General features: G+C 37.9%; 8 protein-coding genes across 19 annotated transcripts; 4 read left to right on the top strand and 4 right to left on the bottom strand.

Moving 5' to 3' along the window:
- Positions 1-31784: 31784 nt before the first annotated feature.
- On the bottom strand, positions 31785-32949 carry LOC125050046 (phosphate carrier protein, mitochondrial-like). Its single transcript, XM_047649605.1, has one exon. It carries the CDS (start codon positions 32806-32808, stop codon positions 31867-31869), a length of 942 nt encoding a protein of 313 aa, XP_047505561.1. The 5' UTR covers positions 32809-32949; the 3' UTR covers positions 31785-31866.
- Positions 32950-33086: 137 nt separating this feature from the next.
- LOC125050205 (fibrillin-2-like) lies at positions 33087-77605 on the bottom strand. Of its 3 annotated transcripts, none has more exons than XM_047649892.1 (54): positions 77517-77605; positions 57801-57952; positions 54158-54240; positions 53951-54070; positions 53675-53779; positions 53365-53472; positions 52384-52562; positions 52146-52307; positions 51977-52064; positions 51748-51903; positions 51490-51664; positions 51244-51381; positions 51059-51175; positions 50319-50535; positions 50026-50236; positions 49839-49943; positions 49500-49759; positions 49055-49229; positions 48631-48738; positions 48388-48557; positions 48186-48318; positions 47951-48112; positions 47283-47617; positions 47021-47171; positions 43997-44149; positions 43659-43839; positions 43390-43582; positions 43144-43317; positions 42906-43072; positions 42662-42801; positions 42460-42576; positions 42231-42377; positions 42029-42145; positions 41840-41943; positions 41506-41767; positions 41108-41432; positions 40909-41026; positions 40711-40826; positions 38219-38388; positions 37748-38069; positions 37408-37565; positions 37231-37331; positions 36908-37147; positions 36615-36834; positions 36289-36462; positions 36100-36208; positions 35773-36021; positions 35378-35670; positions 35088-35294; positions 34726-34880; positions 34412-34651; positions 34245-34335; positions 33947-34167; positions 33087-33880 (listed from the first exon to the last, which is right to left on the bottom strand). In XM_047649892.1, the coding sequence occupies exons 2-54, from the start codon at positions 57935-57937 to the stop codon at positions 33710-33712; spliced, it is 9030 nt and encodes a 3009-aa protein (XP_047505848.1). In that variant the 5' UTR covers positions 57938-57952; positions 77517-77605; the 3' UTR covers positions 33087-33709. The 3 variants fall into 3 exon arrangements, with proteins under 3 accessions (XP_047505848.1, XP_047505849.1, XP_047505847.1); XM_047649893.1 differs by lacking the exon at positions 77517-77605 and adding an exon at positions 67517-67661 and having other exon boundaries at positions 49115-49229; XM_047649891.1 differs by lacking the exon at positions 77517-77605 and adding an exon at positions 67517-67661.
- LOC125050206 (snRNA-activating protein complex subunit 3) lies at positions 76210-81807 on the bottom strand. Of its 3 annotated transcripts, XM_047649895.1 has the most exons (7): positions 81263-81807; positions 80979-81192; positions 80490-80585; positions 80064-80216; positions 78701-78883; positions 78306-78625; positions 76210-77605 (listed from the first exon to the last, which is right to left on the bottom strand). In XM_047649895.1, exons 1-6 carry the CDS (start codon positions 81610-81612, stop codon positions 78308-78310), a joined length of 1314 nt encoding a protein of 437 aa, XP_047505851.1. In that variant the 5' UTR covers positions 81613-81807; the 3' UTR covers positions 76210-77605; positions 78306-78307. The 3 variants fall into 3 exon arrangements, with proteins under 3 accessions (XP_047505851.1, XP_047505850.1, XP_047505852.1); XM_047649894.1 differs by lacking the exon at positions 76210-77605 and having other exon boundaries at positions 77992-78625; XM_047649896.1 differs by lacking the exon at positions 76210-77605 and having other exon boundaries at positions 77992-78625; positions 80979-81215; positions 81263-81367.
- Positions 81808-83447: 1640 nt separating this feature from the next.
- On the top strand, positions 83448-92282 carry LOC125050675. The gene is made up of 6 exons (XM_047650667.1): positions 83448-84018; positions 84281-84437; positions 89356-89473; positions 89781-89915; positions 90443-90659; positions 91380-92282. The coding sequence occupies exons 1-6, from the start codon at positions 83856-83858 to the stop codon at positions 91532-91534; spliced, it is 945 nt and encodes a 314-aa protein (XP_047506623.1). The 5' UTR covers positions 83448-83855; the 3' UTR covers positions 91535-92282.
- A 1688-nt stretch (positions 92283-93970) lies between these two features.
- Positions 93971-95261, top strand: LOC125050074 (immediate early response 3-interacting protein 1). Its single transcript, XM_047649657.1, has 3 exons — positions 93971-94355; positions 94444-94545; positions 95085-95261. The coding sequence occupies exons 1-3, from the start codon at positions 94268-94270 to the stop codon at positions 95138-95140; spliced, it is 246 nt and encodes an 81-aa protein (XP_047505613.1). The 5' UTR covers positions 93971-94267; the 3' UTR covers positions 95141-95261.
- A 746-nt stretch (positions 95262-96007) lies between these two features.
- Positions 96008-109261, top strand: LOC125050072 (zinc finger RNA-binding protein). Of its 7 annotated transcripts, none has more exons than XM_047649650.1 (20): positions 96008-96165; positions 96353-96492; positions 97457-97632; positions 97946-98084; positions 98307-98400; positions 98520-98643; positions 98726-98984; positions 99252-99532; positions 99772-99891; positions 105083-105178; positions 105249-105443; positions 105520-105602; positions 105702-105954; positions 106033-106156; positions 106723-106817; positions 107624-107719; positions 107833-107985; positions 108098-108193; positions 108269-108398; positions 108471-109261. In XM_047649650.1, the coding sequence occupies exons 1-20, from the start codon at positions 96113-96115 to the stop codon at positions 108539-108541; spliced, it is 2778 nt and encodes a 925-aa protein (XP_047505606.1). In that variant the 5' UTR covers positions 96008-96112; the 3' UTR covers positions 108542-109261. The 7 variants fall into 7 exon arrangements, with proteins under 7 accessions (XP_047505606.1, XP_047505609.1, XP_047505612.1 ...); XM_047649653.1 differs by having other exon boundaries at positions 105723-105954; XM_047649656.1 differs by having other exon boundaries at positions 99336-99532.
- Positions 109262-112939: 3678 nt separating this feature from the next.
- LOC125050594 (ecdysone oxidase-like) lies at positions 112940-116179 on the top strand. 2 transcript variants are annotated; one of them, XM_047650530.1, is made up of 4 exons: positions 112940-113246; positions 113329-113500; positions 113568-113701; positions 114340-116179. In XM_047650530.1, exons 2-4 carry the CDS (start codon positions 113386-113388, stop codon positions 115831-115833), a joined length of 1743 nt encoding a protein of 580 aa, XP_047506486.1. In that variant the 5' UTR covers positions 112940-113246; positions 113329-113385; the 3' UTR covers positions 115834-116179. The 2 variants fall into 2 exon arrangements, with proteins under 2 accessions (XP_047506486.1, XP_047506487.1); XM_047650531.1 differs by having other exon boundaries at positions 112940-113500.
- Positions 116157-121137, bottom strand: LOC125050595. Its single transcript, XM_047650532.1, has 6 exons — positions 120853-121137; positions 120476-120632; positions 119416-119533; positions 118795-118929; positions 117300-117513; positions 116157-116558 (listed from the first exon to the last, which is right to left on the bottom strand). Exons 1-6 carry the CDS (start codon positions 121013-121015, stop codon positions 116404-116406), a joined length of 942 nt encoding a protein of 313 aa, XP_047506488.1. The 5' UTR covers positions 121016-121137; the 3' UTR covers positions 116157-116403.
- Between the last annotated feature and the right edge of the window lie 1529 nt (positions 121138-122666).

Below are 122666 nucleotides of genomic sequence, written 5' to 3' on the forward strand. Positions count from 1 at the left end.
AGAGATAATTTATTACCGCGCGAACTTCAATTTTATTCCTTTTTAAGAACACACGACGCAGACAAATATTATAATCTATATCTAAAGAAGTAAGTATTATCACTATTTATTGAACACCCCTAGTAGATAAATAATGAATATTGATATTTCCCGTCTAAACAAACAGTATAGTCAGAATATATGTTTTGCAATTAAATAATAAGTCAGTGAATCCGTGAGGTATTAAACTGTATCTCTTAATAATAGTATTAAGTATCAAAGAACGTGCCAGTACTAGCACAAAGTAAGTGGTTCTTGAGAGAAATCAGAAAAAAATTGTGTCACAAAAAGTTAAATTAATCGGAGCGTTCTCACTTTGGCGAAGTTTTAATAAAAATGTTTGCCAACACGCAAACACCAATACAAATGAAATGAATACAAGTAAATAATGGAAGTATAAATGTGTTGCTGCCTTTTGAATTATCTTAATGTTTTGGTTTTGCATTTCTGAAATTGTTATTGGACGCAAACATTTTTTTATAAAGTTATCTATATTAAGATAAATATTAATAATTAAACAATTAATCAGTAAAGAAAGCACTCGTCTAGAACAAAGCATATGTATTATCCGTTCTTCTTAAATGTATTCACAACTATCGCCCATACGCTCTATTTAAAGATTTAAATACGTTTATATCTAGCCCCCAAAGGCCCTAATAATGTTATTTGGTTATTCGAAAGATAAGTGTCTTTTAAAATTAAAGACATTTTCCAGTCGTTGGCTTGAGTAATAACAAATTCCATCTTATATCAAGATGACTACAAGCCGTACTCAATAAATTAGTCTGTAAGTGGATCAAAGGCTTACTGGGAAACTAATTGAACTTAACAGGCTAAGGGAAATGACCTTGGAATATACATTCTAAGCTAATAATTAAGAACCCTCTCGGACAAATATACCAAGTGGATACAGATATTTAAACTCGTGTTTATGTTCAGGAGGGAGACCTTTAACAAATGGGGTCTATGCTACAAGATACGAAACTATAAAAATAACAATAATTAACCTAGACTGATCTATGTAATAACAAAACTAAAACCCGTGTGATATGTTAATTTTACTGTAGATAGTACGGAATTAAAGTAGAATTATTATTATTATTTCTAGTAACTGTTTACTTTATCTCAGGATCGATTCATGATCTTAGTTGCACACGGGCCTAAGCCAAGTAAGCACAGGTTTTTTGATCTTGTAGGAATTTCCGCGTTATTCTTGCAGTATTTAATATTACTGCTTTTGTACGGGATGTAAATGGATTGTGGTAGGTCTAACAATTCGATAGATTCGTGTAACTGTTTTGGAATTATTCCGGTACTGAACAAAATGATACTTGAATGATGGACTATTGATACTTTGTTTAGCGTCCGCATTTTATTTTAATTTTTAAGATTTTCTTCACAATATTCATATAATCACATAACATTAATCTAGCTTCAACATCGAATGGGACAAATAATTTTATTTAGCATTTTCAGCCGCATCACAAGCCGCACCAGCTCTGATTCCATGTAGATGGGAAGGGTGCCAGTGTGTCTAAACAGGTTGCAACACATATCGTCCGAATTAAACTAATACCGTCCGGTTTCTTGCCATCGTCTCTTGCAATTCCAGTCAGCTCAAGTAGACTTGGCACGTTGACGGTGGCAAGGGACTGGCGTATGATATCGTTAAGTGATGTCCTAGGTTGTCGCCATCACTGCCACAGGGACATTTATGAGGAGCGCAATTTATTTTTAAGATTTGTATATACGCAAGGCTTTATTTGTATTGTAGTTGTGGGTGTTGGGTATGGCGACATCTATTAAATGTGCTGTTTTATTGACTCAATCTATAAGTACGAGTATATATCAGGTCTAAACAATACACTACGTATTGTTTTGTCTGCTACTATTGCTCTATCAAAGTACAACTTATGAGTATGACTTTCTAGAATTGTTTCTTTGGATATATTTATAAGACGGTACGGGTTCAGAGCTTTTAAATTTATATTTAATTGCAAGTTTTTGGTGCAACCTGATGACGGTGTTTATAATGGGTTATTGATCTGCAAGCTCCTGTAATGTATACTGTATTTCACATTTATCCCGCGTATTTGGTATTCAATAGTTTCACGTCTCTATTATTGGATCTTGTATTGTGATCATGAATCCTTCCGTTTCCGGGAACAATTCGCCGCATCTAAGCCACTCGTTTGACGAAATTTTGTCTATGTGCTGTTGGTTAAGATGGCTATTCTGATGGAAATATTTTCTAAGATTTGTTATTTGTTTGTTATGTAAGTAAGTGACATCGAAGATTCCTGTCCCACCTTTTGGCATGGTCATCCTTTGTACATATGACCTTGGACCACTCATGGTTGGTGACCTCATCCCTTCGAAAGGGAATTATTTTTGGAAATTATTTTTGAAAGTGCTCAATGTTTGTAGCTTTTTCGGCTGTCATTTGACTCGTGTGGATGTTGATATTTCCCTTATTATTATTTAATAATAAGCTGGTCGTATTTCAAAAAGTTAGTATTTCACTTGTTCCTTCTTATATTCCTTCAAAAGAGCTTTTCTTTATTGGCTTTGGCTTTCCGTCTGATTGTGTGTTTACAATTCTATGAATTTTATCTGCTTCGAATTTTCTACGAAACTCTCAATTCTTCCAATCCACTTCTGGTGTTTATTAATGACGCTTATTTATAAACATATAAACTAGCACACACACACGCAAATAAAACACTACACTCGAATAGCTATTGAATGGTTTGCCCGTACCACTTGAACGAAATAAATAAAAACGGCAAAATAATATTTTGGTAATTAGAACCTATTTTACGATACATATTTATTAATAATATCTAAAGTAAGCATAAATTATGGCGGTTATTAAACTAATAATTGTTTAGAGTTAGAAGAAAAAGAATAAAGGCTACTTGCTACTTATACTTGATCTGTAATGTAACAAGCGCAGAATTGTGCCTGTTACATTGCTCTATGGAGATTATATTATAAATCGTTCATGAACTGAATAAAATAGTAAAACATATAACTTATAATAGCCGTATATTTCTCTGTAGCAAGCTCTTATTTTACGCGAGAATAAAATAAATTACGAAGTAATTAGTAATGCAGCCAGTATAATGCAGCACGTCACAGTGGCAGCGATGTGCCAAGTCGTAAGTCGGAATCCCACCAGTGTACATTAGCATTGCTAATCAAATTATACTCCTCAGAGAATCGCTCGTGAAATAACTTAGCGCGGCTGACGTTGTGCTGTGCGAACCTGAACTCACTTATGAGATTACACAACTTCACCATTGTTCCACACACGTACAAATTGACCAATTAGTTCCGGAATTATAAGTCGTTTTAAAATTCAATTGTTAACATTTGGTAATTTAACTTAAACAGTGTTATTCAACGCGTGTGCCTATATTTTTATATAAACTCAACAGAACGAAATCAATACAAACCATAGAAGATAGATTATTTATCCGATGACGATGAAGGTAGATAACACGTTTGTGGTAATAAAGTCTACCCTTAAATCATTTTCAAAATGAACTCTCAACACAAACAGACATAATGTAATTGGTTTCTTAAATGTTTTACTGATTTTGAAATACGATAAAATAAAAAGATTACCGCAAGGCAGCATATATATTCATATTGACAAGTTAATATTTACTGGAATCGTCGATTTGCTCGAAGTCCCGGTAATATTGTATCGGCCCTTTATATTCATACCCAATGCTCGCAGGAAAACATGTTAAGGGGCGGCGCATTCCCAATATCTCTGCATGACTTTAATAGATGTCACCTTATTGAATATTTTATATACATACGAATTGACGTTACTCTTTAGAAAACAGAATAAGTGTCCACCTTTTTAATTTTTTGTATTCTATTATTCTTCCTTTTTTATATATTCGTCCTTTATTGTATTTAACGATGGCACTTTGACACGACTATTTACGTTTCGTGTTATTTATTAGCTACTGCATAAATATATAATGCTACTATGTACTTGCAAAGTATTTCTCTCGGTTAAACCTAAAAGCGTTCAGAACTTGGCCTTAAGTCAGGTTTGAGCGTAACTCAATACCGAACATTATTAGCTCCTCTACAAACAGTATTGTAAGAACATTGCTATCGGTTACCGACCCCTCATATACAAAATATATCTTTTATTTAGACTTAATCCTACAGCAAAATTATTATGTTACCTCGAAACAATGAGATCGCATGACCAGCTTTTGTTTTATGATAATTAATCTGTATTTACAACACATAATGTTTATATTTTGCTATGAGGAAACACTTTAGAGATTCAAAATTATATGGGATTAAGGAAAATAGGACACAGTGTATTCAGACATTTAGAGCCTGAAAAGTGAAAAGTGTAGCCTAGTCTTATACGCGAACTTTATAATAGAGAAACTTTAATACAGAGAAACTCTCAACGTTATTCTATTTCAGTGTATTTCCTTTTCTCTTGGGTCTAGGATTGGTTTTACACATACATAATTTAAGTAGCCCCCAAAATTAGTATAAACAGTACTTTACGTTCTAACATTTTTAATGTCACTTAGTTACAACCGTAGTAGTATCAAAGTGTCACGTTGTACTTGAGTAACGTTCTTGACGTTTAAAGTAAAAGTTCTAAGTAGTTCTAGTTCTTAGTAGTTTTTCTTTAAAGGTATCTGATAAATTTATTGCACCATTTAATATGGCACAAACGTCATTTCGCTAGACATCGGAACCACCCCAGGGTTACGTTTGCATTGCCTCGGAGACCATATTTATGCTCCACTTAAACCTGTAGTTGTAGTTATTTTAATTGTTTGTTAACAATTTTATCAACGAACTAAGCATTTGGACGTTAAAGCAGCAAAATTCTTCAGTGACTCTCCGCTTATAATTTTCTCAACTGATTTTCGATTTGTGAAGTTTAAAATTGCGCTAACTGCTCGTCGAAGCGCGGAACGGTTTAATATTTTGTTTCCAACGAGCTCCCGCCATGTTACTTCCTTTCAGTTCGACTACGACACAGGTGCTTTCAGACATTTTAAATTTCTTTAATCTGAGCTTTACAAAAACTTTTATACTTACTTCAATGCCGTTCGATTAAGTTGGACTCCACATGAGCTTTATTTTTATTCGCTAACAAATTTTGTAAATATAAAATCGTTACTTGATAAACATCCGCATTGGGATTCGTGGATTGAAATTGGGATTGATTGATTTCGAGATTAACCACTAATGCCAGTTATGCCGTATTGCGTTTCTGACTAAGCTTTTACCCACCCTAAAAATACCCAAAAAAGGTGGAATTGAAAATAATAAGAAGTCAAGAGGGCCGGCACGCGAGCTTCGTTCGACAAGCAATAATTGCGCCGATATTGGGTTTTTCATTACGCCCTGTTGGCCCCACACCGCCATTCATATTGTAGATTAGATGTCGTGTGAATACCCAAAAACCCCTCTGATTTACATATGCTTTGTATCGGTAATGTTCATGGTGTATTTATGAGTTTTAAACTTGTAGAGAGAGATTATTTTAAACTGTTATGTAACCTTTTTATAAAGTATTCTATGGAGAGAGTTATATTAATAAAATTTAAAAAAAGTACTTGTTGTAACGAAAAATATTTGTGTTGCAATACTTTGTAATTGAATAAGAAATGTTTGTAATTATTCGTTTTGGATTTACAAACTAGCAATATAATATGTCGGAGCAATGGCGCTGTCACCCACGATAATCCGGAATCAAAGTATCATCGGCAATCAAAATATTTCACAGCCAATTTTGACCACAGCAGCTAATTCGGGTTAATGTAAACTGGCGGTCGCGATCAGCTGACATGTCACTTTGACCCGTTGGCTCACGAGTTAATTTCCTGACCGATATAAAATATGTGGGAATTTGTTAATCATCGATGGATACAATGGCATCTGATTGATGAACCGAATACGGTGTACGAAAACTGATTAATAGGGAAACTACGCTTAAACGACGCAGTTACAAGGATGACGTCATGTTGATGAACACATTGTTACTGACAGTTACACACTCAATTTGTTTTTATATTTTATTCAAAACGATTTCAGCGCATTGCATCCTACACTAATAAGACATTTGTTTATATATGATACCTTTGGGTACAAAATAATCTCATATAGGGTACTAATAACTTGATACAAAGTGATTTAGTAAGTTTTCCACGATTTTCGCATATCCCATATAGCTATGAATCCACAAATTTTGCTCATATTTCCTTGAAACATTCCCGGTATTTCGAATCCCATTTTAAGGCCGACCTCGATATAGAGTTGAAAAGTATTTTAGAAAGATTAAAAAAAAAGTATTTTCCTTTGTCAAAATAGTGCTCTATTCAGTTCGGTGAGGTTGTAAATTTGATTTGGTGCCGGCAAAACGTGAGAACGAAGTTACTGACACAAAACCCTGGCATTTCGTGACGTTCCCGTTGGCCCCGCTTCCTCCGCAGCCTCCGCCGTCAAGCGACGCAAACTCCTAAGCCTTATTTGTCTTCTTTTAATACGAAATGGGATTTGAACCGATCAAGATTAAAACGTGTTGTATGTTGATAAAATACAAATATTGTGTGTATTTATTCATTAAACCAAGAACACAGGTATGTGTTGGCCAGGCTTGTTCAGGTTGCAAAAAGTAATAATAGAGAAAGCTCTGTCTGTCCGATCATTAATCATGGGGAAGGTGGAACATTTGTCTTTATTAGCTTGGTTTTAGCCGCACACTGATTCACTATAATACAATCTTTTATTTTCTAGACGCGCTATACCTGAGATAAATATTTTCTCTTCTATGCTACTACAGAAAAAATATATTTTTACGTTTTTTGGATTGTGACAAATTTGTTTTAGTGCTTGGTGGCAGAAATCACCTTCAAACTAACTCCAATTCTCATTCATAATAATAGAAAAGTATAAATCTTTAAAACAAGCACAAATAATATCTGCTGAATTATACGTTCAATTTTATATTTTGTAAAATAACTTTTGATTATATGTTTCGGTAACAAAGGAAAACGAATGCCTATTACGCGGATCTGAAATTGTTCTTCGCAGTTTTTATGAATATCATCTTGAAGGGCCAGGCAAAGAGGCTGTCATAAAACTTATAATCAGAGTTTCTAATAAAAGAGTGTCCTTGTATAACTAGTGACATCCCACATGGCTCCCTGCGATAATACGCGGGAAAACGAATAGAATTTTAACAAGGGTCTCTGATGCGGCAATGAATAAACGATTTCGGACGTTTTATGACGTCACCGGACGGATTATGGCGTCCCGTGGCGATGTTGACATGGGTGCTCTTTTTATACATCCTCCGCGCTGAAAATTTAATTTTAATCATGGTGGGATCAGGTGTGAAGATTTTGAGCTCATTCCGCTGAGATTACCGGTATTTGTGTAAACGTTTCAAATTGTACTGAATGAAAGGCACATTTGGTCACAAATCGGGACGTTCCGCGTATCGCTATGACAGCGGTATAACATATAATGCAATAAGAAGCGCCACACCAGCGCAGGAAACAATGTCTTTCATAAAATAGGTTATGTAAATGTGAAGAATATAAAGTTCATATCAACATTGGCGATGCGAATGCGGCCAGGTTGTGTGAAAACATACGGGACTCTTTTGGATCATTTTCAACCTAGCGTATTCATTTTGTAATAAAACATTTTTCGATTTGGTTGCCTTAAATATGTTTAAATACTCTCAAATACGTTTTTTTTTAATTATTTTTTTAATATACACCCAAACAGTTTAATGTTAATTTTGATTAATTGTGATTAACGATGTATGTTCTGAAGATTTTGTATTTAACTTCTACAAGAACATTTCACTGCAATTCGGCCTACCTTACTTTTTACCTTACCTTAGCTTAAAGGCCGTTTTTTTTCGTCAGGAAATGCTTTAACGCATATCCCTGCGGTATTTTACTCCAGCAGAGATTTAGCTTAAAGGCCAAGCTTAACCCTTAGTATTACTTACTTTATTAATAAAACACCTGATAACTACCGACTCTAGACCATGAGGGTCGGCTCAAAAGTTCTATTCGTATGTGTGGTAATATGAAAACACTCAACTCGCGACGTTCTTGGCAGAGCACCGCCATAGTTCTTTCAAATTGTGATTTATTCGCGACAAATGTCGAAATAAAGCGTCGCTTGTTTTATATTGCTTCAGACTCGATGCCCTAGACTGAAGAAACTGGAATATACGCGCAATTACTTTATAACGCCGCCTTTAAGTTACGAATTCGTAATATATAAGATTTGTATTTTTAAGAATTATATGACCAAAATAAACAGAAATGTTTAATGTTATTAGGATAGACCGTGCAAGTGGAATTATTCCGAAATCAAACTCATATTTATTTCAGTATTTGCTTGCGGTGAACAAAGGTTGATTTCCCTCAAATATAGCCAATAATACCCAAGTATTGGAAAGTGGTACCAACCACGGGATTTTAGCGACTTTTTTGTATTTTGAACTAACCATCGGATAAAAACAAAACAATTTTTTTCAGTAACTTAATATGGTTGATGTGTTTTGTGACGTCGCAGTCTCAAGAACAGTGTACGAAACTGTTTTTATTTTTATTATTTTTATTTTATTTTAATATGGTTGATGTTTTAGTTTACATTATAACTAAAAACAATAAAAAAACCTTACCAATATTTTGTAGTAAATCTACAATATTAGAATTTATTGAGACACTAGCAAGTTATCAAACAAAAAAGGTTTTTGTGTTTTGTCCGTTCCATGTTTTTTTTAGATTCCCTGCTTTTGCTTTAACCCACACGCATACTCAATACAGACTAAACGCTGCCCGCGGCAAGGATTCTACTAACTACGACAAACACAATTACCTACACACAGACGCATTTGGCTTTTATCTGAAACTTGTATTCGGGTCTTCTAATAATTTTGAAGAAGTAAATTAATAATAGTTTCAGTATTCGACCAAGTTATCAAAATCGTATAGAAGATATGGTACAAAATAAAACAAGTATATTTCGAAATAGTCATATTGGAACATCTGGCGTCGTACAATATCTTAGGAACTCGGAAGGTACATGTTTTTCCCTTTTTGCAATTTCTCCTTGCTCCGTATTGTATTTATTATTATTTGTTTTCAATTGCAAAGTAATCTTTGTTTGCAGCTGCTAAGCCACTCCTTGCTCGCGACGGAAAATATTAAACGCGAAATCGATCATGTCAATTGCCATTGATGAAATCTGTGTAATTTTGTCTCACAATATTCGAGCATATTTAATTATTGTACCGATGTGTATTCTATTGAAATGTTGATATTTCAATCATATAAAAAAAGGACCCCAATTGAAAATTCCGTTATCATAGGCAGAAAGAGTAGTGGGAGCTTCGTCGCACATCGAATCAGATTTACGGGCCTCGTAAAACCGAACTCGTAATGAAACGCACGCATCGTCAGCTTTCTACTTCGCTGATTTTTCTATAGATACAACTGATAACAATGTTCCGACTTTTCCTAACTCTCACGTTTATTTTTTCACTCGATTTACTTGTAACCATAAGTGCCCGAGGTATACATAAAAATTTTATTCTAATTCAAACACTTTTAGAGGTGCTATTTATTTACGGCACAGATGCCAAACAATATCATATTATGTATTGAAATTACTCATGAAAATAGCAGTACATATTTGATTTCAAAATTTCAGTAATTTGCTATTTCGTAAGATAGATATAAATTACAGTCAAAATCAATTGTATTACAAAAATGTAAGTTATAAAAACTTAACATTCGAAGCCCACAACTTAAATTTTCATTGAAATAGCGCAAACGACGCGCGCCGCCGGAGTTAGTTGCAGTCATAATCTAATTCAGGATAACTTCATTGTAACCATTCCTTTATTAGCAATTGGGCGGTTTTCCAAATTGGCTCGTGTGCTTTATCATGCTCAGATCGACGCCATTTTCTCCTATTCCCTTACTTGTTTGAGTGGCGCGACACTTTATTGCATGTCATAAGTTCTTTGAAACAACTCAACGTAATTGCCAGTTTCATAAAGGAACTATAAATAAATTGCTTTTACTGGAAAATTTAGTACGTACCACTTATAAAGCTTGAGAAAAAACATCGTGAGGAAACTGACATCGCCTATTCTTCTAAAAGACAATGATCTACATGCAACAGACGCTGAAATATTTGCTCTGCTCTGTGCCCCATCATGGATTATGGGACCTTGTACTGATTTGCTACGGCGTAGAAGGAACAGTATGCTTCATCACAAAGCTCACTTATTAAATAAAAAAAAACATTAGGCGCATAGTTCTCATAAACAATTTGCTCTTTTGACCACAGCCATCTATTACTGTCTGCTAATTATATCTATTGTAATTACACTAAAAGCCTGGCGATGTTCAGTTTACCTTCTAATCAAACATAAAAGCAAACACCTGATTTAATCTAGAATATTACTACCTGAACGTTACTCCTCTTGTTAGGATCAAACTGTCAGCTGTTTAATCAAGGACAGACTTAATATTAAATCTTCATTAAGCCTATTTAGCTTGAGTTTAAATTAGAACACGAATTAGAAAAAAATTGTATTATAGATCGCTAATGTATTTGATTTAAAATAGCATTATCCAAAATAGGGAAGTAATAAAATTTATCTTAAGTAGGAGATTGTGAAACCTCTGGGCTCGGTAATCCGAAGCTACGCTATCAACTTTCCAATAAATAAGAATTTGCAAAAAACTCTACGAAGAAAATATACCTCACTGATATCATCTGCTTATTTTTCTTGTAAATAATTGACTTTTGATATTATGATAATCTGTTTACAAGCTGATGTGAAATTTGAATATATATTTAAAGTTTAGTATTAAAAACCAATGCCATTGAATAATACGAATTTGTTAGATATGTAAAACTCTGACGATAGTGGAAATTAAAGAAAAGCAGCCCTTATCAATTTGGTAAAAATTCTAACTAACTTAATTTTTTCTTGGCAAAGTGGTTTATATTACCTTCAAAGGTTCTAAGGTTTCCAAGAATCTAACTCCGGTTTAATGAAAGAACTTTTGCCATTGGTTTTTTTTTTTCAATCTTGCTTCGAATTATTTAGAAATTTCTTGTTGAAATAACTGACAGCCCGTAGCGTAATCTTTACACCGAACGAAAAGTTAATATTTTATTTCAAAATTTCGTTTAGATGTAAAAAATATTCATTTTGTGAGCCGTACCTACACAATTGAGTGGACTCGTATAAGTTGTAAAAACCGTTTTTGATATGTAAGTAAGCTAAATAACTTGTAGCTTCTTTGTATTCCAGGCCTGAACTACGACAATTGCGTCTCCAAAAATCGAGAAGCCACCAAGTATTCACCTTTTTTTGGAATAGCAGTGTGAGGGTAGGCCACGATTCAAAAATTATCAATTTGTTTTAGCCGGTGTTCCACGGAACGGGTGCCATCAATCATGGTGCTCTCGGCTTACTAAAGCATTAATTATTATTACACCAATTTCCTACCTTGTATAATTTCTGTTTTTCGTCTTTGCTTGAGGTTTACAGACTAAAAATATTTTTTTCTAAATCTGTAGAACTGTATTATGTCTTTACAGATTATAATCATTAATCATATTTTGGATTTAGTGTGGATTACCGTAACCTTTTTGGCAAGTAAGTGAGTCCATCTGTGCCTTACACGCATAGTCGAAATTTAATTGCTGGAACGCACAATTTCAATGAATCACATGCTTAACCAGTGACTATTTTTCCTTTATAGCTGTTTGCTCTTCAATAATCACACTTAACAATAATCTGTGGTTGATTATCCTTTCATTTGATATTGTATTTTCTAATAAATAGTTAAAAAGCTCACGAGATACTTGAAAGTTTAATTTTTATAGTAAATATCAATTGATATTTAATAAAATACATTTCTTTTTACTCTATAAAATTTAACAGCTTCAGTATAATTTGCATAATGAACTAAATTGTAATAAACTATGCCTTGTCTTTTACCTCACGGCACATATATAAAGCAGATTGCAAAAATACAATTTCATTTGGAAATTACGTATGAAATAATTTGATAGTATATTATTATATAAGATTCATATGAGTTCTAATTTCCAACAATTTTATAATATAATACTGGATATGATAAAAAAATGGTATTTTTTTAATTCAGGGGTTTCAAAAAATACTTATGGTTTAAGTAGTTTCAGCATATTCCGACACTTCATTACTGTTTGTATTCTCCTGAAGCTCCGGGGCTAATGAAATTCCAATAGACTTATAAATATGGGTCGAAGTATTTTTATGGGCTCCTTAATGGATTCCAGGGTCGCCGTGAGCCTATTTATTATAACAAAGATACTATCTTTAATGAAAGGCCTATCAGCCCGCTACACTCGTTTTTCTTAAAATCGTTTTCCAATGGGTTTGACCTTTGGTTTACCATAGAATAATATTTAGTGTATTATTATTAAAGTACCATTCATACATATATAGACAGTTTACATTTTCAAGCTATTTCACAACTCACCGAAATGCATAATGCTCTACAGTACATTTATGTTAAAAAGTAATAACAGAAATAATAACCTAATTTAAAATTGTAATATTCTTCTGCCGTGTTGTCGACAATGCTTCATTACTAGAACAAAAATTTAAGATTATTTTTAAGCAAAATAAGATTAAACGTAAGAAAAGCGAAAGATATTAAATAAGATTGCGAGCACAACAAGTAAAGCGAAGTGGTCGTTTGCTGCGAACCGGATATACACAGCGATACAACGTGCTGCGTTCCAATCTTAACAGCTATTTCCGCTACTTTCGAGGATATGGGACGTTTTTCATACCTTTCAATTTCCAACCACACTGTCTTACGATTTAGACATACTTTTAAATTATAGTGTTTTCCTTTTAATATTGATATATAGTTTGCTACGCCGCTTCTACGCGGCTGCTACGACGGATATATATATTTAACGTAGCTGCGGGTGAAATAATTAAATAAAATTGTATACCAACAATAGTCTTTTTAAAATTACTTAATTTAATCGTTTCTCAACAAGCAACACTGTGTTTTATTTATTAAACGTGTCAACTATACCTAAATAAACAGAGGTCACTGAAATATAAAAATAAGTCATATAAGATTGTGGATGTTATTTATAATAGTAACCTAATACCATGTAGATAATTTATAGTTGTATGTAAGTATTGTTTGTAACCAAAACCTATAAACAACATGTTTTTCTCATAAAGCATAGAACAAAACTGAAAATAATTTCCACAATGCCGAAAGAACTGAGACACAACAGAGTAAATCAGAAACAAACATTTCGGGGGATCCACGGTCCCACTGTAAAGGTTCAAGAACAAAAGCACAAAATTGAATGAGAACAAAGCGCGGGCGAGTTCACACGACGCGCGATTTGCAGAACACTCCCGACGTATTATAATCCCGAATGAAACAAGTGTGAAGACGTGCTGAATGTGAAGAAGGGTTTCAGGGCTGGGAAAAAGAAAAAAACCAAATTCGCTATATCGAGATACCAATGGAATCGATAACGAAGTCCTCTCGACTGAACTTGTATGTTAGTTAATATGACGCTGCTCTTGCTTGGTTAAGGTGACAATACTGTTATTAGATATTTTGGTAATTATTTTGAAAACCCGATTTGTTTACAATTTTACTACTGGGTCAATTTATATAGTCGTAGTAATTGCATCGTGAAATAAAGTTCTAGCAACTAATAAATGAATGAATTTAATAATCTATTCGCAACTGTGACAGCCCTGTAACAAAATGCTGGTGCACTTTTACGTCCGTTAAAAGGTTCTGTGATATTCCGTATTCACTAGTTACAGCGAACTGACAATTTTATTGCGAAAGCCCAGTAATGGCTTTTCACTCGACTGACATAAAGATTCTTCAAAATATTAATACTTTATTCTGATTTACTCGTAATTATGAAGATATTACTTCTTCAACTAAATGGAAATTCTCGTCAATAGTTTGGCATCTCTTTTGTTGGTTCACCTAATTAAATTGCGATAGTGCTGTTGAAATATAGGTTTATTAAAGTTTTATTATTTGAGGATTTATATAATGCTCTTTTATGCTTGTGAATGTTGCATGTAGATTATATTTAATGAATAACAATAAGATTTTAAATTAAATTGTTATTATCAAATATAAATATTTTTGATACATCGGAGTCTCGGGACTAAAACTTCACAGGAGTGATGACAAGACAATTTTATTATTAGTCTATGTAATGATTCTACATGACAAACTAGCCTCTGTTATATTTGACTTTAAAGATTAAAACATTTCAACTTCAGTTTATAAAACTTTTATCATTGTGAATTCCATTTAAATGAGAATTGTATGAAAACTTTATATAATATAATTCATAATGGACTTTAATCACAAAATGTCTAAATTAAACTTTCACTTGACAAAACATAATTGGTTTAATACTTTTATAACGCATAATTACAGAAACATTTTATAATAACTACAATTTTCCGATCATTATTAACATTTAATTAGAGCGAACTAAAGACGTAAACTATTCCACTTTGATTTGATTAATGACTCTATTTGAATTGAATAAATTATATTCGTTTCAACTTGAGACGGGCTTAATGTATTTAGAATACATTACTTCGCTTCAATTGTACGGACTTGTACTTTATTGAAACGGAATAAAGTTAAATATTGCTAGATATACACGTGCTGTTGTTCGATTTTCTTGAATGCAACAAAATAGAAGGCTGCTTTTAGGCTTTCTATACTAAACTATTTTCAATAATATGACATGCTTTCCTGTCATCATCTAATTTCGTAAGTAAAATATTGTATTATACTTTACATTTAAATTAAAGTAGAGAGAAAAAGAGACCGCATTTAAGCATTATGACCGTTCATTTCCATACTTATTACTTAACTTTCGTAATTACTTTGTATCATAACGAAGTATTATAACAAAAAATACTGCTTGAATTAGTTGAATTTTCTTTCGTTTATTACATATTATATTTACAAAGTAAATTAGAAATTAAGTACTAAAATTCTATTACTTAATTTTATGAAATTTTTGGCTAAATATTTTATTATTATTATGAGGAAAGATTCGTTCATATCTTCCCTTAAAGTAATACCGAGTCTAAGATGTTTAGATTTATAGTGTGTAAAGGAGTTTTAGTTCAAGTAACAGGCCATAAATTGCGTCTGGACTGCAGTTATACCGTGAACTTTCCTAATGACTGCTGCCGTAAAACGTGATTAGTTTGCTGATACAAGAGGGTACCAATTCTAAAAAGGCCGGCAACGCACTCGCGAGCCCTTCTGGCATTGAGAGTGTCCATGGGCGGCGTAATCACTTAACATCAGGTGAGCCTCCTGCCCGTTTGTAGTTTTATAGAACAGGGGCTGTTCTATATAAAAAAATAACGAATAAAGAAAATTAAATATTCAAATTTTTAACACTGTTATTTATTGTTATTATTATACTTTACTATGGGTGTAGTAATGAAAAAATTAAATGTGGAACCAAAGAAAATATTATGCTTGAGTTCTCTAAAATATGTATGTTTTTTTAATCAGTATTTGTGGAAGTAGGATTTGCGTAGTGGCCGAAACAACAACAGTAAGACGGGTGAGCTGTCAGGTCGCCGGACCACAGCTATTCTAAATTAAATCCTGTCCAGAAACTACCTGCCTTCCTAGATTAAACTTTGAATATCACCTTCACTAACAACGAAGCGTATCAATAAATAGTATACGATGTGCTGTTTTAATTCTTAATTTAATGATTAATTTTATAAATTTATATTTCCACCCATATATCCTTCGTGCCATAACTGAGTATTTTTAAGACATTGCTTACCATTCACCACCTCTGAAAGTCAGGCATTGTAAAAAATTAGTTTCTCAAGAAAAGTAGCGATACAGTCCACCTGTAATTACTCTAAAGCATTCGGGCTCTATAAGGTGAGCCTCTGGTCCTTTTGGCACTTAATAAGTTAATTAATTAACGGCAAATAACATAAATAAAAGTTACGTACGAATTATGAATATTATCTTCTATGTCTTTGTTTCTTTTAGATATTTTATTATGAACACAATGTACTGATTACGGCATGGTTTGAGAGGGGGAAGAGTTAAATCGGCTCTTTAGGTTGGCATCGGGTACTCCTCATCACTTCAGATTTAATCAAAGCGCTCCTTGTTTTACGAGGGACGCCCAGGACGTTGCATCTATACCTAGTTATACATTCGTCGATTCAATTGATACAATTATTATTGAATAAATATAATCTATGTCTATTACAAACGAAAAAAAATTAAGTCTGGGCCTCAGATTTCTGAATATAATACAATTGAGACTTCATTAAAGATGCTCACCATTTAAAGAGAATACAATATAAGCTTTATAACTTGTTTTGCAAAGCTTAAAAGAGAAATATTATTGGAAAAGAAATTTAAGCCCCTGAAACCTAGAACTTGAATATCTTTTGTACATTACTATTAAATGCAGGATTATGGTAGTTCTGTTCTGACAGATAATCTTTCCATCTACGATATTTGTATTTACATTTATTTATTTTCTGCTATTTACGTTTTATTGTGACAAAAAGATTACTTGATCAAAAACAACATTCAAAGCGACCGGCTTTTGTGTATAAAATCTATTAAATCTGAAATTATGTTAGCCTCATTCAATAATTCACGCAAAACGCAAAGTCAATTTACTAATTATATCATTACATCCTATCTTTAAATGTAGATAATCTCAAGTATTTGGATGCGTTCGCTAAATACAACTCTATCGATCAAATTATACAGTTCAAAGTTAGTTTGGCGTAATAAATGAAGATAAATGAATTTCGACTCATTGCCGATCAATCGGGTTATCCCGTATCGGCCTTTGGTAATAGTTGGAGAGCTTGTCAAGTGCTTTGTCTTTCGTTGTTAGGGGAGTATTTTTCCTCTTCAATGGTATAAATATATATTTGAGGTAGTATTCAATAAATAGGTAGTATCAATTAATATAGGTTATATAGCAAATATTTTGAGGCGTAGAACAGAAGGCATGGACCTGCTTTATGCTTTATTTTTTTGTACGTGCCTGTAAAGTATTTCAAAGCGCGGATGCACTGCTCTGAGTGCAACTCACGAACTGTCCTCAGTTCAACCAGAACTGGATATATTTGTGACAGGTTAGGGAAGAAGATGTAAATTAATAAATAAATTCAATGTTAATTCGAATGGTTTGGAACAAAATTTAGACGTAGGGCCTATGTTAGAATTGTTAAACGTCTCGAAAATCTCGAAAGTTTGAGCCTTCATAATAATTTTTCATCATAGGCAAGTTATTGATCAAATTATCACCTTCCGTCTGCATGCCACAACTTTTCCATTTTAGGTCCGAATTCCTTGTTCACTTCAGGGTTAGCTGTCGCACGCTCAATCACTTGGCTCACTTAGCATAGTAGAAATATCCCTTAATAACAAATGCGAATGTCATAACATTCTCTTAAGAACTTAATCACGTTTTCATCACTAGAATCTTTTGCAATACTTTGGTACTAAACTGAATACAATAGGTCAAACCCAACTGTTCAAACCAATACAAACATACCCACTACAGAACCTCAGAAAGCCAAATAGCAACCTGAATGTGGTTGTACTGAATCGGAGCCCGTTTAACACTGGATAATGTAATTTAGTGTTAGAAAATAGTCAGGTAAATTCGATTAAAACAATACGTTAATAAAACTTGTCTGTATTAATTAATAATTGCCTAATATATTATTTTCCATGTATTCTTTCTCACTTACTTTATGTATGTAATATGTACAAGCTTATTTAATATAATAAAGAAGTAACGCTTGGAAAACATTTACTCCGGTTACAATGAATAATATTTGTTGTACAATAGTAGGTTTTTTTATTATAGAACAGGGGGCAAACGGGCAGGAGGCTCACCTGATGTTAAGTGATACCGCCGCCCGTGGACACTCTCAATGCCAGAGGGCTCGCGAGTGCGTTGCCAGCCTTTTAAGAATTGGTAGGCTCTTTTCTTGAAGGACACATACAGAAGACCACTAGAAAATGTATCTGTATGTTGTACATACAGAACTTTGTGTTATTGTATTGTACTGAGGCATTTCCCTTGTTATTTATCCACATCAGCAATAAGAAAGCGAATAGTTGATATTATTGTAAATTTCCAGTTTACATGTAAGATGTAAAAAATCCGTATAGGACGAGGACGGACCGTCGATCGGCTGAATATTTCTCGCTAACCCAAATAGCGGCGTTGTGTGCCCATTTCGTAAATTAATTATCGACTTTTACGGTTTCCTTCCATTGTGGCAATTAATTACGACCACTAGGTACATAATCTCGTTACACAGCCTCGCTGCCGCATCGACTACACTAAACTTACGGATACATTTTCAGACATTTAAACACGACAATTTTACGGAACTTTCATAATTTCGGGAGCTTATTTACAGTTGTTTAACGCATTGAAATATGATTGCTTTTATTAATTTAAAAAAGCAACTAATATCTCTCTATGGTGGCGGAAAGTTTGTTACCAGTTCTTCTTGCCCTTTCTACGCCCTTGACTTGCGAACTGGTAGTTAATGTAAATTTACATTTAATTTAACTTCTTTTCTGACGTTCATAAATGTACTTGTTTACCTATATGAATAAAGTTATTTTGAGTTTGAGTTGGTAAATACCATAAAAAACTGTATTAATTTAAATATATAAAAATCAAACGTAGGAAACTTAAAAAACTTGGTTAACAAAAACATGAAAAATAATTTTTACTTGAGTACAAAAAAACAAAATAAATTATGCGATTAAATTTATGTAGTTTTCAGAGAAAAAGCAAGTAAGGCGAATGTAATGGCCCAACATAGTATAAATTAATTAAACATTCTCATCTGTGTCAGTGCAGCGAGTCAGGCATCTCGCTAATAAATCCTTTAGACTTACAACAATTGTTGCCTCCACGTTGAAATATTTACATGTAAGCGAACTCCCTTGATACACAGCTTCGTGGCTTTAAGTTAATAAGCAATTTTATCAGTATTTTGGGAGACGGAATTGTAACTAATATAAAGCAAACTTTGTGATTTAAATTAAAAGAACTATAACTGAAAAGAACGGCAATCAGTCATTTTTAAAAAAATATTTTTACTTAAAATTATGACTATCAAAAGTACCTTTTAAATAGGCCTAATTGACATAAATGATTCTACTTTGACTTTTGAACTCTTCCTAAGTAGGATGTATTTTTTATATTCATTGGAGAGTGGAGACAATGTTATGAAATCGTTATGGTGACTCGCTCGCCAAAAAACCTATCACAATTGATTTAACGGGAGCGGCTCAAAACACTACAATAAAATAACACGTAAAAATAGAAAGTGGTAAGATTTAGTGCTTTTTTATCGGCGAATATATTCAGCGAGCGAAAAAGCGGAAATAACTTAGTGAATGCCGACCGTTTCGGCGGCCGCGGAGCGCCGACATCGCGATTTTACAAATATATGACAACGAAATATTTATACGTTGTTTTACCGCAGTTCGTTTAAATATTAAACGATGATGGCATTTTTAGGAACAGTAAGTGATAATATAAGAGTCATTAAAATAGATTTTCTACATCTATAAGAATTTATGAAATAATGAAATTTAATTTGAATCGCGAATTTTAGCCCAATCAAAAGTTTGCTTCGTTATCGCGTGAATGTTGCAAAGTTTATGATTTCATTCATAATACTTCATTTGAATTGTTGATTTCATCGTACCGCGTACAATCATAATTTGATCATTTCATTAATATCGCGGAATTTAAAAAGCAATTTGTAAATTATATTGGCCATCCTCGTTAAGAATTATACTTTTTATTTCCGAATGGAAATGGAAGTTAGTCTTAGCGACAGCTAAATTTAATTGGAATATATACTACAAAGAGTTAAAAGTTTTATAACGAAACTAACTTGATCGTTAAATAAATGTGAGAATTTTAGACGGCAATGATATTTTTTTATAATTAGATTTTATAAAAAATAAATGACCTAATCAATTTATAAATATATATATTAAAGCTTCCCATTCTCCTCTGTGTTACGTTTTAGTCCAGATGACTCCCGTGTTTTTCCCAAAGTCATCCTTTGACCCTTGGCGCTGTCTTCCTCTACCTCTTGGATACCATTGATATTTAGTCCGTAGTAACTTCATCCAAGAAGTTTGATTATGTATTCGAGTACTGCCGAGAAAAGATTGTGTAATAATTGGTTATTTTCCAGCTCGTTCCTTGTGTATTTTTGCAGTCATGGCCTAAAATGTATAATCCTGCTTATCTGTAATATATAAATATATTTATATATATATTCACTCACACTTCCTTTTGCAATAAGGCATCCCATATTTGTAAGTGCTTTAAAGGACAGGTTTATGTTATAATCGACAAATGCTAAAAAGTATGTTACATAGCAATCGCTACATTTCTTTAAAACTTGCTTAATAGTGAGAATGTAGGCTCTTATTTGGCTGATTTTCATTGAGGTTTTGTTATACAATCTAATAGTAAAAAAATCTTGTAAATATTGGACATTATAATATATAATTTCTATATTTCATCCGATATTGCTATAAATGCAATTACTGGTTATTAAGTATTTTTTGTCGTAAAACCTACTCCGTTATTACCTGGCCTTTTATTACAGTGGTAAAAAGTATACTTGTATTCCTAAATCATCTCGTCCTCTTTTCTTAAATAACTCAAACTAATGATACCAAATTTCACTCTATTAAATAGTTCTGATTCAATTTCAATTTCAAAAATTCTTTATTTTGTTTCACAAAAATTTATAGTGCTACATATCCAGTGTGCATTATTAAATAAAAATAGTTCTGATTGACCAGCCGTATTGGAGATGTGTTACTTTTTTGTTAGAGTTACAGTTATCGTTTGTGTTGTTTTTACGGTCCTTTGTTTTTTCTATAGTTTATTACCATAAGTCCTTTTCTTAACTAATTAGCTGAGCTTACTCTCATCTAAGCAGACTCATCAATTTTATGAATTATTATTGAAGCATCATTAATTTTTGTGCGGTGAATTGAACATTCTCCGTTTAAAGAGAAGGACATCTTTTCCTCTTCTCCACTTCTTCTTTTCTCTTTTCTTTTATCGTAAACTAATTATTTATTACAGCTTTAACATGTCTTCAGACATACCACTGATATCTATAGTGTATAGTTACAATATTGAATGGAATCAATGACAGTAGTGTGTGTTGAATGTTGATAAACGATTATTCTAACCTTATGTTAAAACCGTGGGTCAACGTTTTTTGATTTAATTATGGAATTGCTTTGCATATGCACTGTCTGAATGGTAAATAGTTTCGGTGTGCCACTAATTGAAGTGTGAGATCTTGTATTTGATATTTGTATTATACTACGAGAACACTTTCACCACTGTTAACGCTATAGCCGGAACCGGAATATACGCTCATCACTACATACTATAAAACAAAGTCGCTTTCTCTGTCCCTATATATGCTGAAATCTTTAAAACTACGCAACGGATTTTGATGCGGTTTTTTTTAAATAGATAGAGTGATGGAAGAGGAAGGTTTATATGTATAATAACATCCATTTAATATGGATGGAGAAATACTGTTATTTTTGAGGTTTCTAATGTTCTGTCGTAAATCGTAAATAATTACATTTTTTCCGCTTACATTGCGAACCCTACGAGATTTATCAAAATAATGTACTAAGTATTGTACACATTGAAAAGGTCAACAGAAAACTCCGCGATGGTATATATGTCTATTTCTTATGGATATCCCACAGTATGTTATTGTGGGATACCCATATTTTTTGTCATTTACGTTTTACGACAAATAATGGCTAATTTTCGAAGCGATTTTAACCAATACAGCATTTATCCTAATCCAATTAAATACCTTAAATACATTTTGATTTAATATAGATCTACGAGTATATGGCATATGATTTAAATGAATATTTTCAAAGATATAACAAATTTAAAAATTGCAGGACGCAGCGCGTCGGAGGCCGCGGTTCTCCCTTTACTCTATAGCACTTTGAATTTAGTATCAGCATTGCATCCGTGCGAAGCCGGGGCGGATCGCTATAATAATTTAGTGTTCGTTTTAGGAAAGAAAATACTTAGAATTTCGTAACAAGACCAACATAATTAAAGTTGATGGCAAATGGACCGCGCTGTTTCATCGTTCAAAAACCGTAATAAAGCTAGGACGCAGTGATGGACGAATTAAGTAAGATCTTACAGGTTGATTGATGGTAAAATCGGAGCATAATGCATTTATAGCTTATCTCCAAAATAATAAAATCGAGTCCATTATTTTGAAAATATATTTACTGTTTTTTTATATAAAACATCAACATAAAAATGGCAATAAAATTATTTAAAAAATTTAAATTCATTTCACACAATGTATTCGGTATCGCTCCGCGGGTCCTGTTCAGCCCGTCCCAAATTCATATTAAACTTTTCAAATATAAGTACTTTATTTACTCTGTCCCGTGAGGAAGTTTTCAAAATATTTCAATAACGTTGATTGCTCTATTAACTGATATGCTGATGTGGGTTCTTCACAAATTATCCTATTACCACATATCATTCCAATGTTCAGACTACTTTAATAATTTGTTGCCCAATAATTTCTTTATAAGAATTAACAAATATATTACTTAAGATATAATTAAAATGAATAAACTTACTTTAATTTTAAAAAGACTATTGCAATTAAAATGTCAAAGAGTTGCTCTGTCGGTATTGAACAAACAACAGTACAAAAACTCATTTCATCTGCACCTTGAAATGACGTTCAGAACACTTTTTCATTCAACAACAAAGAGTGTCTTTGAACAAAACGATCGATGCCATTCTCTGTGAAAACAATGAGGATGTATATCCAGCGAACATCAGCCCTGTCTTGAAATCGAAGTACGTTTAACTAATAAATTAAACTATAAAAACTTTTAAAAAGTTGCCCGTGTGACTTAAGAAAGACATTAGTTTCTTTTCTTAGTAATTATTGTAACAATATACGAGGACAGTGCGGCTTATAATAAATATAGGCTTATTTCTCATAATTAATTTCATTTGCACTTGAATATTAGACCAGTGCAGATAGCCCTTAAAATAAATAAAAAGTGAAAAAAATTACAGTAGGATAAAACCCATTAGAAAAGCAGGGGAATATGATCAAAATGAAAGGAAAAATAAATTACGGTCGATCTGAGGTCGGGAAGGGGTCGGGGGGGGGGGGGGGAGTTTTAAGGGTAAAAAACGGTTTATCTTGATTTCCGGCAAAACTAAAAGTCCTATCGAAGAAAGTTAAATGGCAAAGTTGTAGGTAATAAAAAGATCTAAAACTTTTGTAGTCACACATTTTTCACATAACCTCAAAATTTATGTGAAAAATTCAAAAAACCAAGTTTTTGGTTTTTTATATTTATCTTTAACAAAAATATATTTTTTTTAACGAAATTTGGTCAAAACTTACCTTTCTATGTCCCAAATACACTGTAATTTATTTGATTAAAAATATTTATTTGTTCACCTTATTTTGAATTAATATCGAAAAAACACCCTAATTTTCAATCGAAAATTCTGACGTCAAAATTTCAGCTTTTTTCAAAAAGTTGCTGGGCTTTCAGTTCGTTGAAATCTCTACTTTCCTATGGTAAAAAAAAAATATATATTACCATAGTAAATCTTCTCAGAAAATGCAAAAAATCGTATGCAGTAACGCCCAGACCTGTCATCCCCTTCCCTACTTCTCTATGAATCTTCTTTAAATTATAATCAGATGCCTATTTATTACTATTTTAAGATAACTTTTATATACCTGAGTGACCTAAAAAAAAAAATTTAGCCTTTAGATGGGCTAAAATTTTCGTATTCCGACCTCAGATCGACCGTAATTTATTTTTCCTTTCATTTTGATCATATTCCCCTGCTTTTCTAATGGGTTTCATCCTACTGTAATTTTTTTAGGTTTCAAAAATTATCGGCACTGGTCTATATATTCATTGACAAGAATTAGATTGTCCACTTTAGGTTTTTAATAATAAAACTCATATGAACTTCGTCGAACGAAAAGCGCTCGCTACAAAATTATCAACAACAAGAACTTGATACTTCAGCTAGAATATTCAAATAAAATACTTTAATTTCGCATAACGTAACTTTTTATGCGGAATTTTTAATTTTTCGCGAATGTTTCGTAACTTTCACATTTGGCCGCCGAATGCCACAGCCTCCGGCCTGCTTTGCGTTTTTATTAATATGCTTTATTGTTTATAAATGAATATGCACTTGTTATAACGAAGTGGTAAAATGATTTAAAATTTGATTATATTTTAAATTAAATACAATAAGTATCTAAATCATTATATAATTAAAAAAGTATAAAGTTGATTAACGATAGTCCTTGTGAATTTCTTAAGCATTTTATACTTGAACACGTTTCAACAAAGTTAAAGTAATAATAAAATAAGATGTAAGTGTAAGGCCGGAAGGGAGACCGGGGAGGCGAAGGGGATATATAATAGGTTGACACTGCCCAGTGCCCACTGCCCCGTCTGTCCGGGATCAATCATATCAATGGCCTGAAATCTGATCAAATCCTTTGTTTCTCATAGAAGCTTTAACTACGAAATTTACTTACTACTCTATATTATAACGAATTAAACGAAACGCAAATAATTATGTTTAGTTTTTTGTGTTTTAAAAGGTGAACGTGCTATTTCGTAACCTCATTTTATCTTCAGAGTAATTACCTACTCTCATATATACCATGCAAAATTGCTTTGTAAAAAATTCAATTTCACACTTGAATTCCTTTAAAAGGTCCAATCTCTTGAGTAATTCGTTAGAATCTTTGTCTTAGGGCTGCCACCTTATTGTTATGTCTCTAAATATTTCTCGCGGCCACGTCTGCCGGTTTATGTATATTATTTGTCAAGGTTCTGTGTTAATTATTTGAAATATAGCGGTAGATGTTGGAAGTACTGGAAAAAGTCTAATCCGTCGAGGACTGTGCGTAGCGTGCTTGCGTGGGCTAGTGCGGAACAAACTATTCATGGTTGTCTAATTATATTATAATTGAGAATTGAAGTGTGAGACTTATACCGTACCATACCGTACAGTAATCAAAGCACTAACTGAGAAAAAACTTTAAATTGTGAATGGTTGAATTGATAAACACAAATTCACCTAATCACAACTGTGCATTTAGCACAATGCAATTTTCTGTACCTCTATATCAGTATATATATTACTTTTAACGAAGTTTAAGTTTTACATAGCTTGCTTAGTAAATTTCAATTACATTGGGTAATTGAGTAATATTAAAAAAACTAATAAACTAGCTAATTTTATGTTTCAAGATTAATAAGTAGTATCGCTATAAGGCCAATCAATGACAGTATTTTAAAAGTATTTTTTATAGACAACTAACGAACCTACGCCCAACTAGGGCGGTCATCGCCGAATATGCACAACCATTTTAAGTGGGTTACTCAAACTCTCACTTTGAAAAATTGGAGTACGTACCACTCAGACAAGACCTCCATTGGCACTCGATTCCGCTAGTTCGCAAAAGCAAGTGTCTTGTAAAGCGGACTGTGAAAGACTTCTGACCATCAAAGTGATGCTGATGATACGGTTGGTACTGGGATCAATCCCAACAACTTCAGAACACCCACATAGTAAACTTTGTAGAATACACATAGAGACGCAATGTCTCTGCGTAAAGCGCGAGAATCAAGCCTATCAGTAATACGTTGGAGATTGCCAGTCGACAAGCCCCTCGCTGAATTTGGTCAAAATGAAGACGCTGGTATTTGGAGCACCGGTCCAGAGACGTTAGCAGTATTCCTATTCCATATGAGGCCTTGTACAGTTGCAAGTTTTGTACCTCCGTGAAATATAGCCCTATCGAAAACACCCAGCTTTTTGGAAGCCAGTTTGGCATACTGAGGCTGTGTGAAGGACTAAGGCGCTCTGTCTTCAAATTGAGGATACACGACAAAAAGATATTTCTATATTTCTTGGTAATAAACGTTATAATATTATCTTCTTAGGACACGTTGATAACCCTATCCCAGTGCCGTATAACCGCAGAGGTGTGTAGGAAGCCATTGTACTTCCTATTTGCCGTGATGTCATTGAACAATAACTACATGGGTACCTAGTACCTACTGAAGTTTACTGAAAAACTAGTGCTTACTTCGAAAAGGCTTCGTAGTAAAGTAAAAACGAGACTCGACGAAAAAGAAAATAAAAATGCTTTCTTCAATAAAAAAACCAAATTTTTCCAAATGAAATATTGGCATATTTTGTACCTGGAAACTAAGTATTGTGGGTGACCCCTAGAGATTTTGAGCGGGTATAAAATGAACTAAATTCGCAAATATAACCAAAGCTCGGTCGAAAGCTCTGTGCGCTCGATCGTTAGAGTTTTTAACCGTTCCTAGTTAGTAGTTAGTCGAGCGGAAACAAGTTATCGTTTTGGTTATCTGAAATCAACCGTATGCGGCTGTTAGCTCTTACGAATATACAGTTTGTATATTTCGATAAAATTTAAGTCGTATTTTAACTTTAGTCCAACAATTTTATTTTGATTTAACCATTTCCGGGGGCTTCTATTTCTGTTATGTTTACTTCTATTTACTAGAAACATTAAACCTTAGATAGGTAACATAATCTGGCTGCAGCCTGCATTGGCCTGTCCTTCAGACGAGCGTTGGCAGCACATGTCTAGTCTACCAGTTCTATAGTAAGTAGATGTTATTATGTAAACAGGCAATATATACGTATGTTTAAATTAGAGAATTAAAGTATTTCTGAAGTTATACTTATTTTGGTGCGTTAGGGAAAAATTGGTGCGTCACGAAAAACCGACACCCTGAATATCTGTTCAAACGTCGGTAAAATAGTCTGGGCCGCTAGTTGGCGCTTGCTCTGTTTTATCGACAAGTTGCATTGTCTGTCATGGCGTAGTGTTTTCCAGAGTCGTGTTTATTTAAACCAAAATAATGATTTCTATAGGAGAAAACCCGTTCAAATGTGATAAAAAACATAGTGTTTATTGTAAAATATCATGATTAGTACATATTATATCGTTTCGATTGGAAGTTTTCTTGTCTATTAAAATGGACAAGAAAAATGGAATTCGAAGAGGGAAACGTCCCTCTAAAGTGCTCGAAGACAATTATGACGCCAAAGAAGTTTAACTTCTAACGCGTGTACATAAGTACACACACGTTTTTTATAATTCTCAGAAGCTATAATGCAATATAGCATGATTTAATTTGTAACTGCGCTATATTTTAGGATTTGCAGTATTCTGTAAAGATGTTTTCGTAGATAATGGTGAGTGTAACGAGACGCCTGTCTGTTCGCCACTCGCACAACAAGCACTGTCCACTGAGTTGCTGTTTCATTACACTCTGCTCGCTCTAGGGTTGCTAACTGCTCGATTTCGTACTACTAAGAAAAAAAAAGTTTTAAATTCTGTACGACAAAAACGGTTCGGTTTTTAAAGATACACAATTGTATACTAAAATCCTGAGCACATACCTCGTTTCGATATATCCTTACCAAGAAGAAAGGCACACAATTGTTAGTCGTAAGGATATGGAGAAATTATATATTTATATTAGTTGGGAACAATAAGAGAGATTGGACTGATAACCTACTGATACCTTGCCTTACAATAGTTCACACAACGCACAAAATACTCCAATACGTTACTATTAACAAATATAATTAACAAAAAGGTAAAAATAAAAATGCGTCTAACATAAAAAATGTGACGATCGTAACAAAAGTTATATATTTCGAGCAGTATTGTATAAAAGGTATCTCTTATTTCTTTTTTTTTTTCATATTTACTAATCACTTTCCACTTTTATAACGATAATAACTGAAAATAAAACATTGTCATTGGAAATAGGTGTAATACATTTTTATATGCATTAGTTCAGTTATTTATCTTTAAAAAAAGTTAAAGTACAATTGATAGCTCACGTGGCACAAATAAATTATCTTCAAGACTAATAAAATAATATTTATCAATAACAGCCTTGTCTTTATTGACTGGTTTTAAAAGCACCTTCAGCCCTGGCACATGTTGTTAGACAATTCCGTTCCCATTGTGTGTGGAGGGTGACATCCCTATACAACTCGATGCGTCTCCGAATTCACCCAATACATGAATTGTATTGGTTAATGAACATTTCATAAACAACCCTGCTTAATTGACAGCTCCACAGTTTTCAAATTAACGCTAATCCAACTTAACTTTATTTAAAGAAAAATTTTAAGAGATTTAATTATACATCATAAATCTTTACTTTATTTAACATTAACTTAACTATTATAAATCCAGTTTTAAAATTAAACGCAATAAAAATACTAAATAAATTATTTCATGATGCTATTGATAATAATATTGTAAAAAATTTAAAATTCCAATACGTATAATCTGTAAAGATTAATAATAAAACTGCTATATTTGATTATTCCAAGCTTGACGTTACAATATCGTTTATACTTTCAAAATAAACACAATTTGCTTGAATGAACTTTTTGTAGTATGAGGATAATTGGAAAAGTTGCAATCAGTTGCGCGGGGTGAGTCGCCGCGAGTTGCCGGCGACCGCAGGCAGCCGCGATCACTATACCGGAAATGAATTAAGACTACAACTTTGACCCGCTAGCGGTTTATTTTCCGCGAAACCAAGTAATTGACTAACTACCTGCTAGTGGTTGTTTGGAGCTAATGCAATTTTGTTAACAACTTAGGATGTACGAACTACCTTGACAAAAAATTGAAATGTTGAGTGCCACATGCCACAATCTCTCAACGATGGAAAAATTCAAATTGAATAGTTCTAACTGATTTCCCAAATTCAACAATTTAAATACTTTAGATATAAAAATGTTTACATATTTAAATAAAAATATATTCTAACCATAATTATGAATGCCAATACCAACTGCTGTCTGCCAAGTTTTGGACAAGCGACGTGATGGTTTTATTTTTATTTCCTTTTACACTTTGCATTCACTTTACTATTTAAGAGAAGCTTGTATAATAATTAAACATGTGAAACTCCATCAGCAACTACGTACTTCATTCATTCTAATACCAAGAATCGTTACTCATGACAAAGAAATAATTAAATTCCCTATTTGTATCGTCCTCTGTACTCGTAGTGTACACACCAACACATACACATTCACCCTAAACCGTTTTAGTAGGGCTGGCAACTACCGCACAGATGAAATTGATAAACACACAAGTGTTTATCAATTTATTATAGAAGTCAGCTGCAATAAAGTTACGGAATACATTTTGAAAGTATTGTCAATATATGCCCATTTTAGAAAATATAATATGGTTTAATTCTGAACTAATAGAGATTCTCTAATGGAAGTTACTAAATGAAAATACGTGTGGTTGTACATTATTACCTGCTATAAACATGATTAGACTCAAAATAATAATTTAGACCAACCCTAATGGCAGTCAACATCGTATTGTCTGAATCTTTAATTACGGGCCACAAACAGAGTGATTAAAGAGGTAGGAAGCAATTAAGTTGCCTCGGAGGCTGTTATTATTGCTCTAAAACTGATCGGTCGCAAGAGAAAGTGTATATTTTTCAAGAAAAAGACGAGAGACGAAAAGACATGATAGAATATTAATTCATTATGAATTTAAATTCATTAAAACAATAGAATTATTCACTCTTATACTTATACAATAAGAGAAAATATCATATAAAAATAAATCAGTGGCGCTACAACGTTTTTAGGTCTGGGCCTCAGATTTTTGTATCTGTTTCATGATCATTTGTTAATCTAATAGGCAAGTAGGTGATCAGCCTCCTGTGTCTGACGCACGCCGTCGACATTTTGGCGGTTTCCTCACGATGTTTTCCTTCACCGTGCGAGCGAATGTTAAATTCGCACATAGAAAGAAAGTCCATTGGTGCACAGCCGGGGTTCTAACCTATGACATCAGGGATGATAGTCGCACGCTGAAGCCACTAGGCCAACATTGCTCAAAGAAATGCGAAAATATCATACATTTGTGTAAATTTTTCAAAAGTATTGAAATCATATCTAGCTTAGATCAGCATCTAATTTAAACTTGACTTAAATCTAATAAAAGTAATAAGTTTGCCTCTTCTTTAGAAAAGCTTTCATCAACGATCTTCGTCATGAAAATCTTTTAAAAGAAATACATTCAACTTAATTAAAACAGCCTAGATTATGATTTATGCCGAGGAAACCAAAGATGCAATAGGTACCTATATTATTTTTTTGAAATCTCTCATTTTCAGTTTGTTTTATTTTAAAACTATAGCGAATGTACTAAGTTCAGCTCTGTATATTTCCATACAAACGTTTTGCAAAGTTATTTTCAACTCAGTAATATTCACAATAAAAATGATCTGTGGAGATGTGGATAGAATTTCTCAGCCAGTTTAAAATTGCTACAGTTTGGAGTTTAAACTCCGTAATTTGTTGGGCGTTGGGCTTCGTTCGTCATTGGTGAAGGAAATACATTGGTATGAGCTGTTATTCAAAACTAATATGATGTACATACCATATATAAGTAATATACAAAATAGATTTTTATTAAATCACAACGATGTTTTAAAGGCTCTTAAGAAAGACAATTGTGAATACTATGTAGAAGCTATATCCGACAAACTATTCATATTAACAATATAAGCACTTTCAAGATAAATTTAATTCAATTTATCCGATTTGAACATATTCATTTATATTATAAAACGAAATATAATCCGTTAAATCCCCTAACTCTTTCAAAGAAGATATATTTATAAAATGCTCACGTAGAATTTGTTTCTAACTCTGAACTTCACTGAGAAATGTTTCTGCGCCCGGTATCACGTACAGCACATAACTTCTAACCGCTAAATTCCACAAAACTATCTTATTATTAGATCGCTTTATTATTGGTATTTGTGTCTAATTCCGAGGACCTTCTGGCCTCTTCGTTTCAATTTTGTATGAGATTATTCAACTTTTAAATGCTATTATTACCGACCAGGGGAGATAGTTCTACAATCACTTTTTCCTTATTCAAATTGGGATTTGAGTCTGAGAAAACAGAGAATATTTTATCTGGTGTCTCTCTCGTCGTAGGAAGAAACAAATAAGGCTCCCCAGATAAGTCGGAGCTTATGTTAAATGGACAGAATAGTGTTTGCGATCGAGCGGCCACTTATAAAACATAGAGGAACCGTTTGCCCGGGTCTTAACCGGACCCGGGTAAGCCGGTAAGTGTGGCACGATGTTCGGATAAATCCCCATATTATTGTTATTGCGTCCCCGGATAGCCGACGTTACGTTCAAATGAAAAACCACAATCATATTTTGTTTACACATCAAATATTGAAATAGCATGAATTTAGGTTCCTCAATCCTTTATCTACAGTGCAATAAATTATTTTGCTATATTTATTTCTTTATTTAATTTATACATACATATTTTTTTATTTAATTTTTAGGTGCTCCCTATCATACTATACTTAAACTTCTCGTAAACCAAAACCCTCAGTTACAAAATATATATATTTATTTTACATCAAAACATTCCACCACACATCATTTTCAACTATCGGATACATTTTGCATATAAACTTATTTTCCTTGCAATTTTTTTCTTAGGGACTCGGGCATTCCTGCGGGAGGCGGGCGCGGCATTCCCGTGTACACTTTGAAGCCATCGTATACGAACCATTGCAAACCGGTCAGCGTACCTATCATCACGATACGTGCGACAAGCCCACGCCATATGCCGAACATACCCACTTCTGAGAGAATTCCACCGATGCTGGCACTCGGGTCCTTGTTTAGCTTCGACACGATGGTATCGGAAGGATGGGACACAATGGCGCAGAGCACCCCAGCTATATATCCTGCCGTGAATGTCAAAACCAGCTGCTCCGCCTTCGTGCACTCCTCTCTCGGTTTCGGAACCACGTTCGTATACAAATACTCCAAAACCTTTTCAAAAGATGAAAATTTCATCATCGTGTAAGGAACCTGACGTCCCCATAGTGGGACAAGGCCTTTGAAGAAAATTCCGAAACCCTCCGTGGAGAGCATGTGGGGCATCGCTTTCATCATCTGTGAAGTGTACCCTGGAGTCGTTTGCATTCTTACCTTGGTGGCTTCGAAAGGCGACAAGAAACAATCGGCGACCAGCTCGGCGGACGCGGCGGCGGCTAGATACATGTAAGTTCTGTACAAGTACGCCGTCTCTTCGTCGACGAAAGTGGCAAATTTATATTTAAAATATTCATAACCGGAAAATTTCGCAGCCCCTTGCAAAGAGTATCCTATGAACGTCGGCGCCCAACCTTTCACGAGATTGGCGGGGCCGCCCTCTCGATAAGATATCCCGAATCCTTTAAAAATGGATTTGTATTTTCCTGGATCGACTTGTAAACGGCACTTCACGAGATCTAGAGGTGTCACGAACGTGTGCGTGGTGCCACAGGCCACGGCGCCTCCCGCGGCACACAACATGAAGAATTTGTTGCTGAACATCTCACACGAAAACTCTTCTTTTTTGGACATTTTTTGGACTCTCGTGACACTCCTAGTGTAGATCTGGCGTAATTTAAAGATTGGGGTAAATTTACGGCGTAAGATATTTGTGAAATTTGTATAAATTCATTACTTCAAAGCATATTGACAGGATACACATTCGACTGAGACAATTTCGGATTTATTATTTTTTAACGACAGAGTTTTCTCTATAGGCCATAGAGAAGTTCCGGAGGAGCTTAGACGTCAGAGGAAGCGAACGATTTGAGAAAGGCCCTTTCCCTGACCCAAATAATAAAACATCAATATTATATTATTAAAAATGTTTAATTATATTTCTTAACTTAATTTAAAATATAACACATTTCATCGTATGCACATATTTACAAAATAAACCTAGTCTATCGAATCGCGCATCGACTACGCGCCGATGAGGGTAAACGGACAAATCTATAAAAATCCTTCCTAAACAAAGCGAATAGAAGTGACGTCATCACCCGAACTGACCAAAGTTAGATTTCGCTCGTGATAATCGCCATTTAAATAATAAATTAAATACATTAAAACGTAGCATCTTTTTACAAATGTATCAAATATTAAAGAAAATAAATAATCGTCACTTAACAGCTAGACTGGCACAAAGACGGCGGATGAGGTCAGTGGGGTCAATTCAACCTTCGACCTCACCCCGCTGTCGCTTATCATTAATACTGCCGACGTCGTCTCCCGCTCCCTCGACGACGACTTGAACAGCTTTCGCACAATACGCTGCTCTAAAAGAGACTTAACACATTCCGATATATCGACCCATCCTTAAACGGCAGTGTTCCCCAATCGGTTCCAATGGCAGTGATTCAATGTGATCGGAGTCGCCCGACGGATGAAGACATCGTCGTCGGACGAAACGCATGAAATAAACATTAGTAAAAAATTAATTCGATTCGATGTCGCGTCGCGTAAACGTCGAGCGAGGCGCGATCCGGACGGACACGTAGAGTCGCAAGGGAGCCGGCGCTTCCGACTCGCGGACGTGTCGGCGGCCTCTTCGTCGGGAACCGGCCGACACGAAGCGGCCCTCCAGCTCCAGCTGCCTCTCCAACACCTGTCGAAGACCTCCATTTTAGAACGAATTCCGGTCGCCGAGACGATTCGGTCGAGAGAGTCTCACCGCGTTCGCCTTGAGGTGCCGCCTGAGCCGCAGCGCCCAGGTGCCGTCCTTCTTGTTGAGAACGAAGTCGCGGTCGTCGTCCCCGTAGGCGATGCGGTAGTGGGGCCGTCCGTCGGCCTCCGCCCCCACCAGCCTCAGCAGGGGCACCCGGCCCCGAGTCTGCTTCGCGTCGGCGCTCACCACGATCAGCTCGGCCTCCGGCTCCAGCAACGACCGACGACCTGAAGCGTGAGGGACGAATGAGGAACGGTCTCGTCGGGCGACACGAGGCCCCAGAGACGGAGACCGGCGAACTCACGTCGGCTACGTCGGCGCAGTCTCCTGACGAGCGTGGTGCCGTTGGCGAACACGATTCCCTCCTCCGGCGCTCGACGGTGACGACCGTTGACCTGAAGGCGGAAACGACGGATGAGATTTGGGCGTTTCCCGAATTCGAGATTCGCGGCGCGTGTGGCGAAGCCCGACCTTGCAGCTGAAGCATCCCTCGGTGGAAATCAGATCGTTGTCTCCTCCGACCTTGTACTGATGCGAGAGAGGGAAGACGGGCGCGTCTCCGATGTCGTCCGGCGGCAGAGCTCCGTCCAGGGCGGAGAGGCAGTGGCCGGCGCCGACCAGTCGGTAGCCCGCCGGACACCCGCACTGGTACGAGGAACCCAGCGCCGTGCATCCGAAGAGACACGACGCGCCCGCGCATCCGCCCGCCATCTGCAGGACACACTCGAAGTTACAATAGTCCTAGCGCGCTTCCACCTCACGAGAGCGAGACCGAGGGACGGTACCTGGAGGCAGACGGCGTGTCCGGCGTCCCAGCCGTAGCCGGCGGGACATCCGCAGCGGTACGAGCCGCCCAGAGGGAAGCACGGCGACGACCCGCACGGCCCGCTGGCGCACGAGTCCCGCGGCACGCAGACGCCGCTCGCCGACCGGATGGAATCTGAGGCAGACTCACGCGTCAGTACGAGCCGCGGACTGTTACAACTCCTCAATGCAACCTATATTGCTGACATATCCTGGTCATCATTTCTTCCCATGCGTCAACAACCTTACATTTCCCTCGAGTCAGTACGTGTAATTTTTTTTTTAAAAAGATCCCAAATAATTTCCGCGTAACGGGACGCAGAGGAGACGGGGGAGCGCTCACCGGGCGGACACTCGCAGCGGTAGCCCCCGGCGTAGTTGCGGCAGGGCGACTGGCACCGGCCGTCCTCGCACTCGTCGCGGTCGAGGCAGCGCGATCCCGCCAGGTCCAGGCGGAAACCGCGAGGGCACACGCAGCGATACGAGCCCAGCAGGTTTACGCACTTTCCCGGGGACGGGCATATACCCTCCTCGTGGCACTCGTTTATATCTGAAAAGGGAACGGCCGATTAGCGGGCCTCCGACCGACACTTGCCAATGTCGTCCCGATTCGGAGCGATCCGTTCGACGCACCGATGCAAGCGTCGCCACGCTGCTCGTATCCCTCTTCGCAGGAGCACTCGAAGGAGCCGTCCGTGTTGGTGCAGGTCTGATGGCAGGTGTGGGTACCCCTCTCGCACTCGTCGACGTCCCGGCAGTTGGCCCCGTCCTCGTCCACCTCGTAGCCGGAGCGGCAGAGGCACTCGTAGGAGCCCTCCGTGTTGCGGCACAGCTGCTCGCAAGGAGACCTCCGAGACGCACACTCGTCGATGTCGGCGCACACGTCGCCCGCCGCTTTGTAGCCCAGGCCGCACACGCAGCGGAAGCTGGAAACGGAGGACGAAGATTGTCTCTATGGTCTCTATGTCGGGCTATGGTTCAAAAATAATTCTCATCGAGCATCAGCCCCGGCATCGTCGAAGTCTCACCTTCCGATAGTGTTGACGCACCGTCCCGGCGCGCAGAGGCCGGGAATGGCGGCGCATTCGTCGATGTCCCCGTACACGTCCGGGACGAGGCCCGTCGAGCCGTCGCTCCCCAGTCCGCCGCCGCCGATACCGCCCTTGGGGATCAGGTTGCTGCGGGAACACAGCTCCATTCTCTCGGGAGTGCCCGGAACGGGACACAGCTCGCACTCCGATCCCCAGGCCACGCCCAACGTGCAGCAACATTGCGCTCTGGAATTCGTTTTAATTACGTGCGTGAAAAGCCTTCGGCCGTTCGTCGCCGTCCTCGATAAACCGACGAGTGCTCACTTGGTGACTTGTGTGGCCGGCGCGGGCGTGGAGGCCGCGGAGCGAGGCCAAGGTTCCGGCACGCACCTGCCCGACACCAAGGATCTGTGACACGCTCCCGTTCGGTGATCTAAACGGGATGCGAGATTGTCACTCATTATTATGGTCACGATCCGTCAAAACCTTTCGGACGTCGGAACGAGGAGATACCGATGCAGGAGCGTCCGTCATCACTGGGCTCGTACCCGGCGTCGCAGTCGCAGGAGAAGCCTCCGTCCGTGTTGATGCAGACTCCGGGCGCACAGCGGTCTCCCTCCTCCGCACACTCGTCCACGTCTTCGCACGCGTCCTCCGCGTCGTGCGGAGCCGCCGTGCGTCTGTAACCTGCGGAACACGCGTGTTCATTTCATTTCACAAAAATTTCATTTCATTCAGTGATAATTTAAATAAAAATCGCTAAATTTGGAATTATAATTAAACCTGTGCCTAAAAATGGCGGGGGCTTCGTTCGTAAAAGTTACCTAACCGCGACTAACCTTCGGGACACTTGCAGATATAAGATCCCACCACATTCTCACAAGCGTGAGGGCACACGTGGCGGTCCGAGGCGCACTCGTCGACGTCCCGGCAGTGGATGCCGTCGGCCGCCAACGTGAACCCGAAAGGACACGTGCACCTGAACGAGCCCGCCGTGTTGTGGCAGCGGAACGAACACGCCGCGCGACCCTCCGCGCACTCGTCGACGTCCACGCACGTCTGCAAAGATTGGTCAATGATAGTCTCCGCGTATTTCATTCGACGTGCGCGGAGAACTCGACCGAACGCCGACCTGCTGCGGGCCCTGCGTGAAGCCGTAGTTGCAGCGGCACTCGTAGCCCCCCGGGGTGTTGGTGCAAGTGCCGTTGCCGCAGATCCTGGGGTCGGCGGCGCACTCGTCGGCGTCCACGCAGCTCAGGCCGCCCGCGTCGAGCGCGTACCCGGGCCCGCACTCGCACCGGAAGGAGCCGTCCGTGTTGACGCACCGTCCGCCCTTGCACACGTCCGGACGCACCTTGCACTCGTCCAAGTCCTGCGTCGTTCGAAACCAAACGTTGAATTGAATCGGTGACGATAGTAGACGTCCTTTCTTTAAACGATATTTCTCACGCTCACCTGAGTCAAATTGGGCCTCCCCATTCCTCCTTGACAGATTCGCAAGAACTCGGCGGAGTCGGGAGTCGGACAGCGTTCGCAGTATCTTCCCCAGGCGGCACCTGCAAATACAATTTAGCGAGTCAGCTAAGCTCGTGAACTAAGGAAATAGAGGTCAAAAGCGTTAAAGTGAAATACCTTCAGAGCAGCAGCACTCGGGTCTGCTCAGCTGAAGGGGCCTCGCGCGATGGCAGCGTCCGGCCGACCACTCGTCGTAGCACAGCTCTTTGCGCTCGTCCACGCAGAGAGCGGCCGCTGCGTCGAAGCGCCACCCGGTGGGGCAGTCGCAGCGGTATCTACGTGCATCGTCAATTGGTACAAAAACTTGGCGAATGACTCCAAAAAGGATATTACTGCAACTTCCATAAAGTTTTCAGAAAACCCGTTCTAAGGATCGGAGAAGTATTATTTTAACTTTGTCGCAACACTGAACTGGTGATAATTATTGGCATGTTTCAAAAGTATCGGTTTCACTAACCCGCCGTTGAAGTTGTGACAGTCCCCTCCGGCGCAGACGTACTGCAACTCGCGGCACTCGTCGCGGTCCACGCAACGCCGACCCGTCAGCCGCCATCCGGCCCCGCAGGAGCACTCGTACCCGCCGTTGGTGTTGGTGCACGAGGGCGAGCCGTCTCGGCCGCAAGGGGCCGGCAGCTCCGTGCACTCGTCGACGTCCCGGCAATGGCGTCCGTCGGCCGTCAGAGTGTATCCGGCCGCGCACTCGCAGCGGAAGGACCCCGGCGTGTTGCGACAGCGCCCGTTGCGACACACCATGCCGCCTTCGCGACACTCGTTCACGTCTGAGAGCGACACTGGTCGTTTAGCTTTTCGTGTCCGACGAGCGTTCGAGAGGTGTTTTTAAAAAAACACGTAACGATAGTTCAGGTAAAACGTTTCGATTAAAGCGAAACGCGTACACTGAGTCATCAAAAGTACGAGCCGGACGTACCGATGCAATCGTTGTTGGCGCCGGGCTTGAAGCCCTCGTCGCAGTGGCAGACGTAGGAGCCGGGCCTGTTCTCGCAGGTGCCGTTGCGGCAAAGCGGCCGAGGCCGAGCGCACTCGTCCACGTCGCGACATGCGTTTTCCCGCAGGGTGTAGCCGGGCTTGCATTCACACCTGGATTCACATGATCAAAACATTCATTCAACACGGGCATTTATCGGGATCGATTTAAACTAAATACACAGTAAAACGAATTATATTTCATAAAACTACTTATCGCAGATAAAATTAATTACCGACAAAACACAATATCATAATTATTATACACAAATGTATCATGAATACCAATAAACCTTTCAAAGCATATCAATATAACAATCAGCATAGAGTGAAATGCCATTGGGCTCAGAGAAATCGCACGAACTAGGGAAGTCTAAGCGATTCACACCTGGGCAAACTCATCGGTCACTCGCACAAGTTCAGAACAGTTCAAGTGGGTCAAAATAGGCGATAACACATTTCCGCTATTTGGTAATCCTGTTCACCTCGGAGATAACTTGTGTCACTGATTAGGAATTACTTTCAGTTCAATGAAGGGTCAGATAAGATGATCACCTATATCGAGGTAGTCCGTTTATGTTTATAGTTCACAACTCCGTTTAGTTAGTCTAAATAATATTTTATACCAATGACTCGACATTATATGCATCTTTCGAGAGGATATTTAATAAAATATTACATTTAATAATCTAATAAATTTGACTAGGCTCTTGCAATCTTACAAAAACATATACCTAACAAACCAGACCACCAAGTGCATCTTACGATTTTTTTGAAGAAAAGTTGGAGGAAATTTTGTGTAAAGTTAGTTTTAAGAACAATAAGTATATTATTGTATGTGGTGACTTCAATATAAATTTATTAGAAAATACCTCCATTAGTAAAAAATTCAATCTGTTATTAAAAATCTTACAATCTTGTTAACTTGTTTCTTGAGCCCACTAGAATTACAAGCTCCACTGCTACATGTATAGATAATGTATTTACAGATGCAGAGGCAATGCAAACCTCAATTACAACTGATCTTAGCTCAGATCATTGTGGACAGTTAGTGGCGCTAAAATGTAAAGTGGTGAAACAAGTTAATAAGAGCAGTGTGTTTGTTCCAGTAAATAAAAAGCGAATGGTGAGATTTAGATATAATATAACACCTACCTTTATTACCGGTAGGTATTACCGTTGATACACAATACAATAATCTAAGTGATTGTATTAATAAAGAGTTCAACACCATCTTTAATAAAATCCCAGAGGCTCTTTTATCTCTGCCTTTCAATAAATTTAAGAAATGTATTAAAGAAAAGCTGTGTAAAAAGGCTTACTATAAAGTCAACGATTATCTAGTTGATAAAAGGGCCTGGGACTAGACAGGCTACTTCTAATTAATTTGCGATATTTGTTTTAAAATAAGTGTTGTTTGATGATTTGCTATTTTAAAAGAGTACCGAGAGTTTTTTACGCTTTTTCTCTCGGCCTACACCCTCTGTCTTCTTTGCCGATGAGTAGGGATGCCTACAAACTCAAATTTAATGACGTGGAATAAGTGATACATGTATCTTATGTTCCTTAAAAAACATATTTTATTTTTAACTTTTTTTTGAAGTTATACTTCTTTAGGCGCGTTGTGAAAAATTGATGAGAGTGAAATTTTACGATGCGCGCGCACCGTGACACAAAATTAACAGAATGAAGTTGCCCACTAGGCACTAACGATTTTTTTTTAAACTTGCCGGCGGATTCTTTTTAAACCAGCGAGCGAGATGGGAATAAGACAATCTACAAGTAAAAAGAAATAGAATATGCGTGAAGTTAGCAGCTATGCCAAGAATTTTGAATGACCATAATGATATTTACCTTTTAAACAAATAAAGGAGTTTTAATTATTTTTTCAAAGAAATTTAGCAAAGCTTTTTCACAAAGACCTATTGTTACTTAGTTAAAAGGTTATGAAACATACCTAGTTATTTGATTGAATGAATAATATAATAAAATAATAATATTTATTGTTATTAATATTAATTAATGATTGAATAATCTACTAAATATTAAATGTTATTACATTAGTAACGTTAAATCTTTATTATTAATTATTTAATATTTAAAAAAAATAAAGAAAGCCAAAGAAGTATAACTTCTTACGCGCGTACATAAGTACACGCACCCTTTTTTTTATGTTACAGGAGGCAGACGGGCAGGAGGCTCACCTGATGTTAAGTGATACCGCCGCTCATGGACACTCGCACTGCCAGAAGGCTCGCAAGCGCGCTGCCGGCCTTTTAAGAAATGGTACGCTGTGTGGTATGGAAACGGTGCTCGGGACTAATTTTAATATTCACTCACGATGAATATCCGAGGACTTTAGAATTAAATCGTACTCAATAATTTATTGCGAACGGCGAGAAAGTGTCGGAAAGTATTAAGTCTTATTTCAAATACCTGTAGGATCCGACCGTGTTGCGACACTCCCCGTGTTCGCACAGTCGCTCGTCGTCGCACTCGTCGACGTCCTCGCACTCGTCCAGAGAATCGGTGAGCCGGTAGCCCGCCGGGCACTGCGAGAGAAAGGACACGTGACAGACGCGGGGAACCACCTCGTCCACTTTTCGTTTGGTGTATCACTTCCGTGATGATTACCTTGCACTCGTAGGCTCCAGGGAGATTGACGCACTGAGCGAGCCCCCGACAGGGCGACCGATGCGACGTGCACTCGTCGACGTCGCGGCACAAGTGAGAGGTGTTGTCGTGTTCGTATCTGAAACACGAGAAGTCGTTCGAGGATTATTATTATTGACTAGATGGCTCTCGACGTAATTCAGGCCGACGTTTGCCTCACCCGTGGTCGCAGCCGCACTGGAAGCCCGTGGGCGTGTCGTGGCAAGTGCCGGGCTTGCAGAGCTGGGGCATGATGTCGCACTCGTTGATGGGGCGCGTCTCGTTGGTCATGGGGTTGATGTACTCGCCGGGCTTCTCCCCGCAGAGGGCCACGTGGTCGGGCGATCCTCTCTCGGGGCAAGCCTCGCAGGGGCTTCCCCAGGCCTTGCCCACCGAGCAGCAGCACAGGTACTTGGTCTGCGGCACGCCCACTGGCGACGAGCACCGTTCGCGTTCGAGCTCCCAGTCCATGTAGCATTGACGCTGGCGGACGTCCACGCACTCCTCTGTGGACCGACGAAAGGATGAGTTGAAGTTGATCGAGGAAGCTCTCGGAACACGTCTCGAGACGACACTGACTTCCGTTAGGCATGGAGACGTATCCCTCGGGGCAGAGGCAGACGTAGGAGCCGGGCATGTCGCGGCAGACGCCGGGGCCGCAGACGTCGGGCACGGCGCACTCGTCGATGTCCTCGCAGCGCAGCTCGTCGGCCGCCAACCGCCAGCCCTCGCCGCACGTGCACACGAAAGACCCGAACGTGTTCGTGCACGTGCCGTGCTGGCAAAGCGACGGATGCTGCGAGCACTCGTCGATGTCGGCCAGGGTCACCACGTACGACGGCTGAGGGGAAAAATAAATATGAATACTGTCAACTGAAAGGGGAATAAGATCGGGTGTCGCTTAAATACTCACGGGTTCCAAAACGGGTTGATATCCGGGTCCACCCGGACATAGCTGTCTGTACGCTTCCGAGCCGGGCTCGGGGCATAGGTCGCAGTAGTTACCCCACGCGGCACCTAGCAGCGAAACGTTCAATGAAATCACTTACGCTAATTAAAAATTACTATCGAGCAGGCATATAAAAAAACAAAAAAGACTAACCGACGGAACAGCAGCAGGCGGCCATCGTGCCGTCTTCAGACAATTCGTCACTGTCCCGGCACTGCTCGGTTCCCGAGCGAAGGTCCACTTTGCCGTAGCACCGGGCTTTGCGGGAGTCTGCATCACGATAATCATTTCAAAACGCAAAATGTTTATACGAACACGAGACATCGATACGAAGTTGAATTGACATTGAACGTACCGAAACAGGCCGTGCCGTCGGAGACCAGGTCGTAGTTGGGAGGGCAGCGGCAGAGGTAGGAGCCTTGCGTGTTGACGCACTCGCCGTACTGACACGACTGCGGGGACTTGCACTCGTCCACGTCCGTGCAGTTGAAGCCGGGCATCACTGGGGAGAGAAAATAAATTTCTGAAATTCTGAATTTCATCCTCTTCAACGGTGACGCTGCGAGTCCACGGGGTGCACTCACGGTCGTCTATGCTGTCCGACTGGTAGCCTTTATCGCAGATGCACTTGAACATGCCGAAAGTGTTGACGCAGCGTCCGAACACGCAAACGTTATCGAACGTTCCGCACTCGTCCATATCTGGAATCGTTAAATATTATTAATTAGAAAACAACTCGCGTACCTAAGTGACAAAATGTCTCTTTTGAATACAAAAACGACTCACCGAGACAAGACTTGCCGTCGTCGGCCTTGGTGAATCCGACGTCGCAGTCGCACTCGTAGCCGCCGGGTACGTTCGTGCAGTGACCGTTCTCGCACAGGGTGGGGTCGTTGGCGCATTCGTCGATGTCCACGCACGAATATCTAAAGGCGAGGCCAGAGTCAAAGGAGGCGAAACAACTCTCCGCTCGGGTCGTTCCGTTCGCCTCGCGGCCGATCTGAGCCGTCGACGCGATGTCGGCACTCACCCGTCTCCCTTGTATCCCGTGTCGCAGAGGCACACGAAGGAGCCGTCGGTGTTACGGCAAGTCGCCCTGGGATGGCATCCGCCATTGTTTGTCAAGCACTCGTCCACGTCCTCGCACTCGGCGCCGTCTCCGCGCCAACCGTCCCGACAGCGGCACTGGAAGGAACCCTGAGAAAGACATACGCAAACGTCAAAGGCGAACGTCCCTCGAAGTCGCGTGCCGTATGTATAAATCTTACGGGCAGGTTGATGCAGTCGGCGGCGGGGTGGCAGTCGCAGGTGCCGAGTTCGCACTCGTCGTCGTCGGTGCAGGCGGGGCCCTGCTCGGGCTTGACGCTGTACCCGTCGGGACAGCGGCACACGAAGCTTCCGATGGTGTTGCGACACTCGCCGGCGCCGCAGAGGTCCGCTATCTGTGCGAGCAGACGGTCACGGTTAGATCGTGCCGGAGGGCGGAGGCGTCGTCGTCTCTCTCGCAGACTCACGTCGGCGCACTCGTCGACGTCGAGGCAGGTGGGCTTGGCGTCGGCCGGGGCGGGCAGCAGACCCTCCGCGCAGGTGCAGCGGTAGGAGCCGGGCGTGTTGCGGCACTCGCCTCCGCCGCACACTCGTCCGCCACTCGCGCACTCGTCTACGTCGCGACACGACCGACCGTCGGCGCGCAGGTGCCATCCTTCCCTGTATCACGTCACACTCTTTACTGAGCTGTCCTAGCCGACACCGCATTACACCGAAAGAGACTGTCAATAAATACCGGCAGACGCAGTGGTAAGAGCCTGGAGTGTTGATGCAGTCGTGTTGACAGCGGGTGGGGTCCTCCGAGCACTCGTCGATGTCCTCGCAGTGGGACTTGACGGTGGACTGCGCGTATCCTTCGTCGCACACGCACTGGTACGTTCCCATTTGGTTTTCGCACGCCCCGTTGCTGCATATGCCTGCGACGAACGGGCGAATAGGTGTTATGACGATCGATATCTTCTTCGTATACAATTTCGCCACTCAACCGTTTCCTCAGCTGTGCCCCAGAACGGGGTATATTTAATATATAAAAATTGTCAATAAAATAAATAAATAGATCCTCGGATGACTCACCAGAAGTGATAGAGCATTCGTCGATGTCCTTGCAAGAGAGGCGGTCGGGCGCCAGCTCCATGCCGGCGCCGCACTCGCAGCGGAAGGAGCCCGGCGTGTTAAGGCAGCGCCCTCCGCGGCACAACGCCCGGTTCTCTGCGCACTCGTTGACGTCTGCGCATGATTATTCCATTTTAACATTTCCATATATAAAAAGCACGAAAAAGCAAGATAATATAAATCTATAAATCAAGAATAGTGCTGAACCATCGAAGAAGAGTAAAATGGGATAGCTAGCTACCCCATTATAATAACTGATTGATAATATAATTATGTCGAAGATTATCATCAGCAAGTTGTTTGTGAAATAGGCCTACTGGGGATGCCATGTTAAAAAAAACGCGCCTACAGACTCTACCTCATAGGTGGCGGGGAAAAGTATCAGTAATAAATAAGTAAAATTGTTGGAAGTTAACCAAAATTTTCTAAAATTTGTTTAAAATAAACGAGAGATCATAAAAGTAAAGTAAAAATGTTGATTTCACCGGTTGTCACGAACCCGGTCAACTTTGGAGCGCTGTAACAGCGTTTCCAATTAAAGAAATTTAAAAAATTACAGAGTAAAATCTTCAGAAAGAGATCCTGTACAAAATTGTTCTGACATAATTTTTTGATAAAAAAGAAAAAAGTTATTAAGCAAAAAAGGATAATTTTTCAAGTTATTGAAGTTGTACTTCTTTAGGCGCGTTAAGAAAAATTGATGAGAGTGAAATTTTACGATGCGCGCGCACCTGTGACACAAAATTGGGAGTGTGATATAGCGTGCGCGAGCGAGATGGGAATAAGACAATCTACAAGTAAAAAGAAGTAGAATATGCGTGAAGCTAACTTCACGCATATTCTATTTCTTAGCTTAGCAGCTTAACAAGAATTTTGAATGACCATGACATCTGACAATGACATTTACCTTTTAAACAAATATAGGAGTTTTAATTATTATTTAAAATTAAAGATTATATACCTAGTTATTTTCATTATACAAGTGCGAATTTTATATGTGCGTCTGAATTATAATCAGAAGTGATTTAAATTGAATATCTAAATCAATACTAATTAATATGATAAAATATTTGTGAAAAAACTGTGCCAACCTTCCTGAGTGCTTCAATACAATTGAGGTTAACTATCCGTATGTATTATCGAGTATTATTGTTGATTAAAACTGAAACATGAACCATTATTCATTGCTTTTGTTTATTGCGTTTGTTACAGCAACTTTTTAGAAATATTCTACGACAATAAACATTTTAATAAGTACCTGCATCTCAAAAAAATGACCACATTATTTAATCAAAACATGTAATTTTTCAGATTTAATCTAGCAAATATAAGGACAAGAGACAAAAAACAATTGATGAATCAGTGGAAGTGCACTAAATTGAATACAAAAAAAGAGTTGTCATCTTATCGCCGTGAAACATCAAAAACTGGAAGTGGAACAAAGCCACCATCACCTTCTCCAGACACAATGGATATGGCAGAGATGATACCGCAACGGTTTGAAGTAGATTTCAATGAATTTGATTGTGATGGTGTCGAGGTAGGAATGTTAATTATAAATATGATGTATGGTGATGTTCAAGGTTCAACCTTTCAAGCATAGGCATATGCTCACAACAGTACTTTATTCCCCTACAGGGTAGTTAGAGATATTGTAATACCTCAAAACATCCATGTTGCACTTGTAGTACCGAAACTCTGTCCAGCCAGAAGTGAGCCCATTCCCACTTATAATGGACAGTGGGTATAATACACCTTAATACCTGAGTGCGAACAACTCACCATGATACTTAAATTAATAGATGTTATTTTTATATTTCAGGATATTACAAATAAAATCATTTTGGAAACAATTGATATCCCAAAAGCAAATAAAGCTAACAATGACAAGGTAATAAATCAGTTTTGACATAACTTGAATACTAAAAAAGCCAAACAAAGGTGTGCACAACAGTGACAACATAACTTAACAATTTCATTATTTTGTAGGATTAAAGAAAGGTTAAAGAAAATCATGTCGAACTGAACAACAAGAATCCCCAAACAACTCCAAAGAAACCTACAAGGAAGACACCGGTATTATATTTAAATTATCTCTATCTCTAAATAGAATAAAATAAAGTTGCTATCCAGGTCTGTAGCATGTGCTACAAATTATATTATTATAATTATATAAATGTGTTAAAATTTTTATAATATGAATTATAAAAAAATTTAAGTTTTGCATGGACAGAGCTTAAATTAATATTCTCTTATTTGTTGCAGAAGCAAGTAGTAGTTTTAGTTTTGGAGAAGCCTCGTAGATGCACAACCAAGTAATGATTAATTTAAAATTACAAACCGAAATTCTGATGAAGACATTAGAGTCACTTAAAAATAAATAGTATAATGAAATAAAAATGTTTTAAAGATAAATAGTGTTTTATTTGTTTAATGTAAGAGAATAATAATAAATATTTATTTAATTAATTTTTCAAATGTAAACTGAACTTTATTGACTTTAATGACTCCTTTTCCAGTCTTTGATTATTTAATTGTAATTAATTATTTGCATGCAATCAAAAACTATTTTTGATAATGCCAAAGAAGTATAACTTCTTACGCGCGTACATAAGTACACGCACCCTTTTTTTTTTTTATAACTTTTGTATTTTGGCTTTATGATAAAAAGTCGCAGTCACAGTCATAGGCAAAGCGATTTGCTACAAAATATGTTATTTCAATTTTTTGTACGATGGATAGTTTAGGAGATATAGCCAAAAACGTGTTTTCACCCCTTTTTCCAAGATGGCGGCCGGGGGACAAAGGCGCCAACCCCACAAACTTGGGTTTAAGCTTTTATTGACCCCCTACATACTACATGCCCCATAAATAAAATTGCGTCCTCTAAGAAATGTTCAGCAAATGTAACATTTCAATGGACTAAAGGATTCATTTTTAATTTCATCGCGCGAGTGGTTATTAGATTTTGTTCATGTCACTCACCGACGCAGACTTTGGAGAGGTCGTCGGTGCGGTATCCGTCGCGGCAGACGCAGCTGAAGCCGCCCTCGGAGTTGCGACACTCTCCCGCCCCGCACACGTTTTCCACGATCTCGCACTCGTTCACGTCCACGCAAGTGTGGTTTTTCGAATCCTGCAATTTCGCATTACTAACTCGAAACGCAGTCTTAATAAGAATGTTCAAAGAAACGACAAGAAAGCGGCCTCACCACTTAACGCCGTGTCCTGTGTTTATTATTCTCACCTGTTCGTAGCCCGGGAAGCAGTCGCAAGTGAAGGTACCGACCATGTTCCGGCACCTGCCGTGCCCGCAGAGGCCGGGGAAGGCCGCGCACTCGTTGATCTCCATCTGACTCGGCGTGACTCCGGGCCTGCCCGGTCCCCAGCCGTCCCCGGTTCCGTTGCCCCACTCGTTGGCGTGCCCGTCGTCCCAGCCCGTGCCGAAACCGTCTCCGTTTCCGTCTCCGGTTTGGCTCCAGATATCGGTCCCGTTGGGCGCGCCCGGCCCGCCGGGCCCGGTCCAGACGTTCGGAGGGCCGCTCGCGTCGGCTATGCAGAGGTTGCGATGCGCGTCCGTTCCTTGAAATACAGGTTAGTGGAATCAAGGGTATGATCCTCAGTATAAACGAGTGCTTTCGTTAAATACACGTGAGAGAAAAACGGCTAGTTACTGTGTATGAGCTTGACGGCGCACCATTGAAGGAGGTTCAGGAGATTCGTGACTTGGGTGATTTGTGAATTGAGAGAAAATTATCGTTTATATCTCAATTTTTTTTTAATTTTTGTAACAATAAAGGTAAACATAATATATACATATGTTGTTGAAAAGATATCTTGAAACATATACTGGAGATATAGCATTATGTAAGATGTGAACTTCAATAAATAAATCAAGTTCGCCACGAAACTCACCTTTCTTGGGACAAGGCTCGCAGCGCGAGTCTCCCCAGGCCTTGCCCAGCGAAGAGCAGCAGCACACGGCTCGGTGCACTTCCAGGCGAAGCGGTCCCGAGCAACGTCCCCCGACCCAGTCCGTGTAGCACATCTCGCGGCGCGTGTCCACGCATCGGTTGCCTGACGAGTTCCAGAGCATAATTGTAATCACGTAGTGAAATGAACATATATTTTATTTTGAACTCTGTCTCACCCGAGGCGTCGAGAGCGAGGCCGGCGGGGCACTCGCAGCGGTAGGAGCCGTCCGTGTTGACGCACCGGCCGCCGGCGCACAGGTCGGGGTCCAGCATACACTCGTCCACGTCGCGACAGTTCACGCCGTCCAGCTGCACAGTTTCAATCTTAAATATCGGAGCCTCACTATCGCTCCGTATCGCAATATCTCGACGGCTGACCTTGGCGAATCCCTTGGGGCACGGGCAGTCGTCGGGCTCGCAGGGCTCGCACGGGGAGCCCCAGGCCAGTCCTACGCTGCAGCAGCACTCCTGCCTGAGAAGGGGCGCGGGGGCGGCGCCCTCGCACTGCCCGTCCACGACGCGGCGCCAACAGGACCCGCGACGGTTGTCTGCATTGCGTTCGCATCAATTTTAACAACCGAAGACTATCAAAATCTCTACGCGAGACTTCGCGTGACATACCGAGACAGTGCTGCGCAGTCGCATCCAGGACGAAGCCGTGTTCGCACTCGCACTCGTAGCTGCCGTGAGTGTTGATGCACCGTCCGTTGTCGCAGGGGTTCGATTGTTCTGTAAGGTTTCGATAATAATAACCACTCTCGTCTAACACAAATTGCCAAATTACTGTGAATGTAGTCGTCTGATGAAGCGGTGCCCTGAATCTGATGATAGCGTGCAAATGAGTCATAGCTTCATTCTCAACTAGACGTTTGAATGAGAATGCCGATTCAAGCCGATGCCGTCGATCCCTTCATGCCCGGGTGAGATGCCCAAAACGGAAGTCGACGACCCGAGATGGCCCCGGCCTCGTTCATGGTCATGCTCGGTTAGATGTCCGCGTGTTAGGCGTGGGGCGCGGGGCGAGATTCGGCGGGCGGAGAGTAACCTGCGGGGAGGGCGCGGGGCGGGATGTCCCCGCGCTGGGGAAGGTCCGACGGGGGCTCACCCTCGCACTCGTCGATGTCTCGGCAGAGTTGCTCGTCGGGCTCGTAGCGAGTGCCGCTCGGGCACACGCACGCGAAGCTGCCCAACGTGTTTCGGCACTGCCCGCCCGTGCAGTACTGCGGAGCAAGCGTTTCTTCGAATAAAACGGAGATAGATAAACTCAAACTCAAAATATATTTATTCAAGTGGGTAACCAAGTACACTTTTGAATCGTCAAGTTAAATTAATCGTAAATTTACATTTACTACCAGTTCGCAAGTCAAGGGCGTAGAGCGGTTAAGAAGAACTGGCAAGAAACTTTCCGCCACTATTTTTAATCGCTAAGTATTGTCATACAAATTGTTTGAACTGGAGCAAATAGATGTCCTGACCGATGATGTACTGACCGACTGGTGCATGTCGCACTCGTCGACGTCTCGGCAGATGCCATCCTTGTCGGGATGGTATCCGGGGTCGCAGATGCACTTGTATCCGGGCTCCAGGTTCTCGCAGGTTCCGTGGGGGCAGACGCCGGGGATCATGGTGCACTCGTTGATGTCCGTGCCGGCGTTGTCCTTGCTGGAGCCCTCGGGACATAGAATCTCGTAGTCCTGGCTACCGCGAGGGGGACAGGCCTTGCAGGATACGCCCCAGCCCAGGTGCAGACCTGTAGGAGTCACTCGTTGTAACGACGCTTTATTCCATTTTTCCCAACATATCGGCATTCACTTCAATTGAACAACAACCTTTGCTGGCACTGCAACAGCACTGCGAGCGAGTGACGGGCGTGGTTCCGGGTCCGGTGCATTGGCCGTCTTCGTATTTCTCGTAGCACAGGTCTTGGACCTCATCTGGAATCGCACGTCATTCGATTAACGAGGAGACACAACCGATACGTCAGACCGACGGGGAAAGCGTAGTCGGGGACGTTACCTAGGCATGTGCGTCCGTCGTTGCTGAGCGTGAACCCGGGCAGGCACTCGCAGCGGAAGGAGCCGGGCGAGTTGTGGCACTTCCCGTTCCGACACACCCGGAGCTCGGAACACTCGTCCACGTCCACGCAGGCGGCTCGGTCGGGCGTCGGCCGGTAGCCCGCCTCGCACACGCATTGGAACGAACCCTCGCCGTTGACGCAGCGACCTCCCTGCGGGCGGGACGTCGAGTTCAGCGGACACGTCGAAGGCGAACGGTCTCAGGGAGAACGTCCGAAAGAAAGTCTCCATTACCTGGCACAGCGACCGGTCGGCGCACTCGTCGACGTCGGCGCAGTACCCGGCGGCGGATCTCGCGAAGCCCGGCTCGCAGACGCACTCGTATCCGCCGGGCGTGTTCCGACAGCGTCCCCGACGACACACTCGCGGGTTGTCGGCGCACTCGTCGACGTCGCGACACGCGTGACCCGTCTCCGTCGACTCGTAGCCCGGGTTGCAGGTGCACTCGTAGCTGCGAAGCAGAAAAGTCATTCATAACAACCAAGCAAATTATGTATTTACTAGCTGCCCCCGCAAACTTCCTTTAAGTAGCTATACATGGAACCTTTTTCTATGCCATGCCCATAGAGAATGTTCACTTTAACGGAATATTTTTTATTTATATTCTCAGAGTTCAAGGAATAAATAATAAAAAAGCACTCGCAGTAAATTCGAAGCTTGCACTTAGTACTATATTTATTTACAAATAAAAAATAAGGGTTGATCGTAGAGGGGTGAAAATTTAGGCTTAAACATATATAAAAAAATTCAAATGTATCTAAAAAATTTACAAAAAAAATGTTTCTGGGGTAGACACCCCTTATCACTTAGGGATTTGAAAGATAGATAGTAGCCGATTCTCAGACTTACTTAATATGCATAAAAATTTTCATCAGAATCGGTCGAGCCGTTTCGGAGGAAAGGAGGTTTGGGAACGAACATTGTGACACGAGAATTTTATAATAAAATAAAGATAATTTATGTTTAATTCTCACCCGCCGTCTACGTTCGTGCAAACGCCGTTAGTGCACATCCCTCCGTTCGTCATTTCACATTCGTTTTTGTCACTGCATCGCTGGCCATTTTCTACGGGATCAAAACCGGGCGGGCATCTAAAAGATCATGAAAGTTATTAATAAATAATGAATCGAAAGCGCCACGAGGGAGCGTGAGCCCATACCTGCAGGTGAAGCTGCCGGGCGTGTTGACGCAGGAGCCGCCCTTGCAGTACTCGAGGGCGCACTCGTCGATGTCGATGCACGTGGGGTTGCCGTCTTGTAGCGTGCTCTCTGCGCCCTCCCAGCACGAGCAGGAGTACCTGGGTGACGTTAGATGATCGTTAACGTTATAAACTTTTACGCTTCGCAGATCAGTTGGTGTCGAGAAGGATGTCGGATGACGTGCATATATCGCGACCGGAACTCACCCGACATCCTTGTCGATGCAGTCGCCGAGGCCGCAGATGCCGTTCCTGAGCATGCACTCGTTGATCTTGGCGATGGGGTGAGGGACGTCGCTTCCGTCCCCGAAGCCCATAGTCGTGTCGTTGCGTCTCCAGTCGGGAGGGACCGCGCCTCCGCCGCACAGGTGCGTCCACTCCACTGCAAATTAACGCTTAGTTGAGCACACCGCGACGGATCGACGGGGCGATAGCCGGTCGCCCGGTCCGGAACGGACGACTCACCTGATCCCCGCGGCGGGCAAGGCGCGCAGAGGTCGCCCCAGGCCCTGCCCATGTTGTATCCGCAGCAGCAGTCTCTGTTGGACAGAGACATGGGCAGACGGTCTCCGCACTCGCCCGTCTCGCCCAGATACGTGAAGCAGTTGCCCACGCGACCGTCTGCAAAGGTGAAATTTCTTTTAGGCACTTGATATGTTTAAATAATGGATAAAACCATTTCAGTATCGCTCACCGATACAAAACTTCTTATCGGGACTCGGAATGAAGTGAGGATTGCACAGGCAGTAGTAGTCACCTTCCGTGTTAACACATTTTCCATTCTGTAAGAGAGCGGTATAGAGTTAATTTTTAATTGTTTAAACGGTCGAAAAACTGATTAAAACCGACGAATGGCGACAGACCGGACAAATATCGGGGTCCTCGCACTCGTCGACATCCTCGCAGTTGTTGGTGACGCGATGCCTCCGCTGGCCCGGAGGACACTCGCACGCGAAGGAGCCGACGGAGTTGATGCACTTGCCGCCCTCGCACAGCCCGGGCACCGCCGCGCACTCGTCGATGTCCTGATCATTAACGGTATTATGAGCATCGAAGAGGCCGCGCTAGACTTGGTTTGTCGAGTAAATTCATGAGACTAGCCTGGCACTCCTTGGTGGCCAGATTCCGCAGGTGTCCCGTGGGGCAGTCGAGGTCCCCGCAGCGTTCGCAGGGATGGCCCCAGGCCACGCCCACGGTGGCACAGCACAGCTGCTTGGTGCACACCACGCCCTCCAACGCGCCCGTGCACAGCGCGCCACGTGTGTCCGTATAGCACGGCCCTACGATGATGATGATGATCATAAAAAAAGAGGAAGAGCGGCACCTACCTTGCTCCACTACATTAACATTACTTTTACATAAGTATGTAACAATAGTCAATATTAGGTAGCTTAATGTTTTGATACTAGTATATTCATCAGTAAAAGAGTTAATCACTGCATAAACAAACAAATTTAGATATCCTCAAATGTAGCGAAATGCGTCAGTCAGATGACATCATTTTGATCGGGATCGTGTGAAACTGTAAACACTGAAACTACTGTGCACAGGCCAATGCCGAATGCGCAAAAATTAGGATCAATCTTTTAATTACTAAACCGTTGATAATGGCTATAATTTTTCGCTGAAATTTAGACTGAGCTGAATTAGATTAATTAGTAAATAGGTTGTGTGAATGAGAAATGGCTGCACGTACCCTACATGTCTTGTCTGCCTAATTTAATCGGCGCCTTATATCTGAATAAATATGAATTTTACTGCACTTTTAAATAATTCCGTATACAGACTATGGCCCGTATTGGAGCAGTGAGAAGGCGCAACTTTCTGTAAAAACATTATCTGCCGTCTAACAGTCAAATTTAATGTGCAAAATGAAAGTTATTCGGATGTGGCTACATTATTAGACAAACATTCATTCAGCAAAAAAATCCACTCCGAAAAAAAATATGTTTTTAAAAGAAAATAAAGTTTTTATCGGTTTTTCTTCTTTTTTTTCCACTATGAAATACTTGCAAACTGAACTTTTTGAACAAAAAATAGTTGGTCACCTTATGGGGTTTCAAGAGCAAAACAATGATCTACCTGTTCGTCGATCGATTTCGCAGCGTGTTCCAGATAGGCCGTGGAAGCAAACACAACGGTCTGGGGCTATACATCGCCCACCGTGGAGGCATGGCTCCCGACATATTGCTGAAATTCATTACTTCTCTTACAAGGGTGGAAATAACAACTGCTATGGTAGTCTTTAAATCATCAAGTATTACACAAAGAGTTAAACTCAAAAATCCATAAAATTATTTAAAAAATATACAAAGAACCATAAGAATTAATGTGTCATAATTTATTTCGACTTGAAAAACATGTACAACAATTTAAAAGATATGTGACTCACGTTCAGTACAAAATTCCCCGGACCAGCCGGGTGCGCAAGCGCATGTTCCATTAGTGCACGTTCCTCCATTCATGCAGATACGACGGCAGCCACCGCGTGGTCGTGCTGGAATTGTCTCAATAGTTTATAACCACGGTCAACAAGTTCCCATTTTATTTTAATTAAAATCCTAATAAGCGTAAAGTTATTGTGGCGCCGAGAGCAAACTCACTGCGTTTACTATAACATGTTAAATATAGTTTCCTAAGATAAAGTATAACAATTTTGACATATTACGTGGGTAGGAGTAAAGCGCTCCGCCTGCGCCACAAGATGGCGCCTCGAGGCCTCCAGGACACCGGCACATGTTCGGCGCTATGCACGAACCGGGCGAACCGCAATCCGGCCGGCACAAGGCTGAAACAGGCGTCAGTTGAATTTCCCAGGGTAACGAAAGTTAATGACGTCAATTGGGCGGTTTTTAAATTGTAAATAACAACTTACGGACTACACAAAGTAAAGAATTAGGTCTCGACGTCCATCCTGGACAGCAATGCGTGCTGTTTCTGCTGCGGCACACGTGGGGTCTGCAAATAAATATTACTTTACAATATAATATATTTATGAGGTGCAGGAACTTCTAAATCATGTTGTTCAACCCAAGACTACTCGTTTTAAAACTTCTTTAGTTATATTTGTGAAGTAAATAAAAATAATGTGTCTTCAGTTTAATTGCACATTTTGTTAGCAGATAAAGCGGACCGGCGACATAATGAGCGGTCCGAATGTCGTAATTAAGACAGGACGAGGGTAACTGGCGCGGCGCTAATGCCCAGAGGTCGCCCTGACCGCACGTGCTCAACTGTCGCAAACTATCACCACCACGGCACAAAGCTTGTTATGACCGTACTCACACGATGTATATTAACTAATTAGGGTGCCAAATAAGGCCAATATTTTCTAAAACCAAATGCAACAACAAGCTACCATATCCACTAAATAACCTTACTAGTAATTAATGAGTTTAGTAGCTGTTCGAGCTAAGGCTGTACATTTAACACACTCAGGCTTTCTTAGTTATATAACGGTGGCAACTTCCTAAATCGTCAGAGTTACGCCCCGAGAGTACCATACGTAGGCACTCTCTTCAACTGTTACATTGCATTCATTCGTTTCGTAGCAATTAACACTTCATTATTTCGCTTATATTCTATTGTTGTACGCGGTGGTTAATATAGAGTAAAAATAAAATCCTCTATTTAAACCACTTCGATGACCCAGGAACCGTACAGTAGCGAAGCAATGTTTTGGCTGCCAAAAAGGAAAACAAATTGAAAAGTATTTTATCTCTTAAACCGATAAGAATTCAACGATATATTTAAAATTCTACCTTAATTGCAGTAACGGTCTTAAATTAATGAGGTCTAGAGGAATTAATAATGTTATGCCCTATTACTGCTGACCGTCTGACCTAATATCTCAACAAGTGTGAAAATACAAATGATCAGTACAGCCTTGTGAGTGCCGGTCTCACGTTGATATCAGAGGCGCATCATTTGCTATGCCTGTTGATTATTCAGCTAATTGCATTTGGGTCAAAGGGTCACACATCCTATTATTTAATGCTTCGTAATTATTATATACGTCAATGGAATCTTTTTGCTCGGTTAACAGTCAGCTATGATTAGGGCATATTTATGTATATGAGTGAGCTTTGAATTTATTTATACAAAAGTTTTACTATTGTAATTATACAAGTGTATGAATATCGATTGTCGTTACAGCAAAAATAGTCATAAAACAAGGTTTTTTGCTCCAAGTCTTTCTTTTTTGTTTATATTAAGAATTGCCTTTTGGGTACACATACATTTACTTTACGCGGCGGGAATGAGCTCTTTCTAGTGAAACCGTGGATCGTATCGTGTAAGTCAAAAACGGTCTCAGACAAATCATAATTTCACAGCAGGCCCTTTTATTTGGATCAGAAAAACTCAAATAAAGCTCAGGTAAAAAGCTTAAATCCACAAACCAATCCAATTCTTCATAACATCCTCGTCTGTCGAATAGAAACATAACACCTATAACCAAAATCCAATAAAATTTAACGACACGTATTATTTCCTTACAGAAACCTTGCAAAAGTGTCATAATAGTGGGTTTACATTAATTATAATATTCTTGAGCGGACATGAATGACGTCTTGATGACCGCTTACAAGATTAGCACAAAATATGAATATTGCTGAACTAGTTCTTTTGCGTAACCAAAACTATTTACTAATGGAATTATAGATTATATGATATGTACGTGTGTGGGCTGGTTGCACATATTAGGTATATGCAAATGAAAAAGGCTAAATCGAGAATTCAATCGGGTTTATACCGAACAAAAGTTAAATAAAAATAAATCAGTGGCGCTACAACCTTTTTAGGTCTGGGCCTCAGATTTCTGTATCTGTTTCATGATCTTTTTTCAATCTAATAGGCAAGTAGGTGATCAGCCTCCTGTGCTACACGCCGTCGAGTTTTAGGGTCTAAGGCAAGTTACCTCCCCATGTTTTCCTTCAGCATTCAAGCGAATGTTAAATGCGTACATAGAAATAAAGTCCATTAGTGCACAGCCGGGCATCGATCCTACGACCTCAGCGATGAGAGTCGCACGCTTAAGACACTAGGCCAAAACTGCTCTGAACAAACGTGAAAATAAACAATACGTTTTTGACAAAGCACTGATGTATTATTTCCATGATGCGTATATAAAATCAGATAATGCACATAAAGTGCATTCCACGCGAACGCACGTAAACAAGGAAAGCGATTCCATCGCGCGCGTGTCAATATGCCGACACAAGGCGGTTTTAGCTTAAAGCTTACCTTTTAAACAAATTCAGTCATGTCAGATATCAAGATACCCATTTGGTAGGGTATCTGGTGGACGCATAGCTAATAAATATAGACCTGGATTTTTTTATATACAGGATATACCTGTTATTGAATAAGCTTAGCCTTTCGTAACAATTTTACTTCAATTTTATAAAATTATTTTGATAACTAAAGTAAAAATTTTGGTCACTAAACCAAAATTTCAATAGTAGGTATATCGAAGAGATGGATACCGCTGAAAATTATTGACAGGGACAAAATATATAGGAAACTAGAAGAGGCCTTCGCCCGGATGGGTCTTTTCTATATTTATCCCGTTCTATCTAAACTAGTAAAATAGTAATAACCAATCTGTAGTAGTCCATCCAGAATGTTATTGAAATTTATGATTTCGTTTCGTTGTTTTTTGTCTATGAAAAGTTCATTATACACATTTATAACAGATACGTTTTAAGTATATTTCTAATATAAAATAAGCCCGAGACAACCTTAGATGAATGTTAGTGATTTAAGCTCGCATTGCGGACATTCCTCAACTCATTGAGTGAGTCATGATTTGTTTCGCGGCAGATGGCTTTGTTTTTGTGCACTTGCAAATAGATAATTCCACAAAGCAATCCCGAGAATGTCAAAGGAAAACCTGTCAATTTCAATATCTCAACTGATGGCGAGTATTCCTACTGTTACAATACGAAAGTCAAACAGTCCCGAAGCCCTTCTTGAAGCAGACTCATGCAGAGCATGGAATACTTATAGGTATATTTTATTTAGTACCTTTCTTAATAGGTGAGTAGGTGCGCAATAGGTCTTATCCCTAGGAATCGACTTCCGGATTAGGAAAAAGAATGACTGTTATAAAAATATTAATAACTAAGGTGAAATTAAAATAACCGAATAAATTAGTTTCAATAAAAGTCAAGAAGTAGTCATAGTCTACTTAAAGCCACTCTAGAAAAGATGCCTTTGTAAATGGAGCAACATAAGACAAACCCAATTGACAGCCACGCGTTACAATCAAGCTGTTCGGACCGCTCCTTTGATCTATTACATCTTATTATTGATTAACTATCCAATACATGTGAACATTATACATACTTATTATTTAGGTACTATAATCGTTACAAATAATTATGACTTGTTTATATGCATATATATATTTTCTGCGTTACATAAATAATGACAAATAACAGTTTAACTATTCATAATATTGGTAAATAAAACCTGAAAAAAAGTAAAAAGCGATATTGGTATATTATGAAACTCACCCTACAAATTGCGTTGTTGATCTATCTGCTAGCGTTCGTGCCCCGCGTTGCCAATGCCTCGGACGCGGCGTGTTCTGCCGGGGGTCGGCGGCCGCCGCTGCAACCACCAGCGCCAGAGCCACCAATCGGAGTTTCATTGTGACACCATCACCCTGGGAACACAATTATACCGTGAACCTAAGTATGAAGATGTACCTAATATGGTATTTTAATATTAATTTATAAGTTTATTCAACTTGCTTATTACAACGCATTGATATTAACGATTTCAATTGCGACATAAATTCAACTTAAACCCTCAATTAAACCACTTAAGTGGCCAAAACAAGTTAATCTCCGACACAAGAGGGGTACAACAAAACAATAGTTGAAACAATGAGAAACAGATGGCTAGAAGCCGCGGGGGGAGAATCCGTGCCGAAATGATAACGACGGCCGACGACCCGGCCAATACGATACACACATTCTATATTTAGTAAACAATCTCATTTTTACGACAATCCTGCAGATGGCATCTTACTAACACGGAAGCGCTTAGACATTTTTATATCTACCACGATTAATTTATATCAGATATACTGCAACTTAGCGTTTTAAACATAGACTGCAACTTCATATGGACCACGTTTTTTTTATGTAACAGGAGGCCAATGGGCAAGAGGCTCATCTGATGTTCAGTGAGTTCACCGCCACCCATAGACACTCAGATTTTAAGACCGCTCTTTTCTTGAAGGACCTTAATTCGTTGGTAAACTACGTATTTGTCGGTAATACCTACTTAATTGCCCAAATTAAATAATATAAAAATAGTAAATTAGTGAGACTAGAGTTTTCCTGCGCCTCACTTGCTAGAAGTTAAGATGTAGGTTAAGATCATGCCTGCTTAAAAGTTGCTCATTTGCTCTTCTCTTCATAAAGCTTCGCCTATCTACAGTTCATTCCTAAAATCTAAATAACTTTTATATTTGAAATATGTTTAGGGACAAGGTCGCATCTTTGGTAGGTACTGCGACACGAGTAGAGTAAAAAGGCATCGTGGGCGGGCTGACTCATGCGCTGCAATCACTGATCACTGTTCACCGACATGCTCTAGTATGTGATTCCATATCAATAACCACACTGGTCAGTACTAAGTGCCGGTTGTGAGATTAAAAGGCAAATTGGGTTTTAAAACATACATCATAGTAGAAAATAAGTACATGTATGTACTACTAAATAACTATATGACCTTTGATATCATTACATACTATAAAACAAAGTCACTTTCTCTGTCCCTATGTATGCTTAAATTAAATACCTTAAATACATTGTTGATTTAATATAGATCTATATGGCCCTTTACAGCATAGGATTTAAATTAATATTTTCGAAGATATTACAAATTTAAAAATTGCGGGAGAGGCCGCGGTTCTCCCTGTACTATAGCACTTTGAATTTAGTATCAGCATTGCAGCCGTGCGAAGCCAGGGCGGATCGCTAGTGCTTGTATAAAAGAAATCAAACGCTGCCTTATGTTAAAAGAGTGCTGATGAACTGGACGCACGGCAGTAGGTTTTTGTTATCAGACACGATTACCAATGTTGCTTTTAATTGATATTTATTAAAATAAATTGCTTCCTATTTCTATGAATTCATATTTTAAGATTATAAATTTAATTGAAAACATGCGAACAGATATAAAATACACTGTTAACATTTAATAGTGAAACGTCAAAGGTTTCAAGAATATAAAAAAGATCAAAGATTTTAAAAAAGGGGAATTCAAATAAATATTTAGCTAACGAATACCGTTACTCAAGGTTAATTTTCAACATGGACGGGACTCCGGGGCAAGTTCATTACGGTCTATTCATTTGAGGCAGGACTCTGTTTACGTTCGACCATCTCTCGATATGAGTGTTTTGGTTTGGGAGAAATAATAACCCTACATTTTGGAATGAGAATAAATTGTGATTAAAATCAATGTATTACATAATTTATCACAAGTGCGTTTAACAGTGTACTTTCGCATTAAAAATAGTCCGCCAATCGCGGGTCAAGCATTAATTTCAATAAAAATGATAAAACAACAATAAAGTAGATATATCAGTGACATAGTCTCGTAACACTGACCTTAGATAAGATTTACGTTCTTAACTTTTGTGCATTGAATGTGGGCCACTCCACACGCTTGAGATCGCATCTATATTAAATCTATTGGACAGTTTAGATCTTGTTATTTAGGCAGTCGGGGGCCTGGACTGTATTTTATTTTTTTAAGGACACACGCACCCTTTAGTGGTGATATGGGAACAATTCAATGGTCAGAAATTGAAATATAGTAGTGCGCGTGCAATGCTCACGACCGGTCATTAGCGACAATACACGCACTTCGGATATGCTCCGTTAAACTAGATCGTGCCCACACAAGTTGCACTCCGTCTTTATTGTCAAGTTGTTTCAAATACCCCACATACTGTAGATAAGTATGTAAACCCTTAGTGTAAAAATATATTAAATTGGATATTTATGTTAATATAATGTTTAAAATAGTTTATACATTACAAGTATAAACTATTTTCTTTAAATCTTATATAAAATACAAGAAGGAAATGATTATCTTGAAAGATCAATTAATAAATATCTCGATAAGCCAGTAGATGAAACTAGAAGTAATTCAAGCGCAATGATCCTCAATTGATCGGTTAATAAAGATGCGCGCGCGCCGCGCGAGGACTAGTCATTTGTTACAACTCCACCCCGACTTGTAGCGCAGTGTTATACTTATTATTGGTCCTTATTTTATATTCATAGCATTAAGGCCACGTATAACGTTACCAACTTACACCTGTTCATACGAAAATGTACTTACATCTGTTATACATGCGTGTATTATGAATATTGACGAGATTTAATAATAATTTTAAAAAACAGTATGGAAAGAAGTACAACAAGAGGAAAAAGGAAAGATAAAATAAAATTAGGCGAAATTCAAAATAAAATCAAAATTTAAAGACGCATTACATACCGACAACTAAAGTGGAGATGGGGTATGATGATAGAAAAGAAGCAAAAATGGAACAGAATTGTAACGGAGTGGGAAACGAAAGAGAGGTAGGCAGATAAGAAGATGGGAGGAAGATATAAAAAAGGTAGCGGGTCTAATGTGGATTCGAACCGCAAGAGAACGCCACGATTGGAAAAAAAAGTGGAGGCTTTGTCGAAGGACAAGCTGTAAAGGAATAGATAGGAATGAAGGGAGAAATATTACATTACATTATATTTAGCATGCAAGCTAACAGAGCAAGCAGTACTAAAGGATTTTTATTTTATTAATTTTATATTGACATATTTATAAATTTTTTTCATTTATATAGAATAATTAATATAAAATAAATAAAATTATAGATATGTGGTTGTTATTAGGGACTGTTTTTATTATATTAATAGAATTGGTATACAGAATAATTTACACTGTATGTATCAAGTAGCAAAAGTTGACAATAGCGACCCGTAACGTACCAACTAGGTACTATGTCATAATATGGTATCCAAAAATACTTAAAAAGCAAACCTTCCCCTTAACGGGATTTCGAAGGCCAAACGCCACAGGACTCAAAGCTCTTAATTAAATTCAAAAAGCCTCACTACGAACACAATTTATAAGAGTATTTTTTTGTACCACTCGTGAGAGTTGTCCAAGTATCGATTTATTATTGTTAGAAAATTTATCGACGCCCATTTGTTAGAACTGTAATTGCTATGTTAATTTGATCGGCTTTATCAAACACCGTTGTTTAAATACAAATGCATTCAGTAAATTAGTATCGAGGGAGCAGCAGATTACGTAACCGTTGCTTTATCAGGTAACAGATATATTGCATTCTGTAGGTGTTTTTGCGAATTAAATATTATGGGTAATTAATATGTAGTCATTGATTTTAATCAATGGTGATATATTGCTCGGCAACTCACTCAAGCCCCCTGGGATTGAGAGTGTCCATGGGCGGCTGTATCACTTAACATCAGGTGAGCCTCTTGTACGTTCTATAAAAAACATATTTTATTTCTAGGATCTAGACTTGGTAGACGGTAATTATTCTGTGGTTAATAGAACACTTCACGTTTCTTTATTCCAGAAATTTATATAAAATTCTTTAATTTTATCATCTACATACAATTACTAATTGTTGACAATCTAGATTCTAGATCGTTTGAATAAGCATAAACCTTGTCCGTCTTTCACCTCAAATTTCGCATTTAATAGATAAAAATTAATGAGTCAGCGTTTAATTTCTCCGAAACTCTCACAGCCAGTTCAAATGTCATCGAACTCGTGCGCAGACAGTGCGGCGCCGGCGCAGTGGTCACGGCAGAGCTAATGATTGATGCACAGATAATCCGATCATCTCCCAGATAAACTTTTGTGGCATTGCTATTGTGTAACTACAAGCTTTTGAGCGTTGGCATCTTATGTATGGCTTTGGTACACAGCTAATTGGTGGTATTTGGGTAGCTGTTAATAGAATTAGAGATGAAATGGATGGCTTAACTATGAAATGTGTAATTATAAAAAGAAGCAACAAATATGTTGTAAAATAAACGCGTTGTTGGACTATTGGATATACAATTATTCCTCGCTAAAGGGACTTCCTGCAATTTCTGCTTTGATGAAGCAAAAAGATAACATTACAAAAACGATAAAGGGCTGCGAGCGCCTGAGTAGGTGCCCATTAAGTGTAAGATCGCAAAATTAAAAAATAACCTAGCGCATCAATCAAGATGATTGATAACCCTTATCATAGACAAACAGACGTACAACGACCCCGATTCTCATTATAGGTTAGGATGTGACGCTAATCTATTACTAGGACAAGGTGATTAAGATGGATTTTAAACTATTCGATAGCCAATCAAATTTAATAAACAGAAAGAAAAAGACAAATTGTGAATTCTAAAAATGCTTAGTAATAATTCGATTCTCTCCAGATCTATTTAAGAAATATACAAATCAATAAAAATGTACCCATAAAATCGTCATTGTTCTCATGAAGTCCTGTCAAAGGCAAAAGTCGATTCTCCGCTGATGCAACATGGCCGTGACATAATTGTGCATTTATTTTGATAATAATTAATATCTAGACAGAATTCAGTTCAATATTTGCCAGCAGATAACCGAAATGAGTTGTTTTATCACATTATTCTAGATTTCTGATATTTAAGGGACGTTATACTAAAATAGTGATTAATAATTGAAATTTTGTTCGTATTAAAATATATCTTTAATTTTTTTCTATTAAATCTTTGCAAAATAGTTTAACACATATTTAACATAATAGTAAAATTTATAGATTACTAGCCCTCCTAGCAACATAAATAGATAATTTGAAACTTACATTAGAATAGCGAGCACGACACATAACCGAATAATTCCAATTAGAAGGTTCGGACCCAATTTGTAGGGATTCACCAACGGTCGCGTCGCCGACCGAAATACAACTAACTCCTAGAGGACGATGTACTTCACATTGTTTAATTAGTTTTACTTCACAAACTATTCCGTAGAAAACCCTCGCCTAAAACATCTCTATATTAACCAAATTCCTGTGCCTCGCTCAATAAACGTCACAATAAAAAGTAATGAAAATTATATTAATATTTAAGTGTAATAGCAAATATTAAAATCACGAAACTACTCTGAGATTTTTGAACAAATATTTGTACTGCCAGGTATAACAAATTACCGACTTGACAGTTTGCGTGTACACTCTATTTAGGCTGTTTATCGCTGCAAAGTAGCTCTATCATGAATAGGAGTCAAAGATTTTATGCGAAAAACCAAAATGTTTTCATACAAAATTTACTGTTGCTTTGATATTTCGTGTAAAAGATATTGGACCAAAAATAGATTTTAACGCCGTACGTAAAAATGAATATGCATACAAGTGCTGTACGATTTCCAAAAGGAAAACTTTTATAGAAGCAAGGATCAACTTAAACAACCGATGTTAAACTTTTCACACATGAGTAGGCAAAATAAGAAAACAGAGCCAGTACCTAAACTTAATAAATAGTTAAATATTTACATTTTAAGAGCAGTGTTGGCCTCAGCGTGCGACTCTCAAACCTGAGGTCGTAGGTTCGATCCCCGGCCGTGCACCAATGGACATTCTTTCTATGTTCGCATTTAACGTTTACTCGAAAGGCTAAGGAAAACATCGTGAGGAAATCGACATGTCTTAGACCCAATAAGTCGACGGCGTGTGTCAGGCACTGGAGGCTGATCACCTATTAGATTTAAAAATGATCATGAAACAGATTCAGAAAACTGAGGCCAAGACCTAAAGAGGTTGTAGCGCCACTGATTTATTTCAATTTATTATTTACATTTATAGCAAAAACTACCAGTCTGGATATTATAGTGCAACCAAAACTCAAACCATAAAAGACTTTTTTCCCTCTAGTCTAGTTAAGTAACGAAAATATATCCAACCAATTTCGGCCGTTCACACAAACATACCAGTAAATAACGGTGCATTGCCCATACGATATTAGATATGATGTAGAGGCGATGATAGAAGCCATTGATAGCGAGTAGGAAGTGCAAGCGGTTGTGTTTCACTGATCAAAGGCCTACTTAGCGTGATTTGAGATGCACGCGAACCCGGCGCTATGCTGCGGCAGAAACATATTGATGTTCCAAAAGCTTATATGCCGCCTTGAATATATTAAGTACTTCGTTGTAAAATTGTTTCAAATTGCAAGCGATACGATTTGCTAGCTCTATCTTTTGTATATGTGTGTAAGGTGATTATTATTAAACATGGTTGTCGATCTAAATGTGTACTTAAGCTTTTAATAATATACGTAAGTACATGATTTATTAAAACGATATTACAAAGTAGTGAGTCTTATCCGCAGTAGGCTACCGATCCTATACAAGCTCTCGTTAGTGGTTATGAAGTGCTTTGTTTATTGATGTGTGGCGCCTCACCATGTTCTCAGTTCGCAGCATCAGTAACAGCTGTACTTAAAATACATCTCCTTTATTCCCTCTTCCGTTAATAATTTTTTTTATGTTCTGGATAAAATGTAACTGATACATGTTTTACTTTTAAGAGAAATAAGTTCAATAGAACTATTTTTATCCTACCAAAAAATTGAATGAATTTCCTCTTTATTGCTTTTTTAAGTAACAAGAGGCAAACGGGCATAAGGCTCACCTGATCTTAAATGATACCATGGACTCACATTGCCACAAGGCTCACAAATGCGTTGCCAGTCTTTTAAGAATTGGTACGCTCTTTTATTGAAAGACCCTAATTCGAATTGGTTCGGAAATACTTCAGTGGGCATCTGGTTCCACGTAGTGGTGGTGCGCCGCAAAAACAGCCTTCAAAAACGCTCATTTGTGGAACAACGGACGTCGAAGTGACGGATGGTATTTTGTATTCTGCCTTGACGTTCGACGAATAAACTCAGCAGATAAACGAAACTAGTCATTTTTCAAAAAATTATAGTTCCGATAATATGCGCAAATTGGATGTAACAATAATGTAGTCACAATACAAGCACACATGCACTTAAGCAAATAGAGCAGGAATGTGGAGGACGCAGGTAAAGCAGCAGTTTCAAATGATCGTACAAACAGCGATAGCACAATTATCTTACTTGTTTGTCTAGTTATTAGATGCGCAGACGCACCTCTAACTAGAACGGACAGATAAAAAGGCAAGAAGAAAAGTAAATGAAAAATTAAATAACATCCGTTCTATATTTTCTGGACTGAGTTCATTCACCAATTAAAATTGTAACCAACCTATGTACCTACCTACTATACCTTTAGTGGTAATATTGCTATCAAAAGAAAAGAAAATTAACTGGTGCATTACAAATAATTTAAGAGCACAGAATACCAACTAACAAGTGATAAAACTTAACACAAATTACAGTTGTACACAATTACAACATTGAGCAATCCCTTACATTTTATATCACTCTCACAATAGTCAAAATTACATGTTAACTTGTAATTCATAACGACTAACTTAAAACGCTGAAAATTTCGGAGCACACGAGAATAAGCTCTATCACAAAGGGATAAATACCACTGTACTAGTGCATACGAAGGCTTTGACGTTCTTTAGGTAATAGCAGAGGTAATAAAATCATGCATACAATAGCGAATTATGTTTGAAAAGGTGTTAAGGGCCAATGACAACAACTTAATCACAACTATACAAACAACTTACGCATTACAAAATAAAGCTGTGTTTTAATATCAGTGTGTGACTTATAATATTTTATTATTTCAGAGATCTAAATGCCATTTGTACGAGTTTGCAAAAATAGAGTTTTACAAGTTTTGTAATTAACATGTGATAATGCCATGAATCATTTAGATAGAACATCACAATTATACAGGAAGCTGATAGAAAAATTAAATAATAATTATTACAGCTGATACAGATTAGCTAATAATATAGAACATAGTTTTTATTATGAGCATTTTTAGCTTTATTTGATAAAATATTGTTAAATTTATAAAGTAGACAATAATTAAATAAGTAATATAATAAAGAAGAATAGCCATGGCCAAAAACAATTATAGACACGTAGTACGTACGTACATACGTATTAAACTTGATTTTTGTTTGGTTAGAAAGGGCGAAGTCATGAATTATAATAATACATATATACAAAAGCCACAGTATAAAAAAGTGCTTTCGTTGCTTTACAATGGACATTAATTTCAAGAACTTTACTGTCATATAATTTTAATCTCATTTTCACTCCTTTTTTAACATCATTTTATCTCATAAAGCTAAAATTGCTCATCATAAATCTATGTTCTACATTAACAGCTAATCTGTATCAGTGGTTGGTTAGATTTTAACCTATTTTAACGTTATACATAAACCATAATTTGATCATACAATAAAATATATCCATTCCAAATACTTTTTGTAACTTCGCGAATATAAATGAACCCGTCTATCCTCTTATTCCACTCTGAACAATGGATGTTTTGTTTTCTAAACAAATAAGCCTCCAAACTTACTGATTTTACGTGCGTTAAGTTTGGATAAAGGGTTTTTGTTTTATTACACAACATTCATTTGTAAGAAAATTGCAAGCAAATATTGTAAGAGCATTACAAAACAGGAATAACGACTACAATTTACGTAGAACCCAAAGTGTTATAATTAATTCAACAATATAAAGCTGCAAGATTCCCACACAATCAAATTTAGCGGACGCGACATGTGTGATTGCGCAAATCATTAGCCTTCTGCTGTTCCTCCTGATAAGATGCCCAGTCAAACATAACCCTGGCCCTATTTATTGAGGATGCTTAAAATATAGCCGAAAAATATAAAGTAGAGAAATAAATCGCTATTAAAATTCAACCTATAATGTTATATATGAAGGCTAGTTTCAATATAAACTACGAAACTAGTTTTAATTTTGCAAAAGCTATGGGAGATAAGAACAAATAGTTTACTTGTCAAGCACGGCTCGTGTCATAAGTTCAAACATTGCTTTTGTTTAATTTATTTCTAACTGAATAGATAATGAGTATTATCTTATAATAGAAACATAATTATGTAACAAAATTATCACATTATTTCATTAATAAAAAAATCAGTTTAAGTTTTTAAACAAAACTTGTAAAAAAATATGAAGTAATACGATACCGCATCTAAGTCCAAAATTGTAAAATAAACACAATTTACCATGCCATACAGTAGTAATGTCGATCCAGGAATAAAATCGTGCACGAAAAATGAGGGTAAACCGCGTTTAGACGCGGAATGTACGCGAGATGAGCGTTTACGGCCGCGGCTCGCTCTCGACTGGCAGAAATTGCGAGCTTTATCAATGGAATGGACAAACAGCGGCGCGCGCGCACGTATGCCTATCCACTTAGATCTTGTGCTTCCGTTACGCTATTACAGTTTACCTCATGTTTGTTTATTGCGATCGATCTTCATGAGATCGATGCGTTTTCTTCGAATATTATGTTGCTACTTATATTAGTTAATTTACAAATAAATGGCCAAGAAAATTTTGTCAATTTTAAAGGCTCAACCACACAATTCAATTACCTAATTATTATTTATTTCCACTTTCGACTGAAATCCTCATATTTAGTTACATTTTAAATTAAAACTGTAATAATATAAACAATTTTTGCATATTACATTTCATGTCTCTTAACATAGTTATTCATTAAGTAAACACAGTGAAAATATTTCAGTCTTCAGCAAATTTAAATAATAAATGCACATGTAGGTATGTAAACTCAAACGACCCTGAAACGGCCTTAAACATTTTGTATATGTATCTACCTATTACGTCAATGTTTCAAATACATATTTTTACTTCGTCGTGTTCGACAATGAATATAAAAAAATATTGTATGGACATATATATGCCATAAGGTAAGTATAATATACAAACACTCTATGTGCATAAATTATTTTACCATAACATGTCTTACTTTGGCAAACTGAAGTTAACATAAAAAGACCCTTTCTACGTATAGCCACAGTCAGTCGATTTTAAAACGCACTATCTATAGAAAATATATGGAATATTTTTCCTTTTTAATTAAAATATGAGCAAAAATATTGAATATTACTAATATAAATAATTACTCTGACCTAAATTTAGATAATTGACGATTCGTCTCACGGACACCTGAACAACTGTCAATACATTTTTTGAATCATTAATACGCATTTTATTGGGTCTTATTTAAATTTTTCACAAACTGTATTTCATAATTACCTATGCTATAAGCTCAAATTAAGCCAGGCAATATAAAGTGTAAATATAATTTTGATAAATATTTTTATACCCAAAACACCAAAGACAATACCTACCACTCTCCAAAATTCGCTAACAAAAACAAAAGCTATGTAAACACAATAATATTCCAAAAGAATTTTAATTACATACAATTCTCTGGTTTCGCAGCTCACAAAAAATTCGCACCTCAGGGATTACAAAGATAAGATTACAATTATTTGTTGCTATGTGAGGAATGTTTTGGCACCGTTTGGGCACGAGCATCGAACTCTATCTATGGTAAACAAGTTCGTTTTATATTACCGACTAAGCAAACACTTTTCTAAAACTGTGGCTTTAGTAGGATTTCATTGTAAAAAGTTCTTAGTATTGTCATAATTCCCGACTTTGAACCTTACTAACCAACGAAAACGTTTCACGTTTCTACTACGTATCTACCTAGTCCAGCCATAAGTTCTGTTGCAAATGAAAATGCATTTTTTTTTAATGAAGTAATGTAATATTATCAAAAAATATATATAATTATATTTATTCAAGTCTTAGCAAAAAAATATATTCTATTCAAAATGGCCACCTTTGGCCTTTAATCTGTTTGGCCACGAATCTATGGATTTACGCACTGTTTCCTTTGTAGTTCTAACAGCACGCTGCCGCCCCGTTTCTGGTGCGACGGACGAAGTGTTGTTGTATCTGTTGATAGTACGATATACAAACATACTGCTGATACCAAGCTTTTGAAGTGTCTGGAATATGACCGACGGCTCCATACCCACTTTGTGCAAGGCGATCACTACAATCCTATTTTCTTTAACACCCCATTCCATATTGCAATTTGATAATGAACATGAAAAAATAATATGTTAAATGGCGCAAAATCGAAAGAAGTTTTTAAAATAATATACGTGTTCCAAATTCAAAATATGTAAGTTCAAAAAAAGAAAAGTTTTTATGTAACAGTATTAAGTTATAAATATTTTTGGCCATATGAGAATATCCATATATTCTTCTATCTATAAATATATTTCATCCTATCGATATATAAAAGCAAATATTTCGCTGATAAAAACTAATGTGAAATAGAGGAATCTTGGTGAAATCAAATGAATTCTATTTATGGTGATTCGCGGCGCGGGCGCTGTTTAAACATTATCACACAGGCTGTTTGCGAGAGATATCTAATCTCTGTTTGCAGCCTCCTTCTAGCGCGACCCAATTAGTTTTACCTAGCTATCGTCTCTACACAGCTCTAATTGTGTCTATTAAGATTTATTACTCTAAAACTAAGAGTTTGACGTTTTTGCGGCTAAATCTAGATTTTACTGATTATTATCTACGCTACCATACTTTCATACTGCTCATATGATTTCTCAATAAAAAAATGTAATATTCAACTTCTAAATGTTACGTCCCGAGTGGGAATAGTTAAAACGCATCCAAGGTTTCAGATAAGCCAATCACCGTTACGACCCATTGATTCAGCGTACAATTGAGATATAAATCCAATTTGATTAATTATCCAGCATTTACATTACGTAACCTAACCTAAATTTACCACTATCTTTGGCCATTACAGCAACTATCCGTTATGAACAAAACAAATCAACTACCCCTTTTTTATTAATGCTCTGACGCACGGACTGTTTTGCACAGGCAGTTCTAGACTGTTTGTAATGGAATATCTACACGGGTACGAGTAACATTGTCCAAAAATTATAACAATAGTCATTATTTTGAAGATGTCGCAATAAAATTGATTGATGAAGTTTACTTGGACTCATAAAACCGCTGCCTTAAGACCAAAAATAGGTAAGTATGACGACATTATTAAAAATAGATAGACGAATACTGTTACTCTTCACAGCACGAGTTCTTTTCAGATTTAATTCCTCATGCATTTTTTGTACAGCAAATTCAAATTCATTCAATCATTTAGGTAACACAATGTACACTTATGAACGTCAATAAAGAAATACATATTAAACGCTTCTAATTTTACAATTTCTGCCAGTCCTCAAATCAAGGGCGTAGAACGGACGAGAAGAACTTAGCAATAAACTCTCCGCCACTCTTTTTATCAACAATAGTCCTTGGATAAACCACTCTAAACCTGCCAAACATATCCTCAGTTTTACTATTTAAAATCGTTGAGCCGAGAGGTTTTCCATATTAAGATTCTTTAGCTCAAGGCCGTGATGGTGCACTGAGCCGAGATGCAACGGAGAGCAAAAATAAATGTTTGTTCGTGCGACACATCTTGTCTATAACCTGGTTTAATAATTTAAAGTAGGACACCTAGATAAAGCTTTTTCTATTTTATACTCGGTACATATTGCATCCGTTAATATTTTCCATCAAGTTGGCTTGTGGCTTGTTGTTTCAAATAAGCAAATCTAAGTAGGTTTTACCTCTTAAGTTAACAATATCCTTCGCTTGAATAGAAAGTATTACGATATACTATCAGTACAAAAGTGTCTTATATAAATATGTGTCGTCAAAATACACAAAAAACTTATATATAGGTACTATTTGTCAGTAGTATGTACCGTATTCACTTTTTATCAATTTAATTTTACAAAGGGTATCAAGTCAAACGAAACTAAATGATTTTCCATAATAATAATAATTTATTTGCAACAATATGGTAAACTTCGCATATTCTGCCACACATAATGGCGTGCAAATTTGTCATAAAAGGAATTTTACATATTACATTCAAAATTAAAGTCAAAATCATTTATTCATATATGTAACACAATGTACACTTATGAACGTCAAAAAAATATATAATTATATATAAAATGCTTCTAATTTTACATTAATTTCTGCCAGTTCTTAAATCAATTATGAATTATAGAGTTACGTTATTTTAATACTACATCATCACATTATTAAAATATATTTTCAAATTAATATTAGTTACAATGTTTCACTGGAATAATCATTAATAGAAAAATATTTTTTTTCCAAAAGTAGTTCATTACGATTTTTAAAAACTAGTAGGAAGATCTTTGAATGTTTTAGGTAAATTATTATAAACCTTGATTGCCATACTTCTCTATAGTCTTAAAATTGTCTGTAATTATGTAATTGAAATAATCCCACCGTGATATAATATTGACACAGCGCGAGCCGCGACTGTTATATATTCATTTTGTTGGCGATGAGATCACCAGTTCATTTGCTGTAACGCATCCTATATAATTTAATTAATACTGATATAGGGCTATTTCTAAATTTCCCTTTTTGACCAAATGTTTCTTTCTTTGGCGATGAAATAATTTTTATAAATAACAATTTTTACACGCAAAAAACGTATAAAAGTGGCTTTGATAACCTTTATCCCTATTAACTTATTCTACTCTAGTAGCATATTAATTGTTCTTAGGGGGAAAATCAAAAGTTTGAAAGTTGTTTTGAAACTTATACATTAAACAAAGAGTAATTGAAGCTTTACTTAAGGTCAGGTGTTTATAGATCATTGACTCTAGGATACGTTTGCATTATAAGCGAAATTTAATAGGAATTATAAATGTAATGTGTTGTTTTTCGCATTAACAGCCGAATGAGGTTACATTCCAAATACATGATTCTCTTATTTCCTTAGCACGTGTTTATCCACATTGGCTACTTGTACGTTCACTAACTTGTACTATACAGTACTAACATTCTTTATTAACCTAAGTATTTAAGAAAACGTTGTTTATAAATTTTAAGATTACGTATTGCAAATCTTACTTCATTAAGAATTTCAAAGAACATGTCTCTCGACGACCTCGAATGCTGTAAAACACTCGAAACGTCGAGTTTTAAGTCGTAATTTTAAAACAATGTGAAAAACAATGAGTAAATCAATGTTATGTAACTATTTACAGCACATAATATTGAGACATATTTTAACGTGTACTTGCATACCTATCTTATATATCAGAGAACGTTAATAAATTTAATTTATTAAGCTTCAATCTTCCATTCCTACGGAAATAGTTCAACACGAACCTCTAGAAGAACAGCAAAACAGCAGTAATTCTAATATAGCACACGAACGCTAACCCGGTCACATCTCAATTTGAGGCTGTGTTGATTTCGTACGATGTTGAAACTGAAGATAACAGATGCAGACACTCCAAACCTTAGTGTTGTTTACAAGTAACGATTTATTTTAAAATAGTTTTTATTGAGTAACTATATGTATCACGACTGACATGTTTTTTTTTTATTTAACAGAGGCAAACGGACAGGACGCTTACCTGATGTTAAGTGATACCTCCACCCATAGACACTCCCATTGCCAAAAGGCTTGCAAGTGCGTTGCCGGTCGAATTAGTACACTATTTTCTTGAAGGACCCTACGTCGAATTTGTTCGGAAATACTTCAGTCGGTAGCTGGTTCCACATCGAGAGTGCGCGCGGCAAGAACTGCCTTAAAAAACGCTCTGTTATGGAACGCCTCATCGCCCGAGCAACTCCTCTGAACTGGTACTGGAACACTCGGTAATGGGGCAGAGGTTGCAGAGAGGACCCTCATCGCTACGCAACACCATGGGATTAAACTGCTCGGAAAGTGACGGGTCGTCGACGATTTCAATCGCTGAATGGTGAGTGTGAGAACGTTTTTGGAAAAAAACACTTCTTATTATCCAATTGTCATTACTTACACATTGTATTGTAACGCGATGCATCGCGCCAAAGCCCCGTCAGGGGACGCATATCACTTTACCCAATCAAAGGTTCGAATGAGGAAAGCAATTATCCACGTGCAAACACGTGCCGCGCAGGAAGCGCCCGCCCTCGCGGAAGACCACCTGCTTCATGTTATCTCAATTCCACAATTGACACTATTTCTGTCGGTTGCATATACAACGTTACTGATGCAATATTAATAAAACAAGAATCCTAATAACTTTATAAAGAGTGTAAAATAATAGAAGGCATATCACAGAATACTATTGTCACACGTTACTCTGTTCATTATATACTAGTTTTAACATACAGTTAACAGATTGTGTCGGATTTACAATAAAACTGTGATGAAAATGGACTCGAGTCGGTGGACATTTTCAGCAACTTCATGAAGACCTTCCGCAGAGTCGTTTTAGCAACCTTGCTGTATTCGTTATTTGCTATTATTATTATTTCCCTTATTCCTACATATGTATTATACGCTGTATATCCGCGGATGCTTGACAGACCTATGCGACTTCTTCAAAACAAAGAGCCCCCTCGTGTGTTGTGTGCTGCAATATTGCGGGCTACTCGATTGTGAGGAAGTTGCATGATCTGGTAAACTCAGCGCCTTCTTAAATTCTAATGTCATTTTCACACATGTATATCGTTTCTATAACATGTTTTCATCAATATCTGATTGTCCATTGGATTTTAACATGTGTTATGTTTGATAGCAAAAATAAAATAAAAAAGTGCGTACGTACAAAGTACACATGTGAGAAGTGAAACTTCTTTGGCAAACAAATTTTTAAATCTCGTTCAAATTTCTACAAATCTAAAACTTTAGATTTCCGAGACTTAGAGGGAGGGAAAAAGGAAGATATGTTAGGAATCTAATGAATTTAAATGGCATTAAAATATTAAGTGTCGAAAATTAATACAAATTATAAATTTAATTTTTTAATTTATTTATTAATTTATTTCTTAGATAATAAAAACACGTGGCATTTTAATATACAATTCGTCATTTGAGATTTTAATAAATCATTTTACATAAAATATAAACTATAGGTCGGTTATCGAAAGCTGGTGCGTTCACAGTACTCACACTAATGCAATTTCACTATACAGTATGTTTAAAAAGGCATATATTTTAGTCTACTCTGGTTTTAGTAAGGTTGGGTGGGTTATAAAAAAATAAAAATGTGTCAAATACATATAAATATTATGTGCATACGAGGGTGGATCCAAAAGTTCTAAGCCCGACCAAGAACGTTAAAGAGTAGTTTGTGTAAATAATTTTTCATTTTTCGACATAAGCTCCATCTAGCTCAACACACTTCGCTTTTACTTCACTAACAATTCTTTCAATACTCCTCTTAGAAACCCCAGTCGCACCTTATGTCAAATTAAAAATAATATTTTTTCATTAAACTGTTTTTATTAAGATGTTTAAAATAATTAAAACATTGTGCTTCATTTCACGAGATTGTCCTAATGTTTAGACGGAATATATTTCATAAGACATTTTTTTCAAAGTATTCTAACCTCCAACCAAATAAGTAAAAAATCACAGACAAAATAATAATGAGAAAAAAGATCAATATGTACAGTAAAGATCAACATAAACAGTAGCAAAAGCAAAACAATAACTGTCTCTTTTATACTCATAAGCTTGACCGAGCGCGAGAGATACGGACAGTCTTTTCATGATGCATATTCAGTTTGACATTGACAGTCGCGCTTATTCACAGACACTACACAATAACAAAGTGTAAATGTGTTGAAGCCGCCAGTTTTAGATAACATACCAATACTATCTCTACTAATTCCGTAGAATTCTGACATTTCATAAGTGTTACTACTAAAAAAGTTCTCCACCGAAAAAGGGACAAATTTGACTATTTGAGGGCAATAAAAAAATACTACTAATGGTATTTTTCATGTTTTACCTACAAAAAGGTAAATCTACATATTTACTTAGTCAAGTGACCTAATACAAAAATAAAAAATATTTCAATATCACGAACATTAGATCGAATTAACTTTAAATACTTTATTTTATTCTTGAGCTGGCATCACTGCCTATTAATTCCAGGTTTAATAAAATGTTATCTTTATTTGTGCGTTTGTTCCTGTTTGTGATGAAAAGGGACGTAAATACCACTCGCCGTTAAACCACTTTTAATGTTGAGCACCGCACTTAATAAAATGGGTACATTAACTAACAATAAAATGTCTGTATAGACTCAGATGTTCAGACTCGAATTGAAATTGAAAAATGTGCCCGGCCAAAAAGGTTTGCCATCACTGACATGTCAAAAAATGATAGCTGTCAGAATTCTACGGAATAAAAAATCAGAGTATAATATTTCATAAATTTTCTTTACGAAATTTTAATTTTAAAACTAGAATTCTATAAGGTAATTCGCCCTTCTTACTCCCTCTCAATCGGTCTCAACCGCTCTCTCCCTTTTCTTCGACAAAAATGCTGCACACCTCATGCGCCTAAAGAAGTTTCACTACAAAAATAAATACGCGTAACCTTAGTTACTCGTAATCTTAAAAAATCTTGTAAAGATGTTTTATTTAGCACGATAAAAAAAAGAAATAATATTTTTGTAAAGAAAAACAAATGTTATTTTTTTTTTAATTTGATTGCGCCGTCATGAAAAAACAAAGCAAACACCACGGATGTACGTTGTCTAAAATATTAGGTCCTTACATATGAAATTGGCGTTTTACGTTTTGGCCACTTTGACCTCAAATATCTCCTCTTTGGTTAAGAATTCCAAATTAAAATTTGTACAGCTATTTAATCATGTATTTGTGCTTCGATGACCGTCATTCATTTGTTTTTTTCTGTTTGCGTCACTCATTTTACAAAATGGAAAACTTAAAGTATCGCATTATTTACGACTACGAGTTCCGCCGTCGCACTAGTGCTGCGAAATGACTCGAAGGGTGAATGATGTGTATGGCGGTCATGTTGCAAAAGAAAACACAGTTCGTTTTTGGTTCCAACGTTTTCGTTCTGGAAATTTCGACCTGTAGAACAAGCCCCGTGGACAGCCTAAGACCCAAGTTGATAATGAAGTATTGAAGGCTATTGTGGAAGCGGATCCATCGTAAACCACGTCCGAGTTAGCTGCAGGCTGCGGTGCTAGTGATAAAACTGTTTTAATTCACTTGAAGCAAACCGGCAAACGCGCGTCGACTGCTGCGTTACATTACTGAACCAGCACAATAATGAAGGTATTTTAAACCGAATCATTACCTGTGATGAAAAATGGATTCTTTACGATAATCGGAAGCGCTCAGCGCAATGGTTGGATCCTGGCCAGCCAGCCAAATCCTGCCCCAAGCGAAAATTAACCCCAAAAAAGTTATTGTAAGCGTTTGGTGGTATAGTGCCGGTATTGTTCATTGCAGTTTTCTCAAATCTGGCCAGACTATTACGGCTGATGTCTATTGTCAGCAATTGCAAACCATGATGGAAAAGCTAGCGGCTAAACAACCTAGGCTGGTCAATCGCTCCACGCCACTGCTACTTCACGACAACGCTAGACCACACACTGCACAACAGACGGCTACCAAATTAGAAGAGCTTCAATTGGAATGTCTAAGACATCCTCCGTACTCCCCGGACCTTGCTCCAACAGATTACCATTTTTTTCGAAATTTGGACAACTTCTTGCAAGGGAAAAAATTTAACTCTGATGAGGCAGTCCAAATCGCCTTCACAGATTTTATTGATTCCCGTCCGACTGGTTTTTTTAGTAAAGGGATCAATGAACTACCTATGAGATGGCAAAAGTGCATAGAAAACAATGGTTCATACTTTGATTAATTAAATATATTATATTTAAAAATATTCGACTTTTTGTTCCTCCCATACAAAACGCCAATTTCATATGTAAGGACCTAATATTTGAGATGATTGATATAAAAAGCCTGCCAGCATTTTTAATTCGTATGGAATATTAAGAACATACTAAGTTGCAGCATTCATAATTTTAGATTTTGAGATATAGATGAAGAAAATGTAAAACGAATGGATCCCGTGTCGCTCTTGGCTGTGATTGGTCAAAAGGAAATATAGATAATTGAATGTAAATGGTCCAGAATCCTCCCACATAACAAATAATTATACCCATTGTAGACTACATCAAAAAGTCATCAGGAGATTGGTATCACAATCTTGACCTGTATCGAGTCTTTGACCTAAATTGCAATAAACGCACATAAATGACTTACCCGAGCCTTAATCCGAGTGCCCAAGGCTGACCCCAAACGGGTTCTGGTCAGCTCGGCCCATCCTATTCGCTATTTCCAACGACACCTCACTGTTAATACAAATAGGGATATCGTTTAGAACTATCTATTGAGAGTCTCAACAATATTAATGGTATCGTTACAGAATGAAATCGGAATGGCGTTTTTGAGAAGTTTGAACAACATCAACTCATCTCTTTAGCTAGATATTTTATTAGAAAAATATATTAAAATTCGTCGCAACACTTTCGATACTGTAGAAATCGTAAGGTTCAATTCTCGTATCATATCGAACGAATAGTCCTTCCATTCTTTTGAAGCGACGCCGCCCCTTGCAAATAAATCGTATCAAATCAATTTTCAGTCATTTGTAAGAACACATCTATATCTCCATTATTTTGGAGCCCTATGGAAATGCTGACGGAATTAGGAGGAAAAATAATTAGTGGAACACAAGTTATCGGTGATCACAGTTTATTTATTAAATCTAATTGTACACAGCTCGAACGTATTTTAAATATCCACTTAAAATACCATTTCCATATAAAACCATGAATCGGTGCACGAGACACGGGGCGGTTCCTCAGTTCCTCTTATTAGTTTTTTGTTGGGTTTTAATACACCTCCGACGTCTTACGAAGAGCCCTTCGCTAGACGTGGACATACGGACGAGCCTACATCGGGGCTTAATTATTTCATTACTAACAAAGTTAAGTTAATGAGTCGGCTTCTGAGGAATTGGGGAGTCTTAAGGAATGAAAGGAACCTTACGATCATTGCCTGGGCTTCAAGACGCTCATCTCGTTCCCTTTGTACGCGTAAGCCTTGAAGGGACACACCTTCTTCCCGTCCTTGTACAGGTAGAGGCGGAAGCAGGTGTCGCAGAAGTGCGTGGGGTCGAAGGGGACCATGTCGCAGCGCTTGACGACCCACTTGGTGCTGTGCTCCGAGCATATGCTGCAGTAGTTGACCTGGCTCAGGCCCACCTGGCTCACGAACGGGAACACCCGCCGCAGAGGGTCGCGGGGGTGCGCCAGCCGCGCCTCCGAGAAGGTGAACGGGTGCTCGCAGTCGCCCAGGTGCACGTAGACCTGACGGAGGACACGCGACCGAGAGTGAGGAGGGACGGTTCAAAAGTAACCGATGCATCAAACAAGGCAACATACATCGGGATGTCCGAGCCGGATCTTGACGTCTTCCAGCTTGACGTCCATGGAGTGAACGGGAAAGGTGCCCATGTTCCGGGCGGCCGCCCATCCCCGCAACTCCAGAGTGATGTCGGAGCAGCCTTTGCGTTCGTCCACGTAGAACACGTTGTTGATGAACATGAAACTAGACGGAAATAGTTCCTGAAAGAGGATATTACAATTTCATCAGATTTAAAATACCATCAAATAATATTTACCAAAAATGTATTAATCCGTTGCAAGGTAACGAGTTGTTATTGTAGAAACGCTTCCGACGAGGCTAACACTGCTCTTCCCTTATTCCCGTCTTTTATAAATATACTTGCATAATATTTAAGTTCAGAGGAGGTACTATTATAATATAATATATACAAAAATTTAAAATTTATAGAGCTTAAACTGAACAATGAAAAACTAAATTTAGTTGATTCTACGGTATTTCTGGGCATTACAATAGACAAAAAACTTCAATGGAGTCAGCATATCACTAAACTTTCTGACAAGCTTAGTTCTGCGGCATACGCTGTTAGGAAAATTAGGCAACTCACAGACGAGGAAACTGCCAGAATAGTATATTTTAGTTACTTTCACAGCGTTATGTCGTATGGAATTCTTTTATGGGGCAAAGCAGCAGATATACAATCTATTTTTGTCTTGCAAAAACGTGCTATTAGGTCAATTTATTGCTTGAAACCAGGCACTTCACTTAGAAATTTGTTCAAGAAAATCGATATTTTGATAAATACTTCATTTGTAGGCCTAAGTATACGCTGCTATAACATGATTCCTAGTGAAATATTGGAACTTCCTTTAAACAGATTCAAAACACATATCAAAAAAACCTTAATGTGTAAAGGTTACTACACAGTCAATGACTACCTGGAAGATAAAAACGCTTGGCAATAGTTCTAATTATATTCTTATAATTTGATTTGTTATCTTTGAAGTGTTATGAATATGTGTGTAATGGTGAATGTGGTAAATCACAGAACAGATTTTTTATTTTTTTTTACATATGTAACTTTAATGACGTTGTGGTTTATGACATTTTCCTTTGAATAATTGTAATGTAAAGGAAGGGCAAAACTTGCTGAGTTTCTTGCCCGTTCTTCTCAGAACAAGACCTCCTGGTAGTTTTGCGAACGGATGGCGTAGTCCTGCTCTTTCGTGAATTTTGTAAACGTTGTTGACATTCATAAGCATGCTCTAAGAAGCATCTAAATTGAATAAACGTATTTTGATTTTTGATTTTTTTTTGAAAAAAATTTTTTTTTTTTGGAACACCTCAAACAATGTGTCCGCTTCCATTTGCTTTGTTATTGAGACACAGTTGATGCAATACCTTAGGTGAGGTTGAGGGTACGACATCCGGGTTCTCCGAGACATCAATGCCTGTAGAGATGTCATTGAGACAGTAAATGTGATCTCTCAGAACCCAAAGGGGCTGTTGCCCCAGCACCACGATTTCTGACATCAAGAGCGAATGACGGACAGTCTGTAAGCAATGAGAGACATATTTTTGATTCACTTTAATAAGAGCCATTTTAATTTTATATTTTGCAATATTATAAGCTTGTCCAGAATAAGTATAGCCCCTTTAAGTATTAGTGTTTAGAAATTTGTTAGAATAATAGATTAGAGGCCAAAAGAATGTTAATGGCAATACTTCAGGTCAAAAATAAATTTCTCAACGCCATCTATACAAGAAATTATCAATTTTACGCAATGATTAGATTGATGATTTAGAAGTTTAAAGCGAAATACCAACATGTTTTGAATGTGTATAGGGGAATGGCCGATATATTCTAACTCTGTAGATGATATCTTTCCCTGATTGCAGCAACTCATTGTCAGGTTGATCATCCTGAAAAAAACACCAACATAAGCACTGTTATTTTTCACATTTCTTTCTTATAAATGCTAAATGTGACAAATATGTGAACCCCCTTTTTAAACCAATATAATGTATTAAATATTGGTTAGAGCTAACCACATACAATAGAACTAAATTAAATGGATATAATAATGATGTTTACTATGTACTTATATAATAATAATTGAATTAAATTTTCAAAAAAGGTATTAATTTTTTCTAAATTGCAAAAAAAGACAGATATTATAGCTCCAAAACCACTCAAATTTATATGAGCCAATAGATTGCATTATTATATCCTACTAGTATAAAAATGCTTTAAGTTTTTATTTTATTATTGGAGTGCAGAGTTAGTAAGTGTTAGTTTTAATATCAATTACTTACGTCTTCAGGTGGTGGTATAAGGCATACTGTTCTATATTTTAACTTCCGGGAATAGCAATTCTTTTTATCAATTTCTTTTCGGAACATTAGATTCTTGCAGGTATGTAGAGAACTGGAAGCTTGAGGATTATAGCAACTGTTCATAGCAGAAGCCTTGCTAGTAGGTAGTGACATTGACATCTTTAATTCATGACCAGTTTCCAAATGTTTTGGGCTAAATGAAATAATTATTAATTACTTTAATCGAACGAGTAATAATACTTTATGTTTAATTTACAACTTACTCGCAAAATTCGACAAGTTTATCATATTCCTCATCGTCTATGTTACCGACAAATGAAACAATTTGTTGTTCCAGTTCCAGCTCCACGTCCCCCCTCGACGTAGACTGCGTATGTATTGGTAAATCCTGAAAGACCTTCGGCAAATTTTTTGTAATCAACGACTTTGTAACACCACTACCGGTGACTTTACGCCACTGGGGCCCTTCATCTTTTGCATATAAGTTACTGATTTTTGCTTCTTCATTTTCACAAAAGTCAGGCTTCAAAAACTTATTTAAGTTATTCTGTATGCTCTCTTGATCCCTTTTTAATGTTTCCTCTAATTTATCGACGTTTGGCATTGAGGCCATAATTTAAAGAAACTATTATATTTAATCACAATTTAACTCTACTAAACTTTAATAACAGAAAATCCAATTGAAAATACGTTTTTACTATTTAACATTTCAACTATAACAATCAATCATTTAATATCACAAACTATGAAACTATTTAAAATTAAGTTTACATTTTTTAGACAAGTTTTTGTAACAAGAAAACAGACTAAAAATTATTAAATGTGCCACAGAGCCAGAGAGTGATACCATTTCACAAACATTGACATAACTGGTGACCCTTTCCGGAAAAAACAGTTTTATTTTTTATTCATAAAAATAAATACACTATACTTACAGTAATAAGCCAGTACGATAATGTTAAAATTATAATAAAGGAAATTATATTAAATACATAGGATATACCATATCATTACTGTGAAAGTGTAAACTCATTCTGCGAACATATTATTATAAAGATGTGTTTGGCAGTGTATGTAGGAAGTCGTAAACTAAATTTGTATGAAAATAACAATATGAATATCGATCTGTAATTAACTGTCAAGAGATTCAATTAACACTCTGATTTAACTACATTACTGCGACATATCCACGATGTCAGACGCCTTCCTGTAATCATAGCATTAAATATAAAGCATCTTTCAATCCAGCATCCAGAATAGGGTTTAGGTACATAAGTAATTGCGTTCAGGAAGTTGCTGCTTGTACTACGCAAGGGTCTAAAACCCAGCAGCAATACTCGGGTGCAGAGCTTCTTTGAATATTTCAGCGGGAGTCAATAATTTAGCCACCGAAAGTATAGGTCTATGCGGTTCCACAGAGTCTTTTCTATCACCTTTGGGTATCACTCTCGTGATTTTCACTCACAACGACTCTCGTGATTTTCCAGCAATCTGTAAAGTAACAGTTATCCAGACATAGATTATATAAATAGGCAAGGGGCCTACTGCTTATCGGCTATCCCTCATAATACATGCCGGTATGCCGTCCGGACCCACCTAGCGCTTCGGCTTATATTAAAAACAAAAACAAAATCTTTATTCAATAACATTTATAACAGATATTGGAGCCCCTGAATTAAGTATATAGGAGACATGTACATCAGGGTACTCCGCTTATATAATTAAACTTCAATTATGAATAAACATTTCTCAAAGAGCTGACAAAAACAAATGGTACTTTTATAAACAAACTTAATTCAACATGATATTAGCTTTGTACAGATCGCTTATCGCTATGCAATATGCATTTTAACCATCTTAAAAAACAGGTAGTACAATTCGATGCGTAGGCCTCATTTTTATTATGCGTTTAAACCCGATGGGCGATGGCTGGTTGCGGCTTCTAAGCAAACTGTAAAATTTTAATGTAAAATTCTTGCTGATTCCTATTCAAAGAAAAACATCATGAACATCGAAATCAGCGGTCAGGAAATTTCCCTCGCCCTAATCGAATACATCCGCGATACCTACTATACTATACGATACCTACCGCGATAATACTTTAGATATACCTGCGGGTACTGAGTACCTACTAGAAAATAGTGAACCAAGTTTAAGGATTACTTAATTCCTACTTTATATAATATGTATTCTAGTTATTAGGGTAACATTGTCACATTAAAATATCAATTAATTATAGTCGTAGTGAAAGAAAGTACTCTGAATTGATGTTTAAATGTATCGAAGTATATTAACTTAAATAGTCTTGCAGTCTATAAATAGGGTTAAAACGTAAGTAGCCATCGACAGCAAAAAAACAAATTAAAAAACATAAAAATAGCCTGTATTCGAATACTACATAGTCAGGATTACATTACGTTCATTATGTTTAAGTTATTAGTGCACGACCTCCAGTTTGAAGGCTTGTCTCTGATCCTCGCTATAATTTTCCAATGCTTCCTCGCTATCCGTTTTATTACACCTTCCCAGGTTGCTGGTGCGCCCCCTCCCCCTTTTTTCTTCCCACTGACCCATTCCAAGTAAGGTCTGTGTGACCAGCCCATTTCCAGACATGGCGGACCTGTTCGACATCGAACCTTATACATTAACTCGTAGTAATAATTTTATTAAAGACCTCTTAGCGGATGAAAGGTTTCTATTTGTTTATTGTTTTAACGTTTAAAATTATTATAAGTAAATTAGATTTATCTATGATTTAGTCCTCACTTACCTACTTGCAAATTACTGATTCTAAGACATTACACATTCAGTAATAAAGAACGCATGGAATACCACGTATAACTATTAAAAATAAAAATGGAATTTATTCCTCAAGATAAACTTTTAAAAGTTAAGCCGGACACTCTGGAAGTTATCCGGGATGAGATCAACCTGGGTAAACCAGGAGAGATGAATACCGCTGTCAAGATCCTTAAGGAGTGGGTACAGCATCAACCGCATTTTAAAAAGAAGGATTTTGGTAAGTAGATCATTAATTTTTTTTCTAATTAAAATTTTTGTTTTACATATTTTTCGAGTTTCGTTTTACTTTAATTGTACTCGTATTTACGATTACCTAAAGTACATAATATATACCTACATGTACCTAATACATAAATATAACGAACAAAAGTGTAATATTTAATAGGACGAAGGTCGTTTGGTTAGCCTTTAAAACTATAGATAGACATGCATTACTATATTGAGACATATTAAGTTACCTTATTTCTAATTTTTTATAGGTGAGCATTTTCTAGAAACGACCATTCTTTCGGGAAAAGGATCCATTGAACGAGCGAAGAAACAGATAGATAGAGTGTGCACGTTGAGGTCATTATGGCCACGATTTTTTGGGGTTCGTGATATTAGAAAAGAGTTTGCAGATATATTTGCAATCGGGTAAGCATATTCGTGTCTCATTTCTGAAATCGATTACACAAAACCGGAGTGAGGATGCGTTTTAATGTTATATAATATTTGTGTTATTATGTATATGGATATTTGAAAGGTTGATTAAAATCTGCACAACGTACAGACGGTGTATCGTCAGTGCACGAGGGTATTCAGACCCTCCAGATAAAAGTATTCACGCCCCAATATAAATATTATTTATAAGGTTCTATGCATTGGTCGTTTCCTGTACTGTAGTTGTGCGATGTAGGAATACTGAATTTCTAAACACTTTATTGGTTATGGTTGAGGTGTTAATGGCAGCCTGTTTTTGGAGAATGGTGATGTCTATAGAGGCATTTATTTAGAGGCAACTGTGAAATTTATTATTAATACTATTGTTGTTGCGCCTATTTAACTATCAGTATGACACGCGTTTGGGTATTCAATAAACGTGTAACTTCTATTTTAAATGGATGATATTTGCTAAGTTTTTTTTTCTTTAGCTCCTATGTTGTAGTCCGTTGGAACTGTAATATCTTTTAGGTTTTATTATTTATTCCATTAATGTAAATTAAAACTGTCTGCGTGTTATGTAGATACTGGTAATTCCCATAAAATTTTTGCTGTTTCAGTTTCTTATATGTATCTATAATATAAAAAATGAATCACAAAATGTGTTGGTAAGCGCATAACTCAACAACGCCTGGACAAATTTGGCCAATTCTTTTTTTACAATGTTCGTTGAAGTTCAGGGATGGTTTCTACAGCGAGAAAAAATCGAATAATTGCCGGAAAAACCATAAAAACAGCCCTTTTCTTTTTCCCATACAATTATTTTCTAACTAAAACGCAGTCAATTTGAGCTTTATTGCCGATGTATAAAGTTCATATTAAATTACAAGCACTAACTGTTGTCTAAGCAATGTGGTTGTGTTCCTAACGTCAAAGATAATAATGTGGAAACATGTCAAAGTACTTTATTTAAGCAAGAATATGAGTGTCGAGTTGCAAAATGATTATTTTTTATTCACAACGCCCTATCACCAGGGTGACGGTTCTGTTCAGGAGAATTTTTAGTCACGACTATAAAATACTAGACCAGTGCAGATAGCCTTTAAAATAAATAAAAAGTGAAATAAATAATAATAGGATGAAACCTATTGGAAAGGGAGGATAATATTATAAAAATTAAAGGAAAAATAATTTACGGGCGATCTGAGGTCGGGAAGGGGTAGGGGGGGAGTTTTAAGGGTAAAAAACGGTTTATCTCGATTTCCGGTAAAACTAAAAGTCCTATGGAAAAAAGTTAAATGGCAAAGTTGTAGGTCATAAAACGATCTACAACTTTTGTATTTGCAATTTTTTCACATAACCTCAAAATTTAGGTGAAAAGTTCAAAAAACCAAGTTTTTGGTTTTTTATTTATCTTTTTAAAAAAAAAATTCTACGAAATTTGGTGAAAACTTACCTTATTATGTCCCAAATATACTGTAATTTATTTGATTAAAAATATTTATTTTTTCGCCTCATTTTAACATAATATCACAAAAGCACCCTAATTTTCAATCGAAAATTCTGACGTCAAAATTTCAGCTTCGACGGGTCTGGGCGTTACTGCATACGATTTTTTGCATTTTCTGAGAAGATTTACTATGGTAATATGTATATATATTTTTTTTTACCATAGGAAAGTAGAGATTTCTACGAACTGAAAGCCCCTTTGCTCGCCCCGTGCTTTTTTGATATTATGTTAAAATGAGGCGAAAAAATAAATATTTTTAATCAAATAAATTACAGTTTATTTTGATAATTCATAATTTGTATAATTAAAATAGCATACTATAAAATGCACTTTAGGAAGTAATTAATTTTAACTTGAAAATTAATTAATAATTACTTAGTGATTAAATTAATTTTCAAGTTAAAATTAATTAATTTCTATTGCGTTAATATATACTTAACTTTTATTACTCAAAAATTAACGTAATAAGTTATAATGGAATGAATATTGTGTGTTTCTCGCACACAAGAAAAGAAATAAAGATTATTTCTAAACATTTAAATAAATTACCTACCTTATTTTAATATTCTCAAAGCGATATCTTTAAGTGCAATGTCAATCTGTCATACCTACCTAAAAATAGATCACGGCTTGACCGATTTGTCTGATTTTTTTGTTGTGTTTGTAATTCTCAGGAGAAGGTTCTTTTAAAAGAAAAAAAAATTGCGCGGAAAATTAGAAAATTTAAGAATACTTAACCACCATTAGACCACAAGCCCATGAACAAAAAATACCTGTGAAATGACCCAACGTGAATTACTCTTAGAAGGCTGTTACTATATCTGAAAATAGCTCTGAGCACTATGCCGTCATTTCTGAGCGGTACATGTGAGTACGTGAGTGAATGGACTTTCTCAGGTACAATGGGGGAATTTCGACTAATTATTAATGTACGGCTTTGTTATAAGTATATAGATGATTAAAAATAAATGTCGAAAAACCTAGTGCCGTACAAAAGTGATGGTGCCGGAAGTCGGTGCAAATTTTTAATTCGACGACAGTTGCAGAAGCAATATAGGTCATTTATTACTGTACGGCATTTGTGTGATTCCTTTTGGACACATATACAGATACTTTACCCGTAAACGCCGTACATATTCCCAGCGGAGCGGTCGAAAGCCAAGGGTCGCAACATATATCTGATTAGCATATAGGTGAAGATGATATGAATCAACATAAAATTAAATGATCTTGAGAGTACTTCACAAATAGATAACATTTTCCGGCATGCCGTACATTTTTTGTGGAACACATAGGTGTATGGGGTAAATTACTTTTCTCAGAAAAGAGTCATTTTCCGGTGACTTTTATCTGTACGGCAATAACACAGGTTATTAATACTTTAGACAATCTTCAATAAAAGATAAATGCCGTACACTTTCGATAGTCCGCTACCACCGCCTACCAATACAGGGCGTCCCAAAGTTATGGGAAATGAAGGGAAAGTACCTTAAATATCGTAGATAGGGTATTTTACTAAAATAAGACTTTATGTTATTTTTAAAAGTTATTAATTCTGCATTCAAAGATTTTTTTAAAATTACTTGCCTCGTCTGGGAATCGAACTGACTTAAATGTAAAAAAAAAAACACCCCTACTTTTATGATGCCAATCGAAAGAATGGCCTTAAACTAATAACTCTTCTTAAGTAACATAGTATTTTAAAAGAAAGGAACAGCGTGAATATATCTTTTTAATCAAATTAAAAACATTATCTATCGTATTCGGCCTAAAAAAAATCCCCTACGAGTCTGTTACTTTAGAAAAGTTATTAGGTTTTGGCCATTGTTTCGATTGGCATCATAAAAGTAGGGGTGTTTTTTTTTAATTTAAGCCGGTTCGACTTCCAGACGAGGCAAGTAGTTTTTAAAAAATCTTTGAATGCAGAATTACTAACTTTTATAAATAACATAAAGCCTTCTTTTAGTAAAATACCCTATCTGCGATATTTAAGGTACTTTTCCTTCATGTCTCATAACTTTGGGACGCCCTGTATTATATATATTTTTGTTAAAAATATTTTTCCTTTACCTCTCTCTGCTGGTACGATAAGGCTGTAAATATACTTTACAGCCTTATGGTAGTATACTCAGATATGTACAGTTATTAATGACCTTAAGGGACACCTCAAACGTCGTCGAAGTTTTTATCAGCTGTAAAGAATAATCTGGAGTAAAATGTACGGCATCTGGTTTTTTTTGTTTATTTATATTTGTTACATATAAAATAACAATAATCTTTGAAAATATTACTCCCCATATTACTCTAGGGGCATTTGAAAAGTCATCTAAATTTCGGAAATTTCATATACTTTTTAACATAATATTTTTATTTGTTACCATTTATAATGAACGGCTATAATGTACAACGGTAATATTTAGTAACATTATGTAAAAAAACAAGTTGCCGTACATTATTCTCTGATCTTACAGCAGTAAGAACTTGGTAAATCCTGAAATTTCGATAAATATTTAATTACACAAATATTAACTATAATATTTGGACGGCATAATTATAAAACATTATTGTCCGTGTTAAATAATATTTTGAACATGTTGCCGTACATTTTACAATGACCTTAGGGTATATGGGTGTAGGGGTAGGGTTCCGACCCTTGGCTTTCGACCGCTCCGCTGGAAATATGTACGGCGTTTACGGGTAAAGTATCTGTATATGTGTCCAAAAGGAATGACACAAATGCCGTACAGTAATAAATGACCTATATTGCTTCTGCAACTGTCGTCGAATTAAAAATTTGCGCCGTCTTCCGGCACCATCACTTTTGTACGGCACTAGGTTTTTCGACATTTATTTTTAATCATCTATACACTTATAACAAAGCCGTACATTAATAATTAGTCGAAATTACCCCATTGTACATGAGAAAGTCCATTCACTCACGTACTCACATGTACCGCTCAGAAATGACGGCATAGTGCTCAGAGCTATTTTCAGATATAGTAACAGCCTTCTAAGCGTAATTCAGGTTGGGTCATTTCACAGGTATTTTTTGTTCATGGGCTTGTGGTCTACATACAATTCGAACTTTTTGATGTAACATTGACAGAATGCGTGCTGCAAATATCGTCAAAGAGGATGTAAGAAAAATGAATATCGTTTAAAATAAATGCTTCGATCGGAGTTATTATATTGATAATATAATAATATGCGAGCCAGAAAAACAAACAAAGAATGTTGTATAACATAAAGCATTAGAATAATAAACACTTTGTTTCTGAAATATTTTTAATTAATTATACCAATTTGAAATCAATATTCATAGTTAAGACAGGACAACGTCTGTCGGGTCCGCTAGTTTAATATATATGTATACTATGGTTTACAATTATAATATTATTTTAGACATTTCGGAGTAATGCCTGAAGTAAATGAAAATAACCACAGAGTGTTTGTCGTTCAAGTGAATGGAAACATTTTAAAGTCATCGCAATTATTCAATTATTATAGATATGTAATATGTGTAAGTATTATTTCTTTATGTATAGATAATAATTTATGCCATTTAAAATCATCGACAAAATGATCACAGAAATTTAAAAATTCGCGCCTGAAAATAATTTATTATGATTGAATATTTCAACCAAAAATGTTAATTGACACATTTTGATTCATATGGTAATGAATAATCATTATTATATTTATAAAATATATCACGAAACATAGAATTTGTATTTCTTTCAGACACTGTAGTATTCTAGAATTAATAAATGTGTATAGATTATTAACAACGCCACGCTATACATAGGTCTATGCTATCTGAATTTCAGTTTGGAGAGTACATGAAAACCCACGATTACTATGTCAGCTATCAATACATCGTGGATCTGAGACAAACCGATATGACGGCGTTCTTAGCTGCCTGTAACCCCATTGAGATGAAACAAGCACTAACAATATTGATAGTAAGTTTTATAACAGGTCCTTAATAATTGGGTAATGTCTCCTCAGGACATTTACTATACTACTATAATTTAGCATCCTGTGGTATAATTAAAAAGTACTTAGTTAGAAGTTAGCAAGCTTTTTTTAGTATTATTTACTATCAGTATAAAATATTAAGTTAACCCCTTGTGTAATTAGACAGTCAATAACTACACAACTTACAAACACCAGTAAGCTACTTTATTGATGAGCTCAATAACTTGTTAACAATTGGCCGGCACTGGTCCTCTCTAGTGATAACGCAAAGGATTCACCAATAATCGTCACCTAGTTACGGTCACGGTAATCATTAATGAGCAGATTTATAGATATTCGATCAAATGATAATAATTATTATTGTTATAATAAGCGTAATAAGAATTACATACATAGCTGACTAAAGCTTTAATAAATTTAAAGCGCTAACTTAATATGCACTGATATCGGGATTTAAAGCTAGCAGTTATAACTTATAGATGTGTTTATTCTATTAATTAACCGGTTTCAGGAATGTTACGGAATCCGATTTAAAGGGCTGCATTTTATTACCAACTCAAAACACCTTATAGATATGTTGATCACAATATTAAAACAAATATTGAAGCCGAAGATAATTCAGCGGCTACACCACCATGCTACTTGCGACAGCTTGGCAAATTTAATCGGGAATGACTATTTACCCGTGGAACTGGGCGGGACGGCGGCCTCCATGCAGGATATACATAGTATGATGCCATGTTTGCTTTATTTGAAGGACCTATTTATTTACTCCATACTTTATTTTTGAAGTGAAACTTCTTTAGGCGCATGAGGGTAAAATTTTTACGGAACGTCACGAAGATGTGCAGCGTTTTTGTCGAAGAAAAGGGAGAGAGCGATTAAGTCTTGAACACCGATGGTGTTTTTAATATATATCAATATCATTATTATTTTATTAAGTAACTAAATTACCATTTTTTTTGGTTTTGTATTTTGATAAGGTCACAGAACCAAGACCTTTTTTAAGACCCAGTTGGTTTTTAGAAAATGTGTGTGGTGAATTTGTTATATTATTTGGTTATTGTTACTATATTTATGGTGGTATTTCTATATACATAACCACAACTAATTTTAATTCTGGTTTTTAATTAGCCTTAGCCATTATTCATTAATATAGAAAGACTGGCAAAATTAAATTATTGGATTTGGGCAGCTTAATTACTTAATAATTAATTTACAAAGTTTCACTTCTGACATGTGTACTTTGTACGCACGCACTTTTTTTTATTTATTGCTATTATTATTTTATACCTATTACAGATTACGGAAAAAATTGACGATAACAATATTTATTAATTTAATCTAGTTTAAAAAGATCCATTTTGATTAATAGAAGAAGCAGAAAACCGGACCGAACAAAACCCGGTAGAAGCATAAAACAATGACTTTAAAAAAACTTGTTTCAGATAAATGGGTAGAAGTTCTGTCTTCGACGGAGAACATGGAGTATTTGCGTGCAATGGACGATGTTGGTACTAACGAAGAACTCAGACCTAATGTTCAGTTTAACGAAGAATATGCAGGTGTCACTGGCACTTTCAGATTTTTAAGCGTTGATTGATTTCGTCAAAAAATTTGACGCTTTTTATTTTCTTGAATGTGGTGATAAATTAAAAATAAGTAATAATTTTATTTTTCTATAGTATGTCTATACATATACGTAATGATATTCTTAAATTGGTTTATATAAAAAATCGCGTAGTCCAGCGTGCCTCCTGGCATTGGCCTCCTCTCATAGTTTCCAACGTCTTCTGCTACGCGCTCTTCTCCAGTGTTAGCTTCTCTAGCAGTTAATTAAACGTTCCCTTTCATATAAGTTATAGGTTTCCATAAATCTGGATAACTGATAGTATACTAAGTTGGGATCTCATTCCAAATACCTTTTACAGAACTCGTATATTTGTGCAGTAGTTAACCTTAGCAGTAATAAAATTCTGTTTTGCATACAGGACGTAAATAATTACTAAGAGTCATTATTGTGGCACTTGACCTCGGGCTCAAAGAGATAAAAATGTAATTAATTGTAAGGTATAAGAGATAAATATAGTAATGTTTTATTCAGCAGTGTAAAGAAATAAGATCAAGGATCAAGAGCTATTAAGTATATGTATTTTGTATTTATATTATATATTCATGGTTTTTGTATATGGTTTAAAATTTAGCTCGTAACTTTTCTTACGTACAAAACACGGGTCGGTTTTGGGTAAGGCGTTCCGAAAAGAGACTGTGACGTTTAGGGTATTCGAGTTTGATTCCCGATGACAGCATAAATTTAAATAAAGTTCTACTATTCACACTGGTGCCGTTAACTTGCCTTCCTTTTAATTCATTATAATATCCATAATTTACTGCACACTGTGCAATAGTTAATTTATATTTACAACGGATCATTCTCTTGAAACGACAATATTGGGATCGAAAAGATCGATGGAGCAAAGACGCAGATAGACAAAGTATTAAGAACACTATTGCGCACTATTTCGATTTCAAAAATATTAAGCATGAGTTTGTAGCAATTTTTGAGGCTGAGTGGGCTGACTTGACTTTCTATTGTAATTTCCATGAGATGACTGACGATAAAAAGATGGGGATGCTTTCCCAAGCAGCTATGTTGAAAATATGGCCAAGTCGCTTAGGTTGAATGCCTTTGGCGAAATCCATGAGCCTATTAGGAGGGCCAAGATGTTTTTCGTGAGTAGGGCCTCACTACCCCTTATGCAAAGGGCTCTGAAGCAGCATCAAGTGCCATAGTCCGCGGTTCATGGCTGCGTGTATCTTTTTTGAGATAGCCGTGACTATTCATACGGATATCCGTCCGAATAGTCACTGCGCTAAATTAATATTATCTACGGAATTAAAACCAATCCAATCCAAATCCAATTATACAATCTGGCAGCTCTGACCATAGATGATTATCTAACTTGTGCCAAGTTTAATTAGATATCAGATGAAGAAGTTCATCATATATAGACAGTCATCTATGACCACCGATTGACGTACCTACGCATTAATAAAATAAATAACATTATGGGATTACTCATTAATTAGTAATTAATATCTTTTACTCGTTTATTTGTAAGAGTTCATTCGAACCATGATGAACTGGTTGTTCCAAATATTAACAGCTGAAAGGACGCATTACACCAAGAGCTCACTAGAGTAATGTTATATATGCATACGTAGAATTTAAGATGTTGTAGGTATTTAAAACAATAAATCAGATGCGAATATTGCTCTGTCTTATTTATTTCTCGCTTCCTCTCAAGCTGTACAGTGCATGTCGTTAATGTTGCTGGTATTAGGTATAGCGACACCTACATTGTACATTCACGCTTAGTGTGTCATGACTCATGCCTGTCGCATTGATTTTGTCTCAAGCGACATAGCGTGAGCTAGGTGCTAGATAGCTTATGTCATTCTTATACAAAATAGAGAAAACTTTTTATCTTTTAGAATACCAACCATCAAACTAGAGTCTATAGTCGTATTTTTAATTAGACGAAGTCAACTGACGTTTACGGTGTTGTCAGTTTTTAATGAAATAAAAATAGTGTTGTGACAAAGTAAAAACTCCTGAATGAATGATCGGTGATGGCACTAGTCGCCGCGCCGCGCTTTGTAATAAGACGTCAAAAAAGTGATTGTAGTTACATAGTACTAGTACCTAACTTATATCAGAGCACTTTTATACAATTTTGAAATAGAAAGAATATTCTTTTATTGTTTGAAATAAAAACGAAATGAACAATGAGTGTGAATAGTTAATCATTTCAAACAATAAAAGAATATTATTTCTATTTCAAAATTGTATAAAAGTGCTCTGATATAAGTTAGGTACTAGTACTATGTAACTACAATCAGTTTTTTGACGTCTTAATACAAAGCGCGGCGCGGCGACTAGTGCCATCACCGATCATTAATTCAGGGGTTTTTACTTTGTCACAACACTATTTTTATTTCATTAAAAACTGACAACACCGTAATCGTCAGTTGATATTGTCTAATTAAAAATTCGACTATAATTAAAAATACGACTATAGTGACGTGTTTACTGTCAAATATTAATTTTACAAATTTTTAATCTCAAGTCACAGTCAAGTAATATATATCCTGTGTAAATATTACTACAATTCACATTATCATAATAAAGTTAAAGTTTACCTTTTCGAAGTATTTAGAGACAAATATTAACAATTTAAGGCATTTATATATTTTGTTCGTTCTTATTTATTGGCTTTAGATTGATTTTACATAAAATAGTTATAAAGTATATAATCCTTTAGTTTCTAACAAAATGATAACATTATGGAATTTATTTGAAGCAAGTCTTCTATGTTTAAATGCTGTTTGCGTTCTTCACGAAGAAAGATTTATGCAAAAAAGTTAGTTCTGTAATTATTTATAATTTTTTATAAGGTTCATCGATCCATACAATCTAAATTATAAGTTCTACAATTTATACTTTTCCAGTGGGCTGGGGAACCAACACACAGCAACAAGGTTTTGAAGACCAATCTACCATAAAATATCAGATATTAAATTTAGTTCGTTCTATCAGGACGGTTACAAGAAGTAAGTTTTTATTTAAATTGTACTAAGACACAATTTTGAAAATAGTTTTGTAGTAGTAACAAATTGCATCGTTAGAAGGCTTAGCCTTAGAAATACTTAGATTTCAAAAAATTTAGCTTTTATTTCTTAATTATCTTATTCATATTACTAATTATAATGTTAGGGAGTAGTAGATATATTATATGGATATTAAAAATTTAAAATAAACAATTACCTTGGTTCTTATACCTTAAACTTTTTTGTTATTAATAACCAAAAAATTACTAGAAGTTGATGTCATAATTTTTAAACTTATCCTAATTTCCAAGAGCACCAGTAAATTTTAAACATTTTATTAAAGAGTACTGAATGAAAAGGTCAGTAATGTTTTGAAAGGCTATTATTCTGTTATATAGAGAAGTCTTGATGTCAATGATAATTACTAGTACATATTATGTTGATTTCATTGAAATAAGATGCTTGTGGTTATTGTGTTCTAGATTTAATCTAAATTTTATGTTTCAGGAATATTTTAATCAATAATATCTTGTTTGTTTCAGTTCCACTTATTATCCTAAATATACTAACTATACTTTTTAAATTACTCCTAGGATAGCAAATATTACTAAGAAGTATATTTTATATGGTTAAACACATGAAATTGCTTCCTAAACGCAAGAATTCAATACAGTGTGATATTGTTTTGTATTATTTGTAAGTAAATTGTAAAAACACTTGTTGCCGTTTTTTGATTAAAAATGTCTTTAACATCAAAAATAAAAATATTTGAGAAAAGAAGCTGCAGTGAATGTAAATTAAGAAGCATAATTATTTTTCTTAGATTCATAAGTATACATGAATAAATGATATTTTGAAATCAAACAATTTGATTTGAAAGAAAAAATTTAGAAGTACCTTAACATTAATCTAATATTTCATTATGATGATTATCAACAATCATTGTTGAATTTTGTAAAACTATTATAAACATCAATACATTATATGAAATAAATTAACAAATTTCTGAAATAGTAAGTTTAATACATTAAGAATCCTTCAAGAAAAAAATATACTTAAAATGCCGGGCCTCTTACCCCTGTGCTATAATAAAATACTAATGATCAAACCAGAAGTCTGTGACTTAATTGTTATATTAAAAAAAAAATAATAGCGCATGATTATTTATTTTTATCGATATTGAAAGCCAATAAAGAGTATTGTACTATTGTATACATCAGAGCCAATTAATTGGTAACAACATGCGTAAATTAAGGCCCATCTTTTTTTATTTTAAACACATGACAAGGATATTGGATGAGGTTAATTCATTTACCTAGATATTTTGAACTCGATGAATCCAAAATTGAAAATACATTGCTAAAAATGCATAGTTCCATTTCTTGTTCGTACTTCGTTATGTATCTGTAGTAATTTATTAACTATGTACCTATGTCTTGTCTATGGCCTGTTACCGCCATCTTTAATCTTTATTCTCTATATGTCATAGAAAGAAAGAACGCCGGTCTCTTGATGTCAAATTTTTCACCGTGAAGAATTTTTAATTTTATATATCTTGGGAAAGTGGTTAATGATGGCAGCAAATAACTATTTTGGGTTTACCCACGGAGGTACCCAATATGGGTAAGTATATAATTATAAAATTACTTTGAATTATTGATCAGAGACGCAAACACAATTTCCTAACTAATACGCAGCCTTGAGGCCGCATTCTATGTAATCAAAATGGCGTCTCCATTGTATTGATCGTAGAAAATTTGCAAGAATCGTGTCTGTGTCGTGTTTTAAAGGTGTTTCGTGTGATTTCTAGCGCAGCAACGGCTAGTGCCGCTTACGGTGGACAAACAGGGTACGCCGTGGCGCCGGCTGCGACAGCCGCGACGTACGGAACTCAGCGTGCCGCAGCAACTGGCTACGACACGGCTTATCAGGCCGCAGCCGCCACTCAGGGTAAGGATTTTTCTCTCTCGGCGCATAGGTCCAAGTAAAATGAGCTAAAGTTAAACCCGTTAGAAGAAGTAATAATTTTGCCGCAACTTCGTCTCTACAATCAGTACATTATGCAGGGTGATTATATGCAAATTTAGTCTATAATGCAGCTGAATTTCTTACTCTCCCTTGATATCAGATAGAACAAGGACTGTGTTCATGAACAGATGAACTCTTACCATAAACAACTGGGTGAAAAAATCAAGGTCATTAACCTTATGTCTCATCAATGCCTGCAATGTTATAGCAATTTTGAACTGAACATGTGAAGATGGCATGCTAAGCAAGTTTACCTCAATATAGAGAACAAATGTAAATAGCCTCACAAGGCATCTTGTTTCTTGATTATATTGTATGATTTTATTAAGTGGCACAAACAAGGAAAATACAAAATTAATAATTATACATACATATAAAAAGCACAAAAGATAATAAACCAGATAAATCAGAAAGAAAAATATTTGGTATTTTAAACTCAAAAATATACTAACCCTCACAGTACTACTTAGATAAAAAATCAATAATTTACATTTAAATTTGTGAAATTCAAGTAAGATGTGAATTTTGTCAGTATATTGATATTTTATTGTATAATAAACATGAATAAATATAACAAAACAGAAAAGGTAGCATAACTAATGTATTGCTCAACAGTGTGCAAAATATTAGGATTCCATATATGTTTACCCTTTGCACTTCTTAATACTTATAAAACTGCCTGTTTGGTAAATACCTATAATAATAGTGTTTTAGCAAGAAAGGTGTGTTGTGATTGTAGTAAGTACTATTCATGACATTCACCAGCTTTAAACATTCTTCTAATTATGACCTGTCCTCCATGTGTATTTTCTATCTACATATATATTTTATTTAAATAAGTATGGATGAAATACAATTTTCATAAAACATCTGTGTATCGCATTAGCAGCGGCTCACGCACACGCACACGCCGCTGCGGCCGCGGCTTCGGCGTACGACGCCAGCAAGAGCGCGTACTACCAGCAGGCGGCGGCCGCCTACCCCACGGCGGCGCCGCAGCCTCAGCCCGCTTACGACGCCACGGCCAAGCCTACGTATTCTACTCCTGCTACTTACGCACAGGTTGGTCCGGTGCTTGTCGACATTTTGAAGAGTCGGTTACGAGTTTTTAAAAGTTAGATTATGTTAGGAGTCATGCTTTGTGTTATAAATTAGACATATTATGATACGACAACTTCGTTGAAAAATTTGTTAATGAGTATAAAAAATTTAAAGTATGGGAAACATTCTTATTTGTTCCCAAAATTTGTCAAAAATTGTTACTATGTAACTAATATAAACGATTACAAGAATGAGAGCTCAGGACGGGAGACATAGAATTAGGGTCGGGCTGGAGCCGGCCGGGACAGAGTCAGTTTACGATATAAACCCGAAGAACAACATTATAATCCAGGGCGGAGGACGCGCCGGCGGCGGCGCGAAGGCGGCTTACGGAGGCGTGTACACGGCCACCACGGCCGCCGCCACCTACCCTGCGCAGCCCTACACGGCGCCCGCTGCGCAGCAGGCCAAGCGTTAGTACTCACTCTATACACCTACACTGTCCCGCTCTACGACTGGCGACACGTTTACACGAGAGAGTTAGGTTAATCTTTACAATGTTTATGAAATCAGGACGACCCGATATATAATGTTTCGGTTTGAAATTCTTCCAAGGCGCTATCTATGGGGAACGTAGTTAGAATAGTGAATTGTAGTGGCGCACAATGAGAGTGTGTGGTTGTGTGGTGTTGTAGCGGCGACTAACAGGGGCACCTCTGCTTATGATACAGCGCTGTACAACGCGGCCACCATGTACGTCGCGCAGCAGAACAAGACGGCCGCCAACCCGTGAGTATATCTATCAGTTTTATTTAGACTTTTGAATCACTTTGCCGCTTCGAATCTCGATCGCTTTAGTGCGCCTCGATGGCATTCACAATTTATTGACCGCTCTTCGTCCGATGTAGGGGTTGGAAGAACTACAACAAAAGCGGCGTGGGAGCCGGTCAGCCCCGAAGGCCCAAGCCCCCGCCGAAGGCGCAACAGCTGCACTACTGCGACGTGTGTAGGATCTCGTGTGCCGGACCGCAGGTGAGTCGCTTTCGAAGAAAGGAGGCCGGGATCGACGAGATACGCTCGGAAAGCATCGAGCCGTTCGTTTTTCTGACCGCAGACGTACAAAGAGCACTTGGAAGGCCAGAAGCACAAGAAAAAGGAAGCGGCGGCCAAGGCCGGCGGCGGCGGCGGGAGCGGAGCCGGCGGCCGCGGCTCGGGCGGAGCGGCGCTGCGCTGCGAGCTGTGCGACGTGACGTGCACGGGAGCGGACGCGTACGCGGCGCACGTGCGAGGCATCAAGCACCAGAAGGTGGTGAAGCTGCACACCATGCTGGGCAAGCCCATTCCGTCCACCGAGCCCACCAAGCTCTCCTCGGGTGAGTTCCGTCGTCGACGCCCTCCTCGCGCCGCGAGACCGCGGAGCGCGTTCGCCGTCCCGTCTCGTCACAGTGTCACATCTGTATTTCGCGACCCGTCGCTCGGGCGATTTGATCAAAATCAAAAGTCAAATTTTCTCCCCCCGTCCCCGCCCGGTACAGATATGGACCGGACCTCTCGATTCGCCTCTCTTTCGAGTCGAGCGTTCGCCGTCGATCGAAAGAGTCGCCCGAAACGCAGAGAAAGTTTGACTTTTGAAATCGTAGCGAGCAACGCCGTCGGCGGCGCGGCCAAGATCGCGTTCGTCGCTCGCGGCGGACTCAGCTCGGTGACGGTCGGTGCCCCCGCAGACAAGGCCGAGGAGCGCGACGACGACGACGGCGAAGAGGTGCAGCCCGTGGGGCAGGACTACATCGAGGAGATCCGCGGGGACGACGGCAAGCCGCACAGCTTCAACTGCAAGCTCTGCGACTGCAAGTTCAACGACCCCAACGCCAAGGAGATGCACATGAAGGGCCGGCGCCACCGTCTGCAGTACAAGAAGAAGGTACGGTCCGCACCCCCCGCCCCTCGTTCCCTTCCCCCTTCCGTCTCGCCTATCCTGTGATTACTCAGTAAAAGGTTCGAGGCACTCGTCGAGCCTGGCGCTCCGTCGCCAAGAGATCCGGGTGCCGCATGATGACAATCTCGAATGAGGATAATGGGCTCGTCCAATTCACTATTGAACTCCGAAAACATTGCTCGTAGCGAGTTCTGATATAATATGCAGTGTTGTGACGGATGCAGGTGCAACCGGACCTGGAGGTGAAGGTGAAGCCCTCGATGCACCAGCGGAAGCTGGCCGAAGCCAAGGCCCAGCGTATGCTCGTCAGAGACGAAATGTGGGCCCGACGTCGCATGCACGAGGTACACTTTAAATATTTCATTAATATATATAATATAATGCCAATACGATAATGTCGATAAAAATAAAATATTATAAAGTATATAATATTAAACACATAATATGCACAACATCTCTACTGTGAATAAAGATGTCGAGTGTCAGAGAAGTCATTCAGTAGGCGCAACGTCTTCGATAACGGGGATCTGTGCAACAGACTGGTTCTAGCCTTTGGGATCGCAAACAACCTCGGCCTTCGCCGTCGCACATCCCATATCCCATAGGTACAAAGAAAAAGAGTTCTCGGAGTACACTTGGGTTGCACACCACTCCCCGCAAGACTTTCAGTATATAGTAGGCCAACTGTAAGTCCCGATTTGTTTAAAATTCATTGTACTCCACCATCCCTAATGGTCCAAGATCCCAGAGCGTTCTGACATAACTTATTTTCACATGGATGAAACCTTCACGAATTAATAACGTCTAGTATACTTTAAATACCTGCCTACTTGTGGAGCTTGCCCTGTGACACCTGGGCAGGTACCAGGTGAGAAAGGTAACTAAAAATATGAGTTATCTAACTTAAATTTGTATGGCTGAATTTTATATATATTTTGTAGAATATTATTCTAAACTAGAATTATAAAGTGTCAGACACTTTTCATGGACCAGAGCTTTTGTCAGACGCTTTAAAGCTCGACAAAAAATTAATGAACTTTACTTATTTTTTCATGTCTGACTTTTAAATATATTATTCAAGTAACTACTACAAAGTTATATTTCATCAGTCAGACAAATTCGAGTGACCAAACATCCCCTAAACACAAAATTATTCAGCCGGGAGTGCGAGCGCGAGAGCACTATGCGCATGCGTTTCAGAGTAAAAAATTGAAATGTTTTGAAAATACTTATTAATTTCAATCCAAGATTTTTGCATCCTTATTTCAGTAAGATCTCTTATTAAAAAAAAAAAGATTTAAAAAAGATTCGACCCAGTCAAAATGTATATCTATATATTTGTCAAGTTGAATTTTTTTTAATCTCTTTGAGCCATTTCGAATCTTTTCTAATCAGGGATGAGCTTCAATATTAAGTTGTGAATTAATAAATATTAAAGTGAATTTATTTATTGCATGTATTTGGGATAGTGAATATATGAGGAGCCATTTTGTTTTATAAGGAATTATCTTTATTTTATTGTAAAAAAGATACCAGTTAGAAAAATTTTAAGACAAAATTATTTTACCAAAAAATATATAACTATGATTAATTACAGCAAATATTTGTTTATCTTTTAATCATCGCAATGGGTCCCCGTAACAAGTCGGAAAATGCATATATTATCTATATAATGGTGTTCCTTTTACTCGATTAGGTACAATACTTTTTAAATCATTGAAATCGGTAAATTGGTTGCGAAGATATTACACATTTTGTACAAGCCTACCGCGGCGCGGCCGAAATGCTCATGTGACGTCACGATTTCCCTACGAACCGCGCGCTCGCTCTTCGCCATTCATTTATTAAAGTTCACTCGATCTGCGCGGGTCGTGTTGTGGTTTTGTGGTTTTTATGTGAAAATATGCCGCATTATGAGTACTGTATAGTACCGAAATGTACTAATACTTCAACTAGTACACCTGAAAAACTGTTTTTTAATGTGCCAAGGGACCTGAAAGTGCGCAAAAAATGGTGTACTGTCATGAAGAGGGGTGACAGTACACCTTACATTACTCATGTGGTAAACAGTATCTTAGTAAAACTTGTTTACGAATGTTAAAGAAAAATACAGGGTCGTACTAGGTGTATTTCAATGAATAAATAAATGATAAAAAGTGTAAGTAGTGAAATTTCTAATAACCCTTCCTCAGTAGTCTGGTAAAACCCAGGGTCGTACTGAGGCTCAACTAAATGAAATGTGCCGTTCCCGGGAATATTTCCCAATGTCGGAACATTCCCGCTTTGGGGAATATGTATGTAGGTAATAAAACTGTAGCCAAAGTGAATTCTATACATTGAATATTTTTTTGAATAATCGAGTTATGAGAGCTCCATACACGCAATAGAAACCAAAAATATTTTTTTTGAATTTCTTGTCTGTCTGTTGAACGCTTTTCACGCGAAACCCGCTAGACGTATTTTACGCCTTTTTTTTAAAACTCTTTGTGAATATTTTTACAAGAAGTTTTCCTCTTTCCATAGCGACTGTCTCCTGTATGGATGCCCCGAAAATCTGTTCAACTAAAACACCATCAGTCTTGCAGTTTGCAGTTTCGTGAATTTTTGACGCCGTTACTCTGCAGTATCTTAGTTCCCTCCATAATGGTGAATCAGCTTGTGATAATGTTGCTTCTTCTGCTTTGCTACAGTCATCTATAGTCATCCGACTTGAGCAGAAGATTATTTCATTCTCATTAGGATATTGCTTGTTCAAACAATCCAAGGTAAACGAATAAAGTATACCTATCGATTACTTTGTTTCTTATATTCATTTGCACTGACAAAACTAGACGACAACAATTCGCAAGTCGATGAGATTGAAATAAAATTAATCATTTCGTCGGGCACTTTTCTTACTTACTTACCAGCAATGTGCCGTCCGTTGCCTACTAACAATACTAGGAACTAACTCCCAATAAGATTTCCGACTGGCAATGCACCCAGAAACATTGAGAAGAATATTCCCGGTAACATGTTCATATCCATAAACCTTACTGGGAATTTTCCCGGGCCTGAATACGACCCTGTATTCCTGACCTACTTATTATCCTGCTGTTTTGATTAGGTTGACAATGAGATTTGCTTACCTCTGAAGTTTCCAACCACGAATTTCAGCGCTTGTGTAGTTTAAATGATTACTAAGATAATCAAATACCATTTAGGTAGATTATCGGATTGCGCTTGCTCAAAACCGATATCTACCTTATTTCTACCACTGATTTGTTATATTATAATATTAAACAAATCAAATCACTTATTAATCGATTGGGTATAAACTGGTCACGTTACGCTCCGTGTTGGACGAGTATCGCGAACAGAATAAACAGCGCGGGGCGCGCTGTGGTTCAGCGGCAAGCGTTGAGATATTGTGACGTCATTGCATTTCATTCGTTCGCGCGGTCAGTATACCTTGTTTGGTATTTTGCCCATAACTTTGTCAGTTTTGGTCGTAGAACAAAATTTTTTACACCTTATGTTTTAGTTTCTCAAGGACAATAAAACTGCATTTATAACATAAAACCGTTACGGGTCCCCATTATCGACACAGTCATTGTTATTTTCATCGTTCATCCAATCATGATATTGTCCATTCAAGTCATCCTCGTCGTCATCAGTGATGTTGTCGTTGCTGGCAGCGTCTTCTGCAAAAAACAGTTTAAAGAATTAAAAAACATAAAATTATAAATACAATAAATTTAAAACTTAAGTCAAAGTATAGTACCTGAATTTTTAAGGAATTCACTAATGTCTCCGGGTAATTGGTCACCATTAAACCAATGAAAGTGATATTGGTTTTCTTCTAGCCTCCACCCATTGTGTTCAGGAGTTAAAATGGTTGGTAGTTTTTCATTTGCATTATTCCATATACTAGCAATGTAATTCGCTCGGAGAAATTGTTGAAATAATTCAGTTTTACATGGTGGTAAACTGCTTGCATCAAAATTTTTCAAATTTTTTCGATTGAATTCTTCGTTAATACTATTTACGCTGTAATCTACACTAATATTATAAAGAGGAAAACTTTGTTTGTTTGTTTGTATTGAATAGGCTCATAAACTACTGGACCGATTTTAAAAATTCTTTTTCACCTAAAATTCACCATTCGAAAGCTACATTATCCACGAGTAATATAGGCTATATTTAATTTTGAACAAAAATAGGGTTCCGTAAGATATTAGGGTTTTTCGGACACAAGGTGTAAAAAATCAACCAAAAAAGTTACTTATTTTGCGTACCCTGCTTAAACTATTAAAGATAGAACCATAAAATGTTCTAAGTAATTGTAGATAAAAGTCCGCAACACACTATACCTATCTATGTCGAGTGAGGCACAATAACCAAGTTACATAAAACGAAGCCATCTGGTGGTGAAACGGAGTTCGCCGAGTTTGCTAGTTATTTATAAATAGCTGAAGTCGGGCAGCATCAACATCGAGTACACCAGGAACACTGTAAATTTCGCAGATGAATTTCTGAATTTTTTGAAAAATGTCTTTTTGTATATGCTCATCAGTACACAACTCTGGATCTCCAAACTGCATAAAAGCTTGCTGATATTCATGTTTTTTCATTAATAAATTTAATGGTTTTTTTTTCCCTTTCTTAAAAAGGGCGGGATTGAAGTCACATCCAGTCAATGCATGAAATCCTGGCAAACTTCTACACAAAGATGGTCCTAAATGCTCGTAAACTTTTGTCAAATTAATATATCTTTGGTTATTTCCGGTGCCTGCGTTTAACCATACATTAGAGTCATCATTTTTCAAGTTATGCATATGTTAAGGGGATGTTTGGTCACTCGAATTTGTCTGACTGATGAAATATAACTTTGTAGTAGTTACTTGAATAATATATTTAAAAGTCAGACATGAAAAAATAAGTAAAGTTCATTAATTTTTTGTCGAGCTTTAAAGCGTCTGACAAAAGCTCTGGTCCATGAAAAGTGTCTGACACTTTATAATTCTAGTTTAGAATAATATTCTACAAAATATATATAAAATTCAGCCATACAAATTTAAGTTAGATAACTCATATTTTTAGTTACCTTTCTCACCTGGTACCTGCCCAGGTGTCACAGGGCAAGCTCCACAAGTAGGCAGGTATTTAAAGTATACTAGACGTTATTAATTCGTGAAGGTTTCATCCATGTGAAAATAAGTTATGTCAGAACGCTCTGGGATCTTACTCTATAAGACAAATAATGTTCGGTACATTAAAGGATAGGAGGGATAGACGCCATACAGTCTGCTATAAAGGTATTCTGTATACGCTCCTCCGACATAAGGTAGTATTTAGCTTCACGCGGAGCCTAAACAGACGAGTTACACTCCAACATACTTATTACGTTACGCATAATGCGTTGGACGAGCTTGAGATGGTCCCATTCTCGCGAATGTCCACTATGTGATCAAAAATGTCAGTCGGGCATCCCCTCGCACTCCCAGGGTTCTCACTGAAGTAGTATCCACTCACCGAACGAATGTCGAATCGCAGGGCATGGAAGACGAGGAGCGCGCCTACTGGGAGGGCGGAGCCGAGGCGTGGTGGGCGCGAGGCCCGCTGCCGCCCCACATGCACCACCACCATCACGTGAGTCCCGCTCGTTCGACTAGGATTCGATAGAGTACTCCCGTCGGTGACGCGCGTCCTTTTTCCGCAGGGAATGGGCATGGGCATGGGTTTCGCGAGCATGGGCCGTCGCCCCGAGACCTCCGACGACCGCCACGTGGTGGCCCGCCACGCCGACATCTACCCCGAGGAGCAGGAGCTGCAGCAGATACAGCGGGTGGTGTCGCACACGGAGAAGGCGCTCAAGTCCCTCTCGGACGCGCTCGCCGACCAGGCGCTCGCCAAGGTACGTCCGTCGCGTCCGCGTCTCGATTTATTCGTGGGGACGTTATCGATTAACTTTTTCTTTATTTCGACCGCAGGGTTCCGCTAAACCGTCTCCGAAAGTCGAGGACAAGAAGGATGAGAAACCCGAAGGAAAAGAAGACGGCCGGGACAACCAACTGTGAGCGTTTGCTTATTACTGTTCGACGATTCCCATGAATAATATAGAGGAGCATGTCGCGTCTTCCACGAGAGTGATCTTCTGCGAATGTTTGTATAGTTGCAAAATGTCCCGTCGCAGATTCTCGTTCATGGGCGAAGGAGAAGGCGGCGGCGGCGAGAGCGGCGCGGGCCCCGCGGGAGCGCCGAGTCGGGCGCTGAAGGGCGTAATGCGCGTGGGGCTGCTGGCCAAGGGCCTGCTGCTGCGGGGCGACCGGGACGTGCGCCTCGTGGTGCTCTGCCACGACCGGCCCACCGTCACGCTGCTCAAGCGCGTCGCCGCGGACCTGCCCGGGCACCTGCAGAGGGTCAAGGTTCGTCCGCGTTCTCGTCGCGGACCGTCGGTCTCGGTCTCTCGGTCCGCCTCAACTGGCTCCTTCCCCTGTCCGCAGACGCCGGGCGACGAGGCCAAGTACAAGGTGGAGCTGCTGCCGGCCGAGGGCGCCGTTCAGGTGTCGGAGGGCGCCGTGCACGTGCTCGTGAGCCTGACGTCGGCCGTGATGCGGGAGCCCGCCGGTGAGACGCCGTCCCGCAGCCTCTCACGATTTTCGAGGCCAATTTCATCCCACCCGATCTCGCCTCATGAAATTGGTTGTCAAAATCGACCGAACCGGCCGAACAAACTATCCGTGTCCCAATTTATTACTTTAACGTCTCGAGAGCTTTTCACTTTTCGCTCGTAAAATCTGTCGACGTGGCGAGGAGATATTTTGTTCCGAGTTGACGCCCGCGGGCACTTGTGTTGATGCTTATTTTTAGGTGTAGCTTAAGAAGCGGAAGAAGGTTTTTTGACCATCCGCTGAATATACCACCTAAGCCTAGGTGATATATCTTCCGCCGCCGAACCGAGGCAAACACCGCGCCCTTCGACGATATCGCTGAGTCGAAACGGATCGCAATAGTTTCGGGGGGCACGCTATTCGGTTCGTTCGCGTCGGACGTTATTCTTTCGAGCCCGTAGGGTCAGTCCGACGGAAGGTAGAAGGAGCGTGCCCCCCCCGGGGGGGTCGGACGGGAGTCGGGGCGCGAGTCCGTTTGCCCCGCGTTGGTTCCGATGGTCAAACACCCTTTATTGTCGCTAGAGGGCGGCGACGCCAAGCGAGACGACAAGGACGTGCTCCCGCGCCAGAAGTGCTTGGATGCGTTGGCCGCCCTTCGGCACGCCAAGTGGTTCCAGGTACTCACATTACTTTCGCTCGGTTGTCCGCTCCGCCCTCACGCCTTCCGACGCGCCGTAGACCCCGCCGCCTCCGCGGGGCCGGGGGCCGTCGACGGGCGACGACCCGAGCGGCGTGAGGACGGAACGCAATTGAAGTATTCAGTGCGCGATACATCTCTCACTCGGAGACTCATTAATTAACTAATTAGTAAAATCGGTCGGCTTTCGTCGAACGCGGTTCTTCACTTGACTCGTGAGAGATTTGTTGCGCACGCATTTTAGTCACATGTTTTTGTTCTTATTATCTAAAGTGAATCGATGACAATAGTAGAAATAGTTGACTTTGCCGACCCGACGCCTCCCTTGAACATGTGGCTACGAGTGATGGTCGTAGCGTAGGAGATACGAGTCGAGCTCTGCTTTTGCTCATTAACGGGATGCGTTCCCGTTTCGGTCCCGACTTCCTATTCTTGTTTAATTGTTTAATATTGTAGAGTCTTAAGCGGAATGAATACGTTCACGATTCCTTAAAGTGTGTGCCTAAACGAGCTTCATAGAAGTAGTCGACCGGACGAGGGTAGATTGTCTGGACCGGGATGTCGAAGCGTCCCGTCTAATGAGGTGGAGTAGAGAAGTACGGGGCGCGGCGGATATCGCTCGAGAGCGAGACGAGACACTCGGGTGTGGTTCGCCCTAGTAGTGAAAACGCTCCACCGTCCGCTGGCGCCACGCCGGCGGCGGCGGGGCGACGAGCGGAGATCCGCCGCGCCTCGTCTCTCGCCCGACGGAGTCGTCGACGGACGCTTACACGGTTTGTGTCGCAGGCTAGAGCGGCCAGTTTGCAGTCTTGCGTCATCATCATTCGCGTCATGCGCGACCTCTGCCGCAGGATCCCCAACTGGACGCCGCTCAATCCCTACGTGAGTATTGCGCCGATGACCTTAACTGAATTCAATTGTTTCCCTCTGTCCGAAACCGAGTTTCGGGGCGAGGTTTAAAAACTAAATAAATAGCGAGACGTCCATTCGTCCAGGCGATGGAGCTGCTGGTGTCGGGCGTGATGCAGTCGGCGGGCACCGCGCTGTCCCCGGGGGAGGCGCTCCGTCGCGTCATGGAAGCCGTGGCCGGAGGCCTGCTGCTGGAACACGGGCCCGGCCTGAGGGACCCTTGCGAGAAGGAGCTCGTCGTGAGTACTAGAACTTTAGTTGAATTTGTAAAGTTGTAAAAGTAAAAAACCTTTTTATTATTTGCATTTTACAATATTCAAACTTATGACAGATCGCCCTGTGATCTTTCAGGACGCCGTGGGTAACCTGGCCCCGCAGCAGCGCGAAGATTTGACGGCATCCGCGCAGCAGTTCCTCAGGCAGATCGCCTTCAGACAGATACACAAGGTGGGCTCGAGCGACGAGCGACCGGCGGGTGAGTCGAGGGAACGGACGGAGTCGTTGAGCGTCGAGTGCTTGCAGGTGCTGGACATGGAGCCGCTGCCCAAGGTGAAGGCGGGCGGAGCGGGCGCGGGAGCGGGGAGCGCGGCGTGGAAATTCCCGCGTAAGCGCAGGCGCTCCAACACCGACGCCGACCACGACACGCCCAACGGTCGGTATCGACTCTCGACGTATCGACGAGGCACGTGATTAAATATTTTTGAATAATAAAATGGCGTTTCAGGCGAGGGCAAAATAGTGAAGACGGAGGAGGCGAAGGCGGAGCCGGCGGACAAGCAGCCCGCCAAGAAGTAGACTCCGCGGAGAGGCTCGGCCCGACGTGACGATAATCGTTTTCTGTAAATATTCTCTTTTCTCTCACTCGGGGTCGGCTCGGGCGATCTGTCCATTGTAGCCGCGTGGCCCCCCGGGCCCTCTGCGGATGTGACTCCCGTCGGGATCTCTCTCTCTTCCTCGAGTTTCTACGAGGCGTAGAAGCGCTAGTTTTTCGAGAATACATTGTTAGTCGTATCCTGGATGTCGCCGACCGACGAGAGCCGACGAGTACCAAATTCGCAGAGAGCCTCTCACGTGGCGGCGGCTGCTCGTGTTTTAATATAATTTAGAATAGTCTAAACTCTAATATATGAATTGACAGGGAAGGTCGTAGGAGGGCGTCGGCCGGTCGAGGTGTTATTTTTAGGATTACGCAGTATTTTGACTTATAAAGTTAGTTCCTTTGCAATTAAATAATGTAAGTTCGTCTCGGTCGCCCTCGAATCGACGAAACGTCGTCGACTCGCCTCGATTTGTCTAGATTACGATGTATTTGACTAATTTTTGAAGAACCTTATTTTCAAACGACAAATCTCTATTTTACGAAAGACTCTACGAGACGTTTAGGTGTTCGGTTATGTCTAGTTCTAGCGTTTATTGAAATTCGCTCGAAATTTATTTTCTATATATTTTAAGAAAATTGTTTTTTAAACGTACCTACGAACGAATATTTATGTCAATAAAAATACGCGTTGTATACGATTTTGTTTTATTTAATTCTTAGTTTTAAATGGAGTTCGACCGTCCTCGTAATGTTCGGGGACATATTTTTTCAGCAGTGATTAATTCTATAAATATATTTAAATTAATTAATTTCGGAATTTATAAAGGGATGTTGAAACAAATGTTTTTCCGTTATTGTAGTGTATGATACGTCTCATCCACGTGACAGCAAAATCTTCAGTACATAATCGACGTAAACAATACAGCCGGGGCGGGGCTCCTGGCTTTGTTTTAATTTTGACGTGATAACGTCTTTAAAATCGTTTTAGTCGGGTGACATGTTCAGAAACTTGTGTCACATGAAAACCTCACGAGCACGATCGCAGGTATAACGAGAGAGATCATCTCGAGCGCTGCCAGTCATTCCGTGAAACTTGTCACGCGGAATCCTCACGAGCGGAGGCTGGCATAGCGTTCGAGTGAGTGGACCGATCTTCCGTCTCTCTCACTCTAGCGGCATACAAACGAATGGAGATTTGTTATCTTCATTAATTCCTTACTTCCCAAAAACTTATATCACCAATAAGACGTTATCACGTAAACATCTCGATCGTAAACCTACTTTACAAACAACCAATATTTTTTTTTTTTTTTAATAATTATTTAAGAATAAACCAATAACTATTTTAAAAGGACATCATAATTTGTCCACTTGAAATTATTTTCACCCTTATAAAATAAATTCAACAGCTCTGTTACTATACATTATGTGTTCACTATTTCGTCTGAGCCACAAGTCCTAATCTGAGTTTCTTTGATGTTCCCTTTTTACTCTTAGTCTAATTCTTTTGCACAGTAATTTAGATGAAGTAAGATTTCTATTAGTAGGGGAGCCCACGATGATAAATGTGGATTTACTCGAGCTACATAGAGACCTATTGAGTTGGGAAGCTTAGATATTAAAAAGAAAAGAATGTTATAAAATGTATACCTTTTCATCGGTGGGTAAAAAATACTGTGCCATGGACATACTCGAGCGCGTCAGATATTTATAGCATCCATGTCATCCATTAATCTGATTATTTGCATGGTGGGGGTGGTCGTACGTAAGGTTTGAAAATGAAAAAACAAAAAAAACTATCGAACGCGTCAGATTTTCTAAGGGGGTGTTGAGTGAAGCGTGTGCTCTCATCTAATAATCTGACGCAATGAGGATGAGGATGTGACGCAAACTCGTGGTCATTAAAAGAATGTGCAAAAAAACTGTCGGAAGATTGTGAACCTCAACGTACTGCTTACAATTTATAATAATAAAGCCCGTTTTATTTCCAATCATGACATAAACAAATTATAATACACAGCTTCGAATATTTTACATTTTTATACATATTTTCTTTTGCTTGTTATTCTATATTCTAGCTTCCTTCAGTACCGTCGATCGGAACCCCTTCACGGGTAAAGGCCTCCTCCAGCTTTTTCCAACTACTCTGTCTATGGCTCTCTTTCTCCATTCGTTTCCTGCTACCGCTTCTATTTCTTCTATCAACCTTTTTTTTGGGCGACCTCTTCTCCTTCCTCTTGGTCCTTTCCATACAGTTGTCTTTAAGGTCCACCTGTTATCGGTGTATCTTGCTATATGCCTCGCCCATTGCCACTTCTGTTTTAGGGCATAATGTAAGGCATCTATGACTTTTGTTCTTCGTCTTATTTTTTCGCTTTTAATTTTATGTACGCTTCTTTCCATTGCTTTCTGGCCTGCTACTAGTTTAGTTTTTATTGTTTATGTTACGTTTGGCAGCTGTATGTGAGAGTAGGTAAGATACAAGTGTCCAAGATAATTTTCTTAAGGTGAATAGGAAATTGGCCTTTTAAGATTTCCTTCATGGACCAAAACTTTTTCCAGCTCATGTTAATTCGCCGCTCTACCTCAAGTTCTTAATTTTTATCTTCGAATGATAATAATTGTTTACCAAGGTATATGTAGTTTTTTTACTACTGCAGACTGCTTACAATTTAGCGTATTATTATTCGGTAAGTTGTAATCTATCTAAGTGAAACCGTCAAATTGTGAAACGGAACGCATCTCGCGCGCTAATTGGTTGAACGGCATATGCCCCATACATTTAACCGTACCCCATAAAAGATGTTTGAACTTAGGCTAATCTGAAAGATGATTGAGCTATTTTATCTTTATTTCTACTATTAAAATTATGTCTATCACTTATTTTACTAAAAAGATGTAGATTATTTCTTACATACATAAATAAATCGAAAGGTACTGTCATATTATTAATCTTTTTAAATAGTTCCCTAAGAGATTAGCGACGACGTAGATTATAAATGGCTCTGAGAGCTCTCCTTTGCAAAATAAACATGAAACAATGTCAGCATGCATGCAACAATTACTCGACGATGCCGACGATTACACTGTCTCGTTTTACAAATCAATCGGTTAATTGTGATTGTTATAATACTTTATAGGCAAATACTATTATTCTGCGATTTTTTCCATTAAAGGCACCAGAGACAGTAGCTAGAGTCTGGCTAATGAAAGAAGATGAACGATGATACCATACTAAAAGTTTGATATATTTTGTGGATTAAACTTACTTGATTTGATTTTATTATTTTTTACATTTAAATTTTTAAAATCTTCAGAGTTCTGTAGGCTAGGTAGATAAAATGTTATGATATGTGTAATGATAAAAGCTTAGTTCTATGGCATACGCTATTAGGAAAATTAGGCAACTCACAGACGAGGAAACTGCCAGAATAGTATATTTTAGTTTATGTCGTATGGAATTCTTTTATGGGGCAAAGCAGCAGATATACAATCTATTTTTGTCTTGCAAAAACGTGCTATTAGGTCAATTTATTGCTTGAAACCAGGCACTTCACTTAGAAATTTGTTCAAGAAAATCGATATTTTGATAAATACTTCATTTGTAGGCCTAAGTATACGCTGCTATAACATGATTCCTAGTGAAATATTGGAACTTCCTTTAAACAGATTCAAAACACATATCAAAAAAACCTTAATGTGTAAAGGTTACTACACAGTCAATGACTACCTGGAAGATAAAAACGCTTGGCAATAGTTCTAATTATATTCTTATAATTTGATTTGTTATCTTTGAAGTGTTATGAATATGTGTGTAATGGTGAATGTGATAAATCACAGAACAGATTTTTTTTTACTTATGTAACTTTAATGACGTTGTGGTTTATGACATTTTCCTTTGAATAATTATTGTAATGTAAAGGGAGGGCAAAACTTGCTGAGTTTCTTGCCCGTTCTTCTCAGAACAAGGCCTCCTGGTAGTTTTGCGAACGGATGGCGTAGTCTTGCTCTTTCGTGAATTTTGTAAACGTTGTTGACATTCATAAGCATGCTCTCAGAAGCATCTAAATTGAATTAACGTATTTTGATTTTGTTGTATTTAAGTTAGGCAGTGAGTGGGCAGGTTAAAAATAATAGTATGCATTTCAATATCTAGAGGCCGTTCAAATATTACGTAAGCACTAAAGGGGCGAAGGGGGCCTTTGATTTTCTTATTTGGTGATTACGTCAACAGTAATTATTTACTTTTTCCACATATTACCCACACATTGACTGTGCTTGAAAACGAAAAGGAGGACATTCATTAATACGCACTATTCTTTTTGAGAGCTATGCTTACTTCTGCTGACGGGGGGGGGGGGGGGGGTATTTGGTAATCGCAGTAAATTTGCTTACGTAATACTTGAGCGGCCGCTATAAAAAAAAATCACAGGTCGGACTTTACAGAAACCTAGAATCCAGAGATTTCGAACTAATTTTAATGAAACTAGACAAAATACTGTAATAATATTTGAGAAGGTGGAAAAAATAAATATTTAAAAGTAACCTTGAAATGAATTCTCATTAGCTCTAAATACAAAACCAATTAAATTGACTGTAAATTAAGTAGGTACTATTTGTTCATATCAACACAATATTTTACTTTAGTTTGAAAGGTGGTAGAGTTAACTACTTTGTATGGTAAGATAATTGTTATCTACAACTTTTTTGGTTATGGGTATTGAATATAAGACAGTTTTAAATAGAAAGTTTCACACTATAGGATGTGGGCAGGTGAAGACATTTCTTTGGGAAATAGTTTCTTTAAATAGTGTCTAAAATGGATCCAGCGTCAATAGTGGCGCAAACATTAACCATCCAACGGTCATTGAGCGTGATCGCAGCCACCCTCGCCCTTACTGCTTATTTATTCCCGAAACAGGCTCAGATTTCTGGTAAGTTTGCAAACATTTTCAATTGTGCAATTTAAGCAATAATGGCTTATCTCATATCATGTTTTAGATCTGAAGGAATTCGACATAATAATAGTAGGCGGCGGATCGGCAGGATGCGTGCTGGCGGACCGACTTACTGAAGACGGTCGCTTCTCTGTGCTGCTCATAGAAGCGGGTGGCGACGCTCCCCTGGAAGCTATTGTACCCACATTTATTAATTACAATATAATAGCACAACTAATTAAATTCATGCAATTCAAAAAATGCGTTGCAAGCATGGCAAAAACACCAAATCTTAGGTTTTTTAAACAAGATTATTGAATGGTGGCGTAGGCGCATAAGTTGGGCGTCAAGAATGAATCACAATGTGAAGTCTACCTACATACTTAGTTGTATATATGTTTTTTTCTATTTATTTACCTCTATATACGTATATTCCATTTCCTCAATTGCCTCACTGAAAATCAGTGGTGTGCAAGCCTTTCCCGAGAGTGCACAGCTGCGTACTGAGGCCAAATGAACACGCACTACTAAAGATATATTTTCATTAAAATTAAGTTTTATCTTTTTTTGTTCATGTTTTGTGTGCTAGTAAATGTTTATTTGTTAGTTTCTTTAAATTAGAATGAATTAGAACGAATATAGTCAAATTTAAACAAAACTTAACGCAGACGCGAAATCTCTACTCTATATACCACTATGCTGATATGTCCAATGTCGGACGTTCAAATCTATTAATTGGGTTTAAATATGCCGTAACGTTTGAGCTTAAATCATGGTTAAGTACAAATTATTGTAAATAACTAACTTAAAGCGAGAAACATAAATTGTGATTTCAGTTGCCGAGCCTCTTTCCATATTTGCCACGTACAAAGTACGACTTTAACTACACATCGAAGATTGATAACGCAACGTACCAAACCCATAAAATCCGTGCGCTCAATTTGACCGCTGGCCGAGTCCTAGGCGGAGGCAGCAGCGTCAACTTCATGGCGTACGTCCGCGGCTGCCCTGACGACTATTGGTGCTGGGCTAAAGATATCGGCGACGACGACTGGGGATGGGACAAAGTCTTTCCTTATTTTCTCAAAAGTGAGAACATCGTGAGTCCGGAAATTCTTCACTCACCCTACAGGACTTATCACGGGACTGAAGGGTTCTTGAAGGTATCTAGGGAAAACCGATCAGACATCGAAAAGTATTTAAGAAGCTTCGAAGAAGTAGGAAAACCGGTGGTTTTCGATATCAACGGTCCCTCCAGTACCGGCTACACCCCACTATTGCTCACCATCGCAGACGGAGTGCGCCAAACGACGGCTTACACTAACTTAGCGAGAATAAAGAAGCGTCCCAATTTGTTCGTGAAGAAAAATAGTTTTGTTACAAAAATTGTTATTGACGATGACAACGTTGCGAAGGGTGTCGAGTTTGTGACAGAAGAAGGGAAGACCCTGAGGGCTATAGCTAAGCGCGAGGTTATCGTGTCTGCGGGCACAATCAACTCTGCGAGGTTGTTGATGGGGTCCGGCATCGGGCCCCGAGACCATCTAGGCGAGTTCAACATTAAAGTGAAGAGCGATCTGCCCGTCGGCTACAACTATCACGACCACACCACGGTAATCTTATCTATCAAGACGGAGGAGAGTTCCGGTACTCCGCCTGCTCCCGACCCACACATACTTCCGTTTCCCGCTTTCGGTGGCTATATTGCGTTGAACGAATCGCAATCGTGTCCGGATTACCAAACCTTAATTTTTACGGTTCCAAACGACTCGCCCGGCCCGATGCAGCTCTGCGCGTTCAACATGGGCTTCGAAGATGACATTTGTCAAAATCTCTTCGATGCCAGTAAAGGGCGGAACTCACTGTTCGTGAATTTAGTTCTGCTGCATCCTCGTTCACGGGGGCGGGTCAAACTGCAGAGCGACGATCCGTTCGCCGCGCCAGTGGTGGAGCCGGGCACGTTCGCAGACAAAAGGGACCTGGACGATTTTGCGAAGTACGTTGCAGACTTTGTTGGGGTTGTGAATTCATCATATTTCAAAAGTATAAAAGCGGAGGTTGTGGATTTACCAGGGCCGAGATGCGCGAACTTGGACGGTTTGGACTACTGGCGTTGTTACGTCTTGAGTAGCATGTCGACGCTGTGGCACTATGTTGGAACGTGCTCTTTGGGCCCGGTGGTGGATTCGTCACTTCGTGTGCGAGGCATACGTCATTTGCGTGTGGCAGACGCGAGCGTTATGCCGAAAGTTGTGGGAGGCAACACTAACGCACCTGTTATTATGGTCGCTGAGAAGGCAGCGGACATCATCAAACGACAAAACCCCTAATAAATAAATGTCGTAAAACATCCTTTAAAATAAATAACTTCCAATACCCAATATACCTCATCAAAATTATCGCAGAAATTCAAATATCGCAACCCCAAATGTAAATTACACGTTTAAGAAACGAAATTAAAAATTATAATAACCTGATCATTAGTAGAAAATAGTTTTAATTTAACAAGGCAAGGTCATTTAATTTACTGATAAATTTGTATAATTATAAATATATAACAGCGAATAGTTAACCTTGACTGACTCAAATATGCTGTACTGGTCGGTTGTATGTAAATTAATAAAATGTATAAATGTGGAAATAAAAGACATCGTTGCGAGATGCAAACACCGTTTAATTATCTAAAATAAATAAGAAAAATCAATAAAATTTTTACTAATACAAATAATAAACCATATATCTTTTGAAAAAGCGGTTTTAATTTAAATTATATAATTGATTGAAAAGAATGACCGCCACTCGTTCATAAATAGCTTAATTAAAAACACATTCTTATTGATTAACTTTTACTTTGGTCGCTAATCGACAATCGACATATATCTCGATCTAGCATCTCGATGCTAGTCAACAGTGAGAAGTCTGAATGTCCCGGGCATCCCTGCATACTCCTGGCTGAAGTCCCCTTTCGGCCGAAGGCTTTCGTCGATGGTAGCCTCCCGCATCATACGCATATATTCCAGGTTGCTTTTAGACGATAGCTCGGTGAGCCAATCCTCTGAAATTTCATTATTTATGTACTACTGCTAGGGTACAATCTTTTTTTTTGTCCAAGTCAGAGGTATTTTATTGGCAGGATGGATTATTAAGATTTTTTTAAATATACCTCTAGATATCTACACTAATATTATAAATAGTAAAGGTATGTTTGTTTGTTTGCATTGAATAACATAAAACGTCTTTTATAAAATCTAGCCGTGCAAAGCTGAGTCTGAACGCTAGTTCGAGTGTATGATATAAAAAATACCACATAAACTAAGAACCATTGATATTCTTTGACCGCATGTTTGCAGTCGTATAACATCGTATTTATAAAAAAATACGAGTACTGCGATACAACACTTATATGGTCAATGATTTAATATAAGAAAATTCTTATTAAATATTACTAGTCAAATAATTATACAGGTTTTACTGATAAATTTTTGAAACACGTGTATTTCATTTACACTAATCTAAAAAGTCCATTAATTATTCATAACATACACGAAAAATTTAAGTTAATATGACATTTTATTTAGTAAAATTGTCCCAAAACAAAAAATTCGACTAATAAAAAACTTATTATCGTACTGACTTTACCTTAAATTAACTTTTTTATCATTAGCGCACCATAAGCCCCAATTATTGTCTGAATCAAGTGTATTTGCCACTAAATTTATTTTAAGTCAAATTGTTTGCACTTAAACAGGAACAAATATCGGAAAATGTAAAAAAGAGAATAATAAATAATAGCCACCTTGTATATCTCTAGCGCATCTCTCTGTACCACCGACATCTTGAGGAAGGTACTCTTCACCGACAGCTTTGGCCAATTGATCAACATCTGAGTAATGATGGAGCCGAGAAATCAGCTTGGGCTTCAAGAATTGTTTCAGAATTCCTATAAGAGTATCTATCAGCTTAGACTCTGACACCAAGTGGATTCCCTTTAAACGCAAGCCGAAGCAATCCTATAAACAATAATACATGTTGTACTTGTCAATGAGCGAATTGATACTTGCGATATTTGTTTTAAAATAAGTGTTGTTTGATGATTTGATATTTTAAAAGAGTACCGAGAGTTTTTTACGCCGGCTTTTTCTCTCGGCCTACACCCTCTGTCTTCTTTGCCGATGAGTAGGGATGCCTACAAATTCAAATTTAATGACGTGGAATAAGTGATACATGTATCTTATGTTCCATAATAAACATATTTTATTTATTTTATTTTATTTTTTACAACAGGTGGACTAAAAGTTCGTAGGCTTACATAGAAAAAACTTTTTATTTGATTTGATTATTTATTATGGCTGCCTTCGGAAGCAATGCAACGATTATAACATACCATTTTTATTGTACGATTTGTATTTAGCCTCAAAATAGGCTTCAGTTTCGGCGATTTTTGTTCAGCGAGCATTCTCTTGACTTCTGAGAATAGGAAAAAGTCGCAAGGGGCCAAATATTTAAAAAAAACGGACTTATTGCGATTGAACAGCTTATAACACTGTTCAGAATCATCAATTCGTGAACAGCGCTTTCGCATATTCATCTAGGATATGTCCAACACGTTCCTTTGATATCTTAGCTATTTTAATCAACTTCACTTTTCGGTTATTTAAAATTATTTTGTGAAGTTTTTTGCTGTTTTCGTCGGTAACAGGTGTCCACTGCGTGCATCGTCCTCGGTGCTCATTTCGTCTCGTTTAGCAAACCACTTCTTAACTCCGTTCCTGGTGCAGAGTCCGAATAATGTTTATCATCAAGCCTTGGCTTCAATAGTAGTAGATGGCTTCTATTTATTTTCAAAAAATACAACATGAAATTCCTTTTTATTCAGTTTTTTGAACAAACTACAGTTCCTTCACTCAAAATACCACTTATATATCTCACAAACTTTACAGTACGACACTTGTAAAATTTAATATGTATGTCTTTTTGCGGGTAGGGCTAACTAAAAATTAAATAAATTCTAATAGCGCCATCAATATATCAGCCTACGAACTTCTTAGCAACTCGACTCGAAATCCAATAAATGTAAATGTTATTAATTTTCAACTGACGACATATTTATGTATTACACATTTAGTATTTACTAAACTTCAAAAATACAAATTTATATTATATAAGATTTGGTTTTATTCGCCACAGCCCAAACAAAAACACAAATTGTTATCAAGTAGCTTTTCTTTCATCGACAAAAGAATTCGATCAAAAATGCGAGTTTCATTAAGGTGTATAAGTCTGTTTCTTACCACTAATATGGTGTATATCTGACGAAAATCAGTGAGGTTGAAGGATTTAAGGAAGTCAGTCATATTGGCTTGTCGCAAGTCCAGGACGTAGTGGTAGCTATTCACATAGTCGTGAGCCTTCAGGTACTCTGAAACCTGACCGCGAATATTAATATGTATTACAGTACTTCTAAAAAAACATATTTTATTACTATATCTCCTACAATTGGGGAACAAGTGCGTACGTTTCTGGCCCCGTAAACACATTCTAGCATAGGTAATGACAGAATCTCAATCTTGTGTTTGTTTGCATTTTTGGATGTGCACAATTGACACTTGTACACAGTACCGTCGCCTAAAGTACTGAGGATGCTGTTGCTACTGCATACTCAGTACACAGTATAGTAGGTGATCTGTAGGTACACAGGTCAGAATGTAATTCATATTTGAAAAATGACTTGTGATCAAAGTTACCCTAACCTAACCTAAAATTTTCGGTGACATTGACAGCTGAAACAATTTATAAAGTTATACAAGAATTCCAAAAGTATAGTTTCGAGGCCTGCATTCGATTGCAATATGATGCACATTTTAAATTAGTTAATAATTATATTTATATTCCGCATTATTTGAAATACTTACACAGACTCCAAATTTGTAATGCTGTAGAAGTTTTTGCGAGGTCATTGTGGAGTTTCCCGCTTTGACCACCAGCACTCTATGGTGTTCTTTGTTAAGATTCGGCATAACGGCTATACATCTGAAATGTCGAAACCTTCAATTAACTAACTAAGTTGGAACTATAAAAAAAATAGCGGGTGCACTTCAAGATGACCAACATAATAAATGTTAGATCTTGGGAAAACTAGTTTAGTCTATAATATATTTAATATTTATATTGAACATACAGCGACTACTATTTTACATTTAAAAATACAAAAATATATGTAACCTGAACTTTAAAATAAATACGCAATATCAAAATGGCGTTTTAATGTAACTTTTAGTTTCCTCACATGAATTAATGTCTAAAACATTAATTGTAATTCATAAAATCAAGGATATAAAAATATTATAAGTTTTTTACGTCCGAATTAAAGCAAAAAACCATTTACATATTCTTTATTATTTACATATAATTTATTATATTGTGTAATATGCGCATAAATTTATGGTTCTCTCTACCTTATTTTGACTAATATATATCATTGATATTATTTTTTTGTTCGTATCATATTTCCCAATTAAGATAATGTTTGTAACCAAATACGCCTGTAATTCTAGTTATAAGAAGTAGGATGCTTACAGCTACACCTACTTCAGCGAATAGGTACCTACATAGATTCCTGATATTCCCGGTCTACCTCGCAAACTAACTCGCCTGTTTGCAGAGTTTAAGCTCTACATTTATATAAACCAACCGCTTGACCATGAATTTCGTTTCTAATTACTATACAGAAAGCAATACAGTCTAAATAAAATGCAAACAACGCAAATCTGTTGGGCTGGTATCTAAAACTTCTAAAACGACCAGGAAAAGCAGGGTACGCTTTCTGGCCGTCGTTTAAGCTTAAGGAATAAATAAGAGATGGATGTAACATTAAGGGATTGACAGAAATATCAAATTTCACAAGTTTAAATAGCGGTTGTGGAATCCAGTAATAATACGGAAGTTTTTCTACCTTAAGGCAACAAGTCTTACCCGTCTTCAATGGTTTCTGCGCATTCGGTTCTAATGTCTTCTATGGCAAAGAAATGTGGCCACAAATTCCTCATAGTGCACACTTTGTCAATCTGTCTCTTCGCTCGCTCCATCGATCCCTTTCCCACTACTATCGTATTTTCTAGCATATGATCACCTGTTCAAATATATTATCGGATTTAATTCTATGTTATTGTATAATATCTTTCCAACGTCTTTCCTTCATCTAAATTAGATGATGTCCATGAGGATGAAATATAACTTTATTTGTAATTTTGTTATATTTTTCATTTAAAATTTAAAATAACTTTGGAATTCTACAAATAGGTGAACATATATCTCAAATATTAATCAATGACAAAACAAAAATTACTCACTAAAGTCCTTCTTTTTAAAATGCGGTTGCTGCTGTACCCACTCCTTAAGGATCTTGACAGCCGCCTTCATCTCTCCCGGTTTGGCCAGATTGATCTCATTTCGTACAACTTGAAGTGTGTCCGGGTGAGACCGTAGTAGTTTGTTCGCCGGTATAGCCTCCATCTCAGAGCAAAGATTACTGCGAGCAGCGCCCAATGTATCACATATAAATAAGCTTACGCAATTGGTGACCTCTAATAATTCCGTGTATTAATTAGTGGCTTTATACATTTATTTGACGCTTCATTCGAGGCGAAAAAATAAATATTTTTAATCAAATAAATTACAGTGTATTTGGGACATAATAAGGTAAGATTTCACCAAATTTCGTAGAAAATTTTTTTTTTTTTAAAAAGATAAAAATAAAAAACCAAAAACTTGGTTTTTTGAATTTTTTACCTAAATTTTGAGGTTATGTGAAAAATCTGCAAATACAAAAGTTGTAGATCTTTTTATTGCCTACAACTTTGCCATTTAACTTTCTTCGATAGAACTTTTAGTTTTGCCGGAAATCGAGATAAACCGTTTTTTACCCGTAAAACTCCCCCCCCTGCCCTTCCCGACCTCAGATCGACCGTAATTTATTTTTCCTTTAATTTTACAAAACTTGTATCATTTCTGAAACGTAAATCAAAAGGATATAAAGGGAAGAAAGCCAAGACATTTTCAGCTAAACACTTAAATCAATTTTTAAATGAAGAGATTAAATAAAGTAGTGTATGCAACTGCATATAATTAGGTATTAAAACACTCGTGCAATCTTATTTTGATTGCGACTCGTTTCAAAAAACTACACTCATGTTTTTATACCCTCTATTATATGACAGTTGCATAAACTACTTAAATGTAATAGCATAATGAGCATTCACAACTAAAAAAAACATTTGTATAATTTATAGAAGGAACAAAAGCAACCTTTTTTGTCATACCTAGGTAACACTGAAAATGTTTAGAAAATGAAAAACGGCTTAATGTAAAAAGTTGCCAATACTTTTATTGTTTTTCGAAGTAATCTCCGTTCCTCTCTACACATCGTCGGTCATCGATGGAACCACTGAGAAAAGCAGTGGGCCCATTCTTCCTTAGGGGTCTCTTCTATGGCATTTTTGTACGCTTTCACCGCATCTGCAGGGCTCGTAAAGCGAATACCTCGATTTAGTTTTTGGAAATAAATCATAATCAAATAAAGTCGCCAGGTCAGGACTGTATGGCGGATGACACCTGCCATAGTCAAATTTTCAGCAGTCCGTATTGCGGAGTGCAATGAAGCATTGTCGTGGTGAAGAAGGATCCTGCTTCGAGGGCGCTGCTGTCGATTTTTTTTCCAATTGACAACAGGCAAACAGCGATTGACATACCAGTCTGCAGTAAAAGTCCTTACATTTTCTGGTACAACTGTCGTAAAATGACCTTTCCGACCTCTTTGGTCGGAAAGGTCATTGCGGATGCGGCAATCATCATTTTTCCTTGAAGTAGAGAAGAAAAGAAGGAGTCCTTTCTTTACCTTAGTTGGCCGATCCTCGAAAGGAAAACCCACTGAGCTGATTGTCTTTTGGTTTCGGGTTCGTAGCATTATATCCAGCTTTCATCACCTGTAACGATGTCAAATACAGCATTTGAGTCACCGCCGTTGAACTTATCTAACATTTGGCGACACCAGTCGATGCGAAGGTGTTTCTGGTCGTATGTTAAAGTATGGGGAATCCATCTGGTACAAAGCTTCCTGACGCCTAAATGTTCGTGTAATATTTTTTGAACTTGACTCATACCAATG

Source organism: Pieris napi, chromosome 6, assembly GCF_905475465.1.
Source record: "Pieris napi chromosome 6, ilPieNapi1.2, whole genome shotgun sequence".
Classification (NCBI taxonomy): Eukaryota; Metazoa; Arthropoda; class Insecta; order Lepidoptera; family Pieridae; genus Pieris; species Pieris napi.

Bases quoted from the DNA above. Each gene is read 5' to 3' on its own strand.
- LOC125050205 (XM_047649891.1), bottom strand. The intron at 49,230-49,499 runs GTCAGTACATCA...CTTGCTCCGCAG, and splicing joins AGTGCGACATGCACCAGTCG to TACTGCACGGGCGGGCAGTG. The intron at 35,295-35,377 runs GTGCGTCGAACG...TTCCCTTTTCAG, and splicing joins GCGTGGCGACGCTTGCATCG to ATATAAACGAGTGCCACGAG.
- LOC125050046 (XM_047649605.1), bottom strand. From the start codon at position 32,808: ATGTCCAAAAAAGAAGAGTTTTCGTGTGAGATGTTCAGCAACAAATTC.
- LOC125050072 (XM_047649650.1), top strand. From the start codon at position 96,113: ATGATGGCAGCAAATAACTATTTTGGGTTTACCCACGGAGGTACCCAA. The intron at 96,493-97,456 runs GTAAGGATTTTT...GTATCGCATTAG, and splicing joins GGCCGCAGCCGCCACTCAGG to CAGCGGCTCACGCACACGCA. The intron at 98,644-98,725 runs GTGAGTCGCTTT...TTCTGACCGCAG, and splicing joins TCTCGTGTGCCGGACCGCAG to ACGTACAAAGAGCACTTGGA.
- LOC125050206 (XM_047649895.1), bottom strand. From the start codon at position 81,612: ATGGCCTCAATGCCAAACGTCGATAAATTAGAGGAAACATTAAAAAGG. The intron at 80,217-80,489 runs GTTGGTATTTCG...CATTGCTTACAG, and splicing joins CCTATACACATTCAAAACAT to ACTGTCCGTCATTCGCTCTT. The intron at 78,884-80,063 runs GTATTGCATCAA...ATCCTCTTTCAG, and splicing joins TACCCTCAACCTCACCTAAG to GAACTATTTCCGTCTAGTTT.
- LOC125050074 (XM_047649657.1), top strand. From the start codon at position 94,268: ATGATAACATTATGGAATTTATTTGAAGCAAGTCTTCTATGTTTAAAT. The intron at 94,356-94,443 runs GTTAGTTCTGTA...ATACTTTTCCAG, and splicing joins AGAAAGATTTATGCAAAAAA to TGGGCTGGGGAACCAACACA. The intron at 94,546-95,084 runs GTAAGTTTTTAT...TGTTTGTTTCAG, and splicing joins TATCAGGACGGTTACAAGAA to TTCCACTTATTATCCTAAAT.
- LOC125050594 (XM_047650531.1), top strand. From the start codon at position 113,386: ATGGATCCAGCGTCAATAGTGGCGCAAACATTAACCATCCAACGGTCA. The intron at 113,501-113,567 runs GTAAGTTTGCAA...ATCATGTTTTAG, and splicing joins GAAACAGGCTCAGATTTCTG to ATCTGAAGGAATTCGACATA. The intron at 113,702-114,339 runs GTACCCACATTT...TTGTGATTTCAG, and splicing joins ACGCTCCCCTGGAAGCTATT to TTGCCGAGCCTCTTTCCATA.
- LOC125050595 (XM_047650532.1), bottom strand. From the start codon at position 121,015: ATGGAGGCTATACCGGCGAACAAACTACTACGGTCTCACCCGGACACA. The intron at 118,930-119,415 runs GTAAGTATTTCA...ATTCGCGGTCAG, and splicing joins ATTACAAATTTGGAGTCTGT to GTTTCAGAGTACCTGAAGGC. The intron at 116,559-117,299 runs GTGGCTATTATT...ATGAAATTTCAG, and splicing joins ATGCGCTAGAGATATACAAG to AGGATTGGCTCACCGAGCTA.
- LOC125050675 (XM_047650667.1), top strand. From the start codon at position 83,856: ATGGAATTTATTCCTCAAGATAAACTTTTAAAAGTTAAGCCGGACACT. The intron at 89,474-89,780 runs GTAAGTATTATT...TCTGAATTTCAG, and splicing joins ATTATAGATATGTAATATGT to TTTGGAGAGTACATGAAAAC. The intron at 90,660-91,379 runs GTATGATGCCAT...AACTTGTTTCAG, and splicing joins CTCCATGCAGGATATACATA to ATAAATGGGTAGAAGTTCTG.